The sequence below is a fragment of the Pelmatolapia mariae genome, linkage group LG23, assembly GCF_036321145.2.
Source record: "Pelmatolapia mariae isolate MD_Pm_ZW linkage group LG23, Pm_UMD_F_2, whole genome shotgun sequence".
Classification (NCBI taxonomy): Eukaryota; Metazoa; Chordata; class Actinopteri; order Cichliformes; family Cichlidae; genus Pelmatolapia; species Pelmatolapia mariae.
The window spans coordinates 18,906,665-19,031,795 of record NC_086246.1 but is presented as its reverse complement, the minus strand read 5'-3'; the positions used below and the strand labels follow the sequence as shown (position 1 = coordinate 19,031,795).

Below are 125,131 nucleotides of genomic sequence, written 5' to 3'. Positions count from 1 at the left end.
GTCACTAGTGTGCTTGCTTTACTGAACTTTTTGGATTAAAGTAACTTGTTGTGGTATAGGGCCACTTGTATGTGACTGTTTGTGTGGTGGAGACAACAGATCACTTAGTTGGGATTATTTGCTGCTACTTTTGGTTTTGTGTTGTAGCAGGTCAGGTAATCATTTTGGGTTTGTGACTGTTGTACTCCTTTGTGTTGGTCACATGTTACTTTGTGTGTTCAGTGTGGCAACTTCAGATCCTCATGACGGGGCATCCATGCTTAAAGATGCTAACTAACAAAATGTCAGTATTTAGTTGTGTTAGGAGACCTGGTATTAAAGTACTCAAGTGTATGCTTTTTGAGGGCTTATTTTTGAGGGATCAAGGCTTCAGAGGGGCTTTTAATTTGTTTAGGGGTCCTAGAGGAACCCTTTTGAGGGAGGAGGTGTTACGTCCCTCTGCAGCCCCTAATCATCTTAATGTGTTCAGCTGGTGCTAATTGGCCACACCTAGTCAGGTGTGGATAAAAAGCATACCTGAGGCAAGCTCCCGGGGAGCTCACTTGTCTTTGCCTTGGTGGCACCAGCCATTTTAACCAACCTGGTATTCCATTTTAAGTTAAAACCTCTTCTCACCTACACTCTGCTATTCGTCTCCTCTTTTTATGTTGCGGCCTCGAGCCGGGTCGTAACACTCTCACAAACAAAATCATGGTTTAGTAACACAGTAATGTGACATGCTTATGAGAAAGTAACAGTAAGCTAATTACTTTTTTGAAATAGTAATCCTTTACTATACTTGTTACTCCAAAAAAAGCAATCGGATTATGCATTACTGCCCTTCTCTGGTTGTAACGAGTGGTTAACTGAGTAATTGTTGCCTTGAAGAAGTTCAGTTGAAGCAGCCATTCTCCTCTGACCTCTGGCATCAGCAAGGAATTTTTATCCAGTGAATTGCAGCTCACTGTATATTTTCTCTTTTTCTGTCTATTCTGTGTAAACCTGAGAGATGGCTGTGTGGAAAACTCTCAGTAGATCATCAGATTCTGAAATAGTCAGACCAGCTCATCTGCTGCCAACAACCATGGCATGTTCAAAGTCACTTAAATGTACTTTTCCCCCCTTTCTGATGCTCAGTTTGAACCTCAGCAGATTTGTCTCATTGAGCTGGTGCCATATGATTAACAGACTGGATATCTGTGTTAATGAGCAGCTGAACAGATGTGTCTAGGAATTTGGCTTGTTTGTGTTAACAAATAATACTGAACTAAAACTAGGATCCTTTGAACTTAGACCAGTGGTTCTTAACCTTGTTGGAGGTACCGAACCCCACCAGTTTCATATGCGCTTTCACTGAACCCCTCTTTAGTGAAAAATAAAATATGATTTTTTTCAAATTCAAGACATAGATATGTTTTTTACTGGTGCACAAAATGAGCCGTGCATGTCACGGCGGAGGCTCTGCCGAACCCCTGAGACCAACTCACCGAACCCCTAGGGTTCGATCAAACCCAGGTTAAGAACCACTGACTTAGACTGTATAACTATTATCAAAATGCAGTATCCAAATGCAAAGCTATCAAAATGCAAAGCTATCAAAATGCCTCCTCTTTTCAGTTTTGCACCACATAGATCACACCACGGTGCAGCAGGCATTGCATTTTTCACAGCAGCTCTAGATGTCTCTAGATATGACACGAGGAAAATATGTAAAGATGCACTGGAAGGTGTGAAAATAAGCGAACAGCAGCACTGTGTGGGCGTCCCCATCATTCAGTTATTGTTGTTCGCACACAATGAAGCATGATAAGGCAGACAATGAACTAAAACATTTACAGTAACATAATATCACTTTAGTGAAGAGAGAACAGAATCTGACACTAAATTTGGCAATTTTCTGTTGCTATAAACCGACAAGTACAGGAAATCGTCCAACACACACACACACACACACACACACACACACACACACACACACACACACACACACACACACACACACACACACACACACACACACAATAAGCCTGCATGTAGAAAGCCACAAACACATTTTCAGCAAAAAGACAGGATATATGAATCACACACACACAAACAGCAACTGGCTGCTTGCTTCGCTCTGTGCGCTCAGAAAAGTGCAGAGGTGAAGATGACGCAGTTTGAAACATTCACCCCCAAACCAATGCTGCAAATCATAACGACATCATTTATTTAAAGACCACTGTGCACAGTTTATACTGACACATACACAAATACGTACAAATACAAATGCACACTTCAATGCAAACAATGTGAAGAGTTAACTTTGTAGTAAAATTTAGTTAACTACAGCAGACAACAGTCATAAGAAGGTGAGCAAACTTACAAAATAAAAACATAAATGACAAATTGTTTGCTTCTTGTAACATGTACACCAAAGGCTATTTGCACAATGAAAGAATCGACAATGACATTCTTGTAGTCTTTCCAGAAAGAAGAAGCCGCCTAGATTGAAATTTAATTGCGTATTGAATACTAAGTTGTTTGAAAAGGTTTCTGTAGTGGCAGTGAAGCCATTCTTACATAATGTGTATGTGAATACACAATGTGCAATTTTGCTTGTAGTAAGCAAAACACTGTTGAAGAAAAAGACGTTAAAGTTTGATATTATATAGTTTGATATTATATAGTTTGATATTTGCACTGCAGAGCCAATGCAGAGGTGCTTTGAACCTGCAGTTCTTTCTAATTCCCAACAGTTTTTCAATTTCAATTCAATTCAGTTTTATTTATATAGCGCCAAATCACAACAACAGTCGCCTCAAGGCACTTTATATTGTAAGGTAGACCCTACAATAATACATACAAAGAAAAACAATCAACAGGGGGCGACTCTTTTGATTTAAAAAAGAAGTTTGGTTCTATAGCAATGTAAAGCAAAAAGACCTGTTCATTCAATCAATGTCCTCAGTAGAAACAGGTTTTTTTGTTTTGATAAAACATATGGTCTCAATTCTGAGTTTCAAGTCACATGACCATAACATGACACTTAATTTATAAAACAAACACTTAGTTTGATTCAAACAGGGTGATAAAGCAGGGTATGCTTTAGGGCGTGGCTCTTGTTTTCTCAGTATGATGTACACCTTGCACATGATGCCTGGTTTCAAAAAGCTATACTCAAAAAAAAAAAAAAAAAAAAAAGGTGACTTTAAGCAATTAAGATACATGAGTTTTTGAGATCCTTACATCATCAGTTTCTTTTTTTACACAAAAATTGAACAAAAATGCCAAATGTAGTATGCAAACTGATATATATTGTTTTTCAGTTACCAGTGCTATTTGAAAAAATGAAACATTTCTGGTAATTATTGCATCGTTCAGGCTTTGCTGGGCTGGGAGGGCCAAGAATATTTTTTTGAGTATATAGTCTTTAGAAACTTTAGAAACCAGTAGGTGACATCATCTTTTATTTACAGTCTGCTAGATTTTGATTAACCTGGCAAAATGTTTGTAGGAAGCCTCAAATGTCAAGAGGCAAAAGAAATCATCATTCTAATATCAGCCACTTTACTTGAATCTAAGCTATTAAGCTATGTAATCTAAGCTAGTCTAAGCCAAGCTATATTAAGCTAACCAGCTGCTGGTCTTAGCTCTGTATTCAACGTACAAATATCGACAGCAGTGGAGCTAAAAAATGGTAAACGTGAAAATAAGAGTACTTCCCAAAATGTAAAACTGTTTCTAGGATGTAAATATGGAATAAGTAGCAACAACTAACAACTAATAGCAATAATCTATATAATATTGAATTAAACAGAAATGTCCATGTGTTCATTAAGCAGTTACTTTGTATTTAACATATAATTTACTCAAGTATGATGAAAAATGAAAAAAATAAAAACAATTCTTTTACAGTTTGAAACCATGAAGTGAAAGTCTGATTGTTCATATAAAACATCTCACATTTTCCAGAAGTCTGTTTCCTCATGTAGACTCACTTTCTGATCTAAGAGGATCCAAAAACTATGTAATATTTGTGATCTATCTATCTATCTATCTATCTATCTATCTATCTATCTATCTATCTATATATATATATATATATATATATATATATATATATATATATCTCTTTGGCAGTTCAAGTTTGAGCATCACATTATCAGATAGATTTCTAGTTTGAGACAAGCTTTTAAAAAGTCGAAAACTTCTTTTGTTTTAAGTTTGTTAAAAATTATTTCCACATACTAAGCTCAAGTTTTTTCACTCTTTTGGTGCTTTTGGAGTTTTCTTCCTGGGCTGAGGAAGAGGAGGAGGCTGCTCTTCACCGCCGTTGCCAGCTGGAGCGGAAGCCTGAAGGAGAGTGAAAATTGGTGTATCAGACCTAAATGATGTATTTCCACATGACTCACTGTTGCTGTTTTCAATTTTCATTCTAATTTTTGGAAATAATAGAAAAAATTACAAAAACAAATCATTTTTTGGTCTATAAAATTTAGCTATCCAGGTCCACATCTACTTCTGTGTCCTACCTGCGTAGCCCGTCTGGGGCTGGGCTGAGGCTGGCCGTTGGCAGGCTCAGGAGCTCTGGGACGCTGCTGGGTGCGTGGCTGTTTAGTGCGATTTTGTCGAGGGCCGGTGTTGCCTGCCGGCTGTTGCTGATGGTGGTGGTGATGATGCTGATCAGAATGATTTTGATTTGGATGTTGATGTTGATGATGATGGTGATGATGCTGATGTTGTTGTTGTTCCTGACTGGTCCACTGCAAGCGAAGCTCCCTCTCATCTGTTACAATAAATATAGGTGACAGGTCAGACCTGCAGAATCATAATCACTTTCACTGATGAGGCAAAGCCTGCTAAGACTAATAACATGGCTGTGACAGGGCTGTGTAAGCTAAACTAACCACAGCCAGGAATGGATCATCAGTCAGGAAGAGCCACCAATAACCTCTGAATCCCAGAACTTCCAGGTGTATTTAGTGTCAGTTAATTTAATGCTAATGTCATGGAAGAGTAGTTTGCAAATAATGTCCCATTATTGGATAATCTTGTTTAAAGACCCAGCCCATAAGAGCTGGTTTAGAGTCTGACAGAAATAGTTGTAATGGGCACATTATAAATGAGTAGGAGTGGAAAGTCAGCCACCACAGATAACTATAGAGATTACAGCATGTATTTTATAAGTGTTTCTCTAGAACGACACCCAACAACTGAATGCATCGCTGTATTCAGTTTGTGACATGACAAGTGGTACGAAGTGTTTCGGAACAAAAAAGAGAACTGAGACTTTAAACTAAGTATATTTACTCACTTCTGAATAGCTCAACAGATAGTGAGCTATGTGAGACTCATATCACATAAAAATCAGACTCAAACTTTACCTAAAGTTTTATAAAAACTACGCTTTCTGACGATGCAGCAACTTAACCAGCTTAGGCTGCTGGTGACTCTTGATTGGAGTCAGAATTTATTGGATTGGATGATTGAAGTCTGACGAAACAAGACATATTGGCAATTTAACAACTTGTTCATTTAACAAACACTGGCCTCATTAGCCTCAGTAGCATGTAAAAGAAGCATACACAGCCATGACAGCCTGGCAGCTGCTACTCATGCTGGTCACCGTCTCGGTCATACACTGCTGTGGGATGCTATCCTGTTCATCCAAATCTGCCAGTGTGGTTGTGTTAGTCACTCGAGCACAGGCCCGCAGGCAGACCATTCCATCCTCTCTACTCCCAGACACTGGAGTTAGTCTCTGATAAACTGCGCTCTGTCGGGGTGAGCATCTTGGAGGAAAGAGTTTCGTCCCAGACAGCAGAGATAAAAGATTGCCACTATTGAAGAATCTCATCTGAATATCTCTCTGCACTGAAGTTGAGACAGCCTCACAACATCACACTGCCTCCATCAGAAACTGTTACCCTATTGGTGCAGTGATCAGCATATCATTCTCTGTGTCTTCTCCACACCTTAACCCTGCGATTCAACTGCTGTAGGAAGAATCTCAACTCATCACTGTACATAACGTCTCTCCACATGTTCAGGCTCCAGTGCACATGTGATCAGACACCAACTGACCTTTGTGGCAGCGTACCAGCATCAGCACTTGTATCAGCAAAAAGACAGAAGCTCAAAAGAAATCAATAGCAGAATAAGCTGTTTGGCACAGACAGAGAAGATTTGGCAAGTTATTCATGGGCATAACTCTGTTGCCCAACGCTCAAATTTGTGTTGACAAACACAACATATATACACACACACACATACAAGGGGATATGCTTGCTTGGTTTTCTGATTTTCTCAAAGTCCCAGATTGAAGTTTTCATGGATTAAAGATTTTTTTTTTCAGAATCTTGCCACAATCATAAATGTAAACAATCTGTAAATGAAAAAAATTGAAGGTTTGTTTGGGCAAGTAAAAATATAAGTCATTTACATGTAAATAATATATTATGGGGCTTGGAGAGCTCTGCAAACGACAATTTAAGCAGTGTACAATGACGGGTGAATGGGAGGCGTCACAGGGGCTAACTAAAATGGACTTTAAGAGGTTTTGCCTGATCACAGTGGCTTATATTTTAAATATGAATGCACAAACTAAATAAGCACATTCTTACCCTTTAGTCGCAAACGCCTCTTCCGTTTGGTCTGGATGCAACAGATAATGACAATTAGGATCAGCACCAGAACAATACCTGTTGGTGAGTAATAACAGCAAATTAAATTAGAATTGTGAAAGTGAAAAAACAGAATTTATTTCATGTGTTCATTGCTTCAAGCTTTCCTGTGCATTTTCTCACCATAGCCCCAAATATGATGTCAAGATTGTAAGTGGAAGACAAAACGTACCTGCTCCACCACCCACAAAAACCCAGATGCTAATTCCAAATAGCGTTTCAGGAAAAGGAAAAGCTTTCAAATAAAAGGACAAGAAAAGTATCTTATTAGCATATGAGCTAAATAAAATTACTACTTCAATCTCATGAACATTTGGAAAAAGGCACATTTGATCTATTTTACACTTGATAGCACAGAATACTTACAGGACTTAATGCAGATTTGTTGAACAGGCTGACTTATCTCAAAGCTGACGGGGTTAGAAACATTGCAAAAGAAATTAGCATTTAGCACGTCTTTGACTGGTCTTGTCAGCTCCTTGCCAGTCTCTTTTTCTGCCATCTTTTTATCATCCATAAACCATTTGATCTGAAAATTATTTTCACTCTGTAGACGAAAAGACAATTAGTGGATTAGTAGATAGTTCACAAGTCTAATATAAAGTCCAACCTGGCTAAAATTAAAAATATTATAATCTTTTCATAAATTTTCAGTAATTTCCCAGCCCATATCATTAAATAATACATACATAGAGACCCAAGCCTCACTGAAACAGTATCTGTGAGTAAATGCTTCTAGACAGCACACTTTATACTATGCTTGGTTTCAGTGGAGGAGAAATAAGGCCTTTGTCTATAGATTCTTCAACAGCTTTATGATGAGTCAGTTATTTGTAGAGTACTCTAACTTAATTGTACCTGAAACAATAAATATTGTACTCACCTTGGTAGCATTGCAAGTAAAAATGACTTTAGTCTTATCACACTTCATTGTCACTGTGGGCTTCTGCACACGGTCTGAGGAAAGAAAATTTCTAAATTTCAGCAATAAATAAACTACTGCTGATAATGCATTTCTGCAATAACAAGTACTATTGATTGATAAAACTGAACAGTGACTGTATAATAAAAACAAACACTTTACTCTTAATTACAAAGCATGAATGGAACAGCGTCTAATGGATTAGCACACTTGCTTGTTGTTATAGAAGAAGTACAAACACAATAAATACACGTATAATGTGTTTTTACTTACCTAATACACACAAATGCACACTCAGTAAGTTTCCCCCCACATTTATTCCATCTTCATTGATAACCTCTGGTCTGTATCGTCCTGACTTGTCTTTGGTCAGTTGTGTCAGCTTTAGTGATCCAGTTGATCCAACATCATAATTTTTCCCTTCGATCACCTGTTTCTGTCTGCGATAAAAGATTGCGCTTGTGTCCTTGAACCATTTCAGGCTCTCTGATTCCTTTAACTTGTATTTAAGTGGCACAATAAAGTTTGAGCCTGTTGCAGCGTACACACAATCATCCTGAGAGCCTTTGAAACAGAAAGGAAAGTGAAGAAAGAAAGTAAAATCAGATGAAAAAATTAAATGAGTCATGTTACAAAAGCTCAAAACAACCATATATCATTTTATAAGAGCTGAGGTAAATTATGGTTTTTTTTTAAACATAAGAGCAAGTTTAGGTTCTTACTAGTTTTAAACTAGCACAAATCAAAACTTCATAACATCTACAGATCTATCACAAATTTCATATCAAAAGTTGTCATGACATCATGATGGTGACTAATCAAAAATATTAGGGAATAACAGTGTGTTTAGTAGTTATTGAGATTGTCAACCAACATCATCTACTATGCATTTTTTAGAACTACCATAGACTGCTCTTAAATGTACTGATGGGTTTTGATCAGGTTTTGATTACTTTCGCAACCAGTACACAGCAAAAACCTGTGTACTTTTAGTCCTCATTTCTACTGGAACTTGAATGCAGTTGCTTCTTTGCAAAGGTGTCTACTTTGCCTTGCTTGAGTTGGTACAGAGCTTGTAAACACATTTTCTGACTTCCTGTATGTCCCAGTTTTTGTAAGTGACGTTTTTTGTGAGCTTCTACTTATGAATGTACAAAATCTGTCAAATGTCATCCAGATACAATGTATAAGTTGTCAAGTCATCAAAATAAATAACAGAATAAGCTCTAACAAGAAATTCTGTGGGCAGCCTGCACACATCACTTTACTCCACCACTGAGGCTGGATGATGGCTACATTTCATCCTGTTGTCTCTCTTCAGACCACAGTGTGCAGCGATGGCATCCTCATCTAAACATGCACTAAAGGTGACAAGTTTGCCATCAATATATTTTATTTGTAAATGTTTAAAGAGGTGACTGGAATCTATCAGAGATCACGAGGTGCTGAGCAGACAAAATACACTGAATGTGTAAAAACAGTTCTCAGTAAAATGGATTTTGCAATCAGTGAACAACTTTGACACAGTTTCAATTTCTGTGAAGGGAACCCACAGGAAATAAGTGGTTATATAAGTCATGTTCTCATGAAGCACAACATTAATATTTTCCAGGATGATAATAAAAAATTAACTCCTAGCCAAACCTCGTTTTGAGTCACTAATCATGGCTGCGTGAGTCTTTTCTCAGAGGAAAACACAAAGTGGCTCATTAGTAATTATCCTACACCTTTGTTATCACAAATGAAAAAAAAAATTTCAGCAAAACCACAGTTTTCTTTAACTTTAAACAAAAGTGTTTTTCTGCTCTAAATCAGAAAACCACAAGTTAGACTCAGTACTCTGAACCTTTGAATACCTTCCACTTCCTGTCAACTACAAGAGCTCATCACCAGAAATGTAGTTTTTTTCTCTTATGTGTACTTAAGAAAACATTTAAAAAAGGACATAATGACTAACAACAGACAGCACTACACTGTATTAAGATCGGACATAGCTGTTAGCAAATCTGCTGAAATCATCAAAACCTCACACAGCGAACCAAGAAGAAGTGAAATGATGTAATTCCTGACATATAAATCCTGCAGAAGTGCAGAGGAGAAACAGCTTCCCCCTACTCTACGAGAATACATCTTAACTGAAATAAACTGTGATAAAAAGTATTGGATTAAAATTTGACAATGAACTGCAATCACAAGCATTTTTAAGGCAGTAACATGAGTAGAATGAGTCACTTGGTCTCTTAAGAAACTGTTTCCTCTACAGAAATTCACAGAATTGTTCCGTATCGACGGGTGAAGTCACTTTTGCAGTTCATAACCCTGTTTCAAACTGTCATGCTGACAAACAATAGAGGAATGTGTGAAGGCTGCATATACCAGACACCAACGCCATCTTCACGCCTCCACAGAAGGTGACATTTAAAAACCAGCGACGATAAGATGCACAGTACGTTCATCAAAAACTGCTTTTTGTAATTCACCTCCTGTTGAGTTGAGCATTTGTCAGATCGATTCACATAAACGTGAAATGATTTAAACGTAAACGGCTCAAAGGAAAAAGGGGGAAGAGAAAGGAATCTTTGTAATTTAATTACATCAGAAACAACTTTCATTAGTTTATTTCGTAACTGTAAATGAAGAATTACAATATTTGATGGACATAACTAAATTTTAAAACTCTATGTTTTTAATGTTCTTATAACCCATTAGTTTATATATATATATTCATATAAAAATTCATAAATGCAATTTCATATAATTCAGTTTACTAAAACATTTTTGAGCGTTAAGTTCCTTTTGCTCTTTTTATGACTTTAATTCTTCATCCTTTCCATTGTTCAGCTCTCACAGCTCCTTTTCTGCACTGAGCGCTCGCTGCTTCTATGGTCACCTCTACTTTTGCACCTTTGCATCGCTTCCTGTTCATCCCCATCTCAGACCAAAGTTACCACATCAGCAGCGGTGTGTTTCGTCTGCAGAACGTTCTGGACTGTTTCTTTTGTCTGACACTGATGTATTCTGGCCGGGGTTTTCAGTTCACCCCCAAAAATCAAAGACATGTCTCTTTTTTTATATGTGCTTGAAAGCAGAACCTAAAAGGAAAGTAAGCTTGAAGCAAATATAGAAAAAGAAAAGCAGAGTCCAGTTTTTAAAATAATAATAATAATAATAATAATAATAAAAAAAACTGCACACCCACAACCTCAGCAGGAACTAAACCTTCACCCTCGCCCATGTCAGCCGCCCTACCCCACAGTATTACTACAGGTCATTTGTTAGTTCCTCTTTAGTTTTATAGAGTTTTTCCTCAATAAAATAATAATATTTAAAGGACTGGTAGAATTATTTTGGATGGTTTTAGTTTACTACAAATAAAAGAGTTTTAATAGTTTTTCTATATTATTTACAGTCACACAATAGATTTCCACTGAGAGACTCATACAGAAACATAGAAATATAGACTTTTACTGCATTCTGTGGGTATTTTAAAAGGATAAGTATCTTTATAGCCCCCATGGCCAAGAGGTTCAATTGAGTATTTCCTTGACGAAAAAATTGGTATAAATATAAATCAATAAGTTTGGATTTTAACAATAAAAACCTCAACCTGACAGAATAAACAGATTAATTGAAACATACCTGTGGAGGAAACGAAGGAGCAGCAGAGCAGAAACGCAGCGATGCTGACAGCAGAAGCCATCTTCTTCACTGTTCTCATCACATTCAGCTAAAAAGAACAGCCTCTTTCCATTATCGAGGTTATTTCCTGTCAGAGCGCAGTAACTTCACATATTTTATGTGCGTGTGCCACCGTACACGCACGTGTGTGCGCATATATGGTTTTGAAAGGAAGTGATCCAAGAGGCCTCATCTGCTGTCACAGATAAAGAACAAAGCAAGCCAAGCAAATGTCACACTTAGAAGACAGAGAGTGCATCTTTTTTTAGTTTTAGTTCAGCAGTATAAATATATCTGTGATCTCCTATTAGAGATGTTCAGAAGGTAACCAGAAGTTCAAACACCAAACTGTTAAAATCTGGGTAGCAGGTGAACCTTAAAACAAAAGCAAGTAAGAAATATAAAAACTCATAAAACCATGAGCTTTCATGAGTATGTAATATGACAGTTAAAATTATGTAAGAACACATTTTATCTGCATTTGTTTCCAGTTAAACACCTGCAGCTAAAAGGTCAAAACTGTAATCATGTCGAGGTTTAAAGCTCTTACTTCTGAGGGTTTGCCATGGTGAAAGGTCAGACAGCCACCGTCACTGCGCACGTTTTACCTGCAGATACTCCTGCTGCACGTACATGTAAATGAGAGCTGTGAATTTGCGTTTGCCCAAGTCCATGTTGCCTTTGCGCCACTGCTCTGTCCCAGGGAAAAGTTCAAGATGCTGAATTGATTAATCTTCGTAGAGGTGAGACACTTTCCCCCCCTCATAATGTTAAGTCCTTGTTGGATTTTAATAAGACTTTTTAAAAAATGTAAATCTTTTTGTTGTCCTCTTTTGGAAGCTAACATCAAGTTTTAGGGTTTTTTTAATGATAGGAAAAAACAACCATCCACCATCCATATCAATATATGTTTATTTTTACTCCAGACTGTGGGTAAGGCTTCAGAAATACTTCTTCCTACGTTTCCCATGATGCCATGGAACTCAACAACCGCTTTTGTTTTACCATCTCTGCCCGATTCCTATAAGAGATGAAGGTAGCAGCTAAAATTTTATTATTATTTATTATAAAACTTATTTGCGTGTGCAGTCCCTTTGCAGGTTACATGCAAAAGATCACAAAAGTGCCACATAAAAAGTAAATCACACAACCCCCCGCACATCCATTTAGCTATTCTGTGATTAAAAACACAAAATACTAATGTGTTAAAGAAAATATAGATTTTAGTAGACTTATGTTCTTAAATATACTGTTTTTCTTAGACACCATGACCATGTTCCAGTCTCCTATCCACACAAGAACTCTACTGGGTGCAAAACAACATCTCGGTCTCTCTCTGACTTTTTGAAGCTGCTGAGTAAAGAAGACATCACGCATGCATGTATCTATGGGCGAGGATGTGTGCATGAATTTGACAGGAGATTAAAAAATGAGGCTTTATGAGATGTGCCAGTCAAAGATGGTCATTTTGTCATTTCCAGCCTCATTTTTGGACTCTTTCAATTAAATGATTAAATCTTTTATGGATTTAAGACACAAAAAAGCTCTTTAAGAGCACTAACTGTGTGTAACGTGTGAGAGTCCTACCTGTAGATGTCTGATTAAAAAAGAAACTCTAAGAGTGCAACTAAAGCTCACTTCTCACATGTGGTTTGATGCCTCAGTGCAGGTCCTGGTCGTAAATGAAACAGGAGGAAACGCTTTGTATCATTTTCTGTAAAACACTCTGGTCCAGACTAAACTCTTCTGTTGGGTATCATATCATTCAGCAATGCTAAACTTCTTTTGGTTTTGGTTTTAGTACCTTAATCTTGTTCCTTTTTCTGTCTCTGTTTGCATACAGATACACAAAAATAAAAAATTCTGGTTTGTACACATTATGAAGGAAAAGGTTTATAATCTTTTAACTTTACACACATCACACAACCTGTCAAAGCCATCGTTTCCAGTGGCTCGTTCCACTCAAGCTCGTTGAAGCCAACAGTGTGTCGAAACAGCTTAGATTTGTTAGATTTGACAAACTTTACTGTGATGAGGAAAAAGAGAGCTTTCATACAGAAAAGTGGAGACCAAAACTCTTTAAGGATATTTTTATTTTTTCCGTGACGATCAAACTACAGCGGTCAACTGATGACTTCTGGTGTAGCTATTATTGCAAATGAGTCACAGACACCAAGGAAATGACACCAACATTAGTGCCTAACACCCAGCGGGGACTTATTTTATCCAATCTATCCGCTTGATTATTTACCAAACTAACACACATTCACATAATGTGATTCCAGCATGGTGGGTCACCAACCATAAACACCTACACGAATGGCGGTGTCGTTAAAAACCAAAAAAAAAACCCCACAGATGAGGAGGTAACAGCATATCATCTAATGTCATGGAAAAAATGGGCATTTACTTAATTTATGTCAGATCTCAAACTTTTTCTGGCGTGGAAAGCATTACGTTCCCCCTTTTCAGTATCACACATCAGAAAAGCCCTCAGAATTTCTTACTCACTGATCTAATAGAAAAGGTGCCAACTGACCGTGCTTGGGGCCTTGTGCTGAGGTCACTGAGACTGTTTCAATCTTGTTTAATTAAATTTCTTTTTTTAAAAACAACAGGACACTTGCCCACATCTGCTCCACTGTGTTACTGTTAATGTATATAAAAAATACGAGTTCAGCTTTGACGATGAAAGGAAAACACTCACAGAACCAGCAGTTGTTTCCTGCTCATACAGTAGCTGCAGACTCAACACTTCATTTAATAGATATAAAAACAAACATATTCGCTTGAAGTTGTCCACAGGGTGGCACCATTATATTACAGATGCATGTAGTACAAAAGCTGCTACAAACAGGAAGAACCTTTATGGTATTATATTAGTAAAAGTGGATAACATCTGATTTTACAATTTAACTAGATTAGAAATCACGATGAGAAATGAGCAGGTCTACATTATATTAATCAGAGTCATAAGCTTTTGTCTCATGTTGTCACTTTGTGCATGTTTGTGGTTGTTTTAGTTTAATCTTTGGAGCAAATGGCATTTCCTTTTTCCTTTGTATAAAGGTCACAGATTATTCTTTTGAATGGTCAAAAACTTTTGAACAACTCTCTGCAACAGGCTCACCTCCAGTTACAACCACTATGAGCTAATAGTTACAGTTACAACTACTTGGGTAATCTGTGCCTTATTATTTGTCCATGTGTTTATTATCAGAAACTTTTAAATAATTAACTTTATTTATTCATCTTTATCTTAAGCTTTAAATCAGTTGCTGCCAGTCGCTACATTCCTTATATTTCACGATCTTTATCTGTCATTTTTCTAACGTTTTATTAAATTAATGCAGGTAGGGTTACAAACTCACCCACAGGATCATCGCAGGGGTTTAGTGTGATGTGGACTGGTCAACAATGAGAGACCTTGGTTTGAACCCCAGTTGACAAGAAAGGTTTTATACACCAAACATCACCCCTCTGCAGGGCTGGTCCAGGATACCCACCATGATCTGTCTCTCTCTCTTTATCCACACACACACACACACGCACGCGCGCGCGCGCACACACACACACACACACACACACACACACACACACACACACACACACACACACACACACACACACATATATACATACACACATATATACATATTACATATATAATGTGTTTGTTGAACATCTTAACTATCGTGTTTCTCACAGCTCTATAGTACAGTCCTGTCCCACTTTACTATACTTTACAACACACATACTTTCTTTTAGCCAATCATTGGTAACCATAATATCCCCACCACAGCTTTGCAGATGACACAGTTACTGTCAGGGGGCTGGGTCTTTGACCCAGCATTTTGAGTTTATGTTGTATTTTTGATTTCCTCTAATATGTTGGAGTAATGTTCACTTCTTGTGTTATTATTAGGGAGGGTTTAGTTGAGTTTTAGTCTTGTTTCTGTTATCATCCATATCTCCTTGTTTATGAGTCTTTTTCTCCCCTCTGTGTAAGTCTGTCTTGTCCTCTATGGTTAACCTTTTGTTATGCCTGTGCTTCCGTTCTTCTTATCTGTTTCCACGTGTTCCTCCTTGTGTTCCGTGTCTCCCCAGTCTGTCATGTGTTTCATGTTTTATTGTCAAGCTCATGTTGTCTTGTTTACCTCCCATTATGTTTCCCATTTTATTTTGAAGAGTCTGGTGTTGTTCAGTGTGTTTAGTTTTGCTTCCCTGTGGTGTCATGTTCACTTGTGTCAGCTGTGTTTCCCCAGGTGTTTCCATTTCCTGTATTACCCTTCTGTGTATTTAAGTCTCCTGTCTCCCTCTGAGTTTCCAGTCATCTGCTATGTTCATGTCATGTTTCTAGGTTTTCATGTATCCATGGCAGGTTTTCACATTAGGATGTTTCATTTTTTCTTTCTAGTTTTCCCAATTTAGGTTTTTGTTTAGCATTGAATCGATTTTGACTTTTGTTTTGTACTTTTTAATCAGCCACAATAAACAGATCATTTTCTATCAAGAATCAAGTTTTCATTTGGTGTGTTTGCATTTGGGTCCTTCGCCTCACTCCACACAGTCTGCTTCTGCCAGCTGTGACAGTTATGTGTCCTTCTGCTGTCAAACAACCTCAATAGTCTTGATTGTCTGTTTATCTACCTAAGTGATATCAAACACTGACTATTTCATAGATTTCTAAAACTCAGTCATAACTCTGATGTAATAGTTATTGGTCCAAAAACGTTCCACTTGCAGTAAACTTGGTTCTTTAAACAAAAATGTCAAGTAGCCTGTTTTTAGCCTGGGAGTGATTTCTGACACTGACTGTGACTTGAGCACTTTAACATGCTGAAGTAAAAAACATTGTCCAGTCATATTTCTTTCAACTATTTTTTTTAAAATTAGATAATTATTCTCTACTAATGATTTGGAAAGATCATGCATGCTTTTATTTTTCCCAACTTTAATTCTTGCAGTGCTCTTTATAATGGAAACACTCACTTCATTGACTCCCTATATTTGAACTTGCACCAAAAAATATGAACATATCATTCCAGTACTGGCAAATTTACACTGACTGCCTTTCATTTCATAACATGTTAAAATCTTACTGACTTTTGAAACATTAAATAGCCTTGTTTCTAAAATATATTAGGAAATTATTAACCCTTTATGTGTCATTGTGCTTATTTAGATCAGTCAGTGGGACTCCGGTTATTCCAAGGTCACAGCTAGTAAACAATGGTGACCAGGCTTTTCCTGTTTGAGAATCATTTCTGTATTTAATTCAGTGCGACCTGAGTGCCAAAGGTCACAGGCATCCAATGATGATTTTTTGTTTGCCCTTTGGTAAAGAGATTTCTCCAGATTCTCTGAATCTTGTGATGATACTGTAGATGATGAGATATTCAAAGTCTTCACAATTTTGAGGAATTATGTTCTTTAATTGTTCCACATTATGTAGATGCAGGTATTCTTGAGGACTGGCGAACCTCTGCCTATCTTTTCTTCTGAGAAATTCTGCCTCTCTAAGATACTCTTTTTATACCCAATCATGTTACTGATCTATTGTAATGAACTTACCGTATTTTCCGCACTATAAGGCGCACCTTATAATCCAGTGTGCCTTACGTATGAATCACCTAAACATGATATAGCATGTTCTGACTGAGAGATTTCTGAAAAAATTCAAACGTATAGCTCTGCTATCACTTCCAACATAAATGAAGACAGAAAATATAACAGCAGTGACTTTTAGGGTTACTGAAGTTGGACTAGCTGCTATATAATGATGCGCTACGTCAGCGGTCCCCAACCTTTTTTGTGCCATGGACTGGTTTAATGTCAGACAATATTTTCACGGACTGGCCTTTAAGGTGTTGCGGATAAATATAACAAAATAAAATGATACGACCAAGACAAAAATGTTGGTATTTTCTAAATATAATAATAAACGTGAATTCATTACTTACAATTGTGTAACTTTATTAGCAGCGTCCTCCTGAAATGCGCCAACAACATTGAGAGTAACATCCTCCTCTCTGCCCCTTAATGCTCTCTGGTCGCCATGGTAATGAGTCAATATTTCTTTCAAAATAAGACACACAACTACAACACGGGAAAAGACCCAGGGACACCGAGTTAACGATAAAAACCCTGACAACCACAAAATTTCACACCTGAGCCTCAACTCTCACGGTCTGGTACCAAACGACTCACTGACTGGTACTGGACTGTGGCCCGGCGGTTGGGGACCGCTGTGCTACGTGATCGCTAGTGACACAGTTATGTTAGCATGACATAAACACAGTGAAGCTGGAGGATGAACGCTAACTATTTTCCACTCGATAAAAGTTAACGCGAGAGTTCCCAATGGTTAGGGACAAATGCAATCGCATGGCAGGATGCTGTAAAAGGACAAAACTTCAGTCAGGAGAACAACTGAGCTAATCCATCCACAATACGAGGTTAGTCATTAATATACTGCAACAACATGGGAATAGAGCAGCTGTGAGAGAATTCAACATTAATGAATCAATGGTACAGAAGTGAAGGAAGCAAGAAGAATGAGTTGAGTAAAGTTTGACTTATCTGTTTTGTTTCACTTAATGCGCCTTATGGTCCAAAAAAATACGGTGATTAGTGGCAAACTTTTATTCCAGTTGCTTAATGTCAGCACCATTTACCTTTCCAGCCTTTTGTTACCTATTTCTACAAATTGTGAATTCAGTTTAAAGATTAAAAGTTTGAAGATATAATTTTAAAGATTTGACATGTTTCCTGTTTGCTACTGTGATTCAAACATAGATTTATGAGATTTGAGATCATCCTAACATTTTAGAACATTTTAGTATTATATGTAGTCTGCTTCAAACCAACTGGTCCTGACTCTTGAATTGTATGGGGGCTGTGATAGACAGTCTGTCTTAAAACTAAATAACATTTAAACTGCAATATGTAGGCCTTTAGTTAGGCCCTTTTAGTGGTATTCAATCATAACATTTTACAATTCACATAACACCTCGAGTGTGAGGTTTAACAGTGCATGGAGTCATGACTTTTGATCTGCCTATACACTTCTTTGACACTTGGAACTCGAATATATGAGCATATACATTTGGTCTGACTGATTACACAGGGACTTGTGATGCATCAGCACACTTTATTTTTGTAAATATATTAAGAACATTATAAAAATTGATAAAAAACATGTTCATATACATATCAGTATAATATATTTAAAACATTCAGCTGATAAGTTAATATGGTGAAAAGTGTCCAAGTGAATAGACTTATTACTTTTATTTTTGGTGAGGCATAAAGAGGGATTTTAAGAGAAATATTCGTATTCACATGACCACAATAAATCTATTCTGCTCTTAGTTTAACCAAAACACACACTTCTGTTCTTAATTTTTAATTCTTAATTCTTTCCTACAGCTCTGTATTCACTGAAAACCACAATGATGTAGTTTAATCAAGTATTTTTTCCTCAGACTTGTTATCTTTAGAGATCCTTTTAGCTGCACCACGCCCATCATCCCAGGGAGGGAATCAAGTTTTTTTCTTTGAGAAAAAAATATTTTTATCATTTAGCTTTAATTTCATGGTTAATTCCTTGTCCAGCATGTGGTTCAAACATCCTGAAAATCTCCAAATCAGAACAAAGACAAATGCACAACAGATACTAATAAAATCCTGAATTGTCGCTCTCATTAACAATATACAGCACGAACCTGCCAAGCAAAAAAGACTGAAGCTTATTTCCTCCAAAATGAAAGACCTAAACAAAAGCATTAACACATATAGCATAAACAATATTTCTTTGTGAAGGTCTGCTTACAAAATTACAAATCAGGAGATGTTGTAATACAATACATTAGTTTTACATATCACTGACAATCATAATAAGGTTTGCATTTCTGATCTAATCACTGAATGATCGTTAAATTACCCACCCATTTAGGGTTAAATTCCTGTAATCTATAATTTTCTTTGTACATTCATAATGAACCTGACAAACATCAAAATGAAACTCTGTGGGCGTCCTGCAAACATCACGTCACCTCAGCACTCAGATTGAATGGTGTTTATATCATATCCTGTTTCCTGTTGTCTGTCTTCAGACCACAGGCTGCACAGAAGTATGGCTCTGGGACTCTGCTGAACATGCTGTTGTTTATAGTGGTTTTGTCAAGTGGTTCTGCTGAAGGTGATGCTGTTGCTGTTCTTGATTCGTCCACTGCAAACAAAGTTTTCTGACCTGCCATCTGTTGAAATAAGCATAGGCGGCAGGTCAGACCTGCAGAATCATCTTACAGTGTTTTTAACAAGAAAAGAGCAATGCCTGCCACTGCTAAGAATATGTAAGAATATGGATTTGATGGGCCTGTGTCAGCTTAGAAAAAGAATAAATATAAAGAATCTGATTTCCTTTGCAGCCATACTACAAAGAATGAACAATGTTGTGCCGTTTACATGGTTCATGTAGAATTTAGCTCATCAATCAGAGCTGGCAATGGCCCCTGGATCCCAGAACTGAAGAAGCTCCAAGTGTATTTAATGTTAACTAATTTAATGCTAATGTAATTAAAAATTACTCTTATTTGTTAATCTTGTTTTAAGACCTTCATTATTTCAGAATGTTGCCAATAAGCATTGTTTAAGAGTCTGTCAGATCTTGTTTAAGAATCATGCAGTCCAGCTACAGCAGGAATGAGACAGCAGCTAAAGAAAGGAGCTGTCATTTAAATGTAGGGATAACAGCATAGTTTTACAGAAAAAGCAGTCGCACTCGCAGTGATGCATTTGGTCATTCAACTGAGTGTCACAGCTTCCCCATATTGCAACAAAGTAACAAATACAATGTAAACAAATGGCATAAAATTAGAAACACCAACGTTGTTGTTTGTTTATTTGAAGCTATGATTACCTTACATCTTATGATCATCTGCAATTGTATAGAGTAGCTATACACAGCATCTACATTATGTGTTAAGAAACACATGTCTCAGCTTTTATTGCATTTCTGTGCCCCATACACTGCACAGGTCCTGGTACTTTCAGGACTATTTAAACAATATCCCTGAACATGAATAGTGAACATGAAGTTTATGCATAAGTTCAATAAGGAACATCTGTAATCAGTTTCCTGGGTCTTCGGTCTTTTCTGTTCTCTTCATCACTACCGCTTTCCCACACTGTCAATTTCAATACTGTCATCTTTACTCTAGTCCAATCTTCTTCTTGCCCGTCTTCTTTGGGCCAATCAGCCTCCAGTCTGTGTGGTTTAAATCTGTGCTCTCTGTCATTCTCCCTTTCAGACTGCAATTTGTGCAACCCACCTCCTTTCCATCTCCATCTCACAGACACCTCAGTCAGAGCTCCATCAAAGGCTCAGTCTTTATCTTTACCACCCCCAGCATCTAGACACTGGGGGGTCCTGTCCTATATCCAATCACTGCTGGGGTTCCGTTCTGTCATCAGAGTCTAATCACCAAATTAATTTATTTCTTCATCGGAATAAATCAGGTTCAATTCTTCCAAGTGATCGCTCCTTATTGAAATCCTTCAGTGTGCAACTTGAAGTTTTCTGGACTAGTCTGGATGAGTAAAACTGTCCCTTGAAGTGAATCATTATCTGCTGTTTGGCCAAAGGAGTTTGCAAAGAAAAGCGTCTTTGACTCCTTTGACTACGATGACCTGGATGACTGAGAACCTTCACAGACCTATCTGCTGTTTGGAAATATTTTGAACTGAATGCAAATAATCTTAACCATAACCCCTAAAAAATAAAAGTACAAATAATATAAATCTAATAGACCTAAGACTGAGCCTTGGGGAGCTCCTCAAGTAACCTACATGCACAATGAATGGTGAATGGATGGGCTGTACATGGGCTAAATAAGCCATTTATGTAAGTAAAATAGTCTTTAAGATGTTCTGTCTTAGTGCTGTGGCTTATATTTTTAACATGAACTAAAATAATAATAACAGTAAATAAGTAAATACATTTACTGTTTATCATATGCGTCTTTTTCGTCTGGCCCGGACGCAACAAACGGTGGCAGTGACGATCACCAAAATAAGAAGACCTGATGGAGAATAACAGCAAATTGTATTACACATGGAAAAAATAGAGAATTCATGGGTTTGGTGTTTGAAGCTTGATTGCTATGCTTTTCAGAATAACCGCATATAATCTGACGACTGCACAGAACATGAAACGTACCTGCTCCGCCTCCTATGAAAACCCAGATGCTAATTCCAAATAATTCATTAGGAAAAGCTTCAGGAATAAAACAAGAGAAGAAGAAATATATTTTATCATGACATGAGTGTAAAATGGCCATTTCAGTGTCATAACTATTTGAATGGACAGTCGATAGAAATAATACTTACAGGGTTTTGAGCACTTTTGTACAGCAGGGTCACTGATCTCAGAGCTGATGGAGTTTGAAACATTGCAAAAGAAGTTGGTGTTTACCACATCGACGGTTTTCCTTGTAAGTGTCTCCCCTGATCCCTGTGGCTTGTTATACTCGTTAAACCATTTAAATTCCAGATTATTGTCTTTCTGTTGAAGAAAAGATGATTAATGGATTTGCTAAAGTTTTAAACCTCCAAATATAAGAGCAAGCATATTAAATACATTTTGACGGCAAATATTTTTTTCAAAATTTTATTTAGTTATCCAGTGTGTGTGTGTTTCAGTGTCAGGATCAGAAAAAAAGCTTGTAACAATCTTTCTTTTGAAACTGCAAAATTACAGCTTTACTTTAAAACTGTAGTTTATAATGTCATTTTCTTGCCTCTGTGTGTCATTGAACTTAGAGAAAAATAAAACAAAAAGATGACTGAGAACAGTCACTACTATAGAGCTGGTTGTTTGACAGAGAAATTCTTAACCACATCTAAGTATATTTTGCTGTAAGCAGAGTCTTCATGAGGAAAGAAAATCTGTGGGAAAAGTGACTTAAAGGACTTTGAGTTTGTCATGATTAGCTGATACAATGACCTCATAGTCAAGTAACATGACTGAAAGACAGTTGTTGCCCACAGGTTAGAAAATAGAGATCAGTTTTGCTTTCCCAACACTCTGCCTTTATTATCATATATTCACATAATAAAAACATGCAAATATGAGCCTAATTCATACATGCATTAAAAAAGCTGGTTCCTCAAGTTAGCACTTAGTTCAATTCATAAAATCAATTTGTCGACAGATAAACACATAATTATGCTCAGACGTGTATATATATATATATACATATAATGAAATCAAATGAAATGTATTCAACATTGTTCTCACCTGACTAACAGAGCACGTAAATGTAACTTCGGACTCGCCCGTACAGTTCACCGTCACGTGGGGTTTCTGCACTGAGCATAGAAGATTTGGTTGTATCAATATTAAATACACATTGATTACACAACAAAGTTATCATCTATTGGACCAAACAGGCCACAAACATTCTTTGAATCTTTGAATAGAAAAGAAGAAATGGCAAGAGAGTAACATGAAAAATTGTGCTTCAAAAGTCCTGAACTGTCACTTTCACAATCAATTTAAACTAAGGCAGTAGAAAAGTGTATTTCTTTCAACACAAGACAACAAACAATTCAGAAATAAATAAATTAATTGATAAATAAATCAGTAAAATTAATTTTAACCTGAAACATTTTTCTTTTTTCTTGTCTTTTCTATTTCACACTGTCTACAGCAGACAGACCACACTGGGCACCACAGCATAAACAACACTTCTTTGCAAAAGTGTCTACGTTGCATTGTTTGAATGACTACCGAGCGCGTAAACTGTCTGACTTGAGTGTCTGACTTCCTGCATGTCCCAGTTACTTTCAGTGACCTTTTGTGACAATCTACTTGCAAAACTACAAAATCTGTGAGGAAATGTGCTTCTCTTCATATACAGCTTCTAAACCAGGGGTGTCAAACTCAAATACACAGTGGGCCAAAATTCAAAACTGGAACAAAGTCGCGGGCCAACATTAATACTTATTGAAAAAAAAATCTTCCTCCAGATATAAGAATGAATCTTTTCTTATGGACTCAAACAAGTTTTGCTGAAAAACTGAATATGGAACAAGCAAAGCTTAATACTAAACAATATATATATTAGCTGTATAATACCAGTAGGCCAGCTCTAATAGTAATTTGGTAATTTCGTGGGCCAAATGTAATTAGGCTGCGGGCCAAATTTGGCCCGCGGGCCAGAGTTTGACACCTATGTTCTAAACAGTGAATTAGATTGACAACTCAGTAACTATCAGCTGATATTTCATAATAAATTTTGCCCTTCTTGGTCTGTAGTCACATAATGCAGATCAGACAGTGATTTTTAATTGTTCAGGTTGATTTTTAAATTGATTTTCTTTACTTGTTTACATTTTTGTGCGCACTGAACCCAGTTTGTATGTTCAGTCTGAAGCTGATAAATGTCTATAAAATGAAACTCTGTAGGTGTCCTGCACACAGTGCTTCACCTCCTCACTGATGCTGCATGATTATATTATATCCTGTTTTCTATCTTCAGACCACAGTCTGCAGAGAAGCCATGCACATCTGCACATGCAAAAGTGATGCAATGTTTTTCATCAATTGTGAGCAAAACATCTTTTGTTGTGAATATAAATTTGTATCACTTTTACTTACCAGGCTTATAGCAGTTTTGTTGAACAGGCGGACTGATCTCAGAGCTGACGGGGTTGGAAACATTGCAAGAGAAATTAGCATTTAGCACATCTTTGGCTACTCTGGTCAGCGTCTTCCCTTTTTCTTCCAACATTTCACCACCCATAAACCATGTGATCGTCTCATTCTGTGGAAGACAATGTTATTTTCAAGGAGTGTGCAATTAGTGAACTCAGGAAAAAAAAGAAAACATTACTGATCACGGAGCTGATAGTTCAACAGTCTCAGTAAGTGAACTTGAATTTAAAGAGGATCAGGAAATCTCTAGAAAAGCTGTTTAGTGGATTTTGTGCCTCTCAACTAAAGTTATGACCTGAGAAAAAGAGAACGGTTATCCACAGCAGCCTGCCATGATTTAACTTAACCTACACTCTGGTAATCGGTAAATGGGCTGTGTCTTACTGTGATTCTCTTTCTACTAGGAAAGAAGCACTTTTGGCTTCTTTCCTATCTTACATGATGAAATAAAAGTAAAACCTTGTTGACAGAGCAGTGTCTGTGTGTGGATGTTTGTTGTCAAGTGTCTGCAGTTCATTCATGCTGAGTTTCAGAGTAGAGCAAGTGAGGTTATTGAATCTCTTTGTCTTCAGCTTCTTTTGACATTTAATTATGAGTTAGCCATTTGAAGAATGAGTTAAATTTTTTTTATAAATATTGTACTTACGTGACCAACACTGCAAGTAAAATTGACACGTCCATTATCTGTACATGTCATCATTACGGTGGGCTTCTGCACCCGGTCTGAGTAAAGAAAATTAGATTATATCAACATTATATTAGGCAAAGCTGATAATACATTTATTAAAAACAACAGAAAATATTGCTGCATGACAAAGCTGAGGAGTGGCTTCAGTATATTAACAGTTTCTGATCCATCAATGCACTTACTTTCTGTAATATATATTTGTATAACCAGAATAAATGTATTTACAATGTGTTGTTACTTACCTAATACACATAAACGCACACTTGGTAAATTTCCCCCCACATTTAGTCCATCTTCATTGATAACCTCTGGGGTGTATCGTCCTGACTTGTCTTTGGCCAGTTGTGTCAACTTTAGTGATCCAGCTGAATCAACCTCATAATTTTTCCCTTCGATCACCTGTTTCTGTCTGCGATAAAAGATTACCCTTGTGTCCTTGCGCCATCTCAGGCTCTCTGATTCCTTTAATTCATATCTAAGTGACACAGTAAAGCTTGAGCCTGTTGCAGCGTACACACAATCATCCTGAGAGCCTTTGAAACAGAAAGATGAAGAAAGAAGATTCGAAGAAAAGATTCGAATAGTCATGTTATAGTTATTGTTTATCAAATATGAAGCCTATTATGATGTTTTATGGATTAAGAGTTACAGCATTGAAATTGAAGAATTGAAAAAAAATTTCATTATTGAACAAACAGGAAAAAATATAACACGCAGGAAGAGCAGCACAATCAAAAACAAATCGTAACAATAACAACGGCAAAAACTGAAACGGCCTATGCTCACATAAATATATAACTTTTTGCCAAATCAATCAAACATGCTTTGGGTATTTCACAGGTGTTACAGACCAACAGATCAAGTATATGTGAAGTCTTGAAGAATGATTAATAGCAGATGACAAGTTAAAATTAATTTTGCCTTAAAAACTTGTTAAAAAAAACTTGTTAACCAATCAGTTTGGAAATGAAAGCTTTTAAAATAAACTTGAATAGAATAAAGAGATGATTTGTACCATACCTGTGGAGACGATGGAGAAGAAGGAGAGCAAAAACACAACGATGGTGGCAGCAGAAGGCATCTTCTTCATTACATTCAGCTACAAAGAACAGTCGCTTTCCAGTATTGAGGTTATTTCCTGTCAGAACACAGTAACATCACATAGTTTATGTGTGTGTGCCACCGTACATGTTTGTGTGTGCGCATGTACAGCTTTGAAAGGAAGTGATCCAAGAGGTCTCACAGTCTCACAGATAAAGAGCAAAACAAGCAAAGCAAATGTCACATTTAGAAAACAGAGAGTGTGTCAAGTTTAAGTTTGGTTGCTTCTGCAAATATATACAAACATAGTGTGTAATCTCCAGTTAGAGATATTCAACAAGTAACCAACAATTCAAATGCTGAAATATTAAAAATTATGTGGTAATAAATACTTTAGAGCATAAAATGTTGTTTTGCGATTACTTCGTCTTTTATTAGATATAAACTGACTTGTTGCTGCTACAGCATCACATCATCTATTCCACTGTTTTCCACTGAAACAGGGCATAATTTAAACTTAAAAAAGACACTGCTGTGTTTTTAGTATGTTTAAAAAAAAAGTACACGAATGAGACTAAAAAAGAAAACAAAGACTCTATCATGAGCTCATATGCCTGAACATTTATTTTTGTGTTCTTTAGACTTTAGACACTAAGAATGAACTGTGAATCTAATAGGAGAAATAACACCATGTGATTTGCATTTAAGAAGAACACAGTTCATTATTATTTCTTTCCAATTAAACACCTGCAGCTAAAAAGGTCAAAACTCTAATCATGTTGAGGTTTAAGCATCGTACCTCTGAAGGTTTGACATGATGAAAGGTCAGACAGCCACCATCACCGCACGAGTTTTAGCTCTCACACTAACAGTAATGTAGCAGATACTTATGAACGTACACATGAATGAGAGCTCTGCTTTTGCTTGAGTGCATGTTGTTTTTGTGCTGCCGTGCTGCCTCAGGAGAAAGTGTAGCTTGAAGAAGTTCATGGTTCATGGTTCCCCGACACAAACCTGAGCTAGCTGTAACTCTGTAGAGCTAAGACTTTTTGGTGATCTGCATTTTATCAAAAATGATTTGTCAAGTTCTCTGGAAGTGAGTAAGCATCATCAAAGTTTTTTTTTTAAATGTCTAAAGGTTAATTAATTAAAATTAGGGCAATCACTGGCCTGGATTTTAGACCCTGACTATTCTGTTTTCAGACAGGAATGACTTTTTATTGTTCAACAGTCACTATTCTGACTGTAGTTTGTTTTTTGATAATAACAGTTCTCGGGTTTTAGGTTTCCAGGTTTTCTGCTTCTATGTGTTTAGTCTTATGGTCATTTGTATATTCCTATTTCTGTCAGTGGTTAGAGTTATATTTACAATCTCTCCAGTTCCCTTCTGTTGTCAAGTTTTCTTCTTTGTCATGTGATTTTTCTCATTAGTTACTTCCTGTTTTATCATGGTAGCTCTTTGTCTCTCATGTAGTGTGTTTAATTTTGCTCCTCTTGTCTTGTTACACTGATTTAGTTTAGATGTGTTTAGTTCCCCAGCTGTGTCTCAGTCCCCACTGGCCCACAGTGTGTTTGTGTGTATTTAAAGCCTCTGTTTGCTTTTTACTGTTGATTGTTTTCCACGTTTGTCTTCTCTGGTGTCTCTTGGTTTGAATTTATGACTTTATCAGCCTTGGACTTCTCTGCAAAGCCTGAATAGAGTGTCGTGGAAAATTTAACAATAACCTGCAACACACCCAGCGAGCTTGATTTGAAGTGGGTTTAATAAACACATTGCAATGTGGAGAGAGCATCCCAGTGAAACACCAGGACCATCTCTGAATTGTGGCCACCGCCCTTACATCTTATATACAGAGACACAGACAAAGAACATTCCACAAACTCTTACATGTTGGCCCCTCTCACAGGGGGGGGCTATACCTTCTCCCTCACAGAGAGAATTATGACCTTGTTTTCTGCTTGGCCGTCACCTAAAGATTTACATCCCTGATAAGCAGAAGGAGTCCCACTATCTGTTTAACGTCTCCCATTACAATGGCCGCACTGTGTTAACTTTCCACATGCATGTAAACTAGTGACAGGAGTGCTCTTACTATAGTAAAGTGAGAAAGTGATATTACTATAACTAATGTGATATGATTAAATATGTGATTAATACATGAGAAAAGAAATCTGCCACCACAAGAGTTTCGGTTTTTTGTTTATGAACTCTGTCCAAAGAGTCATTGTTCACACATCACATGACACAAGAGAAAAGATTAATAATGCTTAATAACAGATTAATAACAGAATATTAGTTGTCTTTCTTTTTTTCTCCTTTCAGATAAAAGGTGCAAGTTGCAGTCCCCACAGATGAAGTACACTTTATAACACTGCTGAATGCTATACAGTACAGTATATACAGTATTGCGAACTCATTATTCAATCAATCACTCTGCGCTCACATTAATTCAAAAGCTTACTTTAAATTTTTAAAATCAGTATAAAGAATTAATCTTTTCACTTCCTGTTTCTCAGATGTTTTACAATAAAAGCCTTGAAGCTCAGTACGTCTCCAGTCCCTGTCAACAGTCTCTGCTTTTTTGGTGGTCCCGCCACTAGATCCCTCACCCCGCTTCACTTTCTTCTTTGATGTGTGCAAAGCAACACTTCAGTTCCAGTCTGATTTTAAATTCAAAACTGATAAGCATTAAAAAAAGTATCGATCTTGAAGAAAAAACAAACTCTCTAAGGCTATAGGAGTTTATCTACCTGTAGATGTTTAACAATAAGATGCAAATACACAAATGGGCAATGAGACGCCACTTGTGTCGTGTGGTTTAACACCTCTCTGCAGATACTGATCACACAGGAAGAAGCAGGAAACACACTGAAGTAGTGTGTCCTTAAAAAAGGGGGGTTTCATATCATATAGCAGCTCCGGTCTTCTTATGGCCTTGGTTTTAGTACCTTAAACTTGTTCCTCCTTCTGTCTGTGTTTGCTTGCCCATTACACAGGATGTGACAGCCTCACTATGGTGCTCTGAAACATTTCCAATGACTTGCACCACACAACTCTGGTTTTTCCAAGTTGCAGCACTATGATGATTGTCCGTGAAAGCAGGTCTCCATCCACTGAGAGACGGCAAAATGGAGACACCCTTTATATTTCATATCTGAGTTTGTGCAGATATACAACCAAAGACTAAATTTGTGCCACAGTCTCAAGAGGAAAGGCCTTTTCTCTCAATAGCTTCAAGTCAAGATGTTCAAGCTGACATCCCTCACAAAGTTATAAAAACTCTGTAGTTCATCAAACGATCTGCTGTACCCAGTGTGGAGCAACGTCCTATAAGCCTGGCTTTTAAAAAACATAACTTTGCAGTTCTTCACTTTACAATATTGTTTTCCATCTTTTCTATATGGTAAACTGTATTATGTACATCAGTACACTATTGTCATACTGTTTATTCAAATTCATCTTCAAAGTGGTCACCTGACAACATTTAGTGTAGTTATTATTGTAAATGAGTTACAGTTAATAACAGGTTTAGTGGTTAACATGTCATGGACACTCTGTTACTGAACTATTTTGGGGTATCAGGTTGTGTTTCTGATGTAATTTTATTTATTTTTTTATCAATAAATCAATTCTCCAACATGTTGAGTCACTGTCCACAAGCACCAACGGTGATGACGGTACAAGCCGCAGAAGGCAGCAGCACATTATTTAATATCAGAAAAGCAAAAGGTTCACGCTCCTCAGTTTTTAAAGTAATCAGGATTTTTTTTACTTACTTGTCGATTTGAAACGGTGCCAAATGAACATCCTTGTGTCCTCTCTGCTGAGTGATTCTGACCCACAGTTTCAGTCTTTTTCAAACTACCAGCCTCCCCTCTTCCCCTTTTTTGCTTGCCTTGACAGAAAGACTCTCTCTCTTTTGTGTGGTAGAGTTTCCAAATGCGGTCTACTGTAACACTATTAATGGACACGTATGAAGCTTTCAGAATTAAAAAGAAACACGTTCCCAGAACCCAGTAGTTGGAGCAAATGGTTTGGTTAACTACAAAATGATATAAAAATGATGCACTTACACTACTTACACTTGTTCACAGGGTGGCGCTATTGCATTACATATGTGTACAAACTGGAAGAACCCTTATTGTATTATAACTGTAATACTCCATGAAATATGAATTTATAGAAATATACTGTATGTGAGCAGCTGGATGACCAACAGTAAAATAACTTCACCTCCTGTAATAAGAAACAACTATAATCAGATCATATTTAAGACATATTTTGATGAATTTTGTTTATTAAATGAAATTCTTTTGTGATTATACTCACATCAGTCATGATTGTGAAGTTGCTGATTTTAAGTTACAAGACTAAAAAGTAGAATTTATTTATGTAAAAGAAGAACAGAGGTTTAGATGAAAACAGCTCCTGGGTATCATTAATTCAACCTGAGTATGTGGTTATATTTGATTGATTGTCAACACAAAACACTGGCTTCTTCTTTGAGTCCTGATGTGATCTTGTGATGGAGCAAGTTTGTGGCAGCAGCATAACAGACAAGGATGACATTGTACTGTTAAATGATTTCTCTCGGTGGGTGTCTCTGCCAAGGCTGCCCTTTGTCATATCTGTGTATCAGCCAATCAGAGCCTTTCAGGTGAGCTCATCATCGTATCAGTCATATATTTCATCTGGTCTGTCTCAAACCAAATGGTCCTCAATCTTGTTTCTATTCTGCAGATGGCAGGACTTTTGATCTGACGCATAGTCTGAATGCGTGACGTAAACAGCAGAAATTCCTGCAATATTAAGTGAAAAATAGTTCCAGGGATACTCAGTTGGGACATTTTACAGTTTTCATCACTAGAGTTTGAGGTTTTACAATGCAGGGAGTCATTTGGGAGGTTTTGGGGAATCAACCCACACTTACCACATCTAACATCTTCCCTCCGGTTGTCCTTTTGGGGATGCTTTAGGAGTATGGGATGCATGACCCATTGTTAATGGTTATTTGGCCGCTGTATAAGTATCAGAACTTAGTCTGTGTAGATTCTCAGTGCAGGTGCAAGCCATCTCAGTGTGAGTTGAAATCATAGCCTCAGGGCTCCAGGCACCACCCAACATCTATGAGAAGGGTGAGGACTCTGTGCAGGCCAGTCAAGTTCTTCCACACCAAAATCCCTCTGTCATGGTTCTGGGTCCTTTTGGCCCAGCATTTTGTGTTTTCTTGTATTCTTGTGGTATTTTGTATTATGGGTTAAGTTCTGGTGCATTAGTAGTCTTTAGTTATTCTATTGCGAGTTTCTCATATTCCCTGTTTAGTTCCTTGATTATTTAATATTTTTGTGTCTTTGCCCTCTGTGTCTCTCTCTGTGTGTCTGTGTTTATAGGTTGTGTGAGTTCTGGTGTCCTGTTTCTTCCTTGTGTGTTATTCTGTTTTCCACTGCCTGCCATGTTTATCCATGTTTCCCCAGTCATGTTTTCCGTGTATCTGTCTGCATCTCTTTGGATGTGTTCCCGTTACTTCCTGTTTTACTTTGGTAGTCTCCTGTCTGTGTGTGCCACGTGTTGTTTTGCTCCTCTTACTCTGAAGGTACCTCGTCTCATGTTTAGTTTTGCTTCCTCTGTCTCGTTATGGTTATTCGTGTCAGCTGTGTTCCTTGTGTGTTCTTATTTCCTCGTTATCCTTCTCTTTATTTATGTCAGTGTCTTCTTCAGTCCCATGTTGTGATCTCCCTCGTGGCTGTGTGTCGCTCTCTGTGTTTCCCCGTGCATTTAGATTCTTAGGTTTTCCAGGTTCCAGGCCTTTTTTCCAGCAAATAAAGCTGTGTGTTTTGAGTTCACGTCCCACCTTTGAGTCTGTATTTGGGTCCTGTTCCTGCCTGCACACAGCCAGTTTATGACACACTTCTATCATATATATCTTTATGGACCTTGCTTTGAGTGGCAAGCATGTTTGAACAGGAAGAGGCCATCGCTAAACTGTTCCCACAAAGTTGGGATTGTTAAGATTGTCCAAAATAACCTGGTAGCTGAAGCATTAAGAGTTCCTTTCACTGGAACTAAGGGGGCTGAGCCCAACTCCTGAAATACATCCCTGCACCATAAATCTCCCCTTCACCAACTTTATACTTGGGAATGCAGTCAGATTCTCCTGATGGAGAAGTATGAATTGCTCCAAATAGGACATTTAGAGTCCAGTGGCAGCCTGCTTTACAAAACTGCATCAGACACTCAGACACTGCATTTCTCTTGGTGATGTAAGGCTTGGATGCAGCTGCTATGTCATTAAACCCATTCTGTGAACCGTTTTTGAGCTAATCACAAGGCCACATGAAGTTTGGAAGTCTGTAGTAACTGACTTTGCTCTGCAGAAAGTTGGCCGAAAGTCGATTTTATACACCTGTGACCATGGAACACCTGAATTCCATGATTTGAATAGGTGAGTGAATACGTTTGGCAAAATAGTATGTGAAGTACTGCTGATAATGCCTTAAATAAAGACTAATTAGAAAATAAAGTATAACAGCTTCTAATTCATCAAAACACATTATTTTAATGAACTGATTAAAACCACATACATTATGAAAATACAAAAAAAGAAATACATTCATGTTTATACCAATATAATACCTTTGAAAACAGCCTGCTCATAAGGTTACATGTTGAAAAGTGTTAAGTTGACTGGAAACCATCTCTGCTCCAGAGGCATAAAGAGGAAGACAATGTAAAACATGTTGGATCCATACAACCAGAAAATAACTAATCTGCTGTTACCCAACATAGATTAATGTATGTTTGTAGTTTTTTTTATGGGCTTCTTGCTCAGAGGCCCAACAAAGATATTGTCTGTCATCCTGGGAGTTTTTAAATTAGAAATAAGAAAAGAAATACACAGAATCACATGAGAAATTACATCTGTCATGCTACAAAAGTCCACTCACAGCCAAGGTGAATCTGCCTAGCAGAGACAGTAAATATTTTCCTTCAAAATGAAGGATTTAAAAGTCAAAGCATTGTCTGAAGCCTGGATAACGAGATAATGATATTCTCTCTCTGCAGACCACAGTTTGCACAGACGTCAGGCTCTAGTTTCTAGGGGCGATCGTGGCTCAAGAGTTAAGAGTTCGCCTTGTAATCGGAAGGTTGCTGGTTCGAGCCCTGGCTTGGACAGTCTCGATCGTTGTGTCCTTGGGCAAGACACTTCACCCGTTGCCTACTGGTGGTGGTCAGAGGGCCCGGTGGCGCCAGTGTCCGGCAGCCTCGCCTCTGTCAGTGCACCCCAGGGTGGCTACAACGTAGCTTGCCATCATCAGTGTGTGAAGGGGTGGATGACTGGATATGTAAAGCGCTTTGGGGTCCTTAGGGACTAGTAAAGCGCTATATAAATACAGGCCAAACTCCTCCTTGTCTATTAAAATAAGCATAGACAGGTTGCACCTGGATAATTACAACCATAACTTACATGGAATTACTGCATCCAATTTGTGCATAATATTTAGTTTGTGTTTTAAGAAACAGAAATGTAACCGTTTGCATTGCATTTCTGTGCCTCACACACTGCATGGATACAGAAATACAGATTTTATAACTAAGAGAACAATGACCCTGTAACCCTATAATTCAAAAATAATCACAACACAGCCAAATGAATAATTTGAAATTAATCATTAAGAGTCTCACACATAAATACGTGTTAGATATTAAATGGGAAATGATATCCACAACTATAGTCCTCACTATAGGTTCCCCATTATAAATATGCTAAATTAAAAAAATGTTAAAGTAGATACAATAACTTTTGAATTATGGATTTTGAGTAATGCTCAAGCTTCAAGTTGGCTCAGAGATAAAAGAGAATCTGCAAATTCTTTCCATGAAATACATCTGAATAATCTGTAAAGTAAAAAAGGTAGAAACTGTGTTTGTCCCCCCCAACATTTAAATCATGTAACTATAAATTATTTAATTAAATGGTCCTAACACTGAGCCTTGATTGCTCAACAAGTAACCTTTAAGTACTGCACAATAGTGACTGGGAGGTTATGTGAGACATTAAGTGTAACTTAAACTGCCCTTGAGTTTCTAACTAAGATCAGAGATTTATATTTTAAAAATAAATTATAATAATATCATTCGTAATATAAATAAATGCAAACATACATAAATAATAAATCTTACCTCTTATTGCATATTTATTTTTCTGTGTGAGGCTGGTTGCACAAACAATGACAATGAGGAGCAACAACAGAAAAAAACCTGATGAGAACAAAAAATAAGAGCAAATTGTATTACTTGTAAAAAACTGGAAAAAATTAAGAATGTGTTCATTTTATTTCAGCAGTTATATAAATAATGTATGGGCTTTATACAGAAGTTGAAACATACCGGCTCCAAAGCGCACGAAAACCCAGATGTTAGGTCCAGATTTTTCACCAGCAACATCTTCAAAGTAAAACACAAAGAGAAAAATCTAAGATTACTGGAAGATGAGTATCATAAAATTGTTATTTCAATCTTTTAAAGGACAGTTAATTGTAGACACTACTCACAAAGCTTTAAGCATTCTTGGTAAACAGGCTCACTGATGGCAAAGCTGACGGGGTTAGAAACATTACAAGCGATGGGGAGGTTCACCACATCTTCAGCTTTTTTTGTTAGCGTGTCCTTCAGATTTCCTGTTAACTCCTTATCCTTTGTAAGCCATTTATATTCCAAATAGTTTTCCTTCTTTAGAAGAAATTATGATTAAGAGATTAATTAAATAGTTGATAGTAAAAATAAAAGTGTAGAAGCTCTGGAAAGTAAAAATACTTTAAGATATTTACTATTTTCTCAAGGTTTGATAGTTTAATTAACAAATATGCAAAGCATATACAAAAAAAAACAATTAAGAAAGATCAGAAAAACTGAGAAATTGATCTCTCTCCATATCTGATGAAAGACATGTCATATGTAGGTGGAGTTAGATATCGAGGAGGATCAGGAAGTCTCCGAAAAGGCAGTATAGTGGTGTCTGAGCCACCTCGTCATTAACTAATGATGTGATCTAAGAGCATGAGAAGAGAGAATGTTTGCCTACAGCAGCCCAACTTTCATCAAATCATAACATCATTGATACAGCAGCATCTGTGAGTGAATGATTGTAGTCAGCACAGTTTAAATCATGCTTGGTTTGGGGGCAAGAGAAATAAAGCCATTGTCGACAGATTCTTCAAATGCATAATATGTGTTAACTGTTTGAAAAGTACTCAAATTAAATATCGTTCTCACCTGATCAACATTGCAAGTGAAACTGACATTTATCTTAGAGCCTGTACATTTCATTGTTACGTTTGGCTTCTGCACAGGGTCTGAGTAAAAAAAGAAAAGAAAAAAAGATTATATCAACATTATATGAAGTAGCCTTGATAATGTATTTATTAAAAACAAACAAATACTGTTACAAATGGTTTTAATAACAAGTGAAAAAGCTTCTGATGCATCAACACAATTGCTTTTTTCTAAGAATATTTGTTTAGCCAGAAGAAACATATTTACAATGTCTTGTTACCTACCTAATACACACAAACTCAAGCTCAGTAAATGTGCTACATTTCTTCCTTCTTCGTCATAAACTATAGGTGTGTATTGTCCCGAATTGTCTTTCATCAGTTTTGTCAGCTTTAGTGATCCAGTTGAATCAATAAAGAAGTCTTTCCTTTTGTTCCTCTTGTCTAATTTGCTATTAAAGATTATTGTTGTGTTGTGGAACCATCTCAGGTTCTCAGATTCCTGCAACTTATGCTTAAGGTGCACAGTAAAACTTGCGCCTGTTGCAGCGTACTCATCACAACCATCCTGAGAGTCTTTGAAAGAGAAAAGGAAGTAAACAACAAACTTTCATCAGAAACATTAGGTTAGCCATGTTAGAAAAGCTCTGTACAATTATAAGTATATTTATCAAATATTCAATGAAATTATAATTTTTTTTATGTAAACTTCAGAGCTCTAATTCTAGGCATTTCATAGTTTCGATGCTACTATATACAGTCAGGTCCATAAATATTGGGACATCGACACAATTCTAACATTTTTGGCTCTATACACCACCACAATGGATTCCAAATGAAACGAACAAGACATGCTTTAACTGCAGACTGTCAGCTTTTATTTGAGGGTATTTACATCCAAATCAGGTGAACAGTATAGGAATTATGACAGTTTGTATATGTGCCTCCCACTTCTTAAGGGACCAAAAGTAATGGGACAATTGGCTTCTCAGCTGTTCCATGGCCAGGAGTGTGTTATTCCCTCATTACCTCAATTACAATGAACAAATAAAAGGTCCAGAGTTCATTTCAAGTGTGCTGTTTGCTTTTTGAACCTGTTGCTGTCAACTGCCAGGATGAGATCCAAAGAGCTGTCACTACCAGTGAAGCAAGCCATCATTAGGCTGAAAAAACAAAACAAACCCATCAGAGAGATTGCAAAAACATCAGGCGTGGCCAAAACAACTGTTTAGAACATTCCCAAAAAGAAGGAACGCACTGGTGAGCTCAGCAACACCAAAAAACTAGGAAGACCACGGAACACAACTGTGGTGGATGACCAAAGAATCCTTTCCCTGGTGAAGAAAACACCCTTCACAACAGTTGGCCAGATCAAGAACACTCTCTAGGAGGCAGGTGTATGTGCGTCAGAGTCAACAATCAAGAGAAGACTCCACCAGTGTGAATACAGAGGGTTCACCACAAGATGTAAACCTTTGGTGAGCCCCAAAAACAGGCAGGCCAGATTAGAGTTTGCCAAACGACATCTGAAAAAGCCGTCGCAGTTCTGGAACAACATCCTATGGACAGATGAGACCAACATCAACTTGTACCAGAGTGATGGGAAGAGAAGAGTATGGAGAAGGAAAGGAACTGCTCATGATCCTAAGCATACCACCTCATCAGTGAAGCATTGTGGTGGAAGTGTCATGGCGTGGGCATGTATGGCTGCCAGTGGAACTGGTTCTCTTGTATTTATTGATGATGTGACTGCTGACAAAAGCAGCACAATGAATTCTGAAGTGTTTCGTGCAATATTATCTGCTCATATTCAGACAAATGCTTCAAAACTCATTGGACGGTGCTTCACAGTGCAGGTGGACAACAACCCAAAGCATACTGCAAAAGCAACCAAAGCGTTTTTGAAGGGAAAGAAGTGGACTGTTTTGCAATGGCCAAGTCAATCACCTGACCTGAATCCGATTGAGCATGTATTTCACTTGCTGAAGACAAAACTGAAGGGAAAATGCCCCAAGAACAAGCAGGAACTGAAGACTGCTGCAGTAGAGGCCTGGCAGAGCATCACCAGGGATGAAACCCGGCGTCTGGTGATGTCTATGTGTTCCAGACTTCACGCTGTGATTGACTGTAAAGGATTTGCAACCAAGTATTAAAAAATGAATGTTTGATTTATGGTTCTTATTCTGTCCCATTACTTTTGGTCCCTCAAGAAGTGGGAGGCACATTTGCAAACTGTTGTAATTCCTACACCGTTCACCTGATTTGGATGTAAATACCCTCAAATAAAAGCTGACACTCTGCAGTTAAAGCATGTCTTGTTCGTTTCATTTGGAATCCATTGTGGTGGTGTATGGAGCCAAAAATGTTAGAATTGTGTCGATGTCCCAATATTTATGGACCTGACTGTATCTGCACCACATCTCAGACCACTCTAGCGGACTGTTTTTGTCCACTAGAGTGGGGTTTTCACAGCATATTCTGCACCAAATCTCTGTGCGTTCATCATTTGTTTGAAGCCAGCTCACCTCCTGCAACCACTTTTCTGAGAATACGCGCTTCTTTTGCGGTTCAAAGTCCTTCTGACATTTCTTTGGAGGTGGAGGAACACCAAAGTAATTGCTTAAAGGAGCTTGCTTCTTCGACATCTTTAAGAGTTCTAAACAAATGTCTGTCCTCCTCCAAAAAATCTTATGTACGCAATCGTGCATTGCAACTTCTTAGCTGGTGCGTGTCTTTTATTTTGAAAGCGCATGCGCACCTGTGGACCACTTATGTGCACCCCTGGTAATATCAGCCCCATATACAGTATAAACCTGTCTAGTAGAAACATTTCATGCTTATTTTCTTATTTTTCATGAAACATGTGCTTTTTTTTGTCATTAGTCTACTTGTAGGAGGTTTCTTAGCAGGTAGCATTGGCTCTAAATACAAACATATAGCACAAGCACTGCTACTTTCCAAACCTTTAGCGTTACAGAACATTTTAATAAGTTGTCTACCTACAATTTCTCTGATTGTTTACAAAACTACACTGTCTGTTAAAAGGTGGAGGGGGGTCCAGTACAATGCACAATGCACAATATAATACAATGTCTAAGTTGACGAATCATTGACAGTCAGCTGATGTTTTAGAATATCGTCTGACTGTAAAGGTCTAGTCACTTAGAGCTGTTCGAATACTAGTTACTACCTAAATAGACTGATTTGTGTTTGGTTGGTTTCCTTTCTATTCTAAATTTTTGTGCACACGCAACAGCGTTTGTCCACTTCAGACTGATTGTACAACGGACTATGAAATGAAACTCTGTGGGCGTCCTGCCTTGTCACTTGTCACTTGAGGTTGGATAATTATATGTTCTATCTTCACACCACAGTCTGCAGAAAAGCCATGCACACATAAATGTATAGTAAAAGTGACTCAGCTTTGCAGTACAGTGCAACTTTGTATTTTTTATTATTAAAAAGTCTCAACAAAAGTTGAATGGAAATTAAAACTAAAACAAAAAAATGACTCCAGATTGTAACCATAATGTATTGGATTTGTGAATATTTAGACAGTTGGAAGGGAAATTGAGTAAACTAATACTTACAGGGCGCATAGCAGTTTTGTTGAACAGGCAGACTGAGCTCAGAGCTGACGAGGTTCGAAACATTACAAGAAAAACTGGCATTTACTACATCTTTAGCTACTCTTGTCAGCGTCATCTCTTTTTCTTTCAACCTTTTACCCTCCATCAGCCATTCAATTTTAAAATCATTCTCATTCTGCAGAAGAAAATATCAATCATGGATTGGCATCATTTAGGGTTTAATCTTGAACCTTAAGTTTTTACAGCTTATAGAAGCTAAACATTTCAGCCAAGTCTGCTCCAATCATGTAGGTAAAGATAATAAAATTCAAAATTTAATATGTAATATGTCAAGGTCAAAGGTCAGACATCAGCATGTGGTAATACAAGAAGACTGATGCCAGGGTGTTGTAATAACAACATCATAGAACACCAAGTTTTAGTATAGCCCTTGCCCTTCAGGGGGAGTTTCACTCTTTAAGTGCTCTTGTTTGTTTTTATTAGTGTATGAAATTAGTGAACACAAACAATCACAAAATTACAAAGATGGGGGAAAATATCACTCTTAACCTCCTAGGACCTGCCGTCCACATATGTGGACATCACATTTTTGGTTATTTTGACCAAAATACTCAATTTTGCTCTACATGGGCCTGATATCCACTTACGAGGACATTATACTGCTACTGTTCTATCAAAATTTTAAATGAATATCCTCATTTGTGGCTCTCATTTTTCTTAAAAACAAAAATAAAGTAAAAAAAAATAATTTGGAAATTCTTTGTTTTTACATTCATCGGGCCCCAATATGCCCAAATATCAAAGAGAAATTAAAAATGCATGTCGTGGAAGAGTTCGGGTCACAGGAGGTTAAAATAAATTCTTAACCATAGCTTAGTATCTTTATCAGTAAGTGTAGTTAAATCTTCCAGAGTATGAGGACGTCTCTGAAAAAGTTGAGTAAACAGGAAACTTTAAGCTAATTTAAACTTTAAGGAAAATATGCCTGGTATAATTTGAATGTACACCAATCAAGTATATTTCATTTGACCAGATTTCGTTAAATTTAACATTTCATCTTGTACTTATGTAACAAAATTACATGGAAAATTTACATCTAATAAAAACAGTTAACATCAGCATTTTAGGCAGAGGAAAACATAGTCATTTAAATCTAAATTAAAGACATGAAATACTGTTCTTACCTGACTAATAACGCAAGTAAATTTGACTTCTGACTTGTTTGGACACATTATCTTCACTCTGGGCTTCTGCACACGGGCTGAGAAGAGAAGATTTGATCATAGCAATACCATCAGAAAGTACTGCTGATAAATTATTAAATAGACAATCAATACACAGGAACTAATAACAGATGCCGATTCATCAATACGCATTTAATGAATAGATTAAAGCAAAATACATTATTAAACTATATCAACATTTATAAAAACACTCAGCTGATAAGGTAACATAGTGGCAAGTTTTCAGGTGACTGCAACCTTTTATCTCTGATCCAGATAAGGTTTAAATAGTAATGCAAAAGGAAAGATTACATATTCATAGACCCAGAATAACTCTAATCTGGTGTCACCTACCCAAAACACATAAACGTGTGATTTTCATATTGCTTTCTACTGCTCCATCTTGATTGTAAACCTTAGGGATGTAGTTTCCTGAGTCATTTGCCTTTAGATTTGTCAGCTTTAGGGATCCATCTGGATTAATGTCGTCCTTTTTTCCCTTGACATATATGGGATTAGGAGATTTGTTTTTTCTTTGCTCAAAGATTATTGTATCATTGTGCTTCCATTTTAAGACTGACTCTTTGTCCAGCTTGTGGTTCAGAGGCACAACAATGCTATCACCTATTGCACCATACAGGTTGCAAACATCCTGGGAATCTTTGAATCAGAAAGAATAAGAAAAAAAAAAACCAAACAATCACATGACAAATTAGATGAATCATAAAACAAAAATCTGGGACAAGAGGACAACTTGATCTACATAATAAACACAGACGCAAACTTTGTAAACCACCCCACACTTCTTCTCTCTTCCTGAAACAACATAGCACTGTACCGTCAACTTTGTTTTGTCAACTTTAGAGAGCCACTTGAATCAATATCATAATTTTATTATTATCATTATTATCATTATTATGTTGTGGTGCCCTCTCAGGTCATCTGAGTCACTTAAAGTAAAACTTGTGTCTCTTACTGCATACTGTACTACCATCCTGAGAGTCTTTGAAATAGAAAGAAAGGTGAAGAAAGGCAATAAGATAAGCAATGCTCTACCATATTTTGCTGTTGATCTTTAGACCACAATCTGCAAGCTATGCACATCTAAACATGCACTGAAAATGACTCCAGTTTGTCAGCACTTGTAAGCATAATGTATTTGATTTGTAAATGTTTAGGCGCTTGGACAGGAAACTGAATAACCTAATCCGGTCTTTAAGTGATTACATGATGAATCCTGCTTCCGGGCCCAAAGTAGTCTGCATTTAATAAGGCTGTTGTGTTTTTAACGTGTTTTAATGCTCTGTATCTTGTTCTGTTTAATCTCAACAAGCCTCTAAAAACAGTCAATGGTCACTGTCTGCTTCTCTCGGTTTTTATTACTGCTAATCATTTTAAAGCTCAGTTTTTAAACCCTTACAATGTAACTACAGCCCAGCCCATGCAGCAGTATATTAATGACTAACCTCGTATTGTGGATGGATTATCTCGGTTGTTCTCCTGTCTGAAGTTTGGTCAGTTTACAGCAGGGGTCAACAATCCCAGTCCACGAGGGCCGGTGTCCCTGCAGGTTTTAGATGTGTCCTTGATCCATCACAGCTGATTTAAATGGATAAATTACCTTCTCAACATGTCTTGAAGTTCTCCAGAGGCCTGGTAATGAACTAATCATGTGATTCAGTTGTGTGGACCCAGGGTGAGATCTAAAACCTGCAGGGACACCGGCCCTCGTGGACTGGGATTGGGGACCCCTGGTTTACAGCATCCTGTCATGCGATTGCATTTGTCCTCGACCATTGGGAACCCAAACATTAACTTTTATTGAGGTGAAAAAGTCCTACGTTCGTTAGCGTTCGCCCACCATCCTCACTGTTTATATTATGCTAACATAGCTGTGTCACTAGCGATCACGTAGCATATCATTGTATACCAGCTCGCCCAACTTCAGTAACCCTACAAACATCACTGCTGTTTACTTTCCTATCTTCATTTATGTTGGAAGTGATAGCAGAGCTGTACGTCTTAATTTGTTTCAGAAAACTTAGAACATGGTGTATTATATTTAGATGGAAGCTAGCGAGCTAACTTCCTGCTAACTTCTAACTTTGTTAAATTTTATAAATTCCGTTTTCATGGATGCCTGGATGTTAAACTTAATTGTTACACCTGGTAAAGCAGCGATGAAAGAATTTAGTTTCTGAGAGTTTTTCAACTCTCAGTAATGCTGCAGTGATCGTTTGACTTAGGGACCTGCAGCGGAGTTTGGGCCCAGACATGGCTAATGACGTCAGACTTAAAGACCGGATACTTACAGAGTTCATAGCAGTTTTGTTGAACAGGCGGACTGATCTCAGAGCTGACTGGGTTAGAAACATTACAAGAGAAACGGGCATTTGCCACATCTTTGGCTACTCTCGTCAGAGTCTTCTCTTTTTCTTCCAGCTTTTCATCATCCATAAACCATTCAATCATAAAATTCTTCTCATTCTGTAGAAGAAAATATCATTTATTGATCAGCTGTAAGGTCATTGAAAATATGTCTCATAAATCATAAACCATCGAAAAGTTCAAGAACAGACCAACACATTTTTTGACAAATGTGTGCAATTAGTGAACACTTAGTCTTAATTCTTTTCAATATCTCAGGGTCTTTATCAGTAAGTGTCATTTCAAAAACTTGAAAAAGAATTGTGAAAAGGTGATTGGTGGAATTTGAGTCCTTCAACTCATGCTATGACTTAAAAACCTGACAAAAAGAAAATAACTGCCTACACTCAGAAAAATAAAGGTGCCAACTGGAACCAAAAGTGGTTCTTTAGACTGATGCCATAGAAGAACCTTTTTTGGTGCCACAAAGAACCTTTCAAACAATGGTTCTTTGAAGAACCTTTTTTAAAATGGTCCTTCAAATGTTTCTTTAAAAAAACATTTTAAAGAACCTTTTTTGAGTGGTTCTTTAAAGAACCATTTTAAATCTTTCAAAATAAAATGTATTATAAACTGAATTTGAGTAGGGTAAAATAAATACGAGCACAGCATAGACATATATTAATGGTTTATTGTCATTTAGTAGTATACCAAAAGACAAAAAGGCATTTTAACCCTCAGCACAACATCACTACTAATACATGTCACATATTAGTAATTTAAACAGTAATAATTAAATATATTTGCTATACTATAAATAAATATATATAAATACTACAGGGTGGGCCATTTATATTGATACACCGTAATAAAATGGGAATGGTTGGTGATATTAAAGTCCTGTTTGTGGCACATTAGTATATGTGAGGGGGCAAACTCCTCAAGATGGGTGGTGACCATGGTGGCCATTTAGAAGTCGGCCATCTTGGATACAACTTTTGTTTTTTCAATAGGAAGAGGGCCATGTGACACATCAAACTTATTGGTAATGTCACAAGAAAAACAATGGTGTGCTTGGTTTCAACGTAACTTTATCCTTTCATGAGTTATTTACAAGTTTCTCTTTGTTCACAGCCATTGACATGTCGAAGAGGTTAACACGTGAGGAGCGGATAAAAATTGTGTTGATATCTGGTGAACGCAGTAACCGGGTCATTGCAGCAGATTTCAATGCAAGACACCCTACGAGACCACCCATCTCCCATGCTACAGTTAGCAAACTGCTTGCTAAGTTTCGTGAAACTGGTTCAGTGTTGGATTTGCCAAAATGTGGACGCAAGAAAACTGTCACTAATGAAGAAACATCAGTGGCTGTCCTAGCATCATTCAGCAAGAGCCCACAGCGTAGCACTCGCCGCATGTCACTGGAGAGTGGCATTAGTCGAACATCCCTTCAGAGGATATTAGCTACTCACAAATGGCACCCTTACAAACTCCAGCTACTGCAGCATCTCAACGAGGATGACCCAGATCGGCGCACAGAATTTGCAGAATGGGCAAAACAAAAATTGGAACAGGACCCTCAGTTCACGCAGAAGATTTTGTTCAGTGATGAGGCAAACTTTTATGTGAATGGTGAAGTTAACAAACAAAACCACCGCTATTGGTCTGACACTAACCCACATTGGATGGATCCCTCCAAGACTGTTGGAACAACAAAAGTGATGGTTTGGTGTGGTATATGGGGTACAACGATAGTGGGTCCATTCTTCATCAATGGAAACCTCAAGGCCACTGGATATTTGAAATTGCTACATGATGATGTGTTTCCCTCTTTGTGCACTGAAGCTGGCACGTTCCCTGAGTTTTTCCAGCAAGATGGTGCACCACCACATTATGGGTGCCAGGTCCGAGCATTCCTAGATGAACAGTTTCCTGGAAAGTGGATTGGTCGTCGTGGGCCAGTTGAATGGCCCCCAAGGTCTCCCAATCTGACCCCCTTAGACTTTTATCTTTGGGGTCATCTGAAGGCAATTGTCTATGGTGTGAAGATATGAGATGTGCAGCACCTGAAACTACGGATACTGGATGCCTGTGCTGGCATTTCTCCTGCGGTGTTGCTATCAGTGTGTGAAGAGTGGGAGAAGAGGGTTGCATTGACAATCCAACACAATGGGCAGCACATTGAACACATTTTATAAGTGGTCAGAAACTTGTAAATAACTCATGAAAGAATAAAGTTACGTTGAAACCAAGCACACCATTGTTTTTCTTGTGACATTACCAATAAGTTTGATGTGTCACATGGCCCTCTTCCTATTGAAAAAACAAAAGTTGTATCCAAGATGGCCGACTTCTAAATGGCCACCATGGTCACCACCCATCTTGAGGAGTTTGCCCCCTCACATATACTAATGTGCCACAAACAGGATTTTAATATCACCAACCATTCCCATTTTATTACGGTGTATCCATATAAATGGCCCACCCTGTATATCTACAGATAACACAACAATTAATACATGTATTGTTTAATTAATAAAACATCAGAAAGTGATAAAACACATTAGAAATAGCAATAGCTTCACAACAGACCAATAAATCAACACATTGTCATCAGCAGATGTTTGCATGTTCAGTAAAAATATTTCAACAACAAGTTTTTGATTAAAATTATCAATGAACTTCAGCATTATGTAAGGCAAGTTTAATGTTGGACTCATGGTCCTTTGTTAGTCCAGTTTAGGACAATGTCTCTGACATATGTATCATATTAAATATAAGTCATATCAAAACAAGCCCACACCTGCAGTTGTTTCAGTTTTTCACAGGTGTTTCCTGTCAGCTGGTCAACCTCACTCAGGTGGACATCCATATCAGCCAACCAAATGACAAGCTCCTCCCTTTGTGCTTCAAATCCCTCCCACTCTGAGACAAGGAGCTGAGAGAGAGAAAACAAGGGTCAATTATAAAGAAGAGAGAAAAGTAAAATCCTCCTCAGAAGGTCCGACTCGCATACCTGCAGTCGACCTGTGATGGACTCCAGTTTGGCGTTCACGTCATCCCTCGCCGATGCCAGCAGCCGAGTCTGCAGAGTGCCCTGGAAGAGCAGAGTTAATGTTCGACTCCTCCTGGTCAGGCTCTCCAGCTGGATGAGCCGAGGTCTCCCCTCTCGCCGCCGCCTCTGAACACAGAAACACAAATTGCATCTGAAGCAGGAGGTGCAGATTTTTTTGCTATTCTTTTCTAAATCCAGGCTTGATCACGTGGAGGTATTTGGAAAACGTTTTTGGCCAGCGGACAACTGTTGTCTTGCAGAAAGTCAAATCAAACATATGCGATACACAATCAATTCACGAGAACACATTATAAAACACAAGTCCAGTTCTTGCCTGATTTCAAGTGAATTCTGCATCAAAACAGGGTGACAGAATTAAAACGAGTGTTTGCAGCAAATGTGAGCACAAAGCCTCACTTTGTACAAGCCTGCTATTAAAGTTCTCCTCTATGCAGACGACGTTTCTATTTTCAAGGCACAACTTGGATCTGCTGTACAAATCTTATGGATACACGCTAAATGAAACAATAGTGTGCACTAGGGCTGTTCAATATAACGATATATATCGGATGACGATATAAAAACGTCTATCGTCTCATTTTACGCTATCGTTTGTTTCGTGGTGTCGCAAAATAAACTGTTTACTGCAGTATTTTTTAATCATTTTGATGGTCACTGTAGTGGCTATATTAATTTCTTAAAGTTCTCTCTTTCTCTTATATTTAATATAACCACACTACAGACAGACAAGCACTTGTTTTTATGCGTTGTCGCATAAAAACGACGGTAAAACCACGGTGTGTCCGCTTGTTTATTTTCCACATAAACCTTTCACAATAAAGCTCAAGATCCTGTTGAGACTTTTCAAAATAAACTGAATCACGTGAAAGATGCAGGGTATTTACGGATGAGAAGCAAAAAAGAGCCGTCAGGTACTAAAAAATAAACCTTAGACTCAAACGTTAGAACAGGCTTTTCCCCGCAGCACGATGTGTAATAAATACTCACAAAGGAAACGGCGGCCGTTACAACTTATGTCTAAAAATGTATCGTTTCATGCATCAGTTAAAACACTCGACTCTAGGTCCATGACGCCTAGCTGGAAACACTTCACGCAAGTCGAGCTGCCCGAGATTCACAGAATTTACAGAAAATGTTGCATTTTTGTGATTTATATCGTTATCGGACGATAGATGTCTTAATATCGGGATATGAGATTTTGGTCATATCGCACAGCCCTAGTGTGCACGACTCCAGATTCTGATCCCTCATCCTAATATGGTCCCAAAAGGCTCACAAAAACCAACATAGCAATAGCAATAAAGCAAATGTTGAGGCTTCAAAATACAAAGTCCATAAACCAATGGCTGACATTGGTTTTATCATAAGGGTGATAAATATACAACATATGTTTTTAAGACTAAAAGTATAATACAGATTTTAGTCTGAGAGATTTGATGTTCATTTACCTACAGACGCACTATACGTGCCTGCTCTGTGGTTTTCCACAACGTTTTGCACATCACTATTTAATACAGGAAGTAGGTGAACTAAAACAAGTCATCTTTCTTTGTGAGAGGACAATATTAATGAAACAAACCTCAATGACATCACAGAGATCCCTAAAGATGCTCCAGCTGCTTCTCTTCCTCCTCATCCTAAGCTTCCTTCTCCTTGTCCCTGCCTTCCATCCAATTGTAATTCAATCTAATTGTTTTTCTCCTCCTCCTCTTCCTCATTTCATTGGAGCTGTGAACAGAATTAGTGTGAATCTGAATTAATTTGTGCAAACAAGAAAAATCTACAGCTTTTCGGTCAGAGGTGGTCTTGTGATTTAAGCCGGGTAGAGTAGATTTATGTGTTGATGCTACCTGCTTCATCTCTACGACTGGCTGCTGAGTGATATTTACACCCTGGCTGGATTACAAACTTTAACCACGTGCTGAACTTTGGCCCAGTGTTGATACCTCTTGTTAGTATAACGACCTCTTCTTGGCTTAATGTATGATGATGGATAAATAAAATGTACAAAGAAAATTTTACTATATTACAAAAGGACATCTGTCTTGGAAACATCAAATGACCGGAGCATAACTTGTTAACTAGTCCGAAAATAAGTTATACAGGAACAGTCACACCTTCTCATGTGTCACATTTCTATTCATTCAAAACACTTATGCATTGCTGTATTTTATACAGCTCTTACAGAATGCAAAGTACAGGCTGATGTATTTAATGTACGGCTCAGCTCTACTGAATTTCAGAGTTTCTAGAGCAGAAACAGAGCTCATGTCAAAACAGGCTTCAGGCGCCATTTTAGTGACTTTAACAATATTATAAATTTTAATATCGGTCTAGCTGACATTAGGTTATGTACGCAGCACGCAATAGAACCACATATTTTAGAAGCCAAAGGTTCAAATTAGCTGGGAGCACCTTCACTTAATTATAACAGTGTTTTTTTTTTGTTTTGTTTTTTTAGGAAAACAGTTCTGTATACCGATACTAAATTGCGTTATCGTCAACGGCTAGCATAGCTAACCGTTATTGTTAGCACAACATTAACAGCAAGCTACAATGACGAGTAACAAAAACAAAACAGTAAAAAGGTTTTAATGAAAAATGTTTTACCTTTTCCAACAGTCCCAGAATCCAGAGCTTCAAAGACGAGCAGGTACTGAAGACTGTCACCGGCAGTGAGAAAGAGTTTTTTCCCTTAGAAAGTTCAAGGCCCGCAGCTCGCGCAATCTGTCTGCGCATGCGCATCCCAACGATTGACCCCCCCGTCCGCCCCCGGGAGGTTATAGTATGACGTGTTCTGACGTCACTCTCTCTCTCTCCCTGTCATTTATTTGGCTCGAAACACATATTAACAAATTGCTCAGTGATGAACAAGTACTGAGATCCTTTACCTAAGCAGTGTGCTTTGTCAAAACTAAGTGTGTTCATTACGCTGACATTTTGTTGTGCAATTGTTATTTACTTGTATTTTATAATTTGACTTTACATACTGCTGGGTGGTTTGTAAAGTTTACAATAACTAGTATTATCATTATGCTATATTTTCAAAAATATATAATAATCTCAAAAGTAATGACTTGAAGCAGAAAATAGTAATACTTTATTCAAATTTAAAACTAAAGTACAGTATTTGAATGTGTGTATTGTGTCTACTGTTTGTTAACTCACCATATTCATAAATGTCTTAATAATAAATTCCATATTCTATTACCACATTATTTGTGATCAATGGGTTTGCGGGGTTAGGGGTGTGGGGGTGTAGGGTCTTTAGGCTTTGGGCCCCACCCCTGCCACCAGTATATTTTTAAGCAAGTATTTCTAACTTTTATTTGAATATTCAGTTTCCTACCATCTGCTCTTAAAGGGTAATAGCCAGGTAACCCGCCCTCCCCCTTCGCACACACATGCACACAAACAAAACACACAAACAAAACACACAGTATAATTCACAACCTCATTATAGTGAATAGATATGCCATTTTACACCATCAAACTTAGATAGCTAAGGATGAAGAACCTTTTGTTCTTTAAAGAACCATTTGTAATACCTAAAGAACCATCTACAAAATTAAAAGGTTCTTTGACGTATGATGGTTCTTTAAAGAACCATGAAGACATCTGAAGAACCATTTAAGAACCATAATTTTTCTGAGAGTACAGCAGCCCAACACAGCAAACATCATGACTGGCCTGACTAAAACACCTTCATCATGAAAAAATGAATAGAAATAAAACGTTGTTGTCTGTCTTTGAATGCTTATAATTAATTATCTTCATTTAATTCATGATGTTTCAGAGAGAGTAGGTGAGGATAGTGTTTGTCTACAAATTCTTTTAACATTTATATATGAGTTAACTGTCTGAAAAATACTCTAGATAAAATATCAGTAAACCACATGAAAAAAATTTTCTCACCTGACCAACATTGCAAGAAAAATTGACATTTGTCTTAGAGTCTGTACACTTCACCATCACGTTGGGCTTCTGCACACGATCTGAGTAAAAAAAAAAATGTGGTAGCACTTTTTACAGCTCAGTAATAAAGGGGTCATAGAATGGTAACAAGTGGGAAACAAGAAGGGAATAATGTGCTAATTTCTTAGTTATTACTATGCAATTACCAAAGTAATAACCAAGTAATATCCAAGTAATATCATGATATATGTATATATATATTTATATATATATATATATATATATAGAGAGAGAGAGAGAGAGAGAGAGAAAGAGAGAGAGAGCCAGAATAAGTGCCTATAACTATTTTTACTTACCTAATACACACAAACGCAAACTTTGTAAATCCCCTACACTTACTCCATCTTCATCATAAACCTGTGGGGTGTATTGTCCCCACTTGTCTTTGGTCAGTTGTGTCAGCTTTAGAGATCCAGTTGAATCAACATCTTCATTTTTCCCTGTGATCATCTTTTTATTTCTGCGATTGAAGATTATTTTTGTAACGTGGAGCCATCTTAGACTACTAGATTCCTGCAACTTATGCTTTAGTGGCACAGTAAAGCTTGTGCCTGCTGCAGCATACTCATCGCAACCATCCTGAAAGTCTTTTAAAGAGAAAGAAAGGTGATGAAAAACAGAAGAATCAGATGAAAAATTTGATTAGCTGTGTTATATAAACTCTTAACAAGCACGTTCATTTATTGTTACCCACCTAATATGCATAAGCTCAGGCTCGGTAAATCCTCTACATATCTTCCATCTTCATTGTAAACCATAGGGGTGTATAGTCCTGACTTGTCCTTTGTGAGTTTTGTCAGCTTTAGTGATCCATTTGACTCAACAAAGAAATCTTTTCCTTTGCCCCTCTTGTCTAATTTGCTATTAAAGATTATTGTTGTGTTGTGGAACCATCTCAGGTTCTCAGATTCCTTCAAAGTGTGCTTAAGTGGCACGGTAAAATTTGTACCTGTTTCTGCATACTCATCACAACCATCCTGAGAGTCTTTGAAACAGAAAGAATGGTGGAAAATGACAGAAGAACTAGATAACAAAAATACATAAGCCATGAAACATTATAATAACAACACATCATCAGATATAGAAACAGGGAACTATAAAACATCATGGCATGCTTTAGGTATTTTACAGGTGTTACAAGACAACAGACCTCTATGGTATATTTTGGAGTCTTCAAGAATGATTAAGTTGGTAGATGACATGTTAAAATTACTTTTGCCTTAAAAACTTGAGTGTAAATCTTAATGAAAAAGTCTGGAATTTAAAGCTTAAGATAAAAACCTGATGGAATAACAGATTAACTGTGCCGTACCTGTGGAGGCAATAAAGAAGTGGCAGAGCAGAAACACAGCGATGGTGGTAACAGAGACCATCTTCTCAATCAAATTCAGCTGAACAGAGAAGCTGCTTTTCAGTATTGAGGTTATTTTCTTTCCAAGCATTATCACAGATTTTATGCATGTACAATATGTGCATGTATGTTTCTGAAAGCAAGTGATACAAGAAGCCTTCTGTACTACCACAGATGAAAAACAAATCAAGCAAAACAAGTCATACTCAGAACACAGGCTGTGCATCTACTATTTTAGTTTTGTTGCTTCACCATAATGATTTACTGTAGTGACGCAACTATAATACTATTATTATAGTATTATAGTTGCTGATATTGTATAACTCTGTATGTATAATCTGACTTTTTTTGTTTCTGCTACAGCGTCCTATCATTTCTTTCCTCATTGCTTTTCTATTAAAACGGGACACCATTTAAATCTTAAAATACACTCCTGTGTTTTTGATTTTGTACTTTGACTTTACATATTAAGAGTGAGTGAGATTCAAAACTTTATTGAGTGTAATATGATAGTGTAATTTTAAATTGGGAAGAACACATTAAATAAACATTTATTTCTAAACAACTGCAGTTAAAACATACAAACTCTTCTCGTGTAGAAGTTTAAGTGTCTTACCTCAGAAGGTTTGACATGATAAAAGATCAGATACTCATGCACATACACATAAATGACAGTTGTGCTTTTGTTTTTCCATGAGTGCATGTTGTTTTTGTGCTGCTACACTGTCACAGCAGAAAGTGCACACCCATTTGTAGCTTGAAGTAGTTCAGCCCCTTCTCAAACCTCAGCTAATTGTAGCTTTGTTTCCACGATGGTGGTTTTAGTTGTTTCTTGTAGAGGTAACTCTTCTTGATGATATGCATTTTGGCAAAAATGAAAACACAAAAATGTAGAATAAATAGTAACAGAGGTGTTTTAACCTCTTGTTTGTTTGTTTTTCAAAATGTGTAAAAACATTTAACTTGTCTTCTTGTTCAGTTTTCTCAAAGTAAAGTTGAAGTTGAAATACACTTATGCATCACAATGTAATGATCATAACATGTAGTATTTTCCCTGTATCTCACACAGAGTGCGGGGGTTTGTTAGTTTAATGGTGCATTTTAAGATGAGCTTACATTTATTCAAAAGGTCTATTCAATTTTATAATCAATATAAAGGAGTCTCGTCACTTTATATTCCTCAGGTCTTTTACAATTAAAGGATTCAAGCTCAGGAAGTCTCCAGTCGCCTTCAATAGTCTCTATTTTTTAGTCTCTTGGTCCTAGTGCTAGATCCTTCACCGTAGCTTCTTTTTTTGATGTGTGCAAAGCAGCATTTCAGTTTCACTGTGATATTTAAATTTAAAGCTGTTAAACACACAGAAAACTATTGCACAAACAGGAAAAACAGCTTTTGTCTTCTTAGTAGTGATGGTAGTGGAGAGAGAGCACCCAAATGAAGGCCACTGAGATACAATAATAAACTGCAGGAATAATCAATAATAATTAAAACAGATGGCAAAGATTTGTACATGAAATGAACATAAAAAGATGGGAAAAAAGCTAAGAGTATGTGCGTATGTGAACTTCCCTTTAAATGTTTGAAAAAAAAATTAAGCTAACTGGGCAATGAGGTGCCACTTCTCTCTTGTGGTTTAACATCTCACTGCTGATACTGATCACATGGTAAGAAGGAGGAAACACACTGAATAGTGTGTTCTTGAAACAAATATCTTCTATCGGGTTTCACATCATGCAGCACCTACAGTCTTCTTTTGGCTTTGGTTTTTGTACCTTAAACTTGTTGCTTCTTATGTCTGTATTTGTATGTGACTAGGAACAAAAATAAAAGTCTGAGTCATACAGACTCATCTAAAAAATAGGATTTGGGCAAACTCTTGCCCTCTTTTGAAGCAAAAAGTTTATAAAGCATTAAGCCTTCAAACATATCAGTAAGGATGTGGCCAACTTGCTATTAACTTTGTGCAAGTGTAGCACTTTGACGACTGCCCGTGAAAGTAGGCATCCATCCAAATCTTTCAAAATGAAGGAAAACTTAATGTTGTGTATCTGGTTCACTCAATTACAGAACCCAAGACTTTGGGTGTTTGAGAAGGTAGGAGGCAATATTTTTGGTTCCCAAACTTTTCCTTGACAAACTAAAAACATTGCACGCCCCCTTTCTGTTTTAATATTCTACTTGCAATTGGGAGGATTGCATTTCTGGTCTAACTTAATATAGATCAGATTCTTGTTACCTGTCTAGATTGATTGTCTATTTGGGGTTAATGTTCCTTAATTTTCTCCATTACATGTAGTTTACACATTCAGTAAGAAGCCAACAAACATTAGTTGACTGAAACATGAGTGTTTTGCACAGAACACCTGACCTCATTGCTGAGGCTTGTTAGTGTATACTATACATAGTGTTTGTAGTGAGCAGAAACAGTGCACCTTATTTTATATGGTTATGCTTATTTAATGTTTATTAAAGACTAAAGACTAATTATTTGGCTCATTTATGTATTTTTATGTTGAAAAGTTTTCACTTTCTCGCTTTACACGGCCTTAGTCCTATTGAAGGATTCCATTTGTTTGGAACTACCACTTATTTCTAGCCCAGGGTAGGGAATGCAAAGTTCCCTAATAATAGTAGTGTTTTATTTCAAAATACAGTAAATGCAACCCTTTAAGTTGTTCATTTTGCTCCTCTAATGTCAAATATGGTGAATGCTACAAACTCTATCAAAGCCTCCAACTATTTCCTTATAATCTCACACATTTTAGCGCCTATCTCCAAAACCTAAAGACTGGTTAGATATTTTCTAGCTTACCCAGACCAACTAGTGGGTCTGAAAATGTTACATTGTGTCATTGTGAGTGGATGGAAACTTCCACCATGTTCCTGAGTCTCCTTGGTATCTGCCCCTGGGCAGGGCCGTCATACCTTCAACAGCTCCACTCACCTGGAGCTGATTTGAGGCAATGAGGCTGGAGAGATTTAAGCCCTATGGTAACGTCCCTATGGGGCATCTCCCATGTTGACCTCGGGACTTCCAGGCCATACTCAGCACAGATGTTCCTGTATACTATGCCGGTCACCTGGTTATGACATTCCCTGTATGCCCTGCCAGCTAGCATCTTGCACCCTGCTGTTATGTGCTGGATTGTCTCAGGGGCATCTCTACACAGCCTGCACCTGGGTTCTTGCCTGGTGTGATAGACCCCAGCCTCTATGGATCTTGTGCTCAGAGCTTGTTCCTGTGCTGCCATGATTAGTGCCTCTGTGCGGTCTTTCAGTCCAGCTTTGTCCAGCCACTGGTAGGACTTCTGGATGTCAGCCACATCCTTTATCTGCCGGTGGTACATACTGTGCAGGAGCCTGTCCTTCCATGATGGTTCCTCCTCTTTCTTGGGTTTCTGCTGCATGAGGTATTCAGTGAGCACGTGTGTGGCAGAAGTGTGGTCCCTGGCGCAGCTACAGGGGAGGAGTGGTGCAGTGAGCTCAAGGGGGCGGTACCGGGAGGCAGGTGAGCCACAGGTGGTGGCGATTGTGTGATGACAGTGTCTTCTTTTCTGTTTGTCTATATAGTGACGGCAGAGGTGAGCGGGAGGGAGAGCTGAACCGGAACGGACTGTCTCCTGTGCAGAACTGTCAAATAAATACATTTCTTGTGAGCAGAAACATTGTGTGTATTGCATACTTCACAACGTGGTTGGATGGAGCCATCCTCCTGACGTATTTGTGGATGTGGATGAACCCCTTCAGTGAGATCATCAACAACACTGGCTACGGACAGTGTTGGGAAGGTTACTTTTAAAATGTATTCCACTACAGATTACTGAATACATGCCCCAAAATGTATTTTGTAACGTATTCCGTTACGTTACTCAATGAGAGTAACGTATTCTGAATACTTTGGATTACTTAATATATTATCATGCTTTTTACAACTACATGAATGTACTATTGCTGTGATTTATTACTGTTACTGAAGGTCCGCGGCTCCGAACCGTAGTAAAGGGACCTCTGGCTAATATGTCGGGTTCGTGTCGGGCTCGTAGCTGAAAACTAGCTTTACTTTGTTGTCTGGGTCAACTTTGCTTGCGAGAGACAGAGAGAGGCGTTGAAAGGCTGCTCCAACAGGAACGTATTGTTCCGGAGGAAAACACGAACACAGTGTACAGTCGAGTCTTAATAGCTTACTTACAACTGGGCTCGTCAGGCACTCTTCTTGGCTGCAGTGGTTATTATTATATTTACATGCTTCCAGCTCCCGTTTCTGCTCGATGACAACTCCTACTTTTTCACTCTCCTTTTTCTCCCTCCTCGCGCTCACAGACAGATAACGTGTATGGCAGTCCATTCTCCCTGCAGCACAGACTACACTGCCCATGAGGCTACATTCTTTAGGGCTATGCCTGTAGCGTTCTGCCTATTAGCTTAGCACAACAACAACAACAAAAAGGCACTCTCTCACCCAGGAAACACACGGAGAGAGCTCGTCACCCTGTAACCATGGCAACCGTAACGCTGCCACCTGGAACAACAGACCAACAGCACAAACAAAATCCAAACAGTCCTGACCCGCGACAATATGAAACAGGAAAGTACCGCCGTGTAATCCATTTATTTCAGCAAAGTAACTGTATTCTAAATACCACCTTTTTAAACGGTAACTGGAACAGAATACAGTTACTCATATTTTGTATTTTAAATACGTAACGGCGGTACATGTATTCCGTTACTCCCCAACACTGGCTACGGATACCAACTACGGAACTGAGCATACATCAGCTACTTCCCTATACATGGATGAAATCAAGCTGTATGCAAAGAGTGAACGCGACATCGATTCACTGATCCACACCACAAGGATATACAGCAATTACATATCTTGATGACTTTTCCGGTCTTATTGATCAGCAAAGATGAACGTAAGATTTACACAGTGTTTGTTTGATAGTATAGTACTGTAATGACACTCATACCAATGATTTGTCTGTAGAAACTGTCTGGATTTCAACCTGTGTTATGTGTTTAACCTTAAATATATTTTTATGTTATACTTTCATATTTGAAAAAAGTAAAATAAAATTATTCATTCTGATGCCAGGAGCCTTGTTCATGTTTGTTATTGGTCAGAAGCTGCCAACACCACCCAAGCTGTCAAGGCTGTGTGCAGGCAGGCAGGAAAAAAATTGGGACAACTAGAAACAGGGCATGAAAACTGAACACACATGCCAGAATGAAGGACGACGCGACAACGAACTGGAACACAAGCAGACACTAAATACAGGTGGGGAACAGGGCAGAGAGCAAACATCTGGGAAACACGGCTGACACTAATTACGAAGACAAAATTGGGAGGAAGCAAAACAGAATATGTTTACCTTTAAAGTAAAACAGGAAACAGACTGGGCACAGAACTAACCTCAAAACTGGAATACAAAAACAGAACACTAGAAGTCATATCCAAAGGAGAATTCATAGAATAACAACAATAATAATACACAAAACACTTGCAGGGATGGTAAATTAATAATCAGAACATTAGAATTTCATTGCAGAGAAAAAAAATACAGATTTGTTACTTTAACCAAATGTTCTTATGTGCATTTAAGGCAAATAAAAAAACTTACTGAGACTGTGTGTATACTGTGCAGGTGTTTGATTAAAAAAAAAAAGAAAGAAAAGGTGGCCAAAAAGACAGCTCTTCTCACGTGTGGTTTGACACCTCACTGCAGAAACTGCAGTTACCAAATGCATGAGAAGAAATGTGGACAACAAAGAAGTTGCTCTTCAATCAGCTTTGAGATCATAAAGCAGGGCTAGTTTTCTTTGGTTTTTGTTTTAGTGTTAAAATTGCAAAACAAATTCAAAAATCTGGTTTGTATAAACATGTTAACATGCAGGATTGAGCAATTTCTTTTTTTTTTTTTTTTTCAAAGCAAATGGTGTAAAATCCTTTAATACTTAAAACCAACGAAACAGGATGTAACAACCTCACTAGAGTTTTGTGAAACTCAATATTTCCAATGGCTTGCAGAGCACAACTCTGGTTTGTGTGGCTGCAGGACTGTGACGACCATAGCTGTGCAAAGATATTTTGGGGGCAGGTTTTAAGCTAGAAAATAATTCAGTTGCACACAAGAGGTACACCTTTTACTTCATTTTAACACTCGTGCAGTCATGTAGATATAAAAGCACATTAAAAATCAACAGATCAGCAAATTATAGAATTAACAATTAACAATATACTATAACAAAAAAACAACAAAAAGAATAGAAAAAAATCATATTAACATAGACCAAGGTCGTTTGCATTAAGTTTTCTAAATTTATAACAAGAACAGGCAACTTTTAATATCTCTGTGAATGTGTAATGTTTTAGTCGGATACAGCAGCGGTCCCCAACCTTTTTTGCGCCACGGACCAGTTTAAGGTGTCACGGATAAATACAACAAAATAAAACCAGTACCAGTTCATAACACACAAGAAAATACCTAGGGAAACCGAGTTAACGCTAAAAACGATTAAAAAAATAATGCTATAAACTGATGAAAACCCTAAAAACTATGAATTTCACACCCGAGCCTCAACTCTCGCAGCCTGTACCAAACGACTCACGGACCAGTACCGGGGGTTGGGGACTGCTGAGGTACAGTGCTTAGATTGCAACATGATGCACAAGTTGACTCTTTTCTGTGGCTGTGTGTTAAGTGCATGTGTGTGCAGGAAGAAGCAGAAACTGGAAAGTTTCTAAATCCAAAAGGCCACATGGCCAAGAAGCAAGAAAACACATGGCAAGGATGAATAAACAATCTGACAAAAGAAGAGGAAGGACAAACAAGGATAAATGGTAGAAAATGGATGACTGTATCTATCAAATTAAAAAAAATATTGAATTATTAGGCATTACATGGTTTTAACAGGGAATTGATGTGATGACTGTTGTTAAAAACTCCCAGTTGTTTTAATCTTTGGGCTGAAGGAGGGACAATACTCGGTGTATACATGCTCAATCAACAATACTTTATTTCCATATAATTCAACACTTATGAGCATAAGAACCATCATGATGGGGAGAGATGCCTGAAGAGGGTCACAGCATGTCTCAAAATGGTGACGGGTTACTCAGCCTTTTATAGCTCCTAGTGGCCCCCACCTATTTGTAAAAGCCTAAACATTCACATGTTTTCTCTCTTACGGCGCCTAAGTTATGACCTCGGCTCCCTGTCTTCATTCTCTAAAGACGGTGGGGGTATGGAATGTGGTCTGCCTCTCCTAAACGTAGACACAAGGTCTTCTGCACACAACATTCTCTTCATGATTCAGCAGTAAAACATGTCAAGAAAACAGTGTAACACATTCACAGCAGATCAAGGATACAGAGTGGTGCACACTTATCTAATGAACTACGTAATGATTATATTCTTCTAACCCAAATGCATGATGGGAACTTGACTACTCACACAGCACACAGTCTAAACTAAAAGATAATATATGTCCTACAGCTGTATCCTAATTCAACTACTTTGATTACAGATATAAGGTAACATATGATAGCATAATAATCTCACAATTCCCCCTTTGATCTCTCCTTACTGGAGAGATCACTTACACCAGGCACTCCATCGTTACAAAGTCCAGTTCTTCTTGGTCCTGAGGCCCTCTGTCCCCCTTTAACGGGTCGACCATATATAGGATGACCTCTGTGTTTAGCAGTTCAGATGCAAGAGAAATTATGATTACAACAACAACAAGTACACATGACACTCCCATTACTCCCCAATTTTCCCACAGCTTTATTTTGGTGCTCCAGTTTTCCACCCCCATTTTGGTGCCACCTTATACCTTTCAAATGTACTTAGACTAGAACCTCTGTCTAAGGAGTTTTTAACCTTTATTTTATTGCTGCAGCTACCAGTATCTTCCAGTTGGGTGATTCTCAGCTTCTTTCTTCAACCTCCAGGGTAGACTACCCTTTGGTCGTTGCACAGATCAGGGGATTATTCTGCCCCGATTTCAAACAAAGATCTGTGTAATTTTGGGGCCACCGCCGTGTCCCCCTTTTTACCAAGAGCCTCTCGAACCTCGTTGGTCTGGTGTTCCTAGATTTTCATGATTATTGCTGTGTTTCTGGGATCCATCTTCTCGAGGAGTCCAAACGCCATGACACTTGACCCCAGTTGCTGTCTCGGCAGTCCCTAAGTCTGTCTCTGCTGTGAAGGGTCCTCATATCTCCGTGTCGTCATCTGGTGTCTGTTCCTCTCTCTGTAAGAGACAGAAAACCAAAACACCTCTCTCCCTAGCCTTGATAATCTAATGTTGTTATCCATTGTTCTTCCAGTGATTCAAAAACAAATTAACCAATTTTTCTAACATTATAAGCTTAAGTTTTACCATACCTAAATTATTAAACCCACAAATAAAGTCATAGAATGTTCATAAAACCATTGTTTGATGTTCAGACTCAACTTCCACTCCCCCCTTTTTGACACACTCCCATGTGTCAATTCACCGGAGCTAGAAAAGGAAGTATCAGAAATTCTTCTCTCGCGTACTGCTGCTCCAGCCTTGTCATCCTGTGTTGGGGAATACAATCAATTTAATTCTCACGTTAGATCTGTTAAACTCCTGGCTCTGCCCAGGGACTGCATCCGCAGAACTACCTAGAAACAAAATCTGTGTGTTAATGTGAACTACACATTTGAAAACTCCCTTTTTACTCACTGTTTTTTCCCTCATTGTCGAATGCATCTCTTAGTGTCACTGTTTTAAATCTGTCAATTAGAATCCTTAAACATGAAGTAAACTGTGTCCACAACAAGTCAACACAGCTGTAACTGTGGCCAATTATCAATCAATTAACATTCAATCACAAAATGATTATTATATGCATGCTTTAGTCAACCACTCACCCTGAGGATCTTCAATCCCACAAAATTCCCTTCTCCTCATGTAATAAAGTCCGTCATGTTTCCATGCCCTGGTAACTGATCCATCCAGAGCTGTAACATATTAAAATGTACATACAACAAGCCAACCCTCTTTCACCCTGAGGATGTCCAACTCCATCCTAGTGGTTTGCCAAATTATGATTATTCAGAACTCCTTTCTGTCTCTAAGTTTTGGAAAATTTTATGCTTGTTGTCAAACTTTTAATTAACCTCCTTTGGTGGTAAAAACTGTTGGTGTGGTCAAGTGGGAGCTATAGGAAACAAAAGCTCAGGACAGAACAGTTATCAGTCATGTACTTTCTACAAAATTTGCATGTTTTATTTCATATTGATTCTCTGAGTTTAAGGGTATCTTTTAATTTGAATTTCATTTTGAATGTGGCAAGACATTCATAAATATTGTTAAAGTTTTGGTACTTTTCCTTTATAAACCTTAATTAACTTTTTACAGTGGCCTGCTATGGTGAATAGCAACATATTCCAGTCATGAGTGATACCAAAAGATCTCCCCACTGTAGCATTTGGCATTCCCAATAATATAACATGATACCTTAATCAAAACACAGCTAATAAAGCACAGTTTTCTTAATGCAAACATCAGTGACTCAAAATTAGCAATCAAAGGGTTAAATCTGCAGTTCCACACTCTCATGTGGAGCTACCGTCTCCTCCTCCAGTCTCCCTTATCCTCCTGCTCCTGCAAAAACAAACCAAAACAAAGCGAAACATCCACCCTCTCTTGCCGGCTGGGTGAATTTTTTGTCAGCATTTACTAATCCTAAAGTTCGTGCAGTCTTTGTCTCAGTATCAAGTCAGTCCATCACAGTCCAGTCACATGCATTCATTCACACACATTCATACCAGATGTTGCTGATAATGGAGTCTCATGCAAGACCTATTCGAGCCTCCATCACCAGCAAGATGACGTCATCATTTTAAAGGAAACTAGTCCTTGTCTTTTGGACTGGATTGACTCGCTGCCATCCTTTTAGACTCAGGACTTCTCATATTATCAATGTCCCATATTAGTGAATTTCTCCAAAGCCCATTATAATCATGGAGAAACACACTTTGCAACTGTTTACAATAATAATATTTTATAGCGCTTTAAATTTCAATCTTTCAGGCCTGGTTTAAGGAGCTGATTGTTAAATCATGAACTCACAAAATGTCAAAATATCACCACCAGTGGATCACACCTCTCAGATGTTCTTATCTCAGTGCACTGTAACGAAAACGAAGACAGATATAACCAACAAAATACTAATAAAATAACACATACTAGGGCCCATTGCAGACATGTCCAAACATAAAACTATCTCTCTCTCGCTTAGAGAAAGAACACAAGCCAAAGCTCACTGATAAAATCAAGCTAGCGCTAAGCAAAACCAAAAAATCAACCAGAAATTCACAGGAAAGTTTTACTTCCTGCCGGGACAATATTGTGTAGGAATGAGAACCTCAGGTGCCGTAGCACCTTTTGTTCCTCCTTGAATTAAATTTCAATCACAGAAAATGTGGTACTCCGACCTAAAACTTACACTATTAATTCATCACTTTCACTCTGTGCCACTGTTCCTCACCAGGCTGTGTGAAGCACAGCAAAGAATTCAGTCAAGGCCTTGAGCCATAAACAGACATCACGCACAGACATTGTTTTCATAACCAAACCGTTTTAGACCTTATTCCTTAAATCTACATAAATGCTCTTTGGGTGACATATAACACATTTTTAAGTAATCAGTGGCTTCTTATAAAAAATTATATATTGGGATGTTTGTGTGCAGCATTTTGCATATCAGCTTAAGCATTTGTTAGCAAAGCATTCTTCATTGCATCAGCGTGCGCATGTGTATGTGTGTGGATCACTTCTCAGTGAATTGAATCAGCATTTCGATTTGTGTGTGTGTGTGTGTGTGTGTGTCATTTCTCACTCAATCACCGAGTGCACATCTGTTCATGTGTGTATTTCTCTTCATTCTGAGTTAATGTATGTAGATGTGTGTGTTTGTGTGTGTGTTCATCACTTTCCTGTTCTGGTGTCTTGGGTAAACCATGGCCTGAAGCGTGCCCTGGGGTCCTGCCCTCCTCCTTTTCAGTCTTTTTGCGACCATTGCTGCTGCTGCTGCTGCTGCTGCTGCTCAAAGTTCTGTCCATCCTGGTTCTGACCCCAATTGGGGCAGTCCTTTCTCCAATGTCCATGCTCACCGTAGGTGAAACCTGCATCTTCTTCTTCTGTGTTTTTTGTCCATTCTGAGGTGCCTTCTGACCTCAGTTGCTCCTCCTGTCTCGGTCACGCCCTTTTTGCTGCTGTGTTGGTCCATCACTGTCCTGCACAGTGTGAATGCAGAGTTGTTAAGGTCAGCATTCTTTTGCTCAGCCTTACTTTTCATTCGGGCTTGGCGGGCGTCTCGTCACAGCTCTGTCAGCTGAAGCTGTCGGAGAATTTTCCCCCGTGTAGTGAAACGGGCCTTAGGTTTAGTGCTCTCCGTCTCTGCTGCATGAGATCGCTTTTCTGCAGCACTGTTGACATTTTTCAGGTTGTTGTTGTGGGTCCAGCTGTTGCAGCGTTTGGTCAGGGTCACGTAGAGGGGAGAGCAGGAGTCCAGGTCAGCCTCGGCTTTCAGGGCCGGCAAAGCAGCCTGTAATTAAACATAAAGAGAAAAAACAAAAAAAACAAAAAACAAAACAAAACAAAAACAAACAGAAGTGTACGAACAGGAAAATGATGTTGTGTTGGCTGTGTTACAAAGAGAGGGGAGAAACACCGGGCCAGGCCCTGTGTCAGCCTTCTCTCCCCCTTTTTTTTCTCTTTCTTACGATATAATCAACTCATAACCCACCAAGTTGACAGGACAACATGCACATGTTCAAATTTTTAAATTCACAAAAGAGAATGTTCTTTCCATCAGTAATCACTTGTGTTGTTCAATCAGCAGAAAACATCTCACAATTTGACTCTTAACCACTAAACTTGTTGTTTAATCACTGGTTGGTCATACCAGTCTCTTTATTTTCTTTTTCTTTGAAGTTAAATTGTTGTCCTGCAACCCAGAGGGTATATTTGTTAGTAATGGATAAACTTGATCATTTAACAACAGATGTATGTTATTTTTGCTGCTTTAACCTTGCTGGAAAATCTTCACGTGTTCATGAGTGTAAGCTGTTTCTTCATTGCGTGAGTGTGCATTTGTAGGCAGGTTAATTTTAACTTTTTCTCAAACTAGGCGTTACCTTAAAAGGAGCCTTTCTCTCACATTTCTCTGCTTGTGTATTTTTGTTTCACCTTTTGTTGTGATGCTCCGGACGCTTTCCCAACCTCCACAAGTCTGTTGGCCCCAAATTTTATGTGTTAAAACTTCTCCCCTAATTCTCTCCTCGCTGCTGTCTGTTTCACAGCTGCTGATTCTTGCTGGGTGTGGTTCCCATTACTATAATTTTGCTTCGGCCGCTGTACTTGTGGGGGCAGTTGGTCCAGGTCCGTAGCTTCCTGTATTAACACACTAAGAGATTTATTTAATATCATTTTCATCACTGTTAAACAAATAAGCAGGCAACACGCCCACCTTGACAGCGCCAACTGCACGCCTGTCTCCCAACACATTCCTTTCTCTACTCCTCAATAATTCTCCACTACACACCTCTTACTATCTCTCTCTCCTTTTTTTAATTTTTATTTTTATTACACCACAGAGTAATACACCCAATTCTGCCCGTCTATCTCTATGTGGCTCCAAATTCCCTCTTTATTTAATTTCACGTTATCAGGGGACAGGCACACAACAATTTTAACCACTGAAACGTCACTATAACGAGGACTCTAACCTCGATTTTAAGAAATGAGGACTCTAACCTCGGTTTTCTTTTTTGACTACTATAGAACTCAACCTTAGATGTCAAAGCATTTTCTTGTTCTATTCCAGAATAAATGTGAACCCGTGATTACACGGCCGTTCCAGTGTTATTCTGTAGCTATGCGGGAGTCCTCAGTTCCCAAGTCGCCACCTCGGCACCCAGACGACGCTGGACCGGCCTGTGCGTCCACAGACAGGAGGGTCGCCACACCATGAACAAAATTAATTTCCACAGGTACACTAGGCGTCAACCTTAGATCTTAAAGCATCTTCTTCGCGCTAGTGGCCTCCTAATCACACATCAACCGTCACTGTTACTGTGTTCACGCTGCACACACACAGAAACACACCCAGAGCTGCCTTACACACACAGCACGTTTCACCAGCAGTAAGACACACAGAGAGCGCTTTTCACCAGCGGAAATTTACACAGAAACCTCTTAAGCTCAACTGTTAGAACTATTCCGAAGCACCACCGCACCATACACCAAGTACCCCTTTCACTGCGCTTATGACCGCCACAACGGGGCAAAATCGCATCATAACACAAAAGTGATGCATACGTCCCCGATGCTCAAAACCGACACCATAAACCAGGTCTGCTTTACCTTTAATCGGGGTGAAGTAAGTATTTTACTTATAATTCTATGGCCGCAACCCTCGAGGCTTAACCGACACCACAAACCACCGTCTAACCTCTATTCAATGTGCTGAAACCAGCTACCCCTCACTACTGCACTTATGACCGCATCACCAGAACACGCCGTATCATAAACCAAAACCTACGGACGCGTTACGCATCCTGCGTAGCTGGCGCTTAACCGACACCATAAGCCAGCATCTGCTTAACCTGAATCTTATACTAATTTCATGACCGCATCAACGAGGGCTTATATCCGACACCATAAACCAACTTCAAAACCTCTATTCAATGTACTGGAGTTATGGCCGCATCAACGAAAAGTTCTAATATCTATTGCTACAGAAGCCAGTCTTAGACTAAGTTAAATGTGGAAGGTAAAGTGGGCTGCAACTAGACTCAACGTAGTATGTAATTAGTATCTTGCTAGAAGCAGTTTAGCTGCAACTAGACTCAACGTAGTATGTTATTAGTATCTTGCTAGAAGCAGTTTATTACACACTGGAATTCAGCCTCAACTTATGTTGTTAGTATCTTGCGCCAAAAACCAGACACCGACAAATTTAATGTGAAAATACGTGTAACTCAGCGAACAGATTAATTTGGAAAGCCCAATATGCACATTTGGTATTTATAATACAACAGGCTGTGCTTACCTTTCTGTTTAGGCCGGCCCTCTGTTCGCCTCGCCCCACGATCTCACTACAGGCCAAATCTACACCTCCTCAGCACGCCAAAGATCCGGGTCACCGGGCACCAAGTTGTTAAAAACTCCCAGTTGTTTTAATCTTTGGGCTGAAGGAGGGACAATACTCGGTGTATACATGCTCAATCAACAATACTTTATTTCCATATAATTCAACACTTATGAGCATAAGAACCATCATGATGGGGAGAGATGCCTGAAGAGGGTCACAGCATGTCTCAAAATGGTGACGGGTTACTCAGCCTTTTATAGCTCCTAGTGGCCCCCACCTATTTGTAAAAGCCTAAACATTCACATGTTTTCTCTCTTACGGCGCCTAAGTTATGACCTCGGCTCCCTGTCTTCATTCTCTAAAGACGGTGGGGGTATGGAATGTGGTCTGCCTCTCCTAAACGTAGACACAAGGTCTTCTGCACACAACATTCTCTTCATGATTCAGCAGTAAAACATGTCAAGAAAACAGTGTAACACATTCACAGCAGATCAAGGATACAGAGTGGTGCACACTTATCTAATGAACTACGTAATGATTATATTCTTCTAACCCAAATGCATGATGGGAACTTGACTACTCACACAGCACACAGTCTAAACTAAAAGATAATATATGTCCTACAGCTGTATCCTAATTCAACTACTTTGATTACAGATATAAGGTAACATATGATAGCATAATAATCTCACACTGTGTAACTGAATTCACTAAATTGTATAACCCGAGGACTGAATTTGAATCAAAACCTCAAGATGATAGTTCCTTCCTGGAAAAAGGTAAAATTTCATGTGGTGTACACATCTGTCTACTTCCAAGATGTTGGAGCTAATCTAAACGCTAAATCACTTCCCACATTGTCAAGCTTATTGTAATTATCATTGGTCGGCTTTCTGCCAGCCTTCTTCAGGCCAATCAGCCTCCACTCCACCTACTTTAAATCTCACTGCGCATCTATCACTCTCCCTTGCAGACGTCTTTGTGCAACCCACCTCCTTCCTATCTGTGCCTCTCTTTCGTCACAGGCCACATTCAAGCCTCTATCTTCATCTCGAACACTAGCATCTAGATTTCAGACTAATCCTTATCACAGCTGTGATTCCAGTCCACTGTGATGGGTCATCAGAGACTAATTACCAAATACCTCAAACTGAATTCTGTACATCAATAAATCATGTTTAATTCCTTCTACTGATCTCTCCTTAATTAGATTTAGCTCAGTGGTTCTCAAAGTTTTTCTGGCATGCTTGCCTTTAAAACAAAATGAAGAAAAATCGCACTTTCAGTTTCAAAATTTCACGTGCATTAGGGGAAAGTAGAAAGTACTGGCACTGGTGCGGTTCTCCAGATCCCCCAGCAGGAACAGAAGCAGAAACAGCAGGCATGGAGACCTCTGGTGGTGGTAACGCTGGCTGGAGCTGTACAGGGCATTGGCTCTGCCCAGGCAGTGACAGCAGGGTGTAGTCGTCAGCTGGCTGAAAGAGTTCACTGAAGCTTCCAGCAGAGTACAGAGGCGGCTGGGTTAACTCGCTCAAACTCTCAGCAGAGAATGATTGCCGAGACGGCTCAGCAGAGTTCTCAGCTAGACACGGCTAGTGTTTTAATGGGATTTCCTAACAGCTTAGACTGAGCTGCAGGCTGAGCTAACAGCGGTATGGTGGTTGCAGTGGAAATCGAGTGGGCAATGGTGTTGGTTCTCCTGAGCCTCCAGAAGATGATGGAGGTGGCTGAACAAACTGCACCAGCTCCTTAACCTCCAGAGTCAGCTGAGGTAGGTTGCTCAGCCTCTGGGGAAGCCCTGGAAAGGGTCTCAGTCCTTTGTGATGCCAGTTCAGCGGTTACAGAAACAGGTTTTAAATGGTAAATGGCCTGTATTTGTATAGCGCTTTACTTAGTCCCTATGGACCCCAAAGCGCTTTACACATTTTGTGACGGCCAGTGGGCTGGCCTTGTGTTTTGCTTTTTCTGTTACCTGTTTCTGCAGGTAGGTGGAGCTGACCCAATTACAGATGCAGCACACCTGAGGAGGCCAGTCCCAGTGCATATAAAGACACTTTGACTGAACCAGCTGGGGGCTCTCTTGCTCTGACTGGCTCTGTCAGAGCAAGTAGACTGATCAACCTCCGCCACTAAAGCCTGCATTTTACCTGGCAACACGCCTATCTTCACTAATGCAGCCTTTAACACTCCTTTAATCTCATCTTTCAACCGTTTATCCCCAACATTGACATCATAATGTTCAACAAGTTTCAACAGTTGTTCTTTAGTACAACTATTCAAGAGTTCCTCCGATGGAGACTGAACAAAAGCATCAACTGCAGCCATAACAGCAAAGTATTGATTCTCGAAAATGCAAGTGAAATCAGCACTTCCCCACCAACTGCCTAACCAAAATCTACCTAACTAAAGCCTAGTCTTCATGCAGTTACTTACGGTGGGTACTTATGCACTGAAAACCACCAGAAAGAGAAAGGCAACTGCACAAACAGCGACCCCCTTAATTCTGGGGACGTGCTCCTGAGACAACTGCTCCAACCGTGTTCACCGCCACAGAATCTTCATGAATGACTCTCAAGAGAGAAACACTCCTTCAACCTAACAGGGAAAGCACTGGTTTTAACTTATGCATATTCAATAATCAACACAGCTCATACGCTCCAAAGTTGACACAAGACAGCACATCAACACTAGCTCCACGAAACCGAAGCCTATAGCAAAACATCAGTGTTAACATGACCGCCACCACTCAATCTCCCAACAAAATGGCCTCCCAAACAAAATACACAGCAAACCCAGAAAATCAAACGACCACAAATATCCAAACTCATCAGCAATTAACTCAACAATTGCCTACAAGGCAAGTCCCAGCCAAGACACAACTAGACAAAGTCAGCTAAACAGATGAAAGCAAACAGCACTAGTTGCAATCAGCTGCAAACAGACCAGCTCCCAATCAAATGATAGAAAGCTTACCAAACCAGGATAATTGCAGGGACGAGCCCCCATTTGTCACAACCCGGCTCATAGGAAGTGACAAACAAATGGGAGACCACACCCAGGCTTTTAAAGGCTGTAAGACATATTTAATGAAAATAAGGTAAAGTAACTTAAACACAATTTAAAGGACATAACAGCCATAACTGAAACTTCCAAATGAACAAGACGGGAGCCAGAGACAGAGCCAGTCAGAGCAAGAGAGCCCCCAGCTGGTTCAGTCAAAGTGTCTTTATATGCACTGGGACTGGCCTCCTCAGGTGTGCTGCATCTGTAATTGGGTCAGCTCCACCTACCTGCAGAAACAGGTAACAGAAAAAGCAAAACACAAGGCCAGCCCACTGGCCGTCACAGAATGTGTAAAGCGCTTTGGGGTCCATAGGGACTAAGTAAAGCGCTATACAAATACAGGCCATTTACCATTTAAAACCTGTTTCTGTAACCGCTGAACTGGCATCACAAAGGACTGAGACCCTTTCCAGGGCTTCCCCAGAGGCTGAGCAACCTACCTCAGCTGACTCTGGAGGTTAAGGACCTGAGTTGACAAACACAATCATTTACATTATGAATTTGCAGCTAGAAGAACATGTACACATGTACACCCACGCAACACCTTTCTCCATGCTCAAAGTCCTTTCATCTTCAGCACATCTCCAACCTCAGCAACCTTGGTACCTAGGAGCAATTTAAGAGGAAGGAATACGATACTGGAGAGGACATACTTCAAAGCATATGAGGAGTGAAGCTGCTGGTTACAAAGGGGCACGGGACAAAGCATCTGCCAAGACATTATCTTTGCCCTTAATGTGCTGGATGTCCAAACTGTAAGGCTGCAAAAAGAGAGCCCACCGCATGAGCCTCTGATTTGGGTTCTGCAATGAGTTCAAGAAAATGAGAGGGTTATGGTCAGAAAATACCTCAATTGGCCGAGCAGAATCCAAATATACTCTGAAATGCTGCAAGGCCAAAATTAATGCCAAAGCTTCCTTTTCAATGACTGAATAATTCAGCTGATGGGAGTTGAACTTCTTGGAATAGAAACTAACTGGATGTTCAGTACCTTGCTTGTCAGCCTGGACTAGAACAGCAAATGCACCAATGTGGCTTGCATCCACATACAGCTTGAAGGGCTGATCCAGACGAGGTGCTAAAAGCACAGGTTCAGAGCACAGTAAAGCTTTTACATCCCAAAAAGCTTGCTGGCATGCTGCAGACCAAATAAACTTTACTTTGGCCTTCAACAAATCAGTCAGGGGAGCAACTACTGTTGAGAAGTTTCAACAAAAACAGCGATAATAACAGACCAGACCCAAAAATCTCATGAGTTCTTTTTTTGGTTACTGGAACAGGGAACTCTTTGATGGCCAACACCTTTGCATCAACCGGCTTCACATAACCTTGGCCCACAACCTTACCAAGATAGGTCACAGTTGCTTTTGCAAATTCACATTTTGCCAGGTTGATAGTCAGATTTCCCCAAACTAGTTGTTCAAACAGAGTGCGAATACGATCCACATGATCCTCCCAGGTGCTACTATATACCACCACGTCATCTAGGTAAACAGCACAGCCTCTCAGCCCATTAACAACCATATTCATGAGTCGCTGAAATGTAGCTGGAGCATTGCGTAAACCAAAACCCATGACTGTATATGAATAAAGACCAGATGGTGTGATGAAAGCAGATATTTCCTGAGCTCTGGGAGTCAGTGGCACCTGCCAATATCCCTTCAACAGGTCAAACTTGCTCACATATTCTGCTGCACCAACTCGGTCAATACAGTCGTCAATATGAGGCAAAGGATTTTACTCTTTTCCTCAGAGACCCTGTAGAACCTCTGTCGGATTGGTTTTGCATCACCCACATCAATATCATGCTCTATCAAAGTTGTTTTAGAAGGCGTATCTCTAAACAAAGTTGGATAACTTTTAATTAATGCAGACAGTTCTGCACGTTTGTCAGTAGGCAAATGGCCCAACAGCACATCCAAGTTCTGAAGAGTTTCTGAATTCTTCAGACGACCAAGCAATAAAGGATCATCAGGTGCTGCCACATCCTCCCCCCCACAAACTGACTGTGCCATTGTACAAGCAGTCAACCCTGGACTCGATATAAGAGAAATGAGAGAGCCTGACAGACTGACGGATAAAGGACGAACATGATATGGTTTCAACAAATTAACATGGCAAAGTTGATTTCTTTTCCGGCGATCTGGGGTAGCAATCAGATAATTCTGTTCAGACAGTTTCTGTACCACGGTGTAAGGCCCAGCAAACCGTGCCTGGAATGGTGGCCCTGCAATCGGCAGCAAAGCCAAAACCTGGTCACCCGCACTGAACTGTTGCTCTTCAGAACGCCGGTCATGAAGACATTTCATCTTGACCTGAGCCTTTTCAAGATTCTGTTTGGCCAACTGCCCTGCCACATACAGTCTGTGCCGAAAACCATTGCAATAGGCACGTAACAAGGACTTCAGCGTTTGATGGAAGCGCTCTAAAGCACCTTGGCTCTGCGGATGATAAGGAGAGGCTTTGATATGTGTAATATTCAACAGCTTAAGAACTTGTGCAAATAGATTGGATGAAAAGTTAGATCCCTGGTCACTCTGAACAATCTTCGGTATGCCAAATATAGAAATAAACTGTGTCAATGCCTTCACCACAGACTTGGCTGTGATGGTACGCAGTGGATATGCAGCAGGATAACGCATAACCTGGCACATCACAGTCAAAAGATACTCTGAACCAGATTTTGATCTAGGAAGAGGACCCACGCAGTCAATGATCAAATGTTCAAATGGGTTACTCACAGCAGGGATGGGACAAAGTGGAGCAGGTTTAATAGATTGATTGGGCAGTAGGCAACGGGTGAAGTATCTTGCCCAAGGACACAATGACCGAGACTGTCCAAGCCGGGGCTCGAACGGGGCAACCTTCCGATTACAAGACAAACTACCAACTCTTGAGCCACGATCGACCCAGAACCTCCAGACCCTGAGCTAGCATTCGCTGTCTTTATTATAATACTCCTGGACTCAGAAGGAGCTTTGAGAGTCTTTTAAATCCTCAGGGCCAGAAAAGATGGCTTCTGAAAAAACAGTCTTTGATTTTGCTACTTCTGAATTTACTAAACCTGAGGTAACAGAGTCCACAGACACCGGATAAACAGACTCAAGGTTAACATGCTCCGAACCAACCAGCTGGGCAGTTCGACAGTCATTAGTAATTTCTAACTCAGTGTCTGGTATAACTGTTTTGGTATTTTTAGGCTCAAACAGAGCGTAGAATTCACAGTTTTTAGAATCCAAGGGACTGAATAAAATATGAGCGGGGACAAAAGAGGAGACTGGTGATGATGGAGAAGTAGCAGCCGGCTCCTCGTCCTTTCTAGAAGAAATGGTGCCAAATGAACATCCTACTGCTCTCTCCTTCAAGAGAACGCTGAACCACTGTTGAACCACCTTGTTTAAATTTCCACTGCGTCACTCTCCCTCTTCTTATTTTTCATCTCTTCCACTACCGGAACAAATTTTTATTCTATCTAGTAAAGTGTTCACAACTTTTTCACTGTGTGACTAGTTATGTAAAAATTAAATTAAAAAAATACACAGCTTTAAAACTTAAAGGAATACATTTGTGCATTCATTGAATGGAGTAGTTTGGCTAATGCTGTCTTGCAGCATAATGACTTAATATTCTTCTTCAGAAGAGCAAGTTCAATACTACACCTAACACAAGAGCTATACAGAGAAAATCAAATTAAATATTATTTATATAGCGCCAGTATCACAACAACAGTCACCTAACAGCATTTTAGATTGTAAAGTAAAGGCCCTAGAATATCAACACAATAAACCGGTGTTCATGTTCCTATCAACACAATATATGTTACAGCAGTAACAGTTGTTTAGGTGACTGCATACCTTTATTTTTTTTATCCAGTTGAGGCACCTAATGGTTTAGATAGATAATGTGTGTGAATACAAAACGCAGTTTTTAAATTATGATTTCATTTATTAAAAGCTAAAAGCTATCCAATCTTAAAATTTAGAGCAAAGTCATTCCCTTTAAAGGGTTATTTCTGTCAGAGTGGTAAAGAGCAGTTAGAGGTTGTTTCCTGTCAGAGCATGGTATCATGACATGCAGGGGCGGTCCTAGCCTGTTTGGAGCCCTGGGCGAACACTCCCTTTTCTCTAAATACAGTTCATATGTAAATGAACTGTGTTTTTGCCGATGACATGATGCCGCCCTGGACAATGGCCCATGTCGCCCATATCAAAAACCACCACTGATCACAAGTGCACATGTATGGCTTTGAAGAGAAGAGGCCTCGTCTGCTTTCATAGATAAAGAACAAAGCAAACGTGACATTTAAAACAAAATGCTTTTTAGGTTTTCTTGCTTCAGCAAATATATTTAAATATAATCTCCAGTTAGAGATGATCAAGAGGTAACCAAACCTCAAATACAAACTGTCCTAATTTGGGTGGTTATGAATAATTTAGACATAAGATATAAGTGTATGTTTTTCTGAAATTATTTCCTCTTAAAACCTGACAATACAAACCTATTTTCCTTGTTACTGCTACAGCGTCCTGTCCTCTGCTCCCTCACTGTTCAATATTTAATTAACATTCAACATTAAACTAAATGAAAAACATTGCTGTGGTTTTCGTGTTAGTGTTGTGTTGTTGTTGTTTTTTACTCATTGCTGTCTAAGGAAAGTAAAATGAAATAAAACTGAAGAAGAAACTGAATATCCCATCATGTATAAAATTAAAAGTGTATTTTATTTCAAATAAGTGAGAATAAACACCTCTATGAGTGTACAATACAATACAATTTTATTTATATAGCACGTTTAAAAAACCACAGGTATGCCAAAGTGCTTCACAGAATGAGTTAAAAGCAATAATTAATACAAATATAAAGCACAAAATACAAAATACAAATAAAATATGCTAACAGGCGGGTGACATAACTAACCAATAATACACCAGGCATAGTAGGCACTAGTGAAGTCACACACAATGCTGAAGGTTAAAAACATTATAAACATTAATAAAGTGATAAAGATAAGTTCCAGTACACTAAAAATGTGGGCTCTAGGAGGTGGGGAAGGCAAGGCTAAACAGATAAGTTTTTAATCGAGATTTAAAAGATTGAATTGAATCAGACGCCCGAATAGCTAGGGGGAGGTTATTCCAGAGGTAGGGTGCGACAGCGGCGAATGCGCGGTCACCTCTGGTCTTGAGCCGAGATCTAGGTCGCACCAGGAGCATTTGGCCTGCTGATCTAAGCGCTAAGTGTAATGTGGCAAATAAGGTATGCATTGTTAATTTCAGGACATTCGGGGTGTTCCATGAAGCAAGATTAATGGGTTATTGAGATAAGCTGAATGTGAGTCAGAGGTCAAACTCTGCATCATCGTGTCACTGAAATTTTTAAGTACTCCTGTTTTGGATGTCTATGCAGAAAATGTTTATTTGTTTTTGTTTGTTAATTACAGCCCAAATCTGCTGACAGGTCTTTTTTTAATATGCTTGAACTATTAAAAAATGTTGGAAAAATCAGCGTTGATTAGCTCAGTGGTTCTCAAAGTTTTTCTGGCATGCTTGCCTTTAAAACAAAATGAAGAAAAATCGCACTTTCAGTTTCAAAATTTCACGTGCATTAGGGGAAAGTAGAAAGTACTGGCACGGTTCTCCAGATCCCACAGGGAGGGAGGGAGTGAGCAGCAGCGCCCTCGCAGTTTGTTTGTCGAAGTGCAAAAGCTTACAGCACCTGGTATTCCCAGGCGGTCTCCCATCCAAGTACTGACCAGGCCCGACCCTGCTTAGCTTCCGAGATCAGACGAGATCGGGTGTGTTCAGGGTGGTATGGCCGTAAGCGAGGGAAGAACTCAGAAACAGCCTTTTTATTATTTTTAAAACTGCAACAAATAATCAGTTACTGTTTTTAACATGTCATTATCTTGTTAGGGAAGTACAATTAAAAGTTATTAATTGTACTTTCAGTATTTAGCTGCGATAAAGGGGAGCGTGTAGCGTTACATCAGCCTGCTGAGAAAGAAAATAATAGATTACCCATAAACTGAATATGGACAAGATTTACTACAGTAACTGAAAAATCCACTGAAAAAGGCACACATGGTAGGTTCTATATCAGGGGTCAGCAACCTTTCTGATGGCGAGTGCCATTTAAAATTTCCTCAGAAGTCAGTGTGCCATATGATTGCATTAGCAATAAATTTAATAACGCTCTATATGAACAGTTACACAATATATAAAACCACTTTATAGAATTATATTTGTTTGCAGATGTTGGCAGCTATCAGTGAATAGTTATCAGCTATTTTGAAACAAAAAAAGACTATTTTTATTCATAACAAGAACTCCATAACAGCAAATGAACTGTACAACAGAAAATACAAATGCTATTTATGGTCTCCTCACAACAATGATAAGAAAAATAAACTGGGCCAGTATGGTATGTTTGTTAATACAGAGACACACATGTTAATGTGATCTCTGGTCTCCCACTCAGAGACACAGGTCTCCGAGTGTCCAGCATTCAGACGGCTACCTGAGGACACTCATGTGAGAGAAAATCTGCTCACACAGATATGTAGAGCCAAATACTGTCAATAAGGCCTCTGCAATGTTCTGAAGACAGTTAAACTTGTCAGGTAGTGATGTCCAGCAGGTGAAAATGCAAGCTCCATGAACACGCACTGCTGTGGATTCCAGCTGCTTCGATGTCGCATTAACTGGCATTAACTCAGCCAGTTAATGCGAGACAAATCTAGCTGCTCATTAAAGATTTCTGGTTTGATCAGAAAATAAAACATTGGTCCATACACCTGAAAGTCCCAAAAACGCATTGTGTCTCGAGTCTACGGATGCATTTTGACTAAAGACTGGCCCCCCAGATATTAAAGCCATAAAGCCTTTGAATGAAAACAAACGCTGTTGTGACAGTGATGTACACTGTCTTGTTGGTAAATGTATGATTTCTATTCATTTTACGACAGATAAAAACTTTTGGTTGTAAGCTTCAGATAATTATTTAATAACAGCCAGACATTTTAAATGAGAATAAGAAAGTATTTCTTTGTGTCCCCCTCTCCCTGTTAATGCCCTACCTGGCCCCCTGGCAAAACTTTGCTAGAGCCGCCCCTGCACAGTTACCAGCTGTCAGCTACTTAGAAAAGGATCCTGGTGTTATCTGGTGTGTCTCTCAGAAACAGTTCATAACTTCCCTTCAACTCATTCATGTCACCTAAAAGGTAAACCTGTTTCTCCATCACCTGTTCAGCTCTGATGATTCAGTAAGAACATCTCCTGGTTTCATCTCCATGTTTCCCTCTCACCAGATATACAAAGTGATATCATGACCAGCAGCTTTTACAGCTGTGGCTCCAGAAAACCTCAGCTGATACTAGAAATTAATATTAAATAAATTCTAACAACAGCTGATCAAGCTTAAACGTGCTGCTGTTGTTTAGTGCGACATCCGGCGGTTTCCTCTTTCTGGCGCAAAGTGGGCGATAAACAAACAAGAGAGAAAAGCCATCAGCTGATCACTGATCAGTTTCATGATTGAAGTAGCAACAGGAGAGGGAGGGAAGAGAATGAGAGAAGAAGATGCAGCTGTACAGCAAAGACACAGAATAACTCCAGCTTTGTGTCTTTTTCCATCCTAGCTGAAGTACGGGACAAACTGTGTTCCTTCTCAGCTCAACACGAAACGCGTAATAATTTCTCTGAATGCGGGACGGTTCGGTTTGTACGGGACGGTTGGCAACTCTACTAACTAACCTTATGAATAAAATAAAGTTCACTATCAATAAAGTCATAGCACCCACCCAGCTGTATAGAAACTCTGTCATGCTAGCTAGCACGCAGTACGAGTTATTGTAACTGACTGTAAAAAGTCAGCACAACGAAAATAAACTCCACTTAAACTTGGTTTATATCTGACCCAGATAGACTGCAGGTCATAACTTCTTACCTGCAGTTCAGTTCACCTGACGCTCCGACCGGCGGCTGCCTCGGGTCTCTCCTCCTCCTTCCTCCCCTCTCCCTCATCCACCTGCTGGCCTCCACCACTTGTTAATTTTACTGAATCTGTGGAAGCTCCGCCATAGCCACCACCAAACAACAGAGTTATTTTTACACACCGACCAGCGTCTGGCCAATCCACCACCAAAAAAAAAATAAAAAAATCATCGGGCCACCGAGCAAATGCCCGTTATGCCCGATGGCCAGTCCAGCTATGGTCGTGCGTGCCACCAGTTAACCCTTCAAAAGTCCAGCTGGGATAACCACATTTACTTTTGTCAAAGCTGGAAAGGCACCTAAAGAAAGCTCCAGCCGATCCAGGAGAGAAGGACAACCGCTGCCCAAGCGAAAACCTGTAGTGTCAGGAGTATCGGAACAGTTGAGACGCATTTTTTCAAAACACTGAGTCTCTGTGGCTTTTAAACCCCAAAAAACGCTGCGCCAAAAATTGGTCCACCCCAAGGATCGGGTCCCCCGACACAAACAGAGTAACATAGTGTACGCTGCTAAGTGCCAGGAGGATTGCCAGGATTTATACATCGGGGAAACCAAACAACCTCTGGCGAATCAGATGGCACAACACAGAAGAGCCACCTCGTCAGGCCAGGACTCTGCAGTCTATTTACACCTACAGGCCAGTGGACACTCTTTCAATGATGAGGATGTACACATCCTGGACAGGGAGGAACGCTGGTTTGAGCGAGGAGTCAAGGAGGCCATTTATGTGAAAAGGGAAAGACCATCTTTGAATCGAGGAGGGGGCCTAAGGGTACATCTTTCGCCATCTTACAATGCTGTGATTGCAGCCATTCCCCAACTCTCTGTGAATGGTACTCATGGCCATTGATCATTGGTCTTTGATCAGTGGGTTTTGGTCAGTGGTTGTTGATCAATGGTCATGAGAATTTGCATAATTATGATGAAGGAACTGACCTCCCAGCCCATTGTTCCTTCAGTGGGCTGGTTTCAGTCATTATGCAAATGTACTGTTTATAAGATTTGGGGAAACCTGCAGTCAGCTGAGACTGAAGAAGTCACTTGGATGAGTGACGAAACGTTTCTCCCACAAAACGCTACGTCCAGATGAACAGAATCAACTTTTGGAGAAAATTAAGCAGCTAATCTCTGTCGTCAAAATCAGAGCGACTGTAACTGACAGTGAATTATTTTAATGTTCTTCACTGAATTTGTTAGAAACGTTTTTGTAATTTTCCTGTAATTGCGGGACTTTGTTTTGAAACTTGGTGGAGCAGAAGTAATGCTTAGCACAGACTGTTTTTAGTAACGCAAAGCAAGTAAAGCACGGGTGCACTGCAGGTTTTGCCACATCTTGCCACCACCTTCAACCTTCAAGTTTAAAAAGAACCCATGTCAAAGTATTGTTGCTAAGTTAAATCCAGTTTATTAACCTACCTTTTTGAGATGAATTGCAGACGCGAAGAACACTACGGCAGGCAATGAGGTGTGTTTCATGTGTGTCTGTTAATTTCAGTTTCTACACTTTTATTTGTTTATTTTGGCAACAGTGTTATTGTAAAATGTCTGCTCTCAGTCATTCAGGTCATCGTAGTCAAAGGAACTTGCAAAGAAAAGCGTCTGGACTTCTTTAAGTTGCTTGAAGACGTTTCACCTCTCATCCGAGAAGCTTCTTCAGTTCTAAGGTCAAATGGCCGAGAGTCCCAGATTTAAACCCAGTGGGAGTGTCCCCCCAAAGAGGGACAAAGGACCCCCTGATGATCCTCTAATCACCTGAGCCAAGGTGTGAAAGCGGGTGTGGGTCCCAATCAGCCAGGGTTTCGGGTGAGCTCATTGTGAAACCTGGCCCCACCTTGTCATGTGAATTCCTGAGGTCAGATGGCCCAGGATGTGAGTGGGCATTAAGGCGTCTGGGGAGGGATATTGTAAACCATGTCGCATGATGATTTAAGTTATTTAATTTCACTGAATATGTGAGAAAAGCTAAAGTAGCATTATATTTTTATTTAAAGATACCCTCATGTTTCTAAATGTAATTGCATTTATTTTAATTAGTTCTCACGATGACTACAATGAGCAATCCTGTTGGTGAACTAGGAATAAATCATCTGTAAAGAAAGACTGTGTGGTGGCTGACGGGAGTAACAGCGACTCGTGAGATAATTAACAACTAAAATACATCTATATTTGTACAGTCAGGCATGAAAAGATGAATAAAAATACTTAAGAAAAAAAATCCTGATTGAGGTTATCATAATTTATGCATGACAGGGTTAAATAACAATAATTACAATGACACACGTCATACATCTATACTAACATTAAACGACCAGTGGGTGGCAGGGTATGGACACATCAGTGCCCAGTGTAGTGGTTTATGTGCAAGTATACCATCAACACTGACAAAAATACAAGCACACAGCCTTTGAATAGCTGACCACTGTAGTGACCACTATGTGTGAAAGGGTTAAACGCGGCTTTCCTGTGCAATTCTTCATCACTAAAGAGTTCTGCACACAGTGTTGGGGAGTAACAGAATACATGTACCGGCGTTACGTATTTAAAATACAAAATATGAGTAACTGTATCCATTACAATTACTGTTTAAAAAGGTGGTATTCAGAATACAGTTACTTTGTTGAAATAAAGGGATTACACAGCGGTATTTTCCTGTTTCATATGTTAGGCTGTCCCCTCTCTATTTTTGGTAATTCCACGTCGGTGGAAACCCAAACAAAACTCGCATTAAGAGGCTCCAATGCCTGTGTCTCAATCTCACAGCCCATTTCACCTCTACCTACAGCACACATAATGATGTGACGAAATATTTTTAAAATTGATTATTCAAAAAAAATTATTTAACATGAATGCAATAGGCAGAGTGTTACAGGCGTAGCCCTAAAAATGTAGCCTCACGGGCAGTGTAGCCCAGTTGTAAGTAAGCAATTAAGACTCGACTGTACTCTGTGTTCGTGTTTTTCTCCGAAACAATAAGTTCCGTTGGAGCAGCCTTTCAACGCCTCTCTCTGTCTCTCGCTAGCAAAGTTGACCCAGACAACAAAGTAAAGCTATTTTTCAGCTACGAGCCCGACACGGAACCCACCGTATTAGCCAGATGTCCCTTTACTACGGTTCAGAGTCGCAGACCTGTTTTATATATGCGCGGAATAGTTTTCTATACGAGATCGCTGCTAAAAGTGCAGCCTTACCTAATGTCAACCTACTGTTACTCATTTTATATTAAGATTTAAATATCTCTTTATACATTAATAATATATGACGAATTGCTGATGAGGCATTAAATAAAGACTGACGACAAAAGTGCTTATGACAGCTTTTGATACATCACAGACGTAACACTTTTTTTTAATGAGTAGATTAAAAATCAAAAACATTATAAAAACATAAAATACATTCATGTTCACATCGATACAATATATGTGAAAACACTAATCTGATAAGGTTACATGTTGAAAAGTGTTTAGGTGACCGTACACCTTAATCTATGGTCCAGAGCCCAGAGCAATTTAAAGAGAAGTGTGATGTAGTCATATAACCACAATAAATCTACTCTGTTTTTAGCTACCCACAACAAATAAACATATGGTCATCATTTTTTTTTCTAATTTTCCATATTCATTGAAACAAAGTTTCCCAAGTTGTTTGTCTTTAGGCTTGTTGGTTTGGATATGCCATGTCCTTCACTTTTCTTTGTGAAAAGACTTTCCCATCATTGTGTTTCCATTTTAAGGTCAATTATTTGCCCAGTTTGGTTTCAGACAAACAATAAAGATACTGCCTGTTGCACCATGCAGGTCAAAAACATCCTGGGAATCTTTGAATCAGACAGAAGGAAAAAATGCCAGAAAGATTACATAAGTCATGCTACAAGTCTTGAACGGTTGCTCTAACAGCCAAGATGAACTGGTCTAGAGGAAAAAAGTAGAGGTATTAACAGTCTGTAGTCTGAATAATGATTATTATATCCTGTTGTCTCCCTCCAGACCACAGTCTGCACAGAAGTCAGGCTCTGGGAAGCTACCAACCAGCTGCTTCTGATGATGATGTTGCTGTTTCAGTGGAAGCTCATCCTTATCTGTTAACACAAGCACAGATTACATGTCAGACTTGTAGAATTACAGCCATAGCTCAATATTTTAGGTAAAAAGCAAATTCTGCTATGAATAGTATCATAGGTTTGATAGTATTGGGTCAGCTAAACAAGGACACATGCAAAAAAATGTAATTTGAATGAGCATAGTGCAGAGAATGGACACTGTGGTGGTGTTTGCAGGGTTTGTGAATTTGGATTGCTTTGTGCAGTGTTGGGCAAGTTACTTTAAAAAAGTAATTAGTTATATTTACTAGTTACTTCTTCAAAAAAGTAAATAAGTTAGTAACTGAGTTACAATATTATAAAAGTAACTAATTACTAGGAAAAGTAACTATTGTGGTGCTTTAAAAAATGTTTAACCCTCTGGGGTCCAGGCTATAATTGGCTGTTTTTGACTACTTTTGATTTTACCTCTACATTTCACCTTACTATTTATCTTGCCTTGTTTTGTATCAATCTTTTCAGCACAACCTCACATGTCTGGATTTACAGTTATGTTTTCATTTTGACATACTGTATTAACATAATTAATGCACAATCTAAAATCAGACAAAAACATAAAATCAGAGTAGAAAAAGGTTATATTTTTTACTGCAACAAACACAAAAAGTAACAAATCATTTTTGTAGCTTGAAATGCATATATGAATTGTACATCGTAAAGCTGTATCTCCTAAAACTTCCCCCTCTTCCTAAACAACCAAATACCATTTTGCCATATCATATTTTGATTGGTCGACATGGTACATTTTTCCACCAATAGGAAAGAGTGGGGCTTTTTTGTTTTTGCAAGACCCTGAGATACTTAAACTTCTCCAGCTGGGGCAGTAAGTCGTCCCTGTCCTGGAATGGGCACTCCACCCTTTTCCAGCTGAGGACCATGGCCTCAGACTTGGAGGTGCTGATTCTCATTTCTGCTGCGTCACACTGAGCTGCAAACTGCTTCAGTGTGAGCTGGAGGCCATCAACCAGCGCACCCTCTCTATACGTTTAAGCATCCTAGGTCTGTCCAGCAACTCCCCCACCATCTGATCCAACTTACCAATACATGGTGATCAGGTGAAAGCTCACCACCCCTCTTTACCTGAGTGTCCAAAACATATGGCTGCAGTCTGATGATGCAAATAAATCATGGATTTATAGATCATCAATCTGCGACCTAGGTGTCCTGGTGCCACGTCCACTTATGGAGACCCTTATGTTCAAACATGGTGTTTGTTATGGACAAACTGTGGTTTGCACACGCTGCCACCCAGTACACACTTCTCTACGGCGCCTCCTGCAGGTGGTGTAGCCTACAGGAGGGTCCCCATGGACTAAGGCCACCAGGCGCTCACCTTCAGGCACTCTCTCTGCGCCTGGCTCCAGGGCGGGGCCCCGGTAACCCTATTCTGGGGAGGGTGAACTGCTCCCTGGATCCTCGACTGACAGGGGCTTTTGAATTACTCTTTGTCTGATCCCTCACACAGGACCAATTTGCCATGGAAGACCATACCAGGGGGCAAAAGCAAAAGACAATGTAGCCCCTGGGATCCCTGAGAAACACAAATGCCTCCTCCTAGATAAAGTAGCGATTCCCCCTCGGTGGCAGTGGCAGAAGAAGAACAATAAATATGTTTTTACAAGTGATTTCTTTGTTCTTTATAAACAGCCTTTTTTGCCATCTCACTATATGCACTGTAATAATGGAGATTACAATAACACAATAAATTGAGAAACATGTCTGTGTTTTCATGCAAAGTGTCACAGGCTGGAGTTTGCTTGTAACAATAATAATAAAATTAACCATGATAGTAATAATAATAATAATAATCTTACCCTTTATGACTTTTGCTTTTTTATGAGTACAGCAAACAATGACAGTGAGGATCACCAACAGAAGAATACCTGATGGTGAAAGACAAAAACAACAGTGAACTATGCATGTAAAAAATAGTGAATTTGTGTTTTATTTCAGCATAACTGTAACATAACATACCTGCTCCAGTGCGCACTGGAATACAGACATCAATGTCACATACATCAGGGAAAGCTTCAAAATAAAACAAGAAGAAAAATGTATTTGTAGATGTGTATGATAAAATGGTCATTTCAGCCATCAACAGACAGTTGACAGCACATAATATTCACAAGGCTTTAAGCATTTGTGATAAACTGGCTGATTGCAGAAACACTGCAAGCAAAGAGCATGTTTACCACAGCTTCAGCTTTTTGTTATCTTTCCATATACAGTATGAACCTGCCTAGGAGTTCAGATTAATGCTGAGATGGACCAAGCAGTGAAGGAACTCAGACAGAGGTTAAAGTCAAAAAAGTGTTTTTTATTAACCCCATGATCCAGAATTGTGGTATGACCAAATTTGCAGGTCTCCATATAGGCTTGCTCCACCCCCTTTCCTTTGGGAGCAGCAGCCACTGAGGTAACTCAGAAAACAGAGATTAAATCATACATACATAACAATGTAAACTAAAATGTGCGCACTTATTTTAGAATACAGTATTATGTGATTGTATAAGTAAATACATTTAAACCAAAACCAATTCTTTATTACCCTGTAAATTAAATCCTATATTTAATAAAAGAAAAATGTGAGTGTAGTGTTATGTGTAAGCCTCTGTAACACTCATATTTGATAGATATTACCACAGTGTGGCTGTAACTGCAGCCATCACAAATGCTTATCCTCCAGAAACTCAGATGAAAAAATGTTTTGATATTTAGATTCTTTCTTCCAAGTAGAATTTAAAATGGCGAAACAGTTTTAAAATTGTTATGTTTTTAAAAAATCTTATCTATTTTTTTCTTGGTGGTGTACCCTGGGTATTCACATAATTATTCAATGTAATATAATGATATTGTTTTTGTTTTTGTGTTGGTTTCTGATTTAAAAAAAAAAAAGAATAATAAAATGACACAATTTATTCTTGTCTATCGAGGATAAAAATGACTTGCTTAGACCTTAGGAAGTTATTGCTACGGTGGCCCTGATCAAACAGACTACACCATTACTGGGCTTGCGGATCAGTTTATTGAGTCATTTTGCATCTGCAAAACTCAACCTGCTGCCCCATCACGCAATCCTCTGTGCTGTTACATGCTGGGGCAGAAGGTTGAGGGTTGCAGATGCAAAATGACTGATCCACAAGCCCAGTAATTTTGTGGGTATGGAGTTGGACTACCTTAAGGTGGTGTCAGAGAGGCGGATGTTGTCCAAGATAAGGACAATGCTGGATGCACTCCTTGACCTGCTGGCCAGTCACAGGAGCACGTTCAAAAAGAGCCTGAGATTATCCAAATACACCGCTTAACAACACAGGAAATCATTCCTGCCCGTGGATATCTCCCTGTACAACTCCTCCATCTAGTGCAAAGTACACAGTGCAATAGTTACACCCTTTGGCACATAGCACAATTAACAAGTTTTACAGTTTAGAGTAAAATGTCATATAAATTTCATCTCTGTAATATTCTGGATATTTGTATATATTAGAGCTATTTCTTATATTTTGTAATGTTGTAATATATTGTAATAATTATTTTAGTTCAGTCTGTCACTGTTCTCATTGTCTTGCAGCAACTGTTACAACATAATTACCTTAGGATTAATAAACTATTTTGACCCTGATTAAAAAGAAAATGCTGCAAAAATATAAATCGATAAAAGTTCAATATAACACAATGGAAACAGTAAAAAATATAATAGAAAAAAAACACAAATCTGAGCAAACACAACACTGGAAGTCTTTCTGGAGAGACAATAAGAACAGCTACAGAAGTAACAGAAACTAAAACATGAAGGACTGCACTGAGACATGCTTGAAAGACGTGGAGAATTCGTCTGTGCTGTGATTCTATATTTATATTATACGTTACTGTCGATAGATCTTTACTATTGGCTGTTTACCGCTAGCTTGTCACAGTTTTTCTGTTTCCTTTGTTTGTTTGTTTTTTACTTTTTTGTCCCAGTTACTTTGAGAGAGCATTTTGTGAGAATAATGTACAATATGATACAACTTTTAAACTGAAAAAATCATTGACAATCAGCAGATATTTTTATAATTCCAAATAGTGTTTCAGGGCAAAAGCTTTAAAATAAAAGGAGAAGAAAAGTATCATGTTAGCATATGAGTTAAATAAAATGACCACTTCAGTTCATGAACATTTGGAAAAAGGCACATTTGAAGATTTGTACACTTGATAGCACATAATACTTACCAAGCTTATAGCAGTTTTGTTGAACAGGCAGACTGATATCAGAGCTGACGATGTTAGAAACATTGCAAGAGAAATGGGCGTTTGCCACGTCCTTGGCCACTCTCGTCACCGTCTTCCCTTTTTCTGCCAGCTGTTTATCATTCATTAACCATTTGATCATCTCACCCTGTAGGAGAAAACTCAATGTGTGGATTAATTTAAGGTTTTGAGTTGAAGTCTAACATAAAAAGCCAAACTTGGCTAAACTTAGTAATATATTTATCTTTTCCTACACTCTGGTTAATTCCCCAGCCTATATAATTAAGTAATAGAGGCATAGAGACTCAAACATTGCTGAAACAACATCTGTGAGTGAGCGCTTATTGACAGCACAGGTAAAAATTTGAAATAGTTTCAGTAAAGGAGAAATGAGGCCGTTGTCTACAGAATCTTCAACAGTTTAATTATGAGTAAGCTACTTAATACTCGAAATGAAATGTAAATATAAATAAAACACGTTTATATATATACAGTGGCTTGCAAAAGTATTCGGCCCCCTTGAACTTTTCCACATTTTGTCACATTACAGCCACAAACATTAATCAATTTTATTGGAATTCCACGCGAAAGACCGATACAAAGTGGTGTACATGTGAGAAGTGGAACGAAAATCATACATGATTCCAAACATTTTTTACAAATAAATGACTGAAAAGTGGGGTGTGCGTAATTATTCAGCCCCCTGAGTCAATACTTTGTAGAACCACCTTTTGCTGCAATTACAGCTGCCAGTCTTTTAGGGTATGTCTCTACCAGCTTTGCACATCTAGAGACTGAAATCCTTGCCCATTCTTCTTTGCAAAACAGCTCCAGCTCAGTCAGATTAGATGGACAGCGTTTGTGAACAGCAGTTTTCAGATCTTGCCACAGATTCTCGATTGGATTTAGATCTGGACTTTGACTGGGCCATTCTAACACATGGATGTTTTGTTTTAAACCATTCCATTGTTGCCCTGGCTTTATGTTTAGGGTCGTTGTCCTGCTGGAAGGTGAACCTCCGCCCCAGTCTCAAGTCTTTTGCAGGCTCCAAGAGGTTTTCTTCCAAGATTGCCCTGTATTTGGCTCCATCCGTCTTCCCATCAGCTCTGACCAGCTTCACTGTCCCTGCTGAAGAGAAGCACCCCCAGAGCATGATGCTGCCACCACCATATTTGACAGTGGGGATGGTGTGTTCAGAGTGATGTGCAGTGTTAGTTTTCCGCCACACATAGCGTTTTGTATTTTGGCCAAAAAGTTCCATTTTGGTCTCATCTGACCAGAGCACCTTCTTCCACATGTTTGCTGTGTCCCCCACATGGCTTGTGGCAAACTGCAAATGGGACTTCTTATGGTTTTCTGTTAACAATGGCTTTCTTCTTGCCACTCTTCCATAAAGGCCAACTTTGTGCAGTGCACAACTAATAGTTGTCCTATGGACAGATTCCCCCACCTGAGCTGTAGCTCTCTGCAGCTCGTCCAGAGTCACCATGGGCCTCTTGGCTGCATTTCTGATCAGCGCTCTCCTTGTTCGGCCTGTGAGTTTAGGTGGACGGCCTTGTCTTGGTAGGTTTACAGTTGTGCCATACTCCTTCCATTTCTGAATGATCGCTTGAACAGTGCTCCGTGGGATGTTCAAGGCTTGGGAAATCTTTTTGTAGCCTAAGCCTGCTTTAAATTTCTCAATAACTTTATCCCTGACCTGTCTGGTGTCTAAATCCAATCGAGAATCTGTGGCAAGATCTGAAAACTGCTGTTCACAAACGCTGTCCATCTAATCTGACTGAGCTGGAGCTGTTTTGCAAAGAAGAATGGGCAAGGATTTCAGTCTCTAGATGTGCAAAGCTGGTAGAGACATACCCTAAAAGACTGGCAGCTGTAATTGCAGCAAAAGGTGGTTCTACAAAGTATTGACTCAGGGGGCTGAATAATTACGCACACCCCACTTTTCAGTTATTTATTTGTAAAAAATGTTTGGAATCATGTATGATTTTCGTTCCACTTCTCACGTGTACACCACTTTGTATTGGTCTTTCACGTGGAATTCCAATAAAATTGATTCATGTTTGTGGCTGTAATGTGACAAAATGTGGAAAAGTTCAAGGGGGCCGAATACTTTTGCAAGCCACTGTATATATATGTATGTGTATATATATATATATATATATATATATATATATATATATATAAACATAAAATAAGAATATTGTACTGACCTGACCAATATTGCAACTAAAACTGACATTTTTTTGTGCCCCAATACACGTCATCGTCACTGTGGGCTTTTTCACGGGGTCTGAGCAAAGAAAATTTTTTTATGTCAACATTATATAAACTAATGCTGATAATGCTTTTCTGCAATAACAAGTACTGTTGATTGATAAAACTGAACAGTGACTTCAAAATAAAACCAAACACTCTTAATTATAAAGTATGACTGGAACAGCTTCTGATACATTAGCACACTTGCTTGTTGTTATAGAAGCAGTACAAACACAAAAAATATATGTGTAATGTGTTGTTACTTACCTAATACACATAAATGCATGCTTAGTAAATGTCCCATATTTATTCCATCTTCATTGGTAACCTCTGGTCTATATCGTCCTGACTTGTCTTTGGTCAGTCGTGTCAGCTTTAGTGATCCAGTTGAATCAACATCATCATTTTTCCCAATGATCACATATTTACCTCTGCGATAAAAGATTACGCTTGTGTCCTTGAACCATCTCAGGCTATCTGATTCCCTTAACTTAAATTTAAGTGACACAGTAAAGCTTGAGCCTGTTGTAGCGTAAACACAATCATCCTGAGAACCTTTGGAACAGAAAAGAAGGTGAGGAATCAGATGATAAATAAATATATATATATATATATATATATATATATATATATATATATATATATATAATCAGTAAGGTTGGATTTTAGAGCTAAAAAATAAACCCGACAGAATAATAAGATTATTTGTACCGTACCTGAGGAAGCACTGAGGTCGCAGCAGAGCAAAAACACAGCGATGGTGGCAGCAGGAACCATCTTCTTCACCATTCTAATCGCACTGAGCTAAAAAGAGCCGCCACTTTGCAGTATCAATGTTATTTCCTGTTTAAAAGGAAATGACCAAAGAGGTCTCATCTACTTTTACAAACCAAACACTCAGAACACAGACTGTGCATTTTGTTTTAGCTTTTTGCTTCAGAAAACAAACATAAAAATAGCCAAAAGATTCTCAACAGGTAACCAACAAGTCAAATACTAAACTACTATAAAATATAAATTGATGTTTTGAAATAAATTGTTTTCAAATACCTGAATGTATAAAATGATTTTTCTTGTTGCTGCTATAGAATCCTATCATTTGAACCTGATTTGTTTGACCTTACTCCACCAGCAGAATGGACGGTCTGGAGGCAACGTTTTTCCTGCTTTTGAGTTGCTACTAAACTGGACCAAGAGACAAACAATATGCAAAGGATAATTCCTACAAAATGTTTGAACCCAGGCATTACACAATTCACAAACGTCCATCAACATTCCCAGCGCCTTGGTGAGAATGTAGAAGCTAGGAGAGCATTGTGATTTTGGTGCCAATAAAGATGCATAGATATGTGATTGCAATATAGCCGAGAGTGAAGTGCCCCAGAGGCTGCAGCTGGAGTTCAACTTTACTCTGAAGAAAGGTATTGGTATATGAAGTGTCAGATAGGAGTATAGCTTGTCAGTCCAATGTGTTGATCAACAGTTCTAGGGCCAGTGGAGACTATGAGTGATACCAATGAGGACAATGCATTACACATTAAAACTGATAACGACTGCACTGATGGAAAATGGTTTGTGCAATTGCCAATTAATGGTACATCTGTGACATTTACGATTAGCACAGATAATATTAAAATGTTAATACTAAAAGTAAGGGATGCAAAAACTCATTTTGGATACATACATTAAAAGGGCCATTTACTAAAGATGTACTTGGAGAACAAGTACTGGTATGATGACCTCAGAATTTTAAATAAAATCATCTTCAACGGTTATTTTATTTTTATTAATAATTGAATTAATTTCGTGTCAATAGCACTGTTAGAAATATATCTACTTAGAAAACTAGTGACTTGTTCAAGACTCATTTTACCCGCTGTATGCAGATCAACTGTCTGCATACTCTTGAGGATGTGCACTATTGTGCACCAGGAGGAACTTAGGAGCCATCACAGTCTGACAGTAGATCCAAGGATTTCATCCGGATATCTAATAGCAGTAAGGGTACCATTGCCTAGGCTGTTGTGTCGAGGCCAAACCAGACAACCAGACTCAAATGCAGATCACACACGGAGGCATGGGTGAGCGTAATTAACAGAACTTTATTTTCAAGGGTGAGATAATAACGCAACTGTGAACTATGAAAACACTGAACTAAGAGGAATAGCATGAGACTCTAATAACCTTAGCAAACAGGAGTGATACTGAACTACATGAAATACTAGAGTATCCTGGCTCTTACTACGGCAAAACGGGTCCTGTTAAGACATTGGTGGAAAAAGAAACCCCCTCCTTATGAGGAGTGGCTAATGGCAATGGTTAAGTTGGCATCTTACGAAAAAGTGACTTATGGTCTATTAGATAAATTGCATCAATATGATTGTATTTGGTCCCTCTTTACTAGCTGGCATTCTGTAACTTGAAGGACAAAGGGGTAATGAGAGAGTGGTTGGTGTTGGGTTTGGTGTGCGAAGAAAGAATATGATAACTATTTTCTTCTTTTTTTTAATTTTTCAGTTTTGTTATTGAAGTCAAAAATGAAATAAAAATTGTTGAAGATAAAATAAAAAAGAAATACTAGATTTACAAAGGTACTGGGAATTGTGACAAGGGGATTGGTACAGGGGCATGGAACAGGAGACATGACCAGGAGGCTCTGAATACTAAAATGAGAAGAGACAAGGTTTAGTGGCTGAGTCTCTAGAATCTTGGTGAATATGAACCATATTCTTCTTACTTTGGCAGGTGGAGGAACAGAGGGGTAAGTGGTCCGAGTGAGGCAGTTTGGACTCCAGGAGGAGATGATCTGTTGAGTACTGTGACAGGAGGGCAGGCAGGTGAGTGGATCCAAGAGCTGCTGTGATGCAAAGAGCTGCAGAGTACAAACCAGCTTCAGGATGGAGTGTATTGCCAGAGGGTGGTGGTGGGAGATGACAGGGTGGCTGGGGGTAGGAACACAGGTTGAATAAATATTTATATGAACAAAATCCCTTTCAGTGAAACAATATGTTGGCCAGAACCCACCAGAGAAGAAGAAGAAGTTGCAACGTGCGTTTGCGTACATAAGATTTTCTGGAGGAGGACAGACATTTGTTTAGAACTCTTAAAGAAGTCGAAGAAGCGAGGTCCTTTAACTAATTACTTTGGTGTTCCTCTACCTCCAAAGAAATATCAGGAGTCCGAACCGCAAAAGAAGTGTGTATTCTCGGAAAAGTGGTTGCAGGAGGTGAGCTGGCTTCAAACAAATGATGAACGTGCAGAGACGTGGTGCAGAATATACCGTGAAAATCCCACTCTAGTGGACAAAATCAGTGCCTTTTATATGTACGCAAACGCGTGTTGCAACTTTTTATCTGGTGCGCGTCTTTTATTTTGACAACGAATGCGCACCTGCGGACCACTTATGTGCACCCCTGGTGATGACTGTCCCAAATGTCAAAGACTCATAGGCAGGCTTATGATGACGAGCAGCACATGACCTCAATCAGGTTATCAGGGATTTTATTAAATGAAGTAGCAGCATTATTGAATGTGCCAACAAACATGAAAAAGGAATGACAGGAGACAGGGGCGTTTTTAGCCCATACTAAAAATATAAAAACCATTCAGTGCTTGGTTAACACGTAAAATTTTAACAACAAAAGTATAGATTCCCCCCCCCCCCCCAAAAAAAAAAAAAAATGGTTGGTTCCAGCTTGCGTCTCCCCTACTCTGGCTCTAGCACCCTTGCTGCCAGAGAAAACTTGATGAAAGAGTGAGGGAACCTGAATTAGGTTGGACTGGTTGGACTCTGAACAGAGGCTCTGGCAGTGAAGCATGCTGGGATTTTTTTAGGCTGGAGATAACTGCTGACGGCTTAAGGCTTGAGGCTTAAGGGGTTTAACTTAAAATGGAAGATGGAGAGGGATTACATGGCTGTCTAGTTTGCTTTATTTGAGTAAGGTACAGTGACTACTGGGTAGATTTCATAACAAATAAAGGTGTTGTTATCAGTTTCGGAGGTATCGGTTGAATTTTGGAAGGTCACTTAAAGAACGTAACATAATGAAAACCTCCAAAACTAGCAGCTGTAGATCTGATCATCATCAAGCAGGACAGTTGATCATAGAAGATGTTGCCATTTGATATTGCAAGGAGATGTTGCCAGAACCACAAAAGAGCTGTCCAGAATGATTGTGTCAAGAAGTTAACACTAATGTTAACCCCGTCATCACGATTAACGTGATTAAAATTTTTAACGAAATCAACCCATCTGGAGTGCAGAATGGACAAACTTTGGACAAATTGCCCGAAATGCGTTGACAGAGACATTTCAGGGATTTTGAGTCATTCTGCACTCCAAATGGATTAATTGCATTAAAATTTTTAATCATGTCAATCGTGATGACGGTGTTAATGTTGACAGCCCTAGTTTGTTGGTTTGTTTTTATTTTGTTTTATTCGAGCATGTTATTAGACGCTGCTCCAGCCAGCCAAAGAATCCCCCTGCCACCCCACCCCTCTCCTCCCTGTGTGGCAAGCAGCGGGCGCACCTCGCAAACGGAGGGTGCCTTTACTTCCCGCAAATGGGCTATAGAAAACCGATCGGTGCCCATACAATCCCCAGAATGCGCTGGCATGATGTTGGGGCAGCATGGGTGCCAGCAACTTTTTTTTGCCGATGCAATGATGCCGCCCTGGGCAACTGCCCATGTTGCCCATATCAAAAACCACCACTGGATATATTCAAAGATAATCCATGCACCATGTGGCAAAAAGCCTGTAAGCTGCAGTGAAACTTGCCCTACCACACGTTTGCTCAATGAGAACAACGAAGAAAAGAGAACCACTTTTAATGCTTGATGGTATTTATACCGTGGTCTCCACTGAGTGAGCAGCAGCGCCCTCTGCAGTTTTTGTATCGAAGTGCAAAAGCTTACAGCACCTGGTATTCCCAGGCGGTCTCCCATCCAAGTACTGACCAGGCCCGACCCTGCTTAGCTTCCGAGATCAGACGAGATCGGGCGTGTTCAGGGTGGTATGGCCATAAGCATGAAAAAGGCAATATTAAAGACCTTTTATAGGTGACACATGTCACATAGTTTGCTATATATTAATGTGCTAAGCTTCATATGTTACAGCAAAAACATGCAAACCTTCGTTATTAACTGCAGTTTCAACATTGAGCTGCAAAAATGCTTTTCCCGCAGAAACATCTCCATAATAACACGTTAGTTATTACAGCACAGTGTTAAAGTGACCTGGAACCAGGGCCTGGTCAGTACATGGACGACAGACTGCCTGGGAATACCAGGCGCCGTAAGCTTTTGCACTTCTAAAAACAAACTGCAGAGGGCGCTGCTGCTCTCTCAGGGGAGACTACCGTTTCTCTTTTCTTCACTGATCTCCACCTGGTAGTGGTTTTGAAATAATCAACTGCGAGAAAAGAGTAAAATAGTTTATTTTATCAGTAAAGATCAACAGAAGGCACGAATAACAGTATCCAAGGGCAGAAGAGAGACCAGTGTCAATATGTTATACAACCATGTGATCAGATAGCAAAATATACCTTTACATCCACCATCTAGCTGCAGGAGTTCATGGGTAAATCCTTGGAAGGCTGAAGAAATACTTCAGCAGGAAAAATTGCAGCCTTTTGCAAAAACATATCCATATATAATTATACACTTTATCTACATGTCGAAGCAAATAAACTCTACAAAATGCAGAAAACTATCCGAGGACATGAACTGCTGACGCATTCATAAGAAAGTCCATGCTTATTATTCGCATCAGAGTATCACTGAATCAAAAATAGAAGCAGATCTTTTTGTCAAACAGAAGAGGTCCACAAAACATTTCAAACTGATGTTTATAGGAGAATTCACAGGTCTGAAAATACAAAGTCAGTCCCTTTCAAGCAGTTTAAAACAGAAACAGTAAATAAATGCCATGGCTTTGAGATACTTTGGTTGTAATACAAATCCCAGAGTTCACAAGCAAGAGGACTACAGAGATGGCCATGCTACAAAAATTACAACTGTTTAAAGATAAAATTGGAGCATGTTTTTACAAGAGAAACCAAAAACCCACAAACAAATTAGTAAAAAAAATGTTTAAAAAAGTTAAAATATGTGTCATCAGATTTTTACAAGAACAAGCTTTTTCACATAGACAAGTAGACGACAGTATTCCAAGAATAATCTAGTTTTTCCACATCTTTTAAAAACATGTAACACATGAGTCTTTAATAAAAATGAGTCCAATAATGTTGATCAAATACTGATTAGCACTTATTTAGATTTAGATTAGATTGTCTGTGTGGGTTCATTTCCTTTAACCTGCTCCATTATTGTGTGCACATTTAACCCAGTTTATACAGTCAGTGTAAACAAACGAGGGGTCCTAAACACACGGTTTCATCTCATCACTGAGGCTGGATAATGATTGTATTTTTTCCTGTTGTCTCACTCAGAGGTTCTGGGAGGCTGCTGGCCACAATGGTGCTTACATCAGTTATTTGAGTGTTGCAGGCCAGCTCTCCCTACAGGTGCTGATGTTGCTGCTGTTCCTGAGTGATGTGTAAACGAAGCTCCTCCTCCTCTGTTAAAATAAGCACAGACAACAGGTCAGACCAGGAGAATCAGCTCAGTTCAGTTTTGTCAATACAGCGCAAATTCACAACAACAGTTGATGCGAGACACATATTGTCAAGACCCTACAGCAATCCAAAGAAACAGAGAAAACCCCAACAATCATATGACCCCCCTATGAGTAAGAGCTTTAGTGACAGTGAGAAGGAAAAACTCCCTTTAAGGAAGAAACCTCCAGCTCGGGGAGGAGAAGCCATCAGCCACGATCGGTTGGGGTGAGGGGAGGAAAACAGGACAAAACACATCCTGTGTCTTCACATCACAATCATCTCTCATCATTTCAGGCAAAACCTGCTCATACTAAGACCCTGGCTTTAGTGTGGTGTTGTCAGCTAAACAAGGATGAGCTAGAATCCAACTTCATCTGCTTTGCAATCAACAAAATCTAAAAGCTCACATCGTGTAGGTGTCACTCAGATTTTTTTTTTTAAAAAAAGAAATCAAACCCAGACCACAGACCACCCAGTCACAAAAAAGGTCATTTCTGCAACACGTGATGATTTCTGACCATGCAGTAAAAGATAAGAAACTGCACAAAACATTAAAAACCTAATTTCCTTCTTTGACACAATGATTTGTGTCGTCTGTAACCTAATCTAGCATCACATGTTCAGCCTGGTTTGTTCAATCCTAATGTCAATACTGCACTGTTCATTACAATGGCTAAACTTAAAGAAAAATGATTGAATTTATTGTCTCAATACTCAAGGAAGAAAAAATTGTTATCAAGCTTTTAGTGAAGTATACGCCCTGCCACCAAACACCACCCAAAACAACCCAGCAACAAAATAAAAAGGAGACGACATTTTTAAAAAGAAATCTTACGGGTTTTTTTAATCCGCTTTTTCCGTCTGGACTGGACACAGCAAATGACGACAACAAAGATTACCACCAAACAAATACAAATACCTGCTGGTGAAGAATAACAGCAAATTGTGTTTGACATGTTAAAGTGAGACTAAAAATAGATACATGATGAGTTCATTGTGTGAACTTTAATTCCTCCACATTTCATATAAGATGTGAAACATACCCACAGCGATCCAGATGCCACTGTGATCAGCTTCAGAGTAAAACAACAGGAGCAGAAATGTTTTTATTTGGAGATGGGTGACAGGTGACATGTGATAGCACATGATACTTGCACAACCGACTGTCATTGACTTGACTACTTACAGGGCTTAATGCAGTTTTGTTGAACAGGCTGACTGATCTCAGAGCTGACGGGGTTAGAAACATTGCAAGAGAAACGAGCATTTAGCACGTCTTCGGCTAGCCTTGTCAGCTCCTTGCCAGTCTCTTTTTCTGCCACAGGTTTATCATCCATAAACCATTTGATCTGAAAATTATTTTCACTCTGTAAACGAAAAGACAATTAGTGGATTTAGTGGAAGGTTCAGATTTTAAGTCTAACAAAAAAAGTTCAACTACACCAAAATTAGAAATATAATAATCTTTTTATACATTTTTGGTAACTTCCCAGCCTATATAATTAAATAATACATACATAGAGACCCAAGCCTCACTGAAACAACATCTCTGAGTGAATGCTTATAGACAGCACACTTCAAATCATGCTTGGTTTCAGTGGAGGAGAAATGAGGCCTTTGTCTACAGATTCTTCAACAGCTTAATTATGAGTCAGTTATTTGTAGAGTACTCTAACTTAATTGTACCTGAAACAATAAGTATTGTACTCACCTTAATAACATTGCAAGTAAAAGTGACTTTTGTCTTATCGCCTGTACACATCACTGTTACTTTGGGCTTCTGCACACGGTCTGAGTACAGAAAATTTGATTACATCAACATTATATAAACTACTGCTGATAATGATTTTCTACAATAACCAACACTGTTGGTTGATAAAACTGAAAAGTGACGTCATAATAAAACCAAACACTCTCAATGACAAAGTATGACTAAAACAGCTTAGCACACTTGCTTGTTGTAATAGAAGTAGTACAAACACAATAAATCCACGTATAATGTGTTCTTACTTACCCAATACACACAAATGCACACTCAGTAAATTTCCCCCCACATTTATTCCCTCGGCACTGTTAACCTCTGGTCTGTATCGTCCTGACATGTCTTTGGTCAGTTGTGTCAGCTTTAGTGATCCAGTTGAATCAACATCATCATTTTTCCATGTGATCACCTGTTTCTGTCTGCGATAAAAGATTACGCTTGTGTCCTTGAACCATTTCAGGCTCTCTGAGTCCTTTAACTTGTATCTAAGTGGCACAGTAAAGTTTGAGCCTGTTGCAGCGTACACACAATCATCCTGAGAGCCTGAAAGATAACGAAATAGAGAGGAATCTCATGAAAAAATTAAGAATAATCATGCTAGAAAGCTCTCAACAACTACTTGTCAATTCATCAAATTTGAAGGAAATTATTATTTTTTATTACTTTTTGTATTTTTTTTATGTTTAAAAGATGAATGAAAACTGGTGTCAAGAAGAAACATATATGCAAAAACATGCATGCTCCTTCATCCAGGTAATCCCAAAAAGTTGATTCTGTTTATCTGGACGTAGCGTTTGTTTGGGAGAAATGTTTTGTCACTCATCCAAGTGACTTCTTTCCCCAACCAGAAAGCTCCAAGCAATCCAGGAGAGAAGGACGACCGCTGCCTAAGCAAAGACTCGTAGTGATCCCGCATGAGTCAGGAGTGTCGGAACAGTTGAGACACTTTTTTTTTTTTAAACACTGAATCTCTGTGGGTTTCAAACCCCGAAACACACTGTGCCAAAAACTGGTCCACCCAAGGATCAGGTCCCCCGACACAAACAGAGTAACATAGTGTACGCTGTTAAGTGCCAGGAGGATTGCCAGGATTTATACATCGGGGAAACCAAACAACCTCTGGCAAAGTGGATGGCACAACACAGAAGAGCTACCTCGTCAGGCCAGGAGTCTGCAGTCTATTTACATCTACAGGCCAGTGGACACTCTTTCAATGATGAGGATGTACACATCCTGGACATGGAAGAACGCTGGTTTGAGCGCAGAGTCAAGGAGGCCATTTATGTGAAAAGGGAAAGACCATCTCTGAATCGAGGAGGGGGCCTAAGGGTACATCTTTCACCATCTTATCACGGCACGGACACACAGGGCAGCTGCTCTCTGTTCCGAGCAAACTGTCTTTGTTTTGCTTTTTTTCTTGTTTGTCACAAGGCCCATGCAGTCGTGAGCTCTCTCAAAATCAAGAAAAGCAAATCTGTGAATTTATCAATCACGGAAGAGCAATGAATTACACTAAGGGATAGCTGACTGCTTCGGAGGCATCTACATTCAGCGAGCCCTGCTACTAGATCTCACCCACAGATGAAACGTCTCAGGCGGTGCAAGAGGAAGAAGAGGGGTAAGCGCGGAGGCATCCGGAGTAGGCTAGCAGCTAATTCACACAAACCTGCTATTTCCCCCATCGTACTGTCCAACGTGCGCTCCCCGGACAACAAGCTGGATCAACATAGAAGAGCCACCTCCACGGGACAAGACTCAGCAGTCCATCTGCATCTAAAGGACAAAGGACACTCTTTCGAGCATGCCAATGTTCACATTTTGGACAGAGAAGACAGATGGTTTGAAAGAAGAGTAAAAGAACCCATCTATGCCCACTGTGAGTGACCATCTTTGAACAGAGGCGGTGGCTTATGACACCAACTGTCTGCCATCGAGATCCCTTCCCAGACGCCTTAACACCCACTCACATCCTGGGCCATCTGACCCCGGGAAATCACATGATAGGGTGGGGCTAGGTTCCACAGCGGGTTTACCTGTAACCTTGACTGTGACCTACACCTATTTTCACACCTTGGATCATGTGATTAGGTAGGGGATCAATAGGCGGTCCATGACCCTCTTGAGGGTCCCCTCCATAGGGCTTAAATCTGGGACTCTCCACCAATTGGTCTTAGAACTGAAGAAGCTTCTCATATGAGAGGTGAAACGTCTTCAAGAAACTTATAGAAGTCTAGACACTTTTCTTTCCAAGCTCCTTAGACTAAGATGACCTGGATGACTTTGAACCTTCACAGACAAAGTGTCATTGCCTACATTTCAAAGTGCATCGATGATGTCACAGAGACCAGGACTGTTGCTGTCTGGGACAATCAGAAACCATGGCTGGATGAGGTGAGCCTAAGAACAGCAAGGGCAAACCCGTCACGTGGCATCAGAGATGTGAAAAGGCAATCCTCCAGGAGGATTTTGCAAAGCTTCAGTGACAGCAGAGATACTCTGAGACTACAAGCACACTCCCCATACCGCTGTCAGTTCAACGTCTTTACAGGATGAGCTAAAGAAATTCTTCGCTTGCTTTGAGGCACAGAAGTACACCACTGCACAGAAGACCCCCCCACCCCAAAGACCGGGCCGTGACACTATCCCCAGACAGTGTGTGGAGATCCCTTGCCAGACTCAAAACACAAAGCCCCATGTCATAACAGAATACAATAAAACAGAAAAATCCACTTTGATATTTTTATATGTCTATATTTCATGTATCATTCCCACTCCTTGAGTTCATTTTCCCCTCGCATTTTAGTGCCACTGCACTAAAGTGGAGTTTTTCTTTCAGTGAAGGGCCAGTAAAAGCTTTTTGGATGTTTTAGTTCAGTAATTATTGCTAAATTCTAGGTTTTTCTTATGGTAAAGCACATTTCCACTGAGAGCCTCATAAAGAAGCAGAGAAATATGGAAATAAAACTGCACAATCATCAACATCTGGCCAATCATACGTGGCATCTTAAAGAACGATTTAGTTGACAAGTTAAAATGAACTTTTCCTTTAAGAAAGCCTGAGGAATTAATAATGAGAGTCATTAAATTGTATATGTACCTGTGGAGCCGTTGGCTAAGCAGCAGAGCAGAAACACAGCGGTGATAATGGAAGAAGAAGACATCTTCTTCACTCTTCTCATCACATTCAGGTCCAAACAGTTAATCAGTTCAAATCAGGGATACATGAATATCCATTGCACAGAAAAGGCCTTCTAATGGTGTGGAAAAATACGAAAGTAAGCAAAAATGAACAAAATGTATCAAACACAAACAAAAACAACTGCAAACAAAGCAGAAAGCAAATATGTTTCCGGGAAATTGTCAAGCCAACTGATGCAATCCAGACTGTCTATCATATTCTTAAGTTTTCCTTTTGGTTATCAATAAATTATATTCCAACAGGAGTATTGCCTCAATTTCTGGCTATGCAGAGTGAGGATGAACGCAGCAAATAGAAAGTGAAAGTAAAAAAACAAAGAGAACAATAGACCAGACTGTGGTTAGAGCTAAAAATGTCTCTTTTTATTTAATATTATTTATTTATTGTTTAAAGTAGAGGAATTTACTGCGCAGCTCTCTCGCTCTCTCTCTTTCCGCTGTTATAAGTCAGCCCAGCTCACCCAGCACTTTATCTCCTCTGTATGACAGCAATCACGGATACAGACTGCGTTCGTCTTCAGGGTTCACAGAACACATAACGTTGATAGATTTGCATCGCTTTCTTACACACGAGTATTAAAAACACTGATTCTGTGATTACAAAGTTAGACCCACCCAAAGCAGTGTGGATGCCTAAGATGCAGTGAGGCTATCAGACAGCAGATGATGATTAAAAAAGTTCATGTGATCCATAAAAAATCATGAATTAAAAAGATGATAAACGTGAATCTAGTGGTACATACCAATCAGAGGGTTTCTTCTAACTCAGGGTAGAGGCGGTGTGATCCTGGGAACTGTGATCATCAAAGCGAAAGCGACTGAAGCCCCGATCCGCCCCCTGAACTGTCATTTCTAGGATCTGTTTGGGCTTGTTTTCAAAATGCCTCCATAAACATACTGAAGTATCCAAAAATCCATATGGCCAGGATTTAGACAGCTTTATAAAAGTTTGGATATTTCTTATGAAAGAAGCAGTGTCACTCTGGCAACTATTGATTATTGATTACATATTCCACCGCGGATTCCTCGTTTTCCACTGATAGCAGTTTATTAACCTGGCAGCAGGTTATGTCATACATGCCGTCTTCAGATAAAAACACAAAACATGCTGGTTAAAATGAACAAAAACGGAAGTAAGTGAATAAAAGTAACATGACTGGGTTTGTGAATAAATGAATGTAGCTAATTCTGCTTATAAAAAGATGAAGCAGAGTAACAATATCTCTGTCTAAATGCAAAGGTTTTAATTCAAAAATGAGTTTTTTAGTTGCTTTTTTTCTTCTGTTTTCTTCTTCTTCTTTTTTTTTTAACAAGTTCTCATCAGCATTGTTCCTCTTTTTTCTGCCAATATTAAAAGCTGTGGATTAAAAGCACATTGTCCATCAGCACGTGCACTGTGGGTACTGTGGGTTTCACTGACTTCACGCTCTACAATCTGCTTGTTGCTGCTGCTGAGGACTTCCAAGCTCTCTGGGAGTTTGAGTGTCGTCAGGTTTGTTTCAGTCCAGACAGCAGCAGTCACTTGTCGAAATTGTCGTAAAATACACCAAAACCTCAGTTAGTAGTGGTCATGTGACGTGGGTGTCGTACGCCACACTTCGGAGCAGAAACGAAAAGTCAGTTTGAGTCATTGTGGGTATCTGGTCCGCAGCTCCTACTGCTGTTTGATTCCTGCCGGAGAAACTGGGAGTAAAGGGTTTAAAGACTCTAACTTGGCCTGAGTCTGGCAGAAAAGCCTTGTTGTCAAATCCGAGAAATCTGTTCGTTAAATTCTCTAAACCAGGGGTGTCAAGGCTGGCGGCTATAAGAGCCCGTTCTCACTCCCGAGGCGTAACATCCCGACGTTTTGTCACGTCCCGCTGCGTTCCTGAGGAACGCGAAAGGTGACCTTCCGCGTTCTTATGGTATGCGCCGGCTTCCAGCCCTGTATTGCAGCCCTAAACATAACCTTATCCCTAAGCCTAACCATAACCTTATTCCTAACCGTAACCAGCACTTTAATGACGTGAAATAGTGTTTTCCCAAGCGATTTTAAGAAAAAGAGCAAATATGTGTAGATTGAGTCCAAACGGTTCTCATGTGTCCTCACTTTTCCTATGTCGTCATGTAGGAACGCGTTGGGTGCCCGAAAACGTTGTCACCCAGCGTAAAATGTTAAGCTTTGGGAGTGAGAACGTGTTGGCTATAATCGACCAACAAAATACTCCAATAGTTTTGGAACATATGAAGGAGAAATGTTAAACTGTCTTTTACAGATTTTCCATTCATGCTACACCGATTAAAAAAAAATAATAATAATAATTATAGGAGAGCCTGGACATTTAGCTACCAGAACTGTTTTTTCCATCAAATTACGCACTTATTATTGATATGTTCGGCCCAAGCGAGGAAGAGATGGAGGAAGATGAACTTAATGTGCTAAGAAAGTAGATGGAGCTAATTACGAAGGGAGAGATTCAACGATTCAGGTAAAATGAATCGCTGCTTTGACCATGAGCCATTGATAATATCTGGAGTGCTTTTAATTACTGTCAAATGGTGCCGTACAACTAAGAAATAACCCAACAGCAACTATATAAATTATACATACATACATACAATATACATACATACATACAAGCAGATTCTGATTCATTCCTTCAATTTTGTTTAAATTGTAAACTGTTTTTTTTTTTTTTGTTTTTTTCATCCTCTTCACTATTTTTATTTATGGTAATCGGTTTGTTATTGCTGATGTTCTGAAACATGAACAGTGACACTCTGTCAGTATTTGCAGATGTCCACAAGGTGGCACCATTCCATACACATGTACATGGTACAAATGCTTATCCTTATGGTAATATTACGGTAATAATGAATGAAATATCAGTTTACTTAAATATATGCGGCAGAACCGGCTCTCTGTTTAAAAAAAATTAGAATCTCTGATTCTATGATTATTTCCCAGTAGGCAACCAGAGCTTAGATCAGTGGTTCCCAAACTTTTTTTGCTGGGCCCCCCTTTGTTTACAAGAAAAATGTTCGCGCCCCCCCCTCGCACGCGCGCACACGCGCGCACACATCCTCCAACCACGCACACCCATATTTTGCTCCATTGCGGTTTATTTCACACCTCAAACATTTAGTAAAAGATTAAGCAAATACAAGTAACCTGCAATAAATTACAGGTAGTAATAAAATAAACTACTAACTCTTTTACGCTACATCCACACCTACAAGGGGATTTTTGGAAACGCAGCTGTTTCGTCCACACGTAAACGGTGTTTCGAATCACCGAAAACGGAGATTTTTTAAACTCCTTTTTTGCGTTTACGTGTGGACGAGGAATACAGAGTTCATCACCCAATGTCAAAGGTATGTGCCTTTTTTCACGTCACGCTGTGCGCCACGTTATTGTTTACATGAGATGAATTGCAGAATGGCAGATAGAGACACAATACTGTTAATCTGACTGTCTGCAGGTTTTACACGCTTACATATACACACGCAGTTACTGTCCCTCAATTTAGAAAGGCAGAGGCCTCACGGTGTAATTATTTTACGTGTAGTTGTTTTTTCCCTGTGTAATAATATTCAACATTGCTATCAATACATTTTTCAAAAAATGTCTCTCTGTGCAAAATGGGTTCAAAAACATAAACAGCTGTGGGATACTGTTTGTCCGTGATTTGAAGAGCCCAGCGCTGCTCCCGACACAGGGAAAACCAATTCTGCAGGGGAGACCTACCTCAGCACTGTGCAGGTGAAGCCAAAGGGAAGATATGATTCACCATATTTTCTAGTCTTTGGTTTAGAATGAGGTTCGTTTGGAAACATATTCAGCGATGCTTCATCTCCTGCTTTGCGTTTCTGTGGCCGCCCCGTGCTAGCAGTGTCCAAACGTTTTGTTTCCCCCCCTCTTTCATGCCGTGCCCCCCCTGCAATGGCTCTGCGCCCCCCCTAGGGGGCGGGCTACGGTGGCCCCTAGAGACAAAGCACGTGCAAACTTCAAAACACATGCAAACTCCAAAACACATGCAAACTCCAAAACACATGCAAACTCCAAAACACTTGCAAACTCCAAAACACATGCAAAATACAAAACACATGCAAACTCCAAAACACATGCAAAATACAAAACCCGTACAAAATACAAAACACATGCAAACTCCAAAACACATGCAAAATACAAAACACATGCAAACTCCAAAACACAACGGAAGTGCTCCAGGACGCTAGGGGCAGTGTTGAGCTTTTGTTACCTAGTAACTACACAAGCCAGGAAGTACCAATGACCGGATTTGGGCTGTCTGCAGCCTTAAAGGCCGCATTTTAAGGCCGATTACATCACAGCGACACGATGAAGGCTGTCCCAAGGCTGCTCGAAATGCTGCCCTCAAATGCGTCCTTAAATTCCCTGAATTTTAAGGATCAGTCGGTGTAGCCTTCATGGCCCAACATATCCCAGATTTCATAGCGCAGCGGTGGTGTGGATAATTTTGCCGAAAAAAACGGCAGAAGCGGAGCCGCCGAAGAGTAAACTTTCAAAAGTAAGTACTGAATATTATGTCACTTATTTATGCGCAAATGTTTTTATAATGAAGAACATTAAAACATTACTGTTGGCCACATGTCAGGAAAGTTATGTGACATTAGCAGTGTTGGGAAGGTTACTTTTAAAATGTATTCCATTACAGAATACTGAATACATGCCCCAAAATGTATTCTGTAACGTATTCCGTTACGTTACTCAATGAGGGTAACGTATTCTGAATACTTTGGATTACTTAATATATTATCATGCTGTTTACAACTACGTGAATGTACTATTGCTGTGATTTATTACTGTTACTGAAGGTCCGCGGCTCCGAACCGTAGTAAAGGGACCTCTGGCTAATGCGTCGGGTTCGTGTCGGGCTCGTAGCTGAAAACTAGCTTTACTTTGTTGTCTGGGTCAACTTTGCTAGCGAGAGACAGAGAGAGGCGTTGAAAGGCTGCTCCAACGGAACTTATTTTTTCCGGAGGAAAACACGAACACAGTGTACAGTTGAGTCTTAATAGCTTACTTACAAATGGGCTCGTCAGGCACTCTTCTTGGCTGCAGTGGTTATTATTATATTTACATGCTTCCAGCTCCCGTTTTTGCTCCGTGACAGCTCGGACTTTTCCTTTCTCTCCCTCCCTCGCTCACAGACACATAACGTCCATTTAAGTAGTCCATTCTCGCTGCAGCACGGACTACACTGCCCATGAGGCTACATTCTTTAGGGCCATGTCTGTAGCATTCTGCCTTTTAGCTTAGCACAACAACAACAACAAAAAAGCGCTCTCTCACCCAGGAAACACGCAGAGAGAGAGAGCGTCACCCTGTAACCATGGCAACCGTAACGCTGCCGCCTGGAACAACAGAACATAGCTGTCAAACAAACCCAAACAATCCTGACCCGCGACAATATGAAACAGGAAAGTACCGCCGTGTAATCCATTTATTTCAACAAAGTAACTGTATTCTGAATACCACCTTTTTAAACGGTAACTGTAACGGAATACAGTTACTCATATTTTGTATTCTAAATACGTAACGGCGGTACATGTATTCCGTTACTCCCCAACACTGGACATTAGCGATGTTTGTACTAACTTGGTTTTAAAGCCTTTACTTCAAAATATACGCCGTTCAATAGTCGACCTTAATCTTACAGAGAATGTGATGATTTTATGGATAATTAAAGTCAGTCATATGTCCACAAACACAACAAGCTGAAAGTCAGTGGTGCTGCTCGATTTGCAGTCCTGAATATCACGGCACAAGCAGCATTGTTAATGTTAGCTATGTTATATTGCTGCCTCTGTTCGGTGGTGTCGAGCCAAACGGACTTTAACGTGTGTTTGAACGAGCTGACGGTTCACTCGTTAAGCTGAAAGAAAGATGCTTTAATCACAGGAGTCACACATGTGTCCACTGGACCATCTGGGAACTCTTCTTGTTTAGCACTCGTAATAACACAAACACTAAATCCTCCTTCTCTTGTGCTGTTTTGTAGCAGTGTATACACCTGAGACTGTCACCTGTCTGTCTGTCCTGCACTCTCTTTTTCTTTCTCTCTGATTGTGTAATAAAAGTATGAACATGTATTTATAAGTTACACTTGTGTTTGAATCCTGCAGCTTATCACACATTTGATTTCCATGTGTGACAACTGCAAGTGTCCAGAGTGAGGACAGACTGAGGGACCCACTGCTGCACATCATCTGTGAGGCTTTGCACCCCTGATGATCCACCAGGACAAACTCAGCAGTGTGTGAGGAAGAGGAGGAGGAAGAGCTAGCAGCAGCTGACAGATGGAGAGAATAGACAGACTGTTCCCTGTTTGTGAAGGACTGCTAGGAAAGTTTAACATAACTAATTGTCTGTCCTGAATCAGTCTTATTAGGTAACCTTCAAATAATGTTATCATTCCAGTGTTTTCAGTGTGGGAGAAAGTACTCAGGGCCTTCAAGTTACACACTATGAAAGGCAGCAACAAGTTTAATGTTCAGAAACCTAAAGTATGTATCAGCAGCAGAATGGAGCTAAAAATAAATGTTTGTTTCAGTTCTATGAAGCTTTGAGTATTTTGGATTAGTAGCACTGCTGTGTTTGTTGCATCATATTGCTGTAATTGTTTATATGCTTTATATATTCTGAGGTAAGTTGATCTATAGTGTTACATCATATTCTATAAGGATGTTATGTGTTTGTATACTTTCTGCTCAGTTTGACCCATTTAGCAGAAGTCAGCCGGTTTAAGGCTCTGATATCTATTCTGTATGACTTAAAGTAGTTATGACATGGTCTGATTTTCTCACCCAGTAAAGGAATATTCAATATATCAGTCTACTCTTCATTTTATCAGAAACAGTTTTCACAGCTTGTACATTTTCTTTTTATAAATATATGTAAGCAATGAGCCAAATTTAGTAATGCCAACATACTGAAGGAACAACATTTGTCTCTTATATATGATACACCTATATATGCACTGTCAAAGATACTTGTCTTTGAGTGAAGATTTAAGGTGATAAGGCATATAAATAACTGCAACTTGAATCTGTACTGAGGCTCAGTATATGACACAGAGTTCATGTTCACTGCTGTAATAGCTAATAATGATTAATATAATAACTATAATATTGGCCATATTATATTTACATTACCAAAGTGATATGACTTTAGTCTCATGAACAACATTAGCTAAATGTTATTTACTAACTAATCTTAAATGACTGTTCAGTACAGAAATGAAGCCCAAAAATCATGTTTTACTGTCCTGTGGTCTCAGCCTCAGATACTTATCAAATCACACAAAGCTCTTGTAGAAACAAACAAACAAATGAACAAAATATGTTCTCCTTCATTTCTGTCAAACAAAGTTGTATGACACTCATGGTTGCTAGGCAACCTGGGAAGCGCGACAGAGACTAGACCGTCCAATATAGACAAACTTGCGGTTTATTTTGCAAATCGAGCTCAACACTGCCCCTAGCGTCCTGGAGCACTTCCGTTGTGATTTGGAGTTTGCATGTGTTTTGTATTTTGCATGTGTTTTGGAGTTTGCATGTGTTTTGGATTTTGTACGTGTTTTGTATTTTGCATGTGTTTTGGAGTTTGCATGTGTTTTGGAGTTTGCAAGTGTTTTGGATTTTGTAAGTGTTTTGGAGTTTCCATGTGTTTTGGAGTTTGCACGTGCTTTGTCTCTAGGGGCCACCGTAGCGGGCCCCACACTTTGGGAAGGTCTGGCTTAGATCAAGCTGGGGAGAAGACTCAGATACCCAGTTCTAACTGCTTCTCAGTCCTTTGGATTTTAAATTAATTATAACCAGTGTTGGGACTAACACGTTATTAAGTAACGCGTTACAGTAACTACGTTATTATTGTGGTAACGAGCACGGTAACTAGTTATTATGCCAAAATCAGGAACGCGTTAGTCGTTACTGGGATTTAGATAGCGTCGTTACTCGTTACTTCGTGTGGTGGCTATCGCGGAGCTTCCACAGATTCAGTAACATTAGCAAGTGGTGGAGGCCAGCAGGTGGATGAGGGAAAGGGGACGCAGAAGGAAGAGAGAAGCAGCCGCCGGTCCAAGTGTGAACTGAATTTCAGGTAAGACGTTATGACCTGCAGTCTATTTGGGTCAGATATAAACCAAGTTTAGGTGTAGTTTATTTTCGTTATTCTGACTTTTTCCGTACTGCGTACTAGCTAGCATGACGGGGTTTCTATACAGCTGGGTGGGTGCTATGATGTTAATGATGTTGAACTTTATTTTGTTCATAAGGTTAATTATCAGAGTTGCCAACCGTCCCGTAAAAAACAGAATCGTCTCGTATTCAGAGAAAATATCACGCCTTTCGTATTGAGGTGAAAAGGAACACAGTTTGTCCCGGACTTCAGCTACAATGAAAAAGACACAAAGCCGGAGCTGCACAGCTGCCTCTTCTTCTCTCATTCTCTCCCCTCCCTCTCCTGTTTTTACTTCAATCATGGAAACTGATCAATGATCAGCTGATCGGCTTTTCTCTCTTGTTTGTTTATCGCCCACTTTGCGCCAGAAAGAGGAAACCAGCGGATGTCGCGCTAAACAACAGCAGCACGTTTAAGCTTGATCAGCTGTTGTTAGAATTTATTTAATATTAATTTCTAGTATCAGCTGATGTTTGCTGGAGCCACAGCTGTAAAAGCTGCTGGTCATGATATCGGTTTGGATATCTGGTGAGAGGGAAACATGAAGATGAAACCAGGAGATGTCCTTACTGAATCATCAGAGCTGAACAGGTGATGTAGAAACAGGTTTACCTTTTAGGTGACATGAATGAGTTGAAGGGAAGTTATGAACTGTTTCTGAGAGACAAATAACACCAGGATCCTTTTCTACGTAGCTGACAGCTGGTAACTGTGCAGGGGCGGGTCTAGCAAAGTTTTGCCAGGGGGGCAGGTAGGGCATTAACAGGGAGATGGGGGCACAAAGAAATACTTTTCTTTCTTATTCTCATTTAAAATATCTAGCTTTGAATAAATAATTATCTGAATCTTACAACAAACGATTGATAGATTGATACATATATACCATCAAAACAGTGTACATCACTGTCACAACAGTGTTTGTTTTCATTCAAAGGCTTTATGATTTTTCCTATAATGGTGGGCCGGTCTCTAGTCAAAATGCCCGGGCTGATTTTTCTGTCCCAGTCCAGCTCTGTATGCAGCTCATCTGCAGTCTGGTGTTACCAACATCTTCTTATCCGGAAGGCAGAATTTCCGAGCTCTGAGTACAATCGAAAGCACCACGACTGCAGTTTTTGTGTTGGATATAAAAAGCGCACATGACGCTGTGAGGTAGGCTAGAATCATGGCAGTGGTCAATGATGGTCCAGGCGTGGGATTTCTCTCGTGGAAATATGCACATTATTTTCTTCTTTCTATTGGTAGGTGGCACAGTGCACTTGTGGCAAGTAAGCAAGCTGGAAGACTGGCAAAGTTATGGAAGCAACACATTAACAAGAGAATTCTGAGTAAAACCAAAGTTACTTTCCCTAGTAACTAGTTACTTTGAAAGTAACGAGTAACTTGAAGTAACTGAGTTACTTTTGATAGAAGTAACTAGTAATGTAACTAAGTTACTAATTTAAAGTAACTTACCCAACACTGATTATAACATATCATAGGCATCCTGCACAGATCACATGACTTCATCACTAAGGCCAGATGGTGATGATAATGTTATTTTCTGTTGTCTCTCTTCAGATCACAGTGTGCCCAGGTGCCAGGTTGTGGGACGCTGCTGTATTCAGCCACTTTGTTGGTGTTGACAGCTGGCTGCTGCTGGTAGTGATGCTCATAATAACGAGGCTTTTCCTGTTCTTGATCAGTCCACAGCAAATAAAGCTCCCTCACATCTGTTAAAATAAGGACAGATGAAAGATCAGACCTGGAGAATCACCGGTCATCTCCTAATGTTTTCAGACAGGATTGTGTCACCTACACAAGGATGAATAGAATAGAATTAGATCTCCTTTGTAGTCAATATACTGTAGACAGCTAAATGGTAAACTGACATATTCTTATATAGTGCTTTAAACAGCACACACAAAGCACTAAGTGCTTTTCTAAGTGCTTTCTATCTAACATTCACACTGAGGTGAATGCATCAGGAGCAACTGGAGCTCAGTAACTTGTCCAAGGATACTGTGCAGACTGGAAGAGTCCCCTGCTCTTCCAGTCCATGAGCCAAACTGCATCCTAGGAAAGCACACTACAAGACTAGGACAATATTGAGGTATGCTGAAGCTTAAATGTTTCATGTGGAATTTGGTAAACCTGGCAATAACCCCTGGATCCAGGAAATGGAGAATCTCAAAGCTCAAGTGTATTTGATGTCAGCTAACCTATGCTAATGCCATTGAAAATTTGTGTAACTAATAATGGTATTTTCAGCAGAGCAGGTTTAAAGGCTGTCTGAACTACTTTGTGGAGTCTATCTACATCAGAAATGAATGTGCCTGTCTTCACTTGAATGTCTTCATCGAGTGTATACAATCCTTGTACCACAAGCCATTGGCTAGAGTTAAAATAAATGGGGACCTGACAGACAGTTTTGAGCTCTTCAGAGGAACCAGGCAGGGTTGCTGCCTGAGTCCAGCCCTTTTTGCTCTGTATATCGAGCCTTTGGCTCAGTATATACGGCAAAGTGCAGACTTAAAAGGGGTTTTAGTTTCTAAAATTGAATAGGTCTCTTTGCTGATGATATAATTATATACCTACAGGATCCTGACACGACCTTTCCTCGATTGAGTAAAGCATTAAAACATTTTGGCAAAAATTCAGGGTATAAACTAAATATCTTAAAGACTCAAGTACTTTGTCTGAATTATTCCCCAAAGATTCAATTCAAAACAAATATAAATTAAAATGGGACTCAAATAAGATCAAATATTTAGGTGTCTATCTAACTAGCGAAATAAGTACACTATACGAGGCAAATTATGTAAAGATTAGTGATATAATCCAAAAAGATTTGATTAAATGGGCTCCACTTGTCATGGACCTCAGCTCAAGAATAGAGGTAATAAAAATGAATGTGCTTCCTCAACTGCTGTATCTATTCACTTCATTGCCAGCCCATATACCAGATGCACAATTTGGTAGATGGGATAAATTAGTTAGTAGATTTATTTGGAAAGGGGCAAAGCCAAGAATAAGATTTAAAATACTCCAATTAAGAAAAGAAAAAGGAGGACTTGCCCTCCCGAATTTCAAGGAATATTTCTATGCAGCCCAGCTGAGATATATTGTTTACTGGTGTTCACCGGATTACACCTCAAAATGGAAGCATATGGAGATAAATTATTGCTCATCATGTCATCCACAAGCAAGGTTGGGAGAAGAAACTATACAGTCTACGAACGCAAATCTCATTACTGAATTCACTATTAAACTCTGGTGGATTATAGTGAAGAAATATAGAATTATAGAAGACTGTAAATTGCTGATTTGGCCTGCATATTCTCGAAAATTCCAAAGTGGACATTTTTAAGATGGGTCAATAAAGGAATTACAGCAATGTGCACATTAATATACGGGAAAACATTCAAATCCTTCGAGAATCTACAGAGACAATTTGGACTGGATAAATCAGATTTATTTAGGTACTTTCAATTAAGATATTTTTACAATACAGAAAATTAGGAAGAAGCTCTTGAGAGAAGGAAGCCATATAATAGAAATAATAACAGGTGCATATAAAAATCCTCCATCAAGAATTTTATCGAAATTATATAATGGTCTGCAAAATTTGAATAGGAATGAAACATTATAAACATTATATATCAAACAAAAGTGGGAATCTGAATTACATCTTGAGTTGTCAGAGGATGACTGGCGATCCGTATGTCTCACACAGCATAATTCCACCAGCTCTAGACGATGGAGAGAATATGGCTGGAAAAATGTGATTATATTTATATATATCCTTATATTAAAAGCAAGCAGCTGAAAACACCCCAACGATGCTGGAGATTATGTGGAGACTGGGACGCCAATCATTCTCATGTGTTTTGGAAGTGTAAAAATATCAAACCTTACTGGGAAAGCATTGCAGTAACAATGAAGAGAGTGCTGGGGTATGACGTGCCGTGTGAGGCACGAGTAATGTATTTTGGAGTATGGGAAAATGTAAGAAAGGAGGACCATTACTTGTTTAAAATTATGTTGTTGTCAAGCAAAAAGGTAATAACAAAAAACTGGCTGAAAAGTGACCCTTTAAAATTGGAAGAATGGACTGATGTAATCGAGGAAATATATATAATGGAGAAAATGACCTACACTCTAAGACTGAAATCTGACAAACACCGAAAACAGTGGACAAAATGGATAGCCTATAAGACTCACTCTGCCCCATAAGGCAGGGACCTCTCCTCGTTGTTGTTGTTTTTTTTCTTCCTCTTTCTTGTTAATTCAAACTAATTTTAGTTTTTGGTCCTTTGAGGCATAGGCGGATGGCTGGGACCTGAGAGAATGGGGTCCTGCTATTCCCCGCTCTGGGTTCAAATATGTTATGATTGTGGATGGAACTGGACCTGTCGGGGAGAGGACCAGATTTTGGGCTTTGTTTGGCAGTCTTCATATGGATGTAAGGGGCTGGGTGGATGGTGTCTTTGGGACGGGATCAATAAGACAGTACTTTGGGTATTCCCTGGCCCCATCTCTCTCTCTATATATGTGTATAATTATTCTTTGTTTTCTTTTCCCCACAGATTAGGTGTGCTTTATTCCTTTTAGTTTGTTTCTTTTGTGTTCCTTTTTCATATTTTTGTTTGCATGTACTATAAATTTGGAAAAAGTACAAAATAAAAAGTTCTAAAAAAAAGAAAAAGAAATGAATGTGCAGGAGGCAGGTGTAACCTGTGAACCTACAAGAAGCAGAGATAGTGGAGGCAGATGAGATTCAGTACATGGGACCTTTGAGCGTTGTAGAATCCATACCCTGATCTAGCTCATTTTAAAACCTTTCATTTAATTCATGTTGTTTAAATTGGTTGTTGGTGGCTTTGTTTAAAATATAGTTCTTTTGAATTATTTAAAATGTATAACCAATTTGCTTATATCTACACACAGTAAGTGACACAATTTAAACAAGCAGCATAAAATATTGCGAAGCCCAGATATAATTTTTAGCATAATCTAACACCAAATGTCCAACCTGCGTCGTTATTAATAATAATGATATACTGTCAAGGTTTATTAAGATGGGTAAAGAAATGAAAGAAAATAAGTAATTGTCCCACAAACATTAAACAACTAGGAGTGTGTGCATCTGCACACGGTCTGAGTAAAGAAAATGTGATCATATCAACATTATAAGAAGTAATCTTGATATTACATTAAAAAATAATGATAAAACTAGACAGTAACTTTAGTATATTAATGAGCCAGCAGTTTTCTGTGGTTTAAATGTGTGACTAAAATAGAAACAGACAGAACACTTGCTATAAAGTACATTTGTATTACCAGAATGAATGTATGTATAATGTGTTGTTACTTACCCAATACACACAAATGCACACTTGCTAAATTTCCCCCACATTTATTCCCTCTGTGCTGTGAACCTCTGGTCTGTATCGTCCTGACTCGTCTTCATCCAGTTGAATCAACATCATCATTTTTCCTCTGATCACCTGTTTCTGTCTGCGATGAAAGATTACGCTTGCGTCCTTGAGCCAACTCAGGCTCTCTGATTCCTTTAACTTATATTTAAGTGACACAGTGAAGTTTGAGCCTGTTGCAGCGTACACACAATCATCCTGAGAGCCTTTGAAACAGAAAGATGAAGAAAGAGATTAGCCACGTTAGAAAGGCTCTGTATTGTATGTCAATTTATAAAAATTTGAAGGACATTGTGTTATTTATACTAAATTCAGGGCTGTTACCTAAACTTTATTCCATCTACAGAGCTCTTACAAATTTCCAAAGTAGCTGCCAAGAAATCACGATGCAGATAAAAAGTGTCACACACTAACATTTAATTTCTGTGTGCATGAGCTACGCTGCTTTGCAAAGGTGTCCACATAGCATAGCGTGAGTTAGTACAGAGCATGTAAACACATTTTCTGCATGTACAAATATCTTTGTGAGAATTTTCAAAATCCCTATGGAGATGTTATATAGTGTTTTAATTTGATAAATCATTGACAATCAGGTGATATTTCACAATCTTCTCAATAATGTCGACTACTTTAGAAGATGACTACTTTTTTACATTGAGTGGAACTTTTTGAGATCACGATAATGATCATGACATGCTAAGAAAAAAATACACCAAATGTGCACAAACAGTTCTCAGTAAAATGAATTTTGCAATCACTAAGATGCTTTTTCAGAGTTTCACTTTCTGTCAAGGGAACAGGAAATCAATCATCTTATGATTATTTTCCTCAGGAATAAGAAATTAAGCCTCTAGCCAACGCTCATTTTGACACACTACTCAAAACTGGTTGGATGTTTTTTTTTCAGAGCCACTTGCCCTAAACCTTCATTTAGCATGAAATTGTGTTTTCTGTAAAATCACTTTCATAACTTTACATCTGCAGAAAAGAATTAAAGTATTTATCTTCATAACTGTCATGTGGGAATGTGCTTAATTTAATGAAACTGACGTAATGCATGGTCTAACAAAGAAAACAGTCAAAAAAGCATCAGCAATGACAGACAACACTACATCATGTGAAGACTGCATACAAACTACAGTTTATTTGTTGGATCACGTTTGGGTGAATGATACTTGTAATTTTTAAATATAATGATCATTTTATAAAAGAAGCACAATTGTTTGTTTTATCTGATTTACTACATCTAAATGAACTTTGAAATGTCAGCCTGATCACTCATTTAAAGCTCCCTCAAATACAAAAAAACTACACCTGACAGAATAAAGAGATGAAGTGCAGCGTACCTGTGGAGGCAGTGATGAAGCAGCAGAGCAGAAACACAGCGATGGTGGCAGCAGAAGCCATCTTCTTCACCGTTCTCATCACATTCAGCTAACAGCCTCTTTCCATTTTAGAGGTTGTTTCCTGTCAGAGCATGGTATCATCACATGTTTATGTGAGTGCACATGTATGGTTTTGAAGAGAATAGGCCTCGTCTGCTCTCATAGATAAAGAACAAAGCAAATGTGACAGTTAGAACAAAGACTTGCTTCAGCAAATATATATAAATATAATCTGTGGTCTCCAGTTAGAGATGTTCAATCGGTAGCCAAAAACTCAAATGCAAACTGTCCTAATTTGAGTGATTATTAATAATTTAGACATAAAATATAAATATATGTTTTTCTGAAATGACTTCTTAAAACCTGACAATACAAATTGATTTTTGTTGTTACTGCTACAGCGTCCTGTCCTCTGCTCCCTCACTGTTCAACATTAAACTAAATGAAAAAGACATTGCTAGGTTTCTTGTTGTTTTTCTACTCATCGCTGTCTAAGGAATGTAAATGAAATAAAACTGGTGAAGAAACTGAATATCCCATCATCTATAAAATTAAAAGTGTATTTTATTTCAAATATGTGAGAATAAACACCTCTGTGAGTGTAATGTGGCAAATAAAGCATGTATTCTTAATTTCAGGGCATTCGGGGTGTCCCACGAAGCAAGATTAATGGGTTATTGAGATAAGCTGAACCTGAGTCAGAGCTCAAACTCTGCATCATCGTGTCACTGAAATGTGTAAGTACTACTGTTTGGATGTCTATGCAGAAAATGTTCTTTGTTTTTGTTTTTTAGTTAAAGCCCAAATCTGCTGACAGATCTTTTTCTAATATTACTTGAACTGCAACTATTAAGAAAATAATCCGCGTTTTTATTGTCAGACCGTTTATCATGAAGAATACTGTGAGTGGTGTTGAGGGAGTGAGCAACAGCGCCCTCGCAGTTTGTGTTTAGAAGTGCAAAAGCTTACAGCACCTGGTATTCCCAGGCGGTCTCCCATCCAAGTACTGACCAGGCCCGACCCTGCTTAGCTTCCGAGATCAGACGAGATCGGGCGTGTTCAGGGTGGTATGGCCGTAAGCGAGTGAACGGTGCAGAAACAGCGTTTTTATACATGTTGTGATGACACACACGCGCTTACATGTTTATGTTTTATATATAAGTGAAAGTCTCCAAACGACAAAAATGTTTGACCTACAACTCGTCCTAACACACTGTGTGCTCTCTGTCACTTTAACACTGTGCTGTAATAAACTAACGTGTTCTTATCGTGATGTTACTGCGGGACAAGCATTTTTGCAGCTCAATGTTGAAGCTGCAGTTAATAACGAAGGTTTGCATGTTTTTGCTGTAACATATGAAGCTTAGCATAATAATATATATCAAAGTGTGTGACATTTGCCAACGATAAAAGGTCTTCTATGTTGGTGCGTTATCGCTTACGGCCATACCACCCTGAACACGCCCGATCTCGTCTGATCTCGGAAGCTAAGCAGGGTCGGGCCTGGTCAGTACTTGGATGGGAGACCGCCTGGAAATACCAGGTGCTGTAAGCTTTTGCACTTCTAAACACAAACTGCAGAGGGCGCTGCTGCTCACTCAGTCTCTCAACAATACTCAATGCTATTAAATTTGTATTCTCCATATTAATTATCCCAACAAAATAAATAATCAAATTTCTAACATTTGTGTTAGTGTTTTAGTGTGAGGCAAGAGAAACCAGTGAAATAGTTATTTTATTGGTAACAGTATCCATGGAAAGAAGTCCACCATAAATGATAAAGTTATCCAGAATTAATGTTATTGTTATCAGTTTGATGTGAAAGTACAAAATAAAAGTTATTTAGTAATTAGTAGTTTCAGCACTTAGCTGTGATAAAGTAGTAAATGTATCATTATTAAAAGATTATTATATTATAATTAGATATAAAATATATAATTATTATAATTAGATATTATAGGACAGAGTCAAAGTGGCCGAGAGCACAGAGTCTGCACAGTGATTTGATATAAGTTTATAATGTATTCTTATATTTTGGTGTATAAAACCCAAAATATCAGCTAGTACAACTGTCTATCTGTGTTTAATCATGATATATTCAAAACAAATACACAGACATTATTTATTTTAACCTGGCAATCTGAGAGACATTTACGATTATTCTTCTGTGTATTGTAGGACAGAAAGTTAGCCTCATTATGTGCCCGTGCTTCCTAAACACTTTGACTTGCAACACTAACTGAAATCAAATAAGTGTGAATGTTATTAGCTGACAGACCCTTCCCCTCCTCAGATAAGTAAGACAGTGAGTGAGGAATTCATGCTTCATGTATACGTAGAATCAACCTGTAGATCCATGAAGTCTAATCTGAGCTGTCTGTTCAATTCAAATCCCTCTTTTCCATGATGTGTGTCCTGTAGTGTACTGTCCAACTACTCTGTCCACATCCTTTCATCCTTTAATCCTAAAGCTCTCATCCTCTCTCTATGTGCAGCAAACTCTGAGTCTGAGTCTTAATCTGTTTTCTGTCTCATATTTTATTTAAACTGGATCAAATGTAAGGAGTCACTTGGATGAGTGATGAAACGTTTGTCCCACTGACAACGCTACGTCCAGATGAACAGAATCAACTTTTTGGGATTTCCTTACCTGGATGATTGAGCCATGCATCAAGACTTAAACAGTGATACGCTGTCAGTATATGCAGATGTCCACAAGGTGGCATCATTACATTACACATGCACATTTACATAGGCTACTACAAACAACATGAATCCTTATGGTAATTTAACTGTAATACTGAATAAAATGTCAGTTTATGTAAATGTGATGCATGTGAACTGGAGTAAATGAGAAACCAGGAGAATCAGATGATTGCATTCATGAGCTTCAGTCTCATGTTTTGGTGTCATATTTCAAACTAAATATGAGACTGAAATATAATCATTCATTTTATTTATGTATAGGTCACAGTTTATATTTTAAAATAGAAGGAAACTGCAGAATTGATCCCCACAATAGGCACACTGGTAATTACAATTATTGTACAAAATACTGACTAATTTATATTTTTTGGCTTTAAATACCCAGAGCGTCACGTCTCTGATGGAGAATCAGCCTGAGGTAATGGTGAGGTTGAGGAAAACTTACTGGAGATTTATATATAGCCTCATGAGGGTCTTTGACTGGACACAATGTCAGACTGTGTGTCATAAACAGCAGAGCTCTCTGTAATAATGAATGAATTATAAATCCAGAAATATACAGTTGTGACATTTTACAATTCACATCACACCTGGAGTTTGATGTTTTACAGTGAAGGGAATCACTGGAAGGGTTTTGGGAGTCGGCCCACACGTTCTACTACTATAAATGTGATTTATGACTTCCACGTGCACTTTTTAATCACTGCAAGCATCTGCACATGATCTGAACTTTGATTATATCGATTTTATATACGTCCTGCATGTGGTACAGAAGCAGCAACAAATATATTGTCCAGTGCACAGTTGTGGTAATCTTTAAATCTGAAAGAAGAAAAACAACATGAAAATAAGCAAGTCCTGAACTTTCACTCTCACAGTAAATATACAGCATGAACCCTTCCCCTCGAGAAGAGTATATTTTCCTTCAAAACAAGGAGCAAAGACAGCAGAAAGCTCTTAATGTACTGACACAAAGATTAAACAGTCATTCTTTACAAAGGCGACCACATTGTACGGCCTGAGTTACTACAGAAGATGTAAACAGTCTGACTTCCTGTATGTCCCACTTTCTCTGGGTAAATTTTTTTTAACCTACTTACAAAACAACAAAGTCTGGAGATGTTTTGATGGTGTTTTAGTTCGATAAATTCTTGATAATCAGCTGGTATTTCAGAATAAGGTTTGTACATCTGGTTTAGTCACTTCATGTCAACCACATGCTGATTATTATTTATTCAGACTGTGTATTTGAGGTCATTTCCTTTAATCTGCCAATTTGTTGTGTGCAGCCAGTTTATCCATTTAACACGAAGCTGAAAAGCATAAATGACTTTAACACTGAGGCTGGATGATGGGGATTGTATTATTTCAAGCCGTCTCTCTTCAGACCACAGTGTGTACAGATGCCAGGTTTCGGGATGTTGCTCGGCGAGTTGCTGTTTTCAGCCATATTGCTGGTATTGCCAGGTAGTTGCTGCAGGTAGCGGTGGTCATAATAATCAGGCTGTTCCTGTTCTTGATTGCTCCACTGCAAATAAAGCTCCCTTTCATCTGTTAAAATAAGCATAGATTACAGACCTTAAATCAGACCTGAAGAAACACCATCATCTGTTAAAGTGTTGGTAAGAAAAAAGGTAAAGCCTGCTATTACTGAGAAAATGGCTTTGATGGGGTTGTGTCAACTAAACACAAAAGGATAAATAAAAAGAATTTGATCTCCTTTGCAGTAAGCATACACAACTAAGACAACGTTGTGGTGTGCCGGAGTTACATGGTTCATGTGGAATTTGGATCAGACTCCAGCTATGTGACCCTGCAGTTTTAGGCCGCTCAATCATTATGTCAGTAAAATTCTAAAAAAGGCTCCAGTTAAGTGTTATCATGTTAAATAAGTAAGAGCATTGCTGTATTTGCAGCATGACCTTTTTGAAAGATCAGGTTTAGATGCCTCATCCATAATTTAGCAATATTTTCAAAATATATTTGAGTCATCTGCAGTTTGAAATGTCTTTAACCTGCTACCATCACAAGTAACCTAAGTCTAAATATAAATATAGTGGTCCTAGCACTGCACCTTGGGGAGCCCCAAAAATAACCTTTAAGAAGTTTAGGCTGAAATGAAGCTTCTTAAGTAACTAACAGATTATATGCAGTGGTTTAAAAATAACTAAAAATAAACAAATAAATTCTCACCGTTTAATCGCACATGCTTTTTTCGTCTGATCCGGATACAACAAACGATGACAATTAGGATCAACATCAGAACAATACCTGATGAGGATGAAAATAAATTGTATTAGATATGTAAAGTAAAGAGTTTATGTATTTGAATCCTGTGTTCATTGCTACAAGCTTATTTGCTCTGCATTTCAGCAATGCCACATATGTTAAAATGTAAGGATTACACAGACGACACAACATACCTGCTCCACCACCCACTAAAACCCAGATGCTAATTCCAAATATTGTTTCAGAGAAAACTTCAGGAATAAAACAAGAGAAGAAGAAAAGAATCTTATTATGATATGAGCTCACGAACATTTGGAAAAAGGCAAATTTAAACGTTTGCAGAGTTGACAGCAAGTAATACTTACTGGGCTTATAGCAGATTTGTTGAACAGGCAGACTGATCTCAGAGCTGACGGGGTTAGAAACATTGCAAGAGAAATGGGCGTTTGCCACGTCTTTGGCTACTCTCATCACCGTCTTCCCTTTTTCTGCCAACTGTTTACCATCCATAAACCATTGAATCTTGTCATTCTGTAGGAGAAAACACAATTTGTGGATTAGTTGAAGGCTTAGAGTTCAACATCAAAAATCTAAATAAAAGCCCTCTAAAGAACAAACAATTAACCCAGGGTGGGATTCTTTAATTATCCAATGCTTGTGTGTCTGCACGCGTGCGTGCGTGTGTGTGTGCGTGTACTTTTTTGTTTCATTTTGTTTTTCTTATTTTTCCAGTGCAAGGCTCGGCCAAAATATAAGAGTATTTTTCTTTTTGTGTGTGTGGTGACTCTGTAAAATTAACTGTGGAATTAATAATTTGACAGACAAATTCTTAAATACATTTCAGCATTTTAATCAGTGGGTCGTTGACTTTGAGTCTTTTGTAAAGATCTCATTATCATCTTAATTAATCAAACTTTAAAACATGAGGCAAAGAGAATGATTGCCAACAGAAGCCGAATGCAGCTAAAATTAGATTAGCTGTATCCCATTTTATATATTAAAATAATATGTGGACATAAATCAAAACCTTGCTGTTTCAGCAACATCGTACAGTCAACACAGTTCAACTGCTTGGTTTCAGTGGAGGTGAAATGAAACCTTTGTCCACAGATTCTTCAGCAGCTTAATTATGAGTCAGTTATTTGAAGAACTCTCTATATTAAATATCAATAAAACATGAAATATTGTCCTCACCTGACCAACACTGCAAGTAAAACTGACTTTTGTCTTATCGCCTGTACATGTCATTGTCACTTTGGGCTTCTGCACACGGTCTGAGTAAAGAAAATTTGATTATGTCAACATTATAAGAAGTAATCTTGATAATGCATTAAATAAAATAATGATAATGGTGTATGACAAAACTAGACAGTAACTTTAGTATATTAATTAGCCAGCAGTTTTCTGTGGGTTAATTGTGTGACTAAAATAAAAACAGACAGAATACTTGCTATGATGTACATTTGTATTACCAAAATGAATGTATGTATAATGTGTTGTTACTTACCTAATACACACAAATGCATGCTTGGTAGATTTCCCACATTTATTCCATCTTCATTGGTAACCTCTGGTCTGTATCGTCCTGACATGTCTTTGGTGAGTTGTGTCAGCTTTAGTGATCCAGTTGAATCAACATCATTATTTTTCCCTAAGATCACCTGTTTCCCTCTGCGATAAAAGACTACCCTTGCGTCCTTGAACCATTTCAGCCTATCTGATTCCTTTAACTTGTATCTAAGTGACACAGTAAAGCTTGATCCTGTTGCAGCGTACACACAATCATCCTGAGAGCCTTTGAAACAGAAAGATGAAGAAAGAGATTAGCCACGTTAGAAAGGCTCTGAACAATTATATGTCAATTTATAAAATTTGAAGGACATTACAAATTTTTAAAGTAGCTACTAAGAAATCACAATGCAGCTAAACAGTGTCAGGCATGAACATTTACAATCTGTCTGCAACTTGTAAATTTTTTTAACTTTAATCTGTTATAGAGGGGGACATTAGCAGGCTGTAAACATAAATATAGCATGAGTAATGAGTTAGTACATAAAATGTAAACACATTTCCTTCATGTCCAAATGTCTCTGGATAACTTTTATTTTTTAAGAAATTACTAAAATCCATCAGGAAATATTCAATATAGTGTTTTAATTTGATAAATTATTGATGATCAGCTGATATTTCAGAATAAAGTTGGCCCTTTTGATCTTCTCACTAAAAGTCGACTACTGTAGAAGCTGATTATGTTTTTAGATTGATCTCTGTGTAGGTTGAGTTCCTTTAATCTGCTACATTTGTGCGTGAGCTACAACCAGTTTATACACTCACTGTGTAGCTGACAAATGTCTATGATGGGACAGATCACTGAGGCTCAATGATTGTTATCTTATATCCTGTTGTTTCTCTTCAGACTACTGTGCACATTTAAACATAAACTAAACCTAACTTCAGTTTGTCGTCAGTTGTGAGCACAGCATTATGTTTTTTTAAGGCACATGGCATTTCTTCATGATTGCGACGCACTGAGAAGATGAGAAAACAATTAGACTAAGTCTACAAACACGTACTCAGTAAAATGAATTTTGCAATCACTGAACAACTTGACAGTTTCATTTTCTATTAAGGGAACCCACAGGAAATCAGAGGTTATATCAGTCGTCTGCTCAAGAGTCACAACATTAATATTTTCCAAAGCGATAACAAGAAAATAAGCTTCTTGTCAACGCTAATTTTGAGACACTAGTCAAAGCTGGTTGAGTGCCTTTGTTCAGAGGCAGTTACAAAGTGACTCGTGGGTAATTGCCCCACACCTTTCATGTAGCAAAATAGGAAGAGAAAACGCATTATCTTTTTAAAAATTTTAACCATAAGTTTTCTGTTTCTCTCCATCTTAACCACAAGCGGTTCACAAGACTCTAACCCAGAGAGCTCTGAACGTCTGCCCGTGACCGTTACCACTTCCCTGTGACTCTTGCATGTCTTTCCTAAAAAATGCCTCTCACAACTTTACAGCTGCAGAAAAACAAAAAGGCATTTATCTTTATAACTGTCATGTAGAAATGTGCTTTAAAAAAATTGTAAAAATTCAAACACAACCAAGTCAACATGATGCATGATCTGCAAAGAAAACTGTCAAAAAGGCATCACTGACATTGTGTGAAGATCACTTATTCCTGTTCATGAATAGTGCTGAAATAATCAAAACCTTCAAAGTAAAACTAAGAAGAAGTGCAGTGATGCAGTTTATGACTTATAGATTCCACAGATGGAAGTGAAGCGCTGCAACGCTACGCCCCACTCTGTGTGTGGTTGACTTTAACCTATGTGGATTTTGTTACTCATCATTTAAATGTATTTTTTATGAATTCGAAAGTCTTTATGTAAAGACAGTGATAACTTTAATTAAGTCCAGTCCAGTGAAGACAAACTTTCTTTCTTTTATATGTATACAGTATTTCTTTTTAGTCAGCACTGTTCAGTTTCAGAGTCCTCTGTTGAGGAATGAACCCAAATTTGCATTTCTTAAGAACGAAACAAACTGTTAATGATGTTAAATGACCGCACAGAAACACAAACAATTAAAGAGATTCAATTGAATCTAAGTTTTTTAGATAAAATGATTATATTTATGCTTTAGTTCATCAACTACAACTAAATGAAGGCATTTTTACGTGGGAGCTTTTTTAGTGTGAGCTTCATACAGAAAAAGAGGACTGCACGCTACATAAGCAAAAATTTTATTCTAATTTTTGCTTCATAACTTTTGCACTGTCCACTTCCTGCTGTGACAAAACAAATTTCCCACGTGTGGGACTAATAAAGGTTATCTTATCTTATCTTATAACAACAGATCAAGTGTCTGTGATGTGTTAAAAATTATTCAGTGTGCAGCTAAACACTTATAAATGATTTTATCTTTGACATTTAACACTTGAAATCAAAGCCATTAACTTTGGATTTTAAAGCTAATTTCTTATACAGTTCACCAAAAACTACACCTGACAGAATAAAGAGATGAAGTGCAGCGTACCTGTGGAGGCAGTGATGAAGCAACAGAGCAGAAACACAGCGATGGTGGCAGCAGAAGCCATCTTCTTCTTCGCCGTTCTCATCACATTCAGCTAACAGCCGCTTTCCATTTTAGAGGTTGTTTCCTGTCAGAGCATGGTATCATCACATGTGCGTGATACAAGAGCACCATACGTGCATGCGCATGTATGGTTTTGAAGGGAAGTGATCCAAGAGGCCTAGTCTGCTTTCATAGATAAAGAACAAAGCAAATGTGACAGTTAGAACAAAGACTTTGCTTTTTTAGTTTTCTTGCTTCAGCAAATATATTTAAATATAACCTCCAGTTAGAGATGTTCAATAGGTAACCAAAAACTCAAATACAAACTGTCCTAATTTGGGTGATAATTTGTAATTTAGACATAAAATATAAATGTATGTTTTTCTGAAATGACTTCCTCTTAAAATCTGATAATACAAACTGATTTTCTTGTTACTGCTACAGCGTCCTTTTTGTTGGTTTTTTTCCTTTCACTGTCAAGCAAACAAAATGAATATTCCATCATTATTTTGTAAAATTAAAAGTGTATTTTATTTTAAATAATTGAAAATAAACACTTCTATGAGTGTAATGTGGCCAATAAAGTATGTATTCTTAATTTCAGGAGATTCGGGGTGTCCCATGAAGCAAGATTTATGGGTTATTGAGATAAGCTGAACCTGAGTCAGAGCTCAGACTCTGCATCATGTTGTCACTGAAATTTGTAAGTACTCCTGTTTGGACGTTGATGCAGAAAATGTTATCATGAAGAATACCAACTGAGTACTAATGATTGTTATTGGGGTAGGGAGTGAGCAGTTTTACAGTACAAGAGAGCAGTACAAGAGAGGAAGACACCCAACAATGAGTTGAAACATTAACTTGTTATTTATTCCTGCTTAAAACAGATTATTATGGATTTCAAAATCTTATTTGGATTTTATGTGTACCCGTTCATTTTATTTATATACAGGTCACAGTTTACATTTTAAAATAGACAGAAACTGCTAAATTAGGCACACTTGTAATTATCCAATTTTTTGCATTAACCTCCTAGGACCTGGCGTCCACATATGTGGACATCACATTTTGGGTTATTTAGACCAAAATACTAAATTTTGCTCTACAAGGGCCTGATATCCACTGACGAGGACATTATACTGCTACTGTTCTATCGAAATTTTAAATGAATATCCTCATATGTGGCTCTCATTTTTCTTAGAACAAAAATTAGGTAAAAAAAAAAAAAAATCTGGTAATTCTTTGTTTTTACATTCATCAGGTCCCAATCAGCCCAAATATCAAAGAGAAATTAAAAATGCATGCCGTGGAAGAGTTCGTGTCCTAGGAGGTTAAAAAAAAAATCTAAATCTGTGTTTTATTACTTGTTTACTTATGTTTAATGTCAGAAAAAGTAACAATGATTTAACTTCATTAAAACAAAGATAAAACATACATCTTAAGATGTAAATCAATCACTGTCAGTAACTACAGGTCACTTAATAATTTACAGATATACATACACATTTCATACATTTAAAGACCTTTATGTGCCATCATATTCAAAAATTTGTATTAAAAAATAAAATGACTGTTAAATTAGAAATTATTATTAAAATTAATCTCTGGTGGACCGACCACCAACAGGAGCTATTGCAGGTGTTCGGCAGCAGTTTGGTGTGGAGGCTCTGGTCCGATCTCCGGCTGGTAACACTGGCTTTAAATACCCAGAGCATCACCTCTCTGATGGGGAAGGAGCCTGAGGTAATGGTGAGGTTGAGGAACACTTACTGGAGATTCATATATATCCTCATGAAGGTCCAGAGCCTTTGATTGGATGCATTGGCAGACTGTGTGTCAGCAGCAGAACCCTCTGTAATAATAAATGAATTATAAATCCAGAAATATGCAATTGTGTCATTTTAGGTTTGACATTTTTAAAGGGAATCACTGAAGAGGTTTTGGGAGTCGGCCCACACGGTCTACTACTATAAGTGTGACTTATGACTTCCCTGTGCACTTTTTAATCACTGTAAGCGTTTGCACATCGTCTGAACTTTGGTTATACGAATCTTATATTAGATTTATTTTATATTATGTCCAGTGGTACAAAATCAGCAACAAATATATCATCATCTCTTAAAGTGTTGGTAAGAAAAAAGGTAAAACCTGCTATTACTGAGAAAATGGCTGTGTTCGGGTTGTGTCAACTAAACACAAAAAGATTTTTTTTTTAAAAAAAGGATAAATAAAAATAATTTGATCTCCTTTGCAGTAAACATACACAACTAAGACAATGTTGTGGTGTGCTGGAGTTTGCATGGTTCATGTGGAATTTGGATCAGATCCCGACACCCCCACCCATCCTATGTGACACTACAGAGGTGATTTCTGTAGCTATGTGACCCTGCAGTTTTAGGCAGCTCAATCATTATGTCAGTAAAATTCTAAAAAAGGCTCCAGTTAAGTGTTATCATTTTAAATAAGTAAGAGCATTGCTTGTATTTGCAGCATGGCTTTTTTGAAAGATCAGGTTTAGATGCCTCATCCATAATTTAACAGTATTTTCAAAATATATTTGAATCATCTGCAGTTTGAAATGTTTTAACCTGCTACCTTAAGTCTAAATATAAATATAGTGGTCCTAGCACTGCACCTTGGGGAGCTCCACAAGTAACCTTTCAGAAGTTTAGACTGAAATGAAGCTTCTTAAGTAACTAACAGATTATATGCAGTGGTTTTAAAATAACTAAAAATAAACAAATAAATTCTCACGGTTTGGTGGCACATGCTCTTTTGGTCTGGTGTTGATACAACAAACGATGACAATTAGGATGACCAGAAGAGTAACTGATGAGGATGAAAATAAATTGTATTAGACATGTAAAAGTAAAGAGTTAAGTATTTGATTCCTGTGTTCATTGCTTCAAGCTCAATTACTCTGCATTTCAGCAATGCCATACATGTCAAACTGTAAGGATTTTGCACATAAGACACAACATACCTGCTCCACCACCCAGTAAAAGCCAGATTTCTGTCATTGTTTCAGGGAAAAACTTCAGGAATAAAACAAGAGAAGAAGAAAAGAATCTTAATATGATATGAGCTCAATACAATGACTACTTCAGTTCATGAACATTTGGAAAAGGCAAATTTGAACGTTTGTACAGCTGATAGCAAGTAAGTAATACTTACCGGGCTTATAGCAGATTTGTTTAACAGGCAGACT

At 38.7% G+C, this 125,131-nt stretch overlaps 4 protein-coding genes and 4 non-coding genes across 9 annotated transcripts; 1 reads left to right on the top strand and 7 right to left on the bottom strand.

Annotated features, from left to right (window-relative positions):
- Positions 1–4,120: 4,120 nt before the first annotated feature.
- si:ch211-132g1.1 (T-cell surface antigen CD2) lies at positions 4,121–11,299 on the bottom strand. Its single transcript, XM_063467863.1, has 8 exons — positions 11,206–11,299; positions 7,840–8,130; positions 7,528–7,601; positions 7,011–7,191; positions 6,817–6,879; positions 6,585–6,662; positions 4,494–4,747; positions 4,121–4,314 (listed from the first exon to the last, which is right to left on the bottom strand). The coding sequence occupies exons 1-8, from the start codon at positions 11,282–11,284 to the stop codon at positions 4,225–4,227; spliced, it is 1,110 nt and encodes a 369-aa protein (XP_063323933.1). The 5' UTR covers positions 11,285–11,299; the 3' UTR covers positions 4,121–4,224.
- Positions 11,300–18,489: 7,190 nt separating this feature from the next.
- On the bottom strand, positions 18,490–25,769 carry LOC134621373 (T-cell surface antigen CD2-like). Of its 2 annotated transcripts, none has more exons than XM_063467843.1 (9): positions 25,674–25,769; positions 24,896–25,186; positions 24,612–24,688; positions 23,909–24,074; positions 22,547–22,617; positions 21,637–21,811; positions 21,467–21,523; positions 21,247–21,329; positions 18,490–19,505 (listed from the first exon to the last, which is right to left on the bottom strand). In XM_063467843.1, the coding sequence occupies exons 1-8, from the start codon at positions 25,741–25,743 to the stop codon at positions 21,259–21,261; spliced, it is 978 nt and encodes a 325-aa protein (XP_063323913.1). In that variant the 5' UTR covers positions 25,744–25,769; the 3' UTR covers positions 18,490–19,505; positions 21,247–21,258. The 2 variants fall into 2 exon arrangements, with proteins under 2 accessions (XP_063323913.1, XP_063323912.1); XM_063467842.1 differs by having other exon boundaries at positions 21,253–21,329.
- A 36,140-nt stretch (positions 25,770–61,909) lies between these two features.
- On the bottom strand, positions 61,910–112,953 carry LOC134621159 (uncharacterized). Its single transcript, XM_065469753.1, has 7 exons — positions 112,875–112,953; positions 94,963–95,253; positions 86,281–86,360; positions 84,050–84,215; positions 68,742–68,828; positions 68,531–68,553; positions 61,910–62,137 (listed from the first exon to the last, which is right to left on the bottom strand). The coding sequence occupies exons 1-7, from the start codon at positions 112,951–112,953 to the stop codon at positions 61,910–61,912; spliced, it is 954 nt and encodes a 317-aa protein (XP_065325825.1).
- LOC134621447 (5S ribosomal RNA) lies at positions 73,454–73,572 on the bottom strand. The gene has a single exon (XR_010092205.1). It is a non-coding gene; the product is annotated as a 5S ribosomal RNA (ribosomal RNA).
- On the bottom strand, positions 91,239–91,357 carry LOC134622106 (5S ribosomal RNA). Its single transcript, XR_010092810.1, has one exon. It is a non-coding gene; the product is annotated as a 5S ribosomal RNA (ribosomal RNA).
- Positions 112,954–113,875: 922 nt separating the features above from the next.
- On the bottom strand, positions 113,876–113,994 carry LOC134621825 (5S ribosomal RNA). The gene has a single exon (XR_010092543.1). It is a non-coding gene; the product is annotated as a 5S ribosomal RNA (ribosomal RNA).
- A 355-nt stretch (positions 113,995–114,349) lies between these two features.
- Positions 114,350–114,468, top strand: LOC134622139 (5S ribosomal RNA). The gene has a single exon (XR_010092842.1). It is a non-coding gene; the product is annotated as a 5S ribosomal RNA (ribosomal RNA).
- A 1,493-nt stretch (positions 114,469–115,961) lies between these two features.
- On the bottom strand, positions 115,962–121,986 carry LOC134621376 (T-cell surface antigen CD2-like). Its single transcript, XM_063467847.1, has 7 exons — positions 121,885–121,986; positions 119,356–119,643; positions 119,043–119,122; positions 118,214–118,379; positions 118,043–118,099; positions 117,813–117,890; positions 115,962–117,170 (listed from the first exon to the last, which is right to left on the bottom strand). Exons 1-7 carry the CDS (start codon positions 121,964–121,966, stop codon positions 116,983–116,985), a joined length of 939 nt encoding a protein of 312 aa, XP_063323917.1. The 5' UTR covers positions 121,967–121,986; the 3' UTR covers positions 115,962–116,982.
- Between the last annotated feature and the right edge of the window lie 3,145 nt (positions 121,987–125,131).

Coding starts and splice junctions, on each gene's coding strand:
- LOC134621159 (XM_065469753.1), bottom strand. CDS start 112,953: ATGAGAACGGTGAAGAAGATGGCTTCTGCTGCCACCATCGCTGTGTTT. Junction 68,829..84,049: donor ACAAAACTGCTATAAGCTTG/GTAAGTATTATG, acceptor CTGTGCTTTTAG/CACCTCGTCTGGATCAGCCC. Junction 68,554..68,741: donor AGTCCAGGCTGACAAGCAAG/GTACTGAACATC, acceptor AACTCATTGCAG/AACCCAAATCAGAGGCTCAT.
- si:ch211-132g1.1 (XM_063467863.1), bottom strand. CDS start 11,284: ATGAGAACAGTGAAGAAGATGGCTTCTGCTGTCAGCATCGCTGCGTTT. Junction 8,131..11,205: donor CTCCTTCGTTTCCTCCACAG/GTATGTTTCAAT, acceptor TCTGTTTCAAAG/GCTCTCAGGATGATTGTGTG. Junction 6,663..6,816: donor TTTTGTGGGTGGTGGAGCAG/GTACGTTTTGTC, acceptor ACTCACCAACAG/GTATTGTTCTGGTGCTGATC.
- LOC134621376 (XM_063467847.1), bottom strand. CDS start 121,966: ATGAGAACGGCGAAGAAGAAGATGGCTTCTGCTGCCACCATCGCTGTG. Junction 119,644..121,884: donor CTTCATCACTGCCTCCACAG/GTACGCTGCACT, acceptor TCTGTTTCAAAG/GCTCTCAGGATGATTGTGTG. Junction 117,171..117,812: donor AAAGCATGTGCGATTAAACG/GTGAGAATTTAT, acceptor TTATTTTAACAG/ATGAAAGGGAGCTTTATTTG.
- LOC134621373 (XM_063467843.1), bottom strand. CDS start 25,743: ATGAAGAAGATGCCTTCTGCTGCCACCATCGTTGTGTTTTTGCTCTCC. Junction 25,187..25,673: donor CTTCTCCATCGTCTCCACAG/GTATGGTACAAA, acceptor TCTGTTTCAAAG/GCTCTCAGGATGATTGTGTG. Junction 24,689..24,895: donor TGTGCGTTTATGTGTATTAG/GTAAGTAACAAC, acceptor TTCTTTACTCAG/ACCGGGTGCAGAAGCCCACC.